The sequence below is a fragment of the Oryzias latipes genome, chromosome 4, assembly GCF_002234675.1.
Source record: "Oryzias latipes chromosome 4, ASM223467v1".
Taxonomy (NCBI): Eukaryota; Metazoa; Chordata; class Actinopteri; order Beloniformes; family Adrianichthyidae; genus Oryzias; species Oryzias latipes.
Window position 1 is genome coordinate 12,451,937 of NC_019862.2, and position 122,066 is coordinate 12,574,002.

The following is a 122,066-nucleotide window of genomic DNA, read 5'->3' on the forward strand; positions in this document are numbered from 1 at the left end:
GTTCATAAAAAGACCCACAGTTTTATGAATGCAACACATGTATGGTATGTGATCATTCTGGACCTCAAAATCATAATTTTTTGAAACGGGTACGGTGTAGGTTTTTGGGCTGTTTTTCATATTTCTTGGGGAAACTGATCATGTCAAAGCAAGTTGGTACAAGGAAAGACGTTTTTTTTTCTTTTTTACATTTCATTCATGGGTTTAAATTGTTGCACACACAACCTTATAAACAATGCTTTTACGCAACAGCATTGCAGTCTCTGACTCATGGCTGTAAAGCGCTGCTGCATGACCACACTTGATCTGTGGAAAGTATGCGATTGTGACGCAAAGCCTGGTTGATCCACTTTGTTAGTGTGCGACAGTTCGAATGGCAGTTAGAGCCTGACGTTGATTTTGCACTTTGCTGTAAAGCAGCGTCGCCGCGTTCAGCTGTGTGGAACCACAGTTGGGTCAGTTTATGCACCACAAGTCAAAATAATGTGTTACATTTTGGAAACAATGAGCCTAGGTTGAAACGATCCCCTTTACCAAAGCATTTATTTTAATTCTAAAGCTTGCATGCATTGTTACTGAACCTTTCAGAAGCAATATCCCTTTGCCTTACACACAGAGGCATTGTTCTTTGAGCAGCAATTCTTTTTTTGCCATTTCTTCTTCAAGCTTAAATCAAACTGTTGGGTCTTGCTCTCATGCCATAAGATGACAGCTGTGGTTTTGGCACCGTGTCTGTGAAAGTGAAAGGAATTTAACCTAATTGAATTTAGCTTCAGGAGCAAATCATATAAATCTGTAAAAGCCTGCCTCTGCGATTTAAAACCTGTTTTATATGTGTGATTAAAAACTAAACAAATCACTACTGTGAAGAAATAAAATAGGATTTCTCGCAAAGTTTTCTAACATTATTTTTTTATTATTGACAAAAAACAAATTGTGGACAAAAAAGAACCATTCAAAAGCTGCCAGTACACTGAAGGAAAAAATAGATCAAAGTTTGATTACACCATGTCCTTTGGACTGATCAGATTAGCTAATTTTGTAAAAGTCCGACTGGATTCACATGATGGCACCTGCAAACAAAGTTGCCAGAATTCTAAAAAATCTTGTTTTTTTTTGGAGGCAAGTAAAAACAAGGGACTGAACTCTGACTGAGTTGGATTCCTTCAGACCCTTGTGTTTTTCCAAAACTGAATCTTTACCGTTTTCATAAACTTTGAAGTATAATAAAAACGTTATTTATAAAGACCCATTTTGATTATTCCGTCCTACAATTTGTTAGTGCTTTTTTGGCAACTAGCACATGTGCATTGCAAGAAATAAAACCTCTGCAATGTAAATTTTAACTATTTAATCTGCAGTGGAAAGTGAAATTGTGAAGAATGAATACAGAACCTTCATAAAAAAATAGACTATAATGGGAAAAAAATAATTCATTACTATAATTATATTTAAAAAAAAAAACCTTCATAGAATATATATTCAAGGCCCGCTGTGTGATTTCAAGTATTTGTTTATTTTTACATAAATTGGGGTTCCAGCTCATAAAACTCACAAAAACGGGATTTTAGAAAATTCGGAAAAACTCCATTTACTTCTCAGTTTTTGTAAAAAGATTAAGACAGAGATTATGATCATATCCAATGAAAAATAAACACTTCAATAGTTTGGGCATGGGCCAAAACCATGAAAACCTCTGGAACATTCCGTTTAGAGTTTACCAACAATGCTGAACATTGCAGCCTAAATCATGGCTGACTGTGGATATTTCACATTGGACCTAAAGCAGGTTGGATTCTGCTCCTCACCAGTCTTCTTCAAAACCCCTTGGACCATGATGCCTAAATGAACGTCACTTTCCAAGAACCTGGGATAGGAACTTTAGTGGCTTACCCAGACCATGGAGGGGATCAATGATGGTCTTCTGGCTAGTTGTCAAGCCAGAAGTCCATATTGAACCAAACTGAGACAATTGAACTGAACGGAACCACATTCATGGCCTATGGGGACCCGTTGCCGGTGATTTGAGATTGGTGAAACTCAGTATAAAATATTCAAGCCCTGCAACATTTGAGCAGATTTCTCCACACTTTTCTAAAATTTTTGAATAAAGTTCTCATGGCTTTCATGAGCTAGAACCCCAATTTATGTAAAAAATAAAAACTTGCAATCAATTAAACTGTAGGCCCTGAATCTGAAGTCAATGAAAGTTTAATTTTTTGAATGGAATTAATAAATGAATACCCTTTTCAATTAAATAGTATTTTTTGGAAAGGGTCTATAGTTTCTTAGCTGTGATTCAACGTACCGTAAATAAAAGTTATTTTTCCTCCAAATAATACTTTTACAAAATAAAACACTTTTTAGGAGAGCATTAATCATTTTAAGTTTGTTTAGTAAAACCTCTCATTCTATTTTTATTTACAATGTATAAAGTACATCATTCTTGACTTGTCAATTTGCAGGACTGCATTTCTACAAGTCAATACCAACAAACGTAAAAATATCATTAAAAACACATTTGTTAATTTTTGACCTTGAAGGAAGTCCATCAGTTGGAAGTTATATTACCTATATTACATGTTTTTCATGACCAGCAGCTTAAAAGCAGAGAGTCAAACTAGTTTTCTAAAATAACTGACAAGGTAAAATGTTATTTATCTTCCTTCTTCGGAAAGGAGGAGGTGTTTCCTTCTATTTTTGGAATCATCTTTAACTGACACATTTCCTTCATGGAAGAATCAACTTGTAACTGTAAGCAATCCTATTCGAAGAGATTGTTGTCTCTGAGTAGTTCTGAGGAATTCCAGGGAAGAAGAGCGTTATATGGGGGACGTTTACACATTTACCCATATATGTAAATCGTTTCACTTCAATTCCTCTTTATAGATATGGCCCATTCACACCAATAGGAATAACCCAATTTAATGCCATTTTTTTTTAAGTGAACTGTTTTTATAAAAATAGCTACATTCATGTTTTTCTGCAATCAAATAAAATGGCATTTAATGAGTAGCTGTTCTTTTTCAAATTGAAAGTCAATTCTCCTGTAGTTCCCTCCACCACTGTTTTTGTCCAGTGTAAACTTGTTACATTTGGCTTTTGTTGCAGTAGTTGAGCTCACACAGGTTTTTTATGCTGCACTTCCTTCTGCATACTTTCTAACACGAGCGGTGAAACAAATTCTTGTGGTGAATGTCAAAGTGTGACACAAGTGGCTTCACAAACTTTGGAGTTTAAAAGTAAGCACAATTTTTCAAAATAAAAGAAAAAAGATGAGGCAATGAATGAAGACATGTGGTAACGTTAAAATAAAAGCATATCTTTTTTTTATTATTTCTGACTGAAAACTAAAATCATCTCAACAGCACATTACAAGGGCATTTTTAAAGTATTTTCTCCAAGGCTCAGTGATCACTTTCATACAGTACATTTGGCATGTACACATGTCCTTCAAATGAGATAACAGAAAAAACAAGAAAAGAAAAGCTTGATTGTACAATTACTAAGCAGTGTGGTTTGAAAAAAAAACCTTAAACATGACTGGACATCTGCAGGCATCAACAGGAAGCACAAAAACAAGACAAACGGGCTGCAGATTTGAAATGTGAAATGTTGGTTTTCTGTATTTGGGAATGCTGATGTTGACATTTTATCAGGTGTTTAAGTAAAATAAGTAGTGAAGCCCTTTGAGGCAACGGTTATAATATTGGGCTATATAAATACAATTAAATTAATCTGTTACAAAACTGAAAACAAAATGCTGCATTGATCAAAATCTTCCACACCACCCCCTTTCCAGACAACATTTTGGAATCTGAATTTAAATGAGAGCAAAAACGATCTTTTCCTGCCGTTTTTCCACGCGACGCCCTTCACTCAGACACAAAAACATCCCCATCCTCGTTTTAAATTATTTTATTTCTCACTTCAACCACTTACTCTAACCTCCCTGCACAAAATTCCCTCTCTTATTCACACATCCTCTTGTAATCATTCACAGACTGAACTTGACAGAAAGCAATAAAAAAAAAAGAGTGTTGGATAAAACCATGAGGTAAGAAAATGGTCTGATCATGCAGAACAGCAACAAAAATAGAGAGAGAAAAGACAGTAGGAAAAAAAAGTGTGCATTTAAAAATAAAAGTCTAACACAGTTTTGAATCTTTGGTTATAAAGTAGGTCAAAACAATTTTCACAGTTTTTCTTCCCTCCCCCAACCAAATGGCAAAATTAATTTCTTTTTGGGAAAAAAAAAGTAAAAAAAAATGCTTATATTTTTCTTTAATAAAACATGCCATGACATATTTTAACAGGTGCTCTCCTGTACAAACCCTCCATGCTTTTAATACTTTACAAAATATACATTCAATCTGGATTTCATCTCATTGAAGCTCAGCTGTAGTGTTAGCACTAGTTCATGAGAACAGAACTTATTCAACTTACTGAACTTATTGCGTACTAAATGACATCGATTTGTTGAAAAGAAAAACTTCCAAATTTTATACCCATCAGATTTTAAAATACCAAAAAGAGAATGTTATGTTGCAGATGCTCATGTTTAATAATTAGCATCTCCGTGACATTGTTCATTTACATTTAAACATAGCAGCCCTGAAATAAATAAATGCAAATACTAAAACTGAACTAAGGAGAAGTTATGATCAATTTGAAAAAAACAAGGGTTTTTTTTGCAGCAAGAGTCTCTATTCGCTCTGCTTGAGCTGAGGCACCCATTGGCAGCATCGTTCCCCCGTCCACCTCGTTTCTCTGGCCTCCTCCAGCCCTGGCGTACTGTGTGGGAGACGGTTGCTGGCAGGACCGTCCCGGATGAAGGTTTAAACAGGAACCAGGTCACCACGGTGGCTCTCTGCACCTCTGCAACAAGTCAAGCCTTTGTGCTCATGGACCCCCATCTCCAGCACAAGATCGACATTCAGTTAGACATGGCGTGCTGGCAACCCCCGCTCCATCGCTTTCATGAGACTTTCAAACACATGGCCTGAATAAGACTTAAGGGCTGGTGAGTGTCTCACTCCAAAGGCCCGACAACGGCTGTGTGCACACATCAAGCAAACACAGGCCGCTGTCGACTTGAACTTTTACGGAGCAGAACCAAGATGTGTGTTTCTTTTTTAGTTTGTCGTTAACGGAAATAAGGCTCAGGCCGAGGAGATGTTTGGCTGATGCGGGATGCTCGGACTCCCCTCGAGGTGCAGCAACGAAGCGGGGCTGTTTGCCACAAGTGGGAGGTGGTGGAGCTGCTGCACCGGTGTTGACGAGTTGCTGGTCGGACCCGTCAGCTGGCTGAGCTGCTCCGTGTTCGCCAAAGACTTCAGCACGGCGTTCTCCCGCTCCAACATTGAGTTCCTCTCATACAACTCCTTAATCTGCTCCTTCAGCACCTCCACCTCCTCACGGACAGCATACATCAGGTGGCTCTTTACCAAATCCTGAAGCACAAAAAGATACATTAGAACTGGAACAGAAAACTGGTTGAGGTTTTTTTTCATATTCTTTAAAGAAATCTTTTTTTTTTCTTCAAATTCACTTTAAGTTAGATAATAAAAGTGCAAAAAGACATAATTATTGTGAATTAATAATAATAATAATGGATTCGATTTTTCTGCACTTTTCCAGTCGCTCAAAGCGCTTACAGAGTGTCCATTATTCATTCACTCATGTATACTTGGTGATGGTAGAGGCGTGGCTGCCAGTTCGCGCCTATGGCCCCTCTGACCATCACCGGGACATTCATACGCATTCACACACTAGCGGAGCCACGCTGGAGGCAGGAAGGGTGAAGTGTCTTGCACAGGGACACAACGACAGTTGACTGGGGGGAGCGGGGATCGAACCTTCGATCATTGGACGACCTGCTGAGCCACTGCCGCCAATTAGCTGCATTATGTAAACATTTTTGGGTACAACAGACGATGTGACTGCTTTAGTGAAACTGACCATAGCCTGCTCAATCTTGTTATCGATGGCAACCGCACTGGCTCCTGATGCACTGTGGAGAGAAAAAAGGAAGATAAGGTGCCCGTCTCGCACATGCCAGATCCCCATCAGCTCACCCATCAAATCCCAAATGTAGTCACACATGTCAGGAGAAATTTCTTGAAAGAAGGTACACAAAAGTGAATACTAAACAGGGATTATTTCTCCAATTATGCATGTATACATTAGATTTTTTTAACCCAACAAACAATGAAGCTTCTGTTACATTTTACAACCAAAACATACATTTCAGTGAAAATTGGCTAAATGAGGTAAGACGTTAAAGAGATTACTGACATTACCACCTTAGTGGGATTAAAGTAGGAGATCAATCACCAGCATTTCCTGATTACAAAATCTTCTAAGTGGAAATAAATATTTGCAATACTTTAAACTACTATAATGCCCTTTTAATATTTATGGGTTTATTTGCATACACACACCATTTCATGTTACTTCCGTATTAGCAGGAGTTGTGGAGCCATCTTTGGAAAAACATCCCTGTTTTATCAAGAATCAAGCATGCGTTTATGTCTTTGCCATCCTGCTTTGGTAAACATGCTACCCCATCCATGCAGTTTGTCTCCTTTCCACATACAAATAGCAGGGAAAAGCATACAATTAGACTTGGCCATATTCCACCACTCTATTCTGGGCAAACAAACCAGGTTTGCAGTTGAAAAAAAAAAAAGGAGATGCATGCTAGGTATTTCAGATATTCTCTTTTCTGAGCTATTTATAGCAAAATCACTGGACTGCTTCAATGGTAAGGCAAAAGAAAAGGGTTTGAACTGAGAGGAAAGTGTTGGGAAAGGCATGAAAAGAGAGAAAATTTAAGAAAATAAAATGTGGGAAATGTCATATTGACAAAATATAACAATAATCGATGCATAAACTTTAGTTAAAAACTAAATATAAAGCAGCAACAATCCTACGTTAGATCTTTTTAAGAATGCAGTGAATTTATGCTATGTTTTTATTTAAGGTTTCTTTTTTCTGTTCATTTATTTACAAAAGCACACAAACTTAGCAAAGCTTGATGCACATGAAGTCAAATCCAACTATTTCTTTTAAAATGACGCTTTAACATCATGAACACCCCCATGTCCATAGATGGCATCACGAACACATTTCCATCCTCGTGCTGAAGCGCACGTACAGCTGTGTGTAAACCCTCCCGATCCAGATAGGAACAAATCAAGCCGATTCTTCACCTCCAGAGCATAAACCTCCACGACGAGAGCAGCTTTGATCACAACCAGCTGCTGGCGACATTTTTAAAAGGTGAAAATGAGAAGAGATTGCAGGCAACAAGCGCCACACACACAGAAACCACATTGTATCCCAACAAAAACAACGTAAAGCCCTCCTCGTGGACCCCACAGACAGACAGACAGCCCATGTGTTGGACGGTAAAAAAAGAGCTGGTTACCTGAGGTACCGCGCTCTGTAAGACACTAAGCGGCCGGGCCGCGGAGGTGAGGTTCCCGGCGAGCAGGGCAGGCTGTAGCTCATAGTGTAGCGCATTCTAGCGGCTCTTTCACGGCTCTTACACGGACTGCTCCGCTGAAAATATCACTTTCCTCTGTTGATGGTGTGCGAGACGAGCTGGGAGTTCTTTTAAACCTCCCCTGCGCGCGGAGAGCGTAGGTGGGTGGGGCTTAGCTCATGTTCCCCTCCCCTCTAACCCCCCTCCCTCCCTCCCTCGTTTTTAGCCAAAATCAAATCCCTGATTTCACAGGACAGTTTCTGCAGAGCGGCAGGAGTTCATCACAAAGTCGCCTCTAAATTGTGTTGAAGTGAGTGCGCCTGCCCTCATTTCACATCATCCCTTTGTTTACATTCTCTGCGGCTCGCTTACAGCCCTTCACAACACCAACGTAACATTAACGGTGCAACAAAAATGGTGAACAATGTTGCTGATGGGAATGAGCAGAGCAAGGAACTTCAGGCCTGCCGATTGTAGTTTATACTTCAAGCTTTTTCCAAGTGCATTTTTGCCTGCTGCTGATGTACCAGAATTTGAATAAAGACATACTCATTTTGATTTTCTTTAGGTCCTCCATCAGAAAAAATGCTACAAGAACATGTTAAAAAACCCAGTTTTCATTGGAATGGGTTTTTCAAACAATCTGGGCCTAAAAGGCATCATCACTGGAACATATTTATTTAATTAAGTTTTACTTAATAACTGTGTTTACTATTTTAGATTTTGAATCTGCCTCACCTGTCTTTTCAGTGGAACATCTTCAGACACATTTCACATTTCACATTTAAAACAAAGACATTTACCAATTGTCTAGTGTTCTTACATTCTAACAGAGTTATCCTAAGCATTAAATTAGTTTAGCATCACTTTGATGAACTGATGCTCTGAAGGGAGGCCAACCAGTGACATTCCAGCGCCAGCGTCTCTCTCTGATGTGTGATGTTAACAACAAAATAAACAGCAGAAGAGGACATTCCTTTCTTTTATACTGAGCATCTCCACATCTGGAGTGTCGAAAGAGGACAACGACCCCAAGCTTTGGCTGGAATGTGTTTTCATCAATAACAGAGAGACATCCAAGAGACATCAGATCAGTCTGTTCTTTTAAAACCTTTTTAATAGCAGTTTTAAAAAAAAGTGTTGGTGGTATAAAAATATTTACATAAAAAGTCATTGGGAAAACTTGCACAATTTACATTTATTTAGTGGGATTTGCACACGAACTAGTTGCTGTTGTAAACTACACAACCCTTCGCTGAAGACTTTTACTGCAAACACACCCCTGTTCACCCCCAACGTGGTTTCTAAGATGACTAAGCAGAACATTCCAGCTTAAAACACCTCCAGCTCCAGACATCTGTGACCGAGCTGCCACTGTGCTGGGACAACACACAGCTCCTCACTGCTAACGCTTCTCCGCCATAAGCTTTAGATCCAGCTGTTTCTCCTGCTCATACATCTTAAATTTCAGTGCAACTACTTTATAAGGAAAAGTGCAGAAACAGAGAACAACGTGTTCAATCTCTCTGCATTTATAACAATGGTGTGCAGGGTCAGAAATGCGATGTGCTTTCCATTAAGGCACAGATGCATCGGCACACGTCGTCATAACTAAAAGCATACAAACACCCTCAGTGGGGGGAGCAGCTGAAGAAACTAGACTTGAGCCTTGCAGTAATAATCTGCCCTCATCTCTTCATCGCAGTGACTGGGTTTCAAAACATTAGAGGATGGAGGCTTCAAGAAAAAAAAGAACATTGGGAACCAATAGTGGGTTTCTTTAGGATGCAAATAAACTTTAGCTTTGCTCACAAGTTTCATTTTATAGGTACAGTTCCCCTTGTCCACCAGATGGGGTCAGTAGATGCTTCAAATAGATGTAAAACAAAAACACCTTTTAGAAAGAACAATTTAGACTTCCTTTATTGATTTTTTTTAAAGACTGAAATACAGCTAAAATACAAGCTGTTCAAAAAATATATTTATTACGCTTTACCTTATGATCAATTTAATGTGTCCGAGAAAAGGGCATATCGGCAATAGTTGTAGTGAAACTGATTAAGATGCATCATTCCAACAATCTGAACAGTTATCTTTAATCCAATTTTAGGTGCTTAGCTTTACTTAAAAACTTTAAAAATGCAAAGATTATTTTATGTTGTTTTGGCTTGAGGCTAAAAGAATCTTTATTATTCCTAAAGTCTGATTTGATTTTAAGCTACCAGCTGTTCAGGGACATCAAACAACAACTTTAAAGATACATATAAATGTAAAAGAAAAATCTGCTACACTTTTCCCTTAATTGACTATAATTGCAAGTTGGAATTTTAGTTCATAAAATGTCAGAATGAGACATTTAAGCCACCAAATGGTTCCAGAGTGCAGCTGTGTCTGCAGCTCACCGCTCCCCCAGGGGATGGGTCAAATGCGGAGAACAAATTTCGCACACCTAGGTGTGTGACAGATAGTGGGACTTTAGCTTTAACGAACTAAAATTCAAACTTACAAGTGTGGATTTGACCCAACAATATATCAAGAAAGTATTCTGACTAAACAAGAACAAGACTAAAATAAACTAGCATCCCAAAATGGTTAAAAACAATTCCACTTTTAATAAAACTGCCTGTTTATTACGCTGAATTTGTAACATTTTGGCTACAAATGTTACAAGCTTCAAAAGCTGAAAGGTTGTTGAGGTGCATCTCTGCACAAGGTCAGTGTTGGAACGCTAAAGCCAGAATGTCTTGTAAAAGTGGTCACACAATGCAGATGAAAAGAAAATAAATCTGCCACTGGAGAAGTTTTATTTTTCTAGCAATAAATCAAACACATGAATGGGTGTGTCTGCTGCCGCCAAGCTTCCCCATAAACAGACCATAGGATACACCCTTGATGTTGCACAATCAGAGAGAGATGGACAACAACCTTCTTTATACGCTGCACGTCATTTTTGGCATAGTAGAATTTTGCTGGCTTGTCTTGACAACTCCCATAGGTTGCACCGGTGTCCAATTCCACAACAGAGAGCATGAGACATAGCTGAGCCCCTAAGACATCTCATCAGAGCCAAAAAAGAAGATCTATATACTCCAGACAACAGATTAACTTGATCTGTTTTTATGCGTTTATAGAATGCTTTGTTATGGTAGCCTTATTAGGGGCCAAATAACTTCCCACTGGCAAGTTTGTTAATATTTCCTGAGCCATTGTGGCTACTCCTAAAGAAACAACATACCACAACAATCATAAAAGCTCCTATTGTAAAACACAAAGAAAATAAAGCTGGAATCATACAGATTTTTACAAATCCCGGAAAGGTTTTTAACATTTCCTTTAGAATGTGGACTTTTATAGCCTATGGTGAATCAAGACTATGATGAAAATTGGGGAAAAACATGGTTTTCCTGGCTGCTATAATTTCCCAATAGAAACAAACTAACAAAATCTTAAAAATATAACTTAAACTTTTAGAAAGACTAATTTGGCCACACAGATTCCTACTTGATTACTGCCTGAATTCCAGCTTTCAAATGTTTCTCATGCTATAAACTGCTGAAAATGCAACAGTGAGAACAATTCTGAAACTAAGTTAGCAACTTTGTCTTGTTACTTTTACTTGCACCTCCAAATATTTTGCCGAAATGTAACTTCGTACGTTAAGAAAATAAACCCATCAGTTCTGTAAACTTGGAAAGCTTTAAAAGAGCAGAGAGCACGAGAAGAACCTTCAACCACGCCAAAGAACATGTTTTACTGACAGATGTGCAAATTGATTCTTGGCAGATTGAGGCGTTTGAGCAGCTCATGTTTTTATAAAATTTCATAGAGTATCAAAACTATTACATTTCTTCTTCAATGTAATATATTCAACTGCAGCCCCACCCATACCCAAAGCACCAGCACATACACACACATCATTTCTAATTTATAGTTTTAACAAAATGTTCTCATCAAACATGTAATTAGGCATTTTCACTAAACTCTGCCAACCAATTTCATTTACAAAGTAAATATTTTTTGTTAGGTTGTGCAGTTGGCAATATTGGAAGTGAAGATTGAATACTTTTGATTTTTATTGTTTAAATGAGGATGTAGAACATTGTTTTACACAGTTATTTATCTCAATCCAAACTTTGACGTTTTCACTGCTTGTTCCTGATGTGTCTCCCTGGTCAACCTATTGCTCATCCATTGTTACTGAGATATGGTGCGATTGGGCAAATGTTTGACAGGATTGTTGAACATCTGAAAGATTGAATGCTGCGTAAGGATGCCAATTGAAATGATGAGAAGGGTTGAAACCAGATCCAACAAATATCTTACCTTTGCTATATTTCTTGTTTTCCATAGCAACCGTTTACAATAACAAAGTTTATTCCTCCTCCGCTTCAAAACATGTGGCTCTTTGCCTCTTTAATCATCTCAAAACAGTCAAAACTGCCACTACAGACAGGGTATTGTTGAATGTTTGCTGTGATGTAATGATTAGCATCACTTGACATGTACTGCAGTAGCAGAACCTTATTATGTCCTCACAGAAATTCGGTGTTTGAGCTACTTGTGAAGTGAAAAGCCCTGGCCAGAAATAACTTGGCACGTGTACTGGCAGCTTTGCAAAAACAAGAGTAAAAATGTTTCAATTTTTACACTCGTAAAGTGCTTTCTTGTAAAGTATAAAGCATCCTCAATGATCCAAAAAACAAAATTCTGTCTCAAGTTGATTTTAATTAGGATTTTTTTAGAGGGGAAATGCCAACTAATATCCCACTTGATTGAACTTTCAAAAATGAGCCAAACTTGGAACTTAATACCAATGTTGGCTGAGTGGTAAATGGCGTATACTTGTATAGCGCCTTTCTTCCTACAAGGACAAAGTGCTTTACAGTCACAGACCCATTCACCCAGTCACACACACATTTTGACTAAAACAAACATTGACCAGAAAAAGGAAAGCTGATTACCATGGCAGTTCTTTGACTCTCATACTGTGCATTGATAAGTACCTACAGCTATTTAATACTATTTAACTACATTTATCAACATGGCATTTTGCAACTTTGTAGTGTTTCATATTTCTTTACATGAGGCTTGCTTTTTGCTTATTTTCAAAGATCTCCATTTACACCACTTATTTTCCACGATTCCCCTCGGCTATCTTTTTGGAATGACACCGATGCAGAACAACAGCTATGAACCAATAACTTCATATATTAACTATTTGATACCAAAACTTTAGCTCCAGTGTTGACATTCTTTTGACACCCATAATTCTTCAACCGTTTACAAAATCTACTTTATTCCAGTGGATTCTGAAGCAGAAAAAGCAGCCTTTTGCTGATATGCAACAATTCGCTTTACATTAGTGATGTATCGATGCAAAGCCACTTTTCTCTGTACCAAAATGAGGTGATAGTTCAAAGAGTTATGGTAGGTTAAAAAGAGTGTTATTTAGGTGTCGCCGGCGACATCTCTGGTGTTAAGGCTGTGTAACACAGCCACTACGTATATTTTTCGCATTTTCCATGTATGAAATGTTGGTCATAATACATGCCTGATATATGTAATTCATAATTGTTTCGCGCGTTAGTCGTTCGTTGCTGGCGTAGTTGTCCGTTTAGGGTTTCGGGCGATGGGCCGAATTTGTTTATGAGGTGTTCAAAAATTTTGGTCGGTAGAGAAATACTCAGTTTACAAGTATGTCATGTAGTTTATACACAATTATTACGTCAATCTTACGCAATTGTGCGTGATTTTTGCGAGATGTATACACAAATTCTTTGGCTTTCCATGACTGTTCCACGTATGTCCAGGTATGTCTAAAACAATTTATGCATGTAATACTGTCGTAAAATATTTATCGCGAATACGACATGCATAACAGTAAAATTACTTTGATGCATGAATCACTATTAAGCTGCATAGAAACAGTGCAACAATCACGCACAGTTCATGTTTTTCGTTGATTTACGTTTTCTTCGCGTAGTTTATTCGTACTTCTTCCGTGGTTTTAACGTGGTTCATTTGTGATACATCCATGAAAATTTCACTTAAAGGCCACAACATTTCTCATTATTTTCACATATATTCATGTATGCCCAATTTTCATCCATGCGCAAAATGTACGTAGTGGCTGTGTGACACAGCCATTAAAGGGTTAAAGCAGACCAAATTTCTCTTGTTCAATTCACTTTTTTGTCTGAGTTCAGAAGATTATTAAGACCTGCCAAACAAAATGGACTTTTTTTAAAAACTGTTGGAGGGGGTATTCCTAATAATGTGAAACATTTACAGCTTCATTTCTGGATATAAGTAAATGGTTTCCAAAGTGAAGTTAGTAATAACCCTTCTTGGGTAGGCTCTCCAGGTATGATAGGATCAAGTACCAGCCTCCAACATTACTTAACTTTAGTCACAGTCTTCACATTTTTTAAATACACACCCAACATTTTAACTGTAACAAAGTTCCACAGTTAAACTAAACCTTCTCTGTTGACCACATAGAGCTTAATCATCTGCTATGCCAACGAAGGGTTAAAATAAAAAGGCTTACAGTAAACATGTATTGATATCGAGCATCTCTTGGAACTGAATGTCTACCTGTATTTGATCAAAACAATTTTGAAAAGGCCTGTGTGTTCTATGCTAACTTTCCCAGAGATATGCAGGTGAAATGTCACCCCAATGTTTAAAGTTTAAGTTGACGGAATAAAAACATTACAACTAAACTGTGCTGTCATTGAGATGTGATCCATTAAATAGAAAGAAAAAAGCTATAATGATTAAATTCAAGACTCAAGTTTTGCCAGATAAATCTAAAAAAGCTATGTTGAGCCTGAAATGAGAGCTCTGTCTGATGTTAAGATGTGTCAGAGCAGTAGCAGATTTCTCAGAAGAGGAGTTCCAAGAAACTGCTAGGAATCAAATCAAAACTGTACTTTTTTTTAACAGAAACTGCAAGCGAAAATACTCAGATCTGAGTATATGTCAGAAAACCTTTTGGCAATTACAATATCCCCTTTAGAGTACATATTTTTCACAATTCACTATGACATGCAAAAGGCCAACATATAATATTTTCTCAAACTGAGTAAACTTTAAAGTTAGAAGAGAAACAAAAAAAACATAAAAATAAAAACCAAGCAGAAAAACACAATCTCTTACTTTAGCACACTAAAAATAAAACTTCAGCTTTTAAGTAGAACTTTAAAACTTCAACTTTGCTCATCAACAATAATACTTGCATCTGGCTCAAATTCAAGACTAGTAATGCAACTTTCATCAGATGTTCTCTTTTCTTGATTTTGCATTCTTAAAACATTGCTTATTCTGCTGCCAAATGCTTCTACATTATCTTTACACATTCGTTCAGAAGAACATCCATGTCCTGTTGCAACATTATCTGAAAAATTGTTAATTTTTAGCATTGACCAATAGGTGCATGGAAGGAAAATAACCAGTGTGGATAAAACATTTAAGCTAACAAGTCTTATTAGTTTCATTCTCTTTGACAAAACAACCAAGATGAGCATGTCTGCAAAAACAGTAGACTTTAAAATAAGGCTCATGTAGTGGCAACCGATCACCTAACTTGTCTTACTGCAGTGTAAAAGATTCAACCTGTAAATCACCCGTCTTCCCCCTTTTTTATCGCACCACTGCAAGCTTGCTAAAAGTTTGGTCAACACTTTCCAGTATATGCAGAGTTCTGTGTGCTGAGAATTTCAAGCCTTTAGTGGAGTGTGTATAGCTAAAGCCTCAAGTTGGTTGATTGCAAGGGTTTAAATGTCAACCAGCATTAGTGATAACAGCCTTTCACAACTGCTACCAAGAGCTAAAAAAAATCTAGAAGACTATTTGATGGGCTACATTTTCAGAAATTGCACAAGAAACACATTTTTTTGGTTGATTATTAAATGTTGCATGTTGTTTACAGGGAAAAAAGAACAACAAATACAACACCAGACTTCCTTGTTACAAGGAAATTTAAGCAGCTCTATTTGGAACAGAAAAAAATAATTCTTGCAGAAAGATATGTTAATTATCTAAAAATGAATACATATTTTTGAAGTATGTACTTATTTAAAGTTTCTGGTAAAAAGTTAAAAATCCCTTTCTTGAGCTACTTGTTTGTCTTTCAATGCGCTGTTAAATGAAGTTATGTGGCTATATGTAAGTAGGTATTTTAATAAAAAGCATTCACACAGCAGTATAAGATTTACATTTCTTGAAATTATTTTTATTTTGTTACCAAAACCGGAGAAGTAAAATTATGTTTTGATTAAATGTTTAATAAAGTGAAATACAAACTCTTTTAAATTAAATAAATATTATTTAATGGCCCAAAATGTCTTTCCTTTTCTTAATTTCTGAAAAATGTCTTGCTTAAGGGAGTTTTCAGACAGAATTGAGGTCTGCTAGATATGTGGCTTTTGCAAACTGATGGTCTATTAAGGTGTGATTTTTTTCTGTTAGTGCCTTTACTGGGCTTTGGCTGGTTGGTTTTTGTATTTAGTGGAAACTTTTGTTAAGCCAGGTAGCTTCTTAGTAAATAATGTCTTAAATGGTGAGCTAAATCTGTCTTTTGCTCTCCTTTTCCATTTCCTCATCTATTCATGCGGAGACCGGCATTGACAATAAGTCTAAACTGGCTGGTGAAAGTAAAGTGCATCCTGACTTCTCTGTCTAATCTGTGCTTCTTCATTTACTTTCATTCTCCATTTCCCTTTCTTCGCTCATCTCTACAATTACTCTGACAGCAGATATTATTGCTCATCGCTGGCCGATTAGCATCTTGTCTTTGTAGAGTTGGGGATGTGGGTGCAGACAAAAGGGCATCCTTAAGGGGTTTTGGGGAAAACAACGCAACACAGGCTGTTGAGGGGGTTTGAACTTAAACTGCCCACCTGTTTGCATTTTTAAAATGACAACAGTGGTCCATTATTTTAAACTGTCTTTTTTAAGCTTACAGTTAATTAGAATGTTAATAGCCATTGCTTATTGCAACATCCCACAGATGTTTGACAGTGTCTACTTTGGACAGATGGATCAGAAAGTCATTTTGTTAGTGTCTGATGCAAAAAAAAAAACAATTATATATATATAAAACTTTATTTTAAGGGACACTTTGGACCATAACCGGTTTATCATTCTTCCTCTAACTTTAGCTCAAACAGACACAGTAGAGGCTGCATTGTAAGGAGAAACAGGAAGGTATGTTTTGAATGCTACAATGTAGGAGAAACTTAAGCTTAATACTGCAGATGAATAGGTCTCCAAAGGCCAACCATGGTCTTGCATTTTTCACGAGTCAGTCATTCATTCAATCAATCATCAATGCTCATCTTTGCCCTAAAACATTCTCATTTTACTTCAAACAAGTCCAACCTTGCAAAAAAGCTGGCTGAAGACAAAGAGAGCTGGAATGAGGCGTCTCCCGGAGGGTTACTAGCGGTTAGTTAAAACCTTTTGATAAAATCTGTACTGTAAGAACCCTAAGGCAAACAAGATTTGGAAGAGGAACAGAAAGATCTGTTTATTCCTTTGCCAGTAGTGAAAACAGGCACTTACTACTACGAAATGTTAAGGGGAAAACAAGGTTTAAAGTCTGAAAAAAACAAAAAGTTTTTTTTTTTTAACAATTTAGTCATTTAGCCTTTTTTTATTTCTATTTTTTAATTATGACTTAAATAACTTAAAAAGTTCTCCAGACAAAAAAGGCAGCATTAGAACAGCTTAAACAAGTTTGACAGATGGTACACATCAATCCACCCAAACAGATGTACATTTGCATGTTCGCGAGCACGCACAGAGGGTGTAAACAAAATCTAAAAACAAAGTACTCACAAAGTCCTAAAGTGAGCTAAAGACAAACTCTGATGAACTGTGTTAGATTGAAAACTGATTTAAAAAGACCATGCCAAAATGCACAAACACCAGCATAGACGGATCATCAGGAAAAGCCATACTGGGCAAGGTTTTTTTAAAAGATGTTCAAAGGATAAGTGGCTATTATCCATACACAAGTACCAGTAAGACTTTTGCCAACTGCAAATACATTCTTCAAATTAGATAACTATATACTAATTTGAGTATACAAAAATCTTCCACGACTTGTGTTATCCTTCTGGTGTAGTCTCTCTGTTCAACATTAAAGTCTGTGAAAAATTGCTACCTGTTAAAACCAACCCCCCAGTGGTCATTCAAACAACTGCAATATTTCAGACTTGCACTTTTGCCCTAAATTTGCAAATGGAAGGACTCTGTTTTGAAATAAGTAAAATAAAAAGAAAAGAAGAAATTAAGGGTGCAAGCAACAACGTACAACAATACAAATCTGAAACACGCAAGAAAAAATAAAATTCCAGATTGTTGATAAAAGTAAGTTGAGAAAAAATTAGCCCATCAAATTGCTTGTTGAGCTTAGTGACAGTCAGTCACAAGTGAAAAAGTTGTAGGGATGCAGACAGATTACGGAAACGCAATAGCCTGTGCTACCTTATCGGCATATTTCCTTAAGTTTATAGTCTTGAGGTGGTGAAAGTTTCAAAATCTAGAAGTTGAGCACTGGGACATGGCTCATTCTTTTATAATGATAGATAGATAAGGTGCCAGTGCACAGTTTTTGTCTTTTACTGCAACTTAAATCCCTGCAGCAAAATTCAGTGGCTGGTAGCCGCTGGTTTGTTTTTACCTTGTGTTAATTTTCCTTTTCTACAGTTTAAGATAGTCTCTAAGAAAAAATCCATTCAAAAGGTTTTCAATTAATCGATTAAAAGGCAATGATGATCACTTCCTGAAAATCTAAAACTCTCTAAACTATAACAGCAACATCATGGCCACCTCAGACCATTTTTTGTTTGGTGCAGAGCAGCAAGCAATGCAGTCTGGTTTTGCCAGCAAGCCCAGGCCAAACACATCCGTTAACACACCCATGCCTCATACCTATAGCCGATGGGCTTTGACCACCGTAATCTGCTAGGTCGGAAAGCCTGGTAGAATGCAGTGGAGGGGTTCCTGGATTTAGCATTGGGAGGAAAGAAACAGGACACTAATGAGTGAATCACAGGAAGCTTTAAACTTAAGAGGGAGGATGACAGAGAAAGGATAGAAGAATGTATTTATTTATTTTTTTTAATTTAACCTTTATTTAACCAGGAAAGTCCCATTGAGATTTAAAACCTCTTTTCTAAGGGAGTCCTGAATGAATAGTATCACAAAACACGGTGACATTATGGGGAAATCAACGTTCTTTCATTGAGAAAAACAGATTCAATATTGAGCAACTTTTATAGAGACAAAAGATATAAGAAAAACACAGAGTACATCCAGTACAATAACTTCAGAAGTGTTCTTCATGGACTACTTGATGTCACTTAGGCTGTATTCACTCTGTTTAATTTGGTCTAGATCGAGTCCTGAACGTGGTGTGGTCTGTATTCAGAATGCCTTCAAGGGTACTTTCCTGTTCTGGACAAAATCTTGTAAACAAAACCATATGACCAAACATCTCTTCACTCATTGGTCAGGGATTACGAGGGTGGGGCAAAGCAACTAGAGACAGAAACTATGGAAAGTCCTGCACTTTTAATTAATTCTAACTTGATATTTCGTTCACAAGTTATGAACTTCTGTATCAATGTCAAACTCAACACTTTTTACTCAAATTTTTTTGGTCTGGTGGAGGCATGCTGCAGGACGGTTACTGGCAAGAAGATAGCGAAAAAGGTACACTGAGTGTTTATGACCTATAGATTGATGTATGATTGTCGGTGAGAAGCAATTTTTATCACGTTAAAAATTGTTTTGATGAATCTAAATTCATCTGATCACATTTTAATGAGTTGCTTTGGCTCATCGTTGTGGTGTCATGGCATTATTTTCAGAGAATTTGTAAGGAAATTACAGGGTAGCTTTTAGGATGGCGTCACAGCATGCCGCGCAACAAGACACAGGAAAGCATGAAAGAAGCATATTCAGCTGTGTTGAAATAAATGTTCCAAAAGAATAAACAGTTGGATCCTTTTTTCCATTTGATGACACGACAATCGTTGCTTCATATTTGTCCGTGGCTCATTTGCAGCTACATTCATACTCTGTTAACATCGGCTATGGTGGCAGTTTTGGTTCAGTTGCTCCGCTCCGGGAACGGATTGTTTTCAGACTGAGGAATCTCGGAGCAAAATGAAGCTCAGCTGATTGGAAAGAAACCTAGAACACCTCTAAAGATGGGTCCAAGAGTAGACCATGGTGTATTGGGTTAATTTAGACAGAAAATTTGCTACGGATTAATGGGGAAAACATAATCTTGTTTTCTTATAATGACCAAATGTGTCCTGTGTGAATACACCCTGAAAGAGTTGATGTCAGGAAGCCACATTCACTTGGACTTATTTCAACAACAATAGGCAGAACACAGAGGCATACACAACCACACAGGTATAGCTCTAGAGAAAGTTCACAAAAAAACAATGGTCTTAACACTCCTGCTTCTGTGAGGGTAAGTCTTGTTGCTTCTGCTTTCCAATGGAGACAATTCATTTTGACTCAGGGCCATTCTCACAGCTAAATCCAAGTAGATATCGCCTACCTTATGATAAAAGCCAATTAGAACTGTTGTTCTCTCCGTTTTGAAAAAAATAACACTCAAGTCCATTTTCCAAAGACTAAGCTTGGTGAGCTGTCAGATGCTGCAGTCTTTTGCTCTCCTTTTACATTTCCTCATCTATCTAAATCCATTAGAACATAAGCCATTCTCCAATTACAGGAACTGCTTTTAGTTTTAAAATGAGCAATCATTTCTTCATAGTTTCAAAGAGCACAGATATTTATAAAGCCAATACTTCCCTAAGGTCATCCAGCAGCCCTAGTATATGCAAACAATGTGACTGAGCTAATTGGTTTAAAAAAAAAAACAGCTTTTATTCAGATTCTTTGGGGAAAGAAAACTACCAAAGAGGATTACCCAGACAATAATGGTGGTGACTGTAAATCTTGATTACAGGTCGAGATTCCATATCGGAGACCTTGACAGATTAATCTCAGCCACACCTCTCAAACTGCAGCTGAAGACCTTTGAAATTCTCATAGAAGCAGTGAGGTATCTCAACAATGCAACTTTAAGGGTTTTAGACAAAAATAAATGGCTTAGGAAAGTAGTTATGACCTCATTTAAAACCAGTTTTTGTAGAGCAAAATGTACATTGAGTAGCTGCAACAGATTGAACAATAAGAGAGAAATACATAGACATAAAAAAAAGATGGCTTAAAACAGAGTATAAATCCACATTATTCAATCAGCTGCCCTTCACAATGAAGCTTATTGTAAAGTGTTATTTATTTTGAGGCTGTTAAGTACAAGACGTACAGCTCAAGATGCTTGTATGAGACTTTTGCATCCGAAGAAGGTGCTGCAGGGAGGAGGGGAGCAAAGATGAAGAGCATGCCGGCCTGTCGGCCTCCTTGCCGGCTGCTAAGGAATATTTCACAGCTAGTTCCACCGGTTCCTAAATCACTACAAGTCAAAGTTTGTGCTCCTGCATGGAGAAATGGCATCAGCTGACTCAGAAGCAGCTGGAAAATATCCTGATTCGCTGAGGAAGATAATTGAGGAGAATAATTACCATCCGGATGAATGAATGATAAATGAAACCGGCCTCTTCTGGAAGAAGATGCCCTCTCACACTTAACTGATGGAGGAAGCTCGGGGTCCTGGTTTTAAGGCACAGAGAGACACTCCTAATGTGCGTTATAAAGTACACTACAGTACAGTCTATTGCTCTGAATTAAAAAACAAAAATTCTGTGTTGAGCAATATTCTAATGTTCTTTAATAAATGTATCACAAAGCGTCAAATTCTCGGAAGGTTTTTTGATGAGTAAGGATATGTGACTGACATTCTTTTGCCGCGGGGTGGCAGGTGGTTCTCCGTATTCGGTGCGCGTTTATGGTGCCTAACCCCCGCGAATATGGAGGGAATACTGTAGAGCAAATCAAATGAATGAGAATAATATTAAACTACACAGGTCTCATGAGCATTTAAATTCTACCTTTAAATACATTGGTACTTGATTTCAGACTTAAGTACCAATGTATTAAACTTGATGACAAATCACTGGCTTCCAGCACAGCTATGAAACTTGAGCTCAAACTTAATGTGTAAAAAGCTCATAAGAGATGCTTTATTGAATCAATTAAAAGTGCCTGATTAATTTCTTATCAAACTGGCTCATCCACTTTATTTATTGGTCTGGTAAATCAGGTAAGAGACACAAAATTGTGTTACACTTCAGAGAAAAGGCGTTACACCTTCCGCCTGAGTTACACTTACCCGTTACCATCAGTGATGATGAGTCAGTATAGTCATAATCAAGAGCAAATGATTTAGCTGAGTGACACAATAGTGGCACAACCTTAGAGGTACAAAGCCACCAATGATGCAAGTATGACTAAGTAAAGCTTAAGTCCTTGTAATGTAGGGGTTAAATATAACGTAAAAATGTATTCTCCGAGCACGACACTGGCCCAGTAAACTCTTGACATGCAGGAAGACTCGTACATTTTGTCACAGTTAGTCAGCTGCTCTCCAACAACACAGCCTTGTTACATGCCAGTCATTTTCCCTGAGGTGAAGTAGCCAAGTTAGGAAAGGAAGAAAAGCATATGTTATCTGCCATGAGTTTCAGAAAGAAGATATTAACAGGGTGAGAGATCTGAGAGAACCATCTGAATTTTACAATACCTTATTGAAAAACTTGTCATAGTATTGCAATACAAATATGTTTAAAAATTAACCCTGACAAATTTTTAACTAAAGTTAACTGAAACTAAAGTTACCGTGTTAATGAGGTAATCCCTTCTTGTGTAATTTTAAGCTTGGTGCTATGCTGTTGTAGCTTAAATGTTCCAAATCACATGCGTTTTTTGCGTAGAAATGGGGCGGCCATGATTGAGAAGTAGAGCAGTGGACCTCTGAACGGAAGATCACAGATTTGGTTCCTAACCTTAAACACGTAGTCACAGGGCTCCAGTTAGGCAGATTTAACTACTGTGGTAATATAACCCAAAAGATGATGTCCACGCATGTGTACGCCAGCTTTACACGTGGCCATGGGCTGTTGTTGATTTTGTTCTGCAAACCCTGATGAGTTCTACAACTTCAGTACATCATTATCAATACACTTTATCATGAAAAAGATAATGCAATTTGCATTTAGAGTCAAAGCACACCAGCTGGGCCAGGCTAGGCCCCCCGTGCCAGAGGTCAGTGTCGTTCTCAGGCACTGACCTCTGGTACACATTGCAGACATGTGCCAACGTACCATTGCCCCTGGAGTCAAAATTGGAAAATAAAAACAAGAGCAACCTATGACGAAAATGGTGACCAATGGAAGGACTTAACATTACGCTACTGTATCAGCTTTGATGCTAGCCATGCCTGGGCTCTGACAGTAAAAAGAGCGAAGTAGTGGGGCTGGCATGGCACAGTCCAACTCCAGTGTTTTAAGTCGGCCCTTACTGATCTCAGTTCACAGTTCCAAACAACTAAAGGTGTTTGATCTATGTTTCCTAGAGCTATTGTGTTGCTGAGAATCATATGAATAGAATACCTAGCAGATGCCTGTGACAAATCACAGTTTATCCCTTTTACATTCCATACGTGGTCCACATTGGGTGTGTCTTCCAAGCACGAATGCTCTAAAGTAAACTTTTGTCTATCCGAAACTTTACATATGTACAGTCCAAGCAAAGGCATTTTTTATGGCTCTCGTCATATATATTCAATACTGATCGTGGTGCAAAACTATTGCATAAAGCAATTTAATACTTTAATTTGTAAGATTCTCATTTTCTCATCAGTTTTAAACAGTATGTTAAATATATCCAAGACACTATTTTAAACATTTTTAAATGAGCTACCTTAGTTAAAGGTACACAGATGACTACGAAACTACCGATTAGGCCTGCACAATATACCGCAAATTTATCGTTACCGCAATATCCAGCTCTGCAATATGCATATCGCGAAAGACTGTGAATATCGCAATAAGTCATAAACCCGAAATGTGTTAAAACAATCTTATGGCAGCTTGAAGCATTTAACGCATTAAATAAATCCCTTTATGTTTTGACCAATCAGATGGATGCCTAACCATTGTTTACCAATCAGATGGAGGCCTATTATGTTAGACGATTGTCACCTATGTCCATGAGGGTCATTTGGAGTATAATTTTCAAACTGTTGCAATGAAATGGGACTGATTTTTTTGGTTATTTTTCTATTTGTTTATAAACCGCAAATTATATCGTTAGGGTCAGCACCGCTAAATCTGAGGCCATGGTCCTTGACCCGAGAAAGGTAGTTTGCCATCTCTCGGTCGGTGGAGTGTCCTTGCCCCAGGTGGAGGAGTTTAAATACCTTGGGGTCTTGTTCACGAGTGAGGGAAGATCGGAGCGTGAGATTGACAGGCGGATCGGAGCGGCGTCCGTAGTTATGCGGTCGCTCTATCGGTCCGTTGTGGTGAAGAGAGAGCTGAGCCCAAAAGGAAAGCTCTCAATTTACCGGTCGATCTACGTTCCAATACTCACCTATGGTCATGAGCTATGGGTCATGACCGAAAGAACGAGGTCCCGAATACAAGCGGCTGAAATGAGCTTCCTCCGTAGGGTGGCTGGGCGCTCCCTTAGAGATAGGGTGAGAAGCTCGGTCACCCGCGGGGAGCTCGGAGTAGAACCGCTTCTCCTCCACATCGAAAGGAGCCAGCTGAGGTGGCTCGGGCATCTAGTCCGGATGCCCCCTGGACGCCTCCCTGGAGTGGTGTTTCGGGCATGTCCCACTGGGCGGAGGCCCCGGGGAAGACCCAGGACACGCTGGAGAGACTACGTCTCTCGGCTGGCCTGGGAACGCCTCGGGGTCCCCCCAGAGGAGCTGGAGGAAGTGGCTGGGGTGAGGGAAGTCTGGGCATCTCTGCTCAGTCTGCTGCCCCCGCGACCCGGTCCCGGATAAGCGGAGGAATATGGATGGATGGATGGAAATTATATCGTTATCGCCATATTGATCATTTATATCGCATATCGCAAGTTTTCCTCATATCGTGCAGCCCTACTACCGATGCCACCTGGTTTAAAACTTTTTAGCAGACACCAAATCTGCTAAAATATTTAGGCATACTCTACATCAGTGTTTTTCAACCTTTTTTGAGCCAAGGCACACTTTATCCTAGACAAAAATCCCCCGGCACACCAGCATCCAAAAATTAAAAAAAAGGAGAAACTCTATAGTCTGTACTGATGTACAGTCCCTCCGCAATCTTAAATCAAGATGAAGTCTTTGAAAACTTGAACAAAAACGTTTTATTTCTTTTTAGATGATTAAATTGTTTCAATTTAGTTTAACTGTGTCTGTTGGCCACTTCACCTTAACCCTGTTACTTAAATGTTGTTATTACTTCTACTTAGGTTTAACTGACTGAAGTCTGAAAGCGAATATGTCTTTCAATCCAGACCTTTTTGGAAAAGTGTGTCAGTTAGAAAGAGAACTCTGACCAAACTCTGGGATGTTTGGATGTTAATAAACATAAACCTTGAAGGATAACACAACTGTTTATCTCTGATTTCATCAAGAAGATTGAACTGTTTGATGTGTGTGGTTTCAAGACGTTTAACAGGGAAGACTCATTGTAGCGCAGAGATGTCACTTTAACACAATTCATTATGGGAGATGTAGTGATGTCAGACAGCCTCGCTTCTTTGAGCGTCATTCTTTTGTGCACTTGTTACACGGTCTGACATCGGATCCCGCGGAAAGCTACACCGCTAAAGACGAGCTTTAACTGTTATTTTTGTTGGAACAGGTGTTCTTTCCGATTACTTTTGTCCATGTAAACGCAGCTACTGATGGTGATAAGAAATCCAAAGTGTTCCCACACAGGAGAGCGTAAGGAGATGGGGGGGGGGACTGTTGACATGCTCACTGTCACCTCCATCACCTAATAGCTGTTGAACCGGAACTACAATGTTTCTCATTGTGGTTGGAAAACGCAGGGGAGATCTTCTCCAGGGCCGAAGGCGGATCTTCCTTCGGGGTTCACTTCCCCATTCGGACCCTCAGAGCCTCCAGAGCAGACTAATAAAAGAACCAGTCTCCGTTCTTTTGGAGGAAACCTTTTTTATGAACGTGCGTTCACACCCACACTCCTGCGCTCGGCCCCCCCTCCTTCTTACAGGTGCCCAAGTGCAGACACCATTGAGTGTCTTGACGGAAACTCGCGATTAACATTAGTTCCGCTTCAGCGCAAAGTAAATACATTTGGGGGGACAACAACAACAACAAAAAGAAAAAAGAAAACCGAAACGGTACAAAAGTGAACCGAACCGAAATTGCCTTACCAAAACGGTTCGGTCCAACTATGTGTACCGTTACACCCCTACTACATATACAGCTCTAGTGTTTCATCAATGTCATCTACATCAGCTAAATTAAATTGTCAGTGATGATTTTCAGCATCAACCCACTTTAGTATAAAGAAGACAATAAAAAGCATTTTGAAAACATAAATATGAGAAAAAACATTTAGACTAACAATTCTTAATAAAATTACATTTAAAAGTAAATAAAAGGTAGAGACAGGAAGTCCCATAAAGCAGGAGAGTTCAATTGTAAAGGATTCTTAGCTTTAGTCAAACAAAATAATCGAGCATCTGCGGCTAACTAAACTAAAATCAATCTTTAAAGACCAACACTGAAAACGCCTGTTTTAATAAAAAGCAATGGTTAATATTATAATTCACAGTGGTCCCACGCTATAATGCGGTTCACCTTATGTGGTCTTGCAGTTTCACAAATTTTTTTTAAGAGAAATTTTTCTTTTTTCTTTTCTTTCAAAGTACATTGTGCTCTCCATTGTGATTGGCTGCAGACCATTGCAAATCGATATCTGTGGTGCATTTCCTGTGCAGATTGAGTTTGAGAAAAATAAGTCCAGCACCTCAGAGTCCAACTCTGAGGTGCTGGACTTATTTTTCTACAAAAGTTTGAACTTTGAGAATTTAAACAAGAGAGAAAAGTGTGAAAATGGTATTGTCTGCCTGAGAAAAGTGCATAACCGGTGTAGAGAGAATGTACAGCCTTAAAACATTTCTAATTGTTAAAAAATAAAGTTGACTTATGTGCAAATTAAGCCTATTTTAGGTTATTTGAACATACCTAAAAAAATAACCACAATTAATAAGGGACCACTGGATGTATGTTTTTGTTCAATAATAATTAGACAAAAAAATTATGACTAACAAACGCATTTACTCTCAGATAAAAAAAAAAAAAACTAAAAATTTGGATCTGGGATCTATTTTGGCATCTTGGATGAAAACAATCGTCTAGTTTTTTGTTGAGTACCAAAACCTAAAGCTGAATAATTGTTGCCAAAAAACCACCAGTTGCAACCCAAAACACAAAGGTGGCCTAAATGAAATGTGCAGAGACAAGCGTGTGAAAGATCACAATGAACCATCTAAATGTGCTGCACACAAGGGATAACTTGCATAATCAATGCCTAAAGACTTCTCCGTATGCCAAACATTACTGAAGTAACGAGCTGAAAGCTGTCGAGCTCGCAATGTTCACAATACCAGCTTGAAATGTTACAGCTACCAGTGTTTTTCCTGATGAAGTACAGTGAGATATTATTATGAATGAATTTACAACAACAAAAGTTGTTAACTACTTATTTGACATAAATGACAAACAAATGACATCTAGTTGGCGTTAAAGACAACGAGGAAATTGTGACAAATTACATGTTCTGGTGAAAAAGCTGAAGCGCCATCTGTTCATCTCTATTGTTTGAAACTAGTGAACAAGAGCTTTAGCTTACTAAGCCACAATGACTCATGTCCGTTTCCTTGCAAAAGCCTGCTGGGTGTAATACACTGCCAGGCATGCAGGGCAGACTGTGGTTCAGAACTGAGAGGAAACTCATGAGACAGCTTCAGAACCAGAGGAGGAAGACAACAGCAATGAAAGCATTTGCCAAACTAAAGAAGAGGACACTGAAGCAAATAAGAAAACTTTGGTTCATACAAAACCTCCAAATATTTCAAGCAATGGTGGGAAAAGATATTATTCAAAGATGTTACATTTATCTTGTAAATGTAACATCGATGCAATCATAAGGAAATGAAGATCAAGAAAACCTAATGGGCTTTGAGTGCTCAAGAAACAAATTGATAAGATGTGCCGGATATTTTTCTGACATTCATAGATTCATTAAATATTCCAATAATGTACCAAGACACATTTTTACATTGTTTAGATATATGACTAAAACCTCATGTGATATAGATACTAAGCACAGCCTCTCTACAATCAGTTAAATCCCTTTTGAATCTCTCCTAAAACCATAACTACAAAAAAACCCAAAAAAGGAGCATGCAGAGCATTGTAGACATAACTCTGTCTTCATATTTACTGCTAGTTCAAGAGAGATTTCTTAATAAAATAAAACATGTAACCAGTGTGATAATTCCTTATCCAGAAAGACACATGATCAAACACGGAACCTAAGAAATGTACGTTTTATCCAACACCACACTCTTATGCCCGCAGATACAGAAATAGACTGTTATTTCCCAACTCATTTTACAGATAAGTGATATTAGGTATTACACAATGTTTTAAGGAATGATTAGTTGTTTTTTTAGAACAAGTGAATGCTGAAATTACATTTTTTATGAACATTTAGAAAAAATATTTTATTCTTTTAATTGTTAATGTCCCTTTTTTTAAAAGCATTGTAGTTTATAAAAAAGGACTACATGACACCTTTAGCATGTCCACTAATGTCACACAGTAAAGCACTGTGTGATTTTAAAATGATATAGACTGTTATTTTTCTTTCACTTCAACTTTATTCTTTCATTTCCTATTGTTTTTTTGGTGCTTTTACGTGTTCTCTTCACTTTTTCGTTTTCTGCGTTGAATGTAAAAAAGAACTGGACTGAGCAAGTGTGACGTCACCCTAAGAAAATGACTTGCTTCCAGTTCCAACGAATTGAAGCCAATTCAGTCACCCCTTTTTCTCGATATCTGATTCTGTCTGGTTTCAACATTGCCATGTTGGAACAGCCAGTCAGTAAGCAGCGATTGGTCCGAGTTGGTCTAAGTCTACTTTTCTATGGCAACTACTAAAATCACTAGTGAGCATTTTAGAAGGACACACCCCTTGCACTGAAAGCTGGCTTAGGAGAATCTGTAAATCAAATGCTTCAAAACATTTAATGTGAGACCATCTACTTTAATTTAAGCATCTGATTGACAAGTTTGTAACTTTAATAACTTCTACTACAGCAAAAATATAATGAAAAAAAACAAAATTAGCAAGAACATGTTAAAAAAAAGCCAGCGGAGCAAGTGTGGTTATTCTGACAAATATAATGACTGAGTAAAAGCTGTTTATTTCTCAATAAAAGTCTATGGAATTTTGGCCATTTTGGACCAGCAGGTACTTCCTATTTGGAGTGCCAGGAGGGAGGGGTCACTCAGTCTAGTTTTCATAAACATTCAATGGTTTTCTGTCAAAACACTGACATCACATGTCAGTGTTTTGACAGAAAACCAACCAATATAACCAATATAACAACCAGTATATAAATATTTGTTTCCATTTATCACAGATGAAACTCAAAGTCAGCATAATCACAGATTTGCCAAAACAAAACAAAGCAACACGAGGCAAAACAAGAAGTCAGTTTACTTCCAGACAAAGTAAATTTAATCCAGTCATGGTTCAATGTTCCAGTCAGTTCAACTTCAGTTCATGAAAAAAAGCGAATTAAGCATTGACGGTAAATGTTGTGGAAGGCTGGTGTTTAACCTCAAATCATGGCGTCCATGAGTAACAATAACCTGCTGTCTCCAGTGAAAAGCACACAATTGTCAGAACAGACAGAACTCTGTATAACACATGGAACTGTGAGCAAATGTTGGCGCCACAGGTACACTTCAAGAAGTGTGTAAATATAATGAACGAAGAAATGATTTAGATTGTTTGAAAACTGGTACAAAACTAACAGGAAACAAAAAATGGCCATAATATTTATGTCTGCTCCAGGCAAATAATTATATTTGGGGATTTTTAAATATGACTATCAATAAAATTGAACTTAAAATGTTAACGTCCAACTAAATAATATTTTGATCTATTGTAAAAGTGTTCCCAGTGGTCTTTTAATTATGTTTATGACATTTTTAAAGAGAAAAAACCTGTTGTTTTCTAGAACATAGTTTCTACAGAGCTGCAGGAGTTTATTAGAAATACGCCTCCGAGTTGTGGGCGAGATTGTTGGCGCAGAGTAACGCTGTGCTCCTTCCCATCATCATTTACACTCTCTACCGCTTGCTCACAGCCCCTCACAACCCCAAGCTAACATTAGAGGTGCAACAAAAACTTTCTAACTAAAATTCTTGTAAAAGAAGAGGTTCGTTTGAGACTTTAAAGAACTTCTCTTTTCCTCTTTTTTGCATCAGATGATTTTACTTTACGGTAAAACCACAGAGGAAGACAAAATAAAAAAAGGAAATGTAACTGCTGAGTCAAAGGATGAGGACTTTGAATGACCTTAAATAATTCAAAAGGCCTCCACGAAACAGAAACCACCTGTAGTGATGCTGTAAAAATCAATAAAACACTAATTACAGCAAACAATAAAAAGGTATTGTTAATCTAAATTCATCCAAATTTGAAAACATTTTTCAATTAAACTTTACTTAGAAAATCTTTTATCAGTTGTTCAAATTAATGAATGCATTTTCTTGAGGCTTTTTAGGCAGGTAAGCTGTTTTTCTGTTAGTTTTTCGTTTCTTCAGATTAGTTTTGTAATAGAAATTTGAACATTTGAATATGGATTTCTAATCATATTGAAATTAATTCAATATGATTAGGCCTTAAAATCCACCTCTGCATTTTAGCTTTTCTTAAATTTGCCAAAACTCAATCATCAACTAATGACAAACATTAAATGCCGTAAGAATCCTCCACTTTCAGTGAGCAGACTGTTTTTATTTAGTGAGCACACACTTGAAATAAGGACCTGTCAACAAATCATCCCTTTACTTAAAAAGCGTCCTTAAAAATGGAATTATGAGTGCTTCACGTCACAAGTTGTCACTGGCTTCAGGGGTTAAACATGTTTTGTACTAAAGCAATTTTGGAAAAAGAACAAACTTGACGTTTTGCACATATTGTCCTCATTTATAAAAACACCCTGTAAGATTCCCTGGAGCTAATTCAAGAACCTAATTTCTAGGGGTGTAACGACACACGTAGTTGAACCAAAGCGTTTCAGTACGGCAGTTTCGGTTTGGTTCGCTGCTGTACAGTTTTTTCTTTTTTTTCCCCCACATATGCATTGTTACGACCCAGCTTCTTTGTCACTCGTAGCGGGGGAACGAGAGCCAATCTGCCGATTAACTAGCTGCCTCCTTACCCCATACTCCTCACACCCTCTAACAGTCTCAGAGAGAGAGTAGACAGAAAGAGATTGCTCCATCTCCTTTCCGGCATTAAAACCCATTAATTATGAACACATACGATCTGTGTAACAACATGAACGTCACTTCTCTTCACAGCTCTCCAAGTTATGGTAAAGAATTCAACACACAAGATTTCACACTTCCCATGAGTCTTAGTGGCTATCGGCGGGGCTAACCCCCAGGTCGCCACAGCATTAACTTTGCGCCGAGTTGGAACTAATGTTAGCCGCGAGTTTCCTTCGAGACGCTATTAGGTGACTGACAGTAAGCATGTCAACATATGGCTAATGCAGACTCGAGGCCAGAGATGACCAGAATGACCATATAGAGAAACTGAATGCCTGCATCAAAGACATCAAGACCTGGATGACAATAAATCACCTCCTCCTGAACCCAGAAAAAACTGAGGTCATTATACCAGTTCCTAAAAACCTCAGAGATGCTCTGTCTGCTCAGATAGTCTCTCTGGATGGCGTAAGTATAGCCTCCAATTCCACAGTTACAAACCTAGGGGTTCTATTTGACCAAGATTGATCATTTAAGGCTCACATATCTCAGGCATGCAAAACTGCTTTTTTTTAACCTGCGGAAAACAGCTAAGATCAGAGATATACTTTCTAGAAGTAAATGCTGAAAAACTCATCCATTCATTTTTTACGTCTAGGCTGGATCACTGTAACTCTTTGTTAGCAGCGTGTCCTAGGAGATCTTTAAGAAGTCTCCAGCTTGTTCAGAACGCAGAAGCTAGATTGTTAGCAGGAACTAGCAGAAAAGATCACATCACTCCTGTGTTAGCTTCACTTCACTGGCTCCCAGTTGATTCTAGAATCAAGTTTAAAATCCTCCTGCTAACCCATAAGGCCTTACATGGTATGGCCCCATTAGAGCTGTGACTGTGTGGGATTTTTGATCACCGCTGTGATGAAACACCAGGAGTCACGGTGTCTCGGTTAACAGCGACACCCAGGAGGAGAGTGGGAGTGCTTCCAGGTTTAAGTTGGCTCATCCGTGCTTGTGTACCTGACCGTGTACCTCGTCTCTGGCTCGCCTCTACTACTGCTCCTACACATGGCTGTAGATCCTGTCTCTGGCTCGTCTCGCGCCCCCAGCCGTCCCCCAACTTCAACTGGATGAAGATCATTTGATGGACTTTAAACATGTAGTTGTGAATTTGGGCTGTATAAATAACATTGAATTGAAAAAAATGAAAATGTTAAACCTGACATACATTTTATCCTCTCATCTCTGAGACCAAAACCTTTTAACAATGGGTGGAACCACCAACTGTGTGTAGGGGAAATTAACAAGAAAACTTAACTTTATTCAAAAAAATTATTATATATTTGATTTAAATAGTTTTACTAGCCTTAAACAATGCACTCAGAACCATGATTTTAGTCAACAGTGACAGTGACAGTGGCTCAGGTGGTTGAGCAGGTTGTCCAATGATCGAAGGGTTGCCGGTTCGATCCTCGCTCCCACCAGCCAAAATGTCGCTGTGTCCTTGGGCAAGACACTTCACCCTCCTTGCCTCCAGTGTGGCTCCACTGGTGTGTGAATGTGCATGAATGATCCCGGTGATGGTCAGAGAGGCCGTAGGCGCGAACTGGCAGCCACGCCTCTGTCAGTCTGCCCCAGGGCAGCTGTGGCTACAACCGTAGCTTACCATCACCAAGTATGAATGAGGAGTGAATGAATAATGGACACAATGTAAGCGCTTTGAGTGTCTTGAAAAGGGCAGATAAATCCAATCCATTATTATTATTATAAATCCCAGCATCATAATGTTAACATATTTTAAGTATTTCACAATAAAAAACCTTGTCTGTTCAACATGTCTTACACAACTAAAGAAGAAGGTGGACATGAAGAACCCACTTTTCTTAGAAACTTGTTGTAAGTTCTTTCCTGCCAGGCAAACAAAAATGTTCAGTCTGACAGCCTGTTAGACTGACATTTAAAGAGCAGGGAAATTAAAGCATGTGTTAAAGCAATTACAAACCGACATCAAAAGCTTGCAATCAAGTTAGAAGGACAAGAGCATATTAACAGCAGGTATTTCTCCTTCTATATTGACCAAAATTCCTTAAATTGCTGATTACAGCAACCGTCTTATCTGCTTAAAGCAAAGGTGCTTTTTTACTACATTCTCCTCGATTCCAGCTTTAAGCTTTAAAAGAAACAAAACAAAATGAAATTAAATGATTTTTTTTTTTTTTAATTTAGAACGTAGTGTTAAGAGATTTATTTCAAAGCAACAATGTCAATAACCACAGGAACTAACTGTACTAAATGTTCTACCAAAATGGAACTGATTGAGGTATTTACTAAAGACTTAGGCTCACATAAGCATTTACTAAAACACTCTATGCATATCAGTTTTTGGGTGATGACAGTTCATTGAAAACCTGCAGACCGGAGCACCTCTGAAACATATAAACACAGGAGGGTGACCTCATGATCTTTATGCAGGAAACCTGTGGAATAGTGCATTGTATCACAGGAGAGAGAACCCAAAACAATCCAAAAAAGGAAAATCCCCCACTGAAAGTTTTAGCCAGTTTATGGTCTCTTAAATTGGGGAGATCCTTCCATCTTCCAAAATTTTATAAAAACTGTCACTATATAAATTATCCCAGATTTACTGCAACACAAAATCATCTGTATAGTGAGTCACATTTAACCCTGCAATTCTCACTGCTACTATGGAAACAGGGTAAATGGAAACTGGACAAACTCATGGCTTTCAGGACACCAAGTGCCTATGCATGTGTACACTTTGTACCCATGCACGTCATCAATGTTTTTGGAACCACAAAACAGTACCATGTGTGGCGCTCAATTTACATTGGACAATTAGGAACAGAGAGACTGAACTCCGTTAAAGAAAAAAATTGCGATGCCCAAGTAATGCCAAATTGATAGCAGACGGAAGATCACTCTATGCAGAATCTGTGTCATTGACCATTTAAAAAGGACTGGTTTGAGCGGGTTTCTTATTAGAGCGGTTATAACTTGCCGCCATTCCATTGATGTAAACTGTGAGCTTGATCATTTCTTTTTAAATTAATATTCTATCTTTTATACCTTTCTTATGTAATCTGCTTCTTTTGTCATATTTTTACCTTTAATAAAAGACAGATCTTGCTGCAAATGTCAGTAATTTGTCTTTCTAAAGTTATCGAAGATGTGCTGGAGCACTTACTTTGTCCTATTTGTTACACTAGAGTACATACCGTCCTTAAGTCACGGGACTTAAGCACGTCAGTCAATTGTTAAGGTAAAGCTAGGTAATTGTAAAGGATGCCTAGAGGTAAGAACAATTATGTAATCTACCTTATAGTCTCTCAAGCATGATATTCACGTGCTTCAACTCGTCAAACTTAAATGACACTCATTTTTTCAACTATGTCTTTGGGCAGGTTTGGTATTTACGTCAAAGAAAAAAGTTCAAAGAAACAGGTCAAAGGAAGTGCCTTAAGAAAAAAAATTGAGTAAACTTGACTAGCATAAACCACTCAAATGACAGGAAGAATGTCTTTACAAAACATAAAGATATATTTATAAAAATTAATAAAGAATAATTACAAATAAGACAACACAAAATTGGAGTTCCTTGTTTAAAAGTACATAACATTTCATTTTTTAGTCCTTCATAACTATGTATTAATAATCATAACTATTTAGATTTATGGACAGTTAATCAGCTTGCCCTATTTAAAGAGATCATCTGTCATTCAAAGTATAGCTCAAGCAGAAAACATTAAACTATGGTAAATAATTATGAGTACATACTAGGGCTGCGCAACATGAGGATACTTGGGATTTGCAATATTAGTGATCTTTATTGCGATGAGGATTTAACTTCCGATACATGAACAAATAGCATAACAACTAAAAACATAATTTCCATGTCACTGTAACAGTTTAATTTAAAGGGTCAACATAACTTAAATTACACTCCAAATGTCCCTTGTCTCCATAGGAGGCGGTCATCTAACATAAAAGGGTTCCATCTGATTGGTCAATGATTTATTTGATTTGTTAGATAATTCAAGCTGCCATTGAATTGTTTTAGCATATTTAAGATGACCATTTATTGCAATTTTCCCCCAACTTTTGCGATATGCGTGTTGCACAGCTTGATATCGCGATAACAATAAATTTACAATACTTTGTGCAGGCCTAGTAAATACAGACAACCACACGGGGTTGGAAATATCTGAACACCAAGTTAGACTGAAGCAAGAAAATGTTCCTTAATCCCTTTTCTTGGCAAAGATATGGACAGCTGTATAAAGAGGTCAACCATTCCTCGCAGAGGTGAAATCATTGTTGACTATCAAGTTCTCCCCCACAAAGAATTGCTCAACTTTTGTGATGCCCTCTTATATGAAACAGAACAATGAAACCTGGACTTGACTGTTCAGCTGAGCTGAGCTTATCCAAATAACACACAATGCAAGAGACTGCAGCCAAGATGAGTAAAATCTGACAAGTTGCCTCATGTTAGCAATTGATTTTACAAATATTTTGTATGTGCACACACAGACACGTTTACAAGAGAGTTATGGGGTTACGAGGCATTTAAAGCACAGCTGACATCAAATTATCTTAAAATTCTTTGGGTTACCAAATAGTCAAAGGATGCCCTGATACAAATTTAGTAATAGAAGTAGGATCACCAGCAAGGTACTACAGTGTCAATAACACATTTTATTTGATTTATAGAATAGTCCAAACTTGACAAACATTTTCACTGCAACTGATCATATTAACACTGCACGCATTTTGCCATCGAAATGTTGAAAAAGGCAAACAATCCAAAAACACGATGCTAATTTTTGCATTATTTGGTGGACATACATCAGCAAATACACTATATCACCATTCTAAACTGGCTAAAGGCAACTGGAATGTACCGGTACTTAAAATAATTTTGGGGGAAAAAGTTGACCTTCCACAAACAGTGCAAGGAAGTGTTGCACAATCTTGCACACAAAATATCAAGAACAGTGACCGTCTAATAACGAAAGCAAAAAGTCAATTGAATTATAGTAGAACAAAAAGAATAGAACAAAAATAAATAATCTGTTTAAAAATCTGACACGAATGTCTTAAAGGCCCCAATCCAATAACCTTTGTTTAGTTTATCAAAGCGTTTTCAGGGTCTTTTAACTACAATTATGCTGTTTTTAAGTAAAATAAATAAATAAATAAAAAACCTGTGTTTTTAAAATTAGTATCTGGAGAGCAGTAATAGCTCATTAGAAATTTGGCAGAACCGTTGGCACGAATCAAACCCGCCCCCCCCTTCCTCTCAGTTCTCCGTTTACTTGTTCTCCCACCCCCTTATATTACCGGTCCAATAAAAATGGAAAACAATATTGGGGCTATCCAGGTATAGTTTTTAGCCAAATACCAACTCAGATTAGGAAAATGAAGACGTACATGGATCTACCCATCTACAAATGGATGCATCGGAATGGAGCGGAGCAGGGAGCTTTTCTTTATACATGTCCTCCAAAGTCAGAAAAATGCAACGAGGATATGTTTAAAAAAACACCAAAAACACAATTTTTATCTGTGTGTCTTTAAATGAAACAACCAAATCAAGACCATTATTCATACCAACTTGAATAAACGGAAAAGAGATATTTGAAGTGTCAGTTTGAACAAAATCTGCCACAGCTCTCACAGACAACCACATATGTAGACACACAACTGAGAATTCATGGGAACTTTAAATTGGCTTATTGCATCAGAGTCTGATTCATTAAGCCTCCTCTATTCATTAAAACACCACACTGGTGCTAAAAACTTTTGGTAAACAATAATCAGCTTCACAAATATGAAGTCTGAAGATCATAAAAGTCAGGACTCAAGCTAGCACAGTGTTATACACACGCAAAAATAACATAATTCATAAAAAGCTCAGTAATAAAACAAGGCCTACATAAATACAGAAGAGACGTGCGTGGACGCCAGCGCTGAACGAGATTATTCTTGGCTCAAACATGTCCACTGCAGCAGCAACACTCAGTGTTTGAGAGACTTTTTAGCTCAAGCTCTGTGAAGACCATTCCACAAACTCTAAATAGAGTGTACATAAGAAAAGTGCCATAGACAAGGTTGTATTTATAACTGGTTTCAAGTTGGGAGACAGGGAAAACTGCTGTAAGTATGCCAACTGCCTTTAGATGAACTTTACTGCATGCAACTTACCCAAGGGGCTTCTCACCCCCACCCCAAGACCAAACACTGTCTATATTTGAATTGAAGTTTAATAAAGTCGGACTACTTGTTATACCATTCTGCACAAATGCACGAAGGTACATACTCATCACCAAAGGCTATCACCAAAGTGATGAGTATGACCACACCGCTGCAGAATGAAACAAGAATGTTTAGTATGAGGGCAAAGTTCTGCATGCATACTTGCAGCTTCTACGTGACCTGTAACCACTCAGATAAAAATGAAAAAACCTTTAAACTCTGCATAGGTTTAACAACCACTTTACCCCGAAAAAACTGTGCACATCGCAGTTTAAAAACCAAAATTTTCATATTGAAAAGTCTTACCTGTCATCATCAACATCCATAGAAATTTGAATGTTGAACAAGTTCTTGACAGTAGATCTTTGCATGTCAAAGCCATCAGTAATGGGAGTCCTCACCCCATCCTGTCTAGCAACTGTGGAGATATGCTGAGGTAGAACATCCACTTTTTGCCTACTATCTTCTGGCTGATGGACTGCTGCTCCATGAGAGCTAGACATTGGGTCTGACCCCCCCTGGGGGATGCTGGTTGCACTGGGCATCGAAACAGGCACATTCTGGCCACCACTGTTTGAGCTGGTGGTGGAGAAGAGTGGTAAGGCAATGCCTAATCCTCCAGGAAGCTGAGGTTGGCTGACAGGCTGCTGCTGTGTGTGGATGGGGGCAATGACTGTTTGAGCTGAGCCCGTTTCGGAACCGAGCCTTCGCTTTGCTGGACCAGGAGAAGAAATTTGGGGTGAGGACACATGGCCGGATGATGACACCACAGAGGATGTTAGGGCACCAGAGCTGAACTGTTGTTGATGATAGTCTGAGATCCCAGTGGGATGAGCTGAATAGTCAAGCTGCTGTGCTTGAGATGCAGGAGGTATACTTGGTGGCATCTGCTGCCTGGAACCATGGTGTACACCATTGAGGCTGTTAGACAAAAAAGTCGGAGGCGTCATGGGTTGCACATTGCCCTGAGCCTGGTTTGCTTGCAATGTAGTTGCATACCCGGTGGGCAGGAAGGCACTTGCTCCACTCCCTTTCCGAGGAGACAATCTGTAGTCTTGCTGCTGGGACTCGGAATGGTAGGAGTGGGAGGGGTGCCCCACAGAGGCAAAGTAGCCGCTATCTGTAGTGCTCTCCAAACCCTGTGCAGAGGATGTGCTGCTACTGACAAAAGAATTGCTGGTGGCCCCCAAGACACTCTCTCGATCCGTGTAATCGAGGCTGACAGCTGACTTTAGACTGTCCACAGTCAGATTAGACTCAGAATCTCTTTCATAGAATTCAGTACAATTCCACCTGCCCCGTCTGAAGGGCTCTCCAGTACCATGGTCAAGTTTAATGACTCTGAAACGGGAGCTATAACTATTGCTAGGAGCAGTTTGTGTCACACTGGTGAGCATAGAGGAGGCTGCAAAGTTCGAAGGAGGCATACCTGGAGTTAGACGGCCAGAAGCCAAACTCTTGAGATAAAACCCACCATTGACGAGAGCTTTGTTAGGCAGAGAATCCCCTCCATAATGTGAAATTTCCTCTGAACAGTTCGTGGCACACGCCCCCTGATCGACCCGACAAACGTCAAATCCCTCTGGTGGCATGTCCCCTGTCCGCGACTCGTCCAGATCGTCCTGACTCTCTGTGTCATCGGGTAGACAGTTGGCCGCCACCTGAGCCTGAGTTACACTTGTAATTTGAAAACAGCTTCTCTTTCCTGGCATTTTCGACATGTTGGCGAAGATTGTCAGCCCTCACCTCAGATGAAACGAAATGCTAATGGCAAAACAAGTCACAGTTGGGGGTTAAGAGTAAAACACCATTACAACACATTTCCGCACTCTTCCTCAATGCTGTCCAATAAAACTGACAAGCGAGGGCAGAACCAGAAAAAAAGTCCAAAGGCGTTTCTGTAGTCCTGTGTGACGAAACACGGTCGAAAGCTGCGCTCTTTGGCCTTTTAATTCCGGGCACTTGTCGTCCTTAAAGCCACAACGAAAAGCTACAACTGAGTTCTTGATAAAGTTCTTCTTCTTTGGCCACACCCGTCGGTACTTTTCTCAGTCTCGGGCCCAGTCTCCCGGTCCACTTTTCCTTCCCAGCGATGCATGTACTCCTCACCAGTGAGCCAAGTTAGCTGGTGTCGGCTAGTTTTTCCTGCCTCTAAGAAGCGTGTGCAACGTCATGATGTAAACAAATTTACCAACTTTCAAAATAATACTATACAGTCCCTGGATAAAATTACAAAAACGTCTAAAAGTCCGTTAAGATTTCTTCCCGTTTAGTAGACAGCTCCCTTTTGGCAGCTGCTATTATCAGCAAGCTGACAGAAAACCTCTTCACCCCAAGAATAGGGAGCTAAATGCAAGCTAACCCGACAAGATGGCAAAAGACAAATGCATCATGGGATTGGAGATCAACGGACGTTTGGTTATGAAATATTTTTTAAAACACATATTCATTAAAAAGTTCAAATTTTAAGCATTAACCCAGTTTGGGATTCGATAACTTTTAAAAATGACAAATTAAAAAAAAAACTATGCGTGAGGTGAATTTTTCAAGCTGACGTCATTTCCTGTCATGTACCACCTGTTTGAGTTAGACTTCGCCGTTTTTTTTTACATTATACCCTTAAAAACGATGTTTTTGTGTCCCACGATACCACGTAAAAAGGTTTTGAAATGTTTAAAAAAAATTAGAAAATATGTGTTATAATGCTACATATTTTCAGCCAAAATCTAAAAAAAGTAATTTATGTTAAATGTATTTGTTGCAACTTTTTTTTTTACTGAATATCTTTATCCATGAACAGATGGTTTTACAGAAACCTCAAATGGTCTTTTAAAAGACGTGTAAAAAATGAAACGAAAGGAGAACTTTTAATTACTTTAATAATCTAAGACAGTGGTGTCAAAATCATTTTGACCGAAGGCCACATCAGCATAGTGGCTGTCCTCAAAGGGCCAGATAAAACTTATACATGTAACTAAATGTAATGGAAAAATTAATATAACTACTCCTCAATGTTAAATAACTCATTTATAACTTTTTAAAGTGACAATTACAGTTGCATAGAAAACAGCTTTTTACTCCAGCATAAATTTTTTTTAAATTTTGTCCGCTTATTGAAACCCACATAACTATTAATGAAGGATCTGACTGTCCCAGTGAATACCAAAAAATAACCAAACTGAGCTCAAAAGAACATTACACATGTAACATTTTACAAAAAAAGGCTGCACACAGCCTTGCATCCAACCGATGGTTTGATGACAATTTGTCTGCATACACAAAGACCTGCAAACATTGAAAAATTACAACAGCAGCTACACAAATATGTAAACAAAACAAAAATATTGTATATTAAAAACGTGTGCTCACAGGCCACATAAAATGACATGGCTGGGCACATTTGGCCCGCTTGGGTTTGACATGTGATGTGAGAGGTAGTTATTAAACCTGTGTCAATAACACATCAAAACCGAGACAGACCGAGACAGTGGAACCCGGAAGGAGCACAGGAGATTGCGAAGGTAAGTTAGAAGGTTTTATTTTCCTGGATGTAAATCCAACAAAGACTAGGAGGCAAGGTCCCGTAGAGGAGTGACGAAATGTGGAACAGGATGCTTGGCTGTGGCGTGGCTGGAGGGTTTCAGCAGAGGTGAACTTGGAGGACTTGGTGTGGAAAATGCTCAATGTTAAGCCGTGGTGTAGGAATAGCTCTGGAGGGGGAAACTCGTGGAGGATTTTTCCTGCAGGCGAGGCGTAAGCACAAGATTAGCGAGAGACAAGATTTCATGTGCGAGACACATGAGCAACCAGACTAAGCACTGTAGAGGAGCAATGAATGCTGGATCTGGATCTCCTTATGTAGGTCTGGAGGTTGATGAGCTGAGTGTCCACAGCTGGTGATGATCAGGAACAGAGCAAAGAGGGGAGGGGGAGGAGAGCTGCCAGAGGCAGCATGACAATGATACACATATTCATTTAAACAAAAGCTTAATATTTAAAAAATCTGTCTTATCTAAAAGACAGACACACACACACACACACACACCAATTCCCAAAATATCACTTCATTTAATTGAAGGAATCAATTATGCTTTATATAAGCACTTTTCAGCATTTCTAGTCTTATGCATCTATGCATATCTCTTTGTACACTTCTTCCTTGTACAAGAATGAGACAATTTCATTACTTAGGGTGTGATGATGTTGCCTATAATAACCTATAAAAATGTGATTTTGCAAGATTAGGTTTTAATTTGGCTTTCAATTATTAAACAGTCATGCTTTTAAGGTGTGGTTGAATTTTTCTATAAAAAAAATTTAAGTGAGTCATAGTATTGTGTGTTTGCATCAAATTACTTTGGAGAATTTTCCCACAAACGTCAGAGTTGGGCACTAAAAAGGTTTTTGTTTCTTTGTCTTTTCAAAGGCAGCTGTTTGGTTTATTGATAATTACCGATGCATCCAGTAAACAGTTACCATGAACCACACATACTTCAGCTGCATATGTGGAGTCATGTCCAGAAGGAGCTATCTCACGGTGGATGTTAGATCTAATTAAAGATTGCAAGACATAGCCTGTTTAGCGATTCAAATCAACTCATCAATATAACAGTTTGTCATCGTTTGAGTTTGACATTCTGCCAAACAGTCTTTCAGAAGTCACCGACCTGCAAAATTTAAATTCATGTTCTCTGGGGAATCCATGAATTCTCAGGAACTAGCTGTGTCCTAGTCTGTTAAAAACCAATTGAATCAGTTTATTTCCAAAGGGGGCCAAGTTCAAGAGGTTTGTTTTTCCAGGAAATGATTTTAATTGCATAGCTTAAAGGGAGGCTACACCAAATGATTAATACTTTCCGCAGATTTAGCACTAGTTCATAGCTTACAAAGGCTATAATATGAAGCACCTCACTTTTATTATTTCAGAGGACTAGCAAACTAAAGTCTCTGGACTTGGGCCCTTCTTGAATTAAATATGGGCTCTTCCATATTGGATAACTAGTGCTGCCATCTATGGGATAAAGCAAAACCCATGCAAGAGAGGCCCAAGTCCAGGAATTTCGCACTTAATGCATTTTAAATGTCAAGCAAAGCATAATCAGATAGCTTTTCCCTTGAAGACTATGGAACATATGATATCTCTATTTTGAAAAATTGTGGACTTGGGCCCCTTTTGAACTAACCAATTCAATTACAACTGGCTTGATTTCAACTATGTCTCTGTCTAATAATCCACCTCACTGCTTTGGCGAGACAAGAAATACAGTTGGACTACATTTCAGTCCTGGACAATATATTGTTCTGAAATTGCCATTTTCTTCTTGGTTCATTTTCATAGTTTGTCGATTTATTCATGCTATCACAGCATTTTTTCTCGTGTGTCCACAAAGTGAACATGTCACAAAGGATGGAATTTCATGACTCTGAACTATCTGATTAAATAGTGTGTGTGGGAGGATCCGTTTCCTGTTATGATCCAACATTTTCAGACAGAATAACGGTTAATTTAGCAGATTGTGCTTGTATTATTTTATCAGTAATTTCATTCATATTTTAAAGACTCAGTGTTCATCACACATGAGAGTGTGCACAACTTGTTTACCTCATCTGACTCAACCACTCAGGGAGTAGTAAGCTATAGTCACAGCTGAGCTCAAGAACTTCGGTGTTGAGAGCCGAACAGGGAACCATTGGGTTTTGTTTTTTTTTTCTGTTTTTTTTTGGACAATGGACTTGAACCGCAAAGGCCCAGTCTTCCTCTACCCTTTGAAAGACATCCCTTATGGCTTTCAAAAACAAACTGCTAGTTGAGATACATCACTGAGAAAACCTACTTGTCTAGCCCTGTATAATTTAAAAACTTCAAAAGATTACTTTGAGTACAAATATTTAACCTTTATATCGCTCGGAGGTGGCAACTTTTGAGTGACAGTAGCACTTTCTTCAGTTCAACAACTCCACAAATCACTTGCGCCTTATTTTCTAGTCTTATCTTAATACGTATAAGAACATTTTTTTTTATCCTGAAAGTCTGTGTAATTAAATAGGAATTTCCAATGTGAAGAGACGCAGTAATTTCCAAAGTACATTAACTGTGACACAGAACGTAACATCACCGTTTTGTTCCAGTGCCATAACTCCATGATCATTGAATTACACAGTTACATAATGTCCGGATGTGGACTCACAAGGTCTGTGTGACAAAAACAATCTCATGCCCTCTTCTGATAAGGATGAGGAGATGGGAACAGAGCGTGAGTCTGCCTGCTGGAAGGGATGGTGATGACAGATTGATATGACTAAACTCCTCAGTCCTGACAGGAAAAAAAAAAAAGGAGGAGTTTCATATGTGCTGTTGTGAGAACACAAAGCGTGTCATTGTTTAGTGTATAAATGGAACGTATTTCAGACAGCAGTGGGTTTTAAAACAACTTCGGGATACGTTTTTTTTTCTGCCAAATTTACTGAGTTCTCCACAATGACTGTGTTGCAACGTTAGCCCCAAAAGCCCTTTATACTTAGATGCCCCCCTTTAGTAGCACGCTTTCCTGGCCCCAGCCAAAGTGTTTGTGTAGCTGGTTGTGTTTATTTGCTCTGGTCTGAGGGCGAAGACTAACACGCTGTACTGCCGCACGTCACAGTCCGACATGCTGGGCCTACTTTCAGTGTACCAACTCCACAACAACACATGCGTTGTCTCGCCTGTATTTTGGGGCCTGAGGGTTTGTACAGTGGTCACTGTCAGCAGTACAACCTGGGAGACCTCTAGCCTTTTAGCACAGCCTTTTGGGGTTTGAGAGAACACTTTTAGCAAACAGACTAACCAAACATTCATTGGAACCACCTATAAAAGGACTTCTACTTAAAAAATGGTACAAGGGGTTGGTTCAGTTGAGCTAGGACAGCCTGAAACAGACTCTAATCCCTGTGGGTGGTTTTTCGGTTTACTGTGCTACTTTTTCACAGAAAAAGGCTTCTCTGGTACAAGCCGGACCTTTTGCTTTCTTGTGTCTGGCTGCTAAAAAAGGAAAGAGCAAATCAATTTTACTGTTGAGATTTATTTTAAAGGTGAGTCAATGTCTTCTTATACCTACATCTGCTAAACGGGTCCCCTTGAAGCTCACAAACCAAACCATGATTTATGGCACTTACTGTATGTGTTTCATCTATTCTTTTTTATTTTATTTTGCAGTGTTTTTCAGAAGCATCTTGTGGAAGAACTGTGGTTTAAGTACCATCACCTCTAAATAATCCTGTGAAGGAATAAAAGAAATGGCCCTTTTACAATGAGAAACCTTATTATTTATCATCAGAAAATAATATTTCAGAGATCAAAAAGAAGGCAATAACAAAGAATTTTCCGCATAACCTTTTGGGACCAACAGTTCAAAAGTACTTTGAATAATCTGACTAAGAGACCCGTAAGCTTTGCACAAAATTTCAGAATTTCTGAAACACCAACTTGTGCAACGTTTGTTGTTTCTAAATCTCTCCACATGCAAATACAGGTCTAGTATAACAGGGAATTACACTGTGACATTATAGGGAAAATTATAAGAATCTGAAGAAATGTCCTAATATTTCTGAAAGGGAGATTGCATCAGCAACCTTGTCAAAAGGCTTTAAATTGTTGGAGATTTGTGCCGCGGTTACACATTAAAAAAAAAGGATGTTACATAATTTTATCATCCGCATCAGTCCACGAGGGTTCAGGAGGTCCCTTCATGCCTGACCTGGTGGAGTAAGGTCATGTAATCCACAGCAAGCAGACGTGTGCTTGAGTCACTGTTTCATTATTTGAAAATGCACCATATTATGAAAACAATGACCAGGAGGACTGCTTTAATACTGCTTTAGCAAGAGGAAAATGAAATGCAATCCTGTACATTTTGCAGCAGCAAAAAATTAGTTTTTCTTTTCAACAGAGCATTTCATCAGACCTCATTCCACATCATCTTCGTTTTTGGAAGAACACGTTTTTGTGTTCTTGTGACATATTTTAAGAGACGTATTACTTTTACGTGAGCACCTGATAAAACTGTAAACAATAAATCATTTAACATAATCAAAAATAAAAATTACTTAAAAAAACAAAGAATCATTGGGAAAAAAATTCATGACTTTCTGTTCAAGTTACATATCAAATCCAAATTATATCGTATAAATAAAAACATGATTAAATTGAATTCTTATCAATGAACAAACGTCCTCCTTTCTATGATGGAGTGCAGTTTGTTGAATTCTTGATTTTGTTGGTTTTTCCCCAACAAAAAAGCTTCCTTGTGGTTTTCCGTGTGATTCTGGTAAACTTCCTTGATGCGCCTTTTTGTTTCCCTTGTAATTCTTGTGACTCTTAACCAACTTAGTCATTCTCTTATCTGAACTTCTGATTTGTATTTTTTTTTTGTCAGCTTTTTGCCAGCTTGTCCTTTTTTATTTTTCACTTTTCTCCGGTTTGTCCTCACTAACAAAAAATAACTTCCTTTCTAGTGGTTGATGAGGGAAAACAATTTATAATGTTTTAGGTAAAGCCTCTGTTTGCTTTTCCTGGCTGTTTTCTGAATATAAATTATTGTTATTTCCTTAAAACTGGAGAAATATCAAACAGGAAATGTTTTCTAAAGTATTCATTCAGGCTTAAAAGTTACTTTTTTCAACATCAAAACTGCATTTTCATTGTGCTACATTTTTTAAAATGTTTGGATTATTCAAGTTGTGTAAGGATTTCTCTTCCTTATCGGAAAATATTTGTATCTTTTTTAAAGTAAAACATTTCCTTTTAATATTTTTCTGATTTATATCCTAAAAAACAAATAAAATCTTCTGGCAAATATCAGAATCATTCCTCATGTAAAAAAAAAAAATCTGAATATCTAAAACAACTCCAACAAAAACAACAACCTCCCTTTTCTTTAAAACTGTGTAAATATTGCACTTCAAAGTTTCCTATTATGTCAAATTGTTCCATATAAAATCAAAACATTTAGTTTTAAAAATAGAAGAAAAGATGATAATCTTTCTGTTTTGTTTTTTTTCTTTGTAATTTTGAGCATAAACAATGGAACAGGCTTGTGTGTTTTTTTCCCCTAAGAACTGGAAACATTTCTGAACAAGATCAGATCTAAAATCCCCCATGGCCATTTCCTCCTTGGATTTCTGGCATTCTGCAGACTCAAAGCTCCTGTGATGTAAGCTGTTACCTAAGAAGAGCAGGTATAAACAAGTGTTTTTGTGAAAGAATGAGGAATATTGTTTTGGTGGTCGGGTGTTTTTAGTGTCTTGATAAATTTGCATATATGCCAGTTTTCCTTCAACTTGTTTAGACACAAATACCAAATTAGCCAAAATTTCATACTGTAGGGTTTTTTTTTTCCAATTGACATAGAACCTTATCAATGTGTATTTTGATTTGAGGACGTCAGCGCATGTGTTTATGGTCGCTTGTGTTCCATGACAGCCAAAATAGTTGATGCACTTGATAAGCAGGACACAAGATAAACTCTGTGGGAGGGATGGAAAAACGGCTTGTTAAACAGATATTATATCGTTTGGATGATTATGATGGAGAACAGCATCCTCCCATAGGAGATCATTTCCAAACACGTGTTGGAAATGATCTCCTAACCATAAGCAGTGACCTCTGAGGGTCGCTGCTTACGGTTTACACGGCTCATACATGAAGTTGTGAAATCTATCAAACATCAGAAAGTATGTCCAGTTATGATTAAAGCCTGCGCCAGCAACATTTCCTCCCAGCTTTTATGATGTGTGAAGACTCTTTGTCACTGGGAGAATTCCAGGTGTGCTGATTTGCTGAATCCAAAAGATCAAAAGTTTGAAATTATACTTAACCCTTTTCAATTGATGAAAACATCACAAAAAAGTGTATTCATAATCATAATTCCAATCCAAAAATTAAACTTTCATGGATTGTCCACAATTGTCTCAAATGATTTCAACTATTTATTTGTTTATTTATTACATAAATTGGGGTTCCAGCTTATTAAACCCACAAAAACTGATTTTAGAAAGCTGTGGAGAAGTATGTACACATTCTTAAGGACATTAAAGTTTTAAAATAAGTTTTATCAATAAATCATCTACTAAACTCAAAGCACCTGCACAGCTTCCCCACATGTCAATAAATTGGATCTGTTTGGTTTAATATGGGAAAGACTTCAGACTTGACAACTAGCCAGAAGACCATCATTGATCACTTTCGTAGTCTGGCTAAGCCACTGAAGTTCCTAGGAGGCTGGCTACTCACAGAGTGCCGTGTCCAAGCAGATCGACGGACGGACAAAATGTAGCAGGAGAAGATGCACCACCAAAAGAGACAACCGTGAAAGATTCAAAAACCTGCAGGCCTCCAGAAAGAGTGGAATGAGGTGAAGGAACAGCCTCCAAAACCACCACATTCAGACTCATTCCGGAGATGGGCTACAACTGTTGGGTTCCTATGGCCAAGCCACTTCTAAACCTGGGCTGATGGAGGAAAAGTCTCAACTGGGCCAAGGAGGGTCCAAAGTTCTGTAAGGGTCCAAAGTGTGACTTTCATTTAGGAATCAAGGTCCAAGGGTTTGGAGGAAGACTGGTGAGGAGCAGAACCCAACCTGCTTGAGGTTCAGTGTGAAATCTCCACTGTCAGCCATGATCTGGGCTGCAATGTCCAGCACTGGTGTTGGTAAACTCTGCATTCTTTAATCCAAAATCACTGCAATAGTCTAGCAGAATGTTCTAGAGGACTTCATGATTCCTTCTGCTGATCTGGATGGAGATGCAGATTTCATCTCCCAGCAAGAACTGATTAGTTTCTGCCCATACTACTGAAGTATGAACAAAAAAACACTATATTTTATTTAATGTGATTCTAACATCTGTTTTTATCTCTTTATATTAAAAAAAAAACTTTGCAAATGGTGATTTCTCTGAAATTCTGTTTTTGTGGGATTTTTGAGCTGGAAGCCCAATTTATGTAAAAAATAAACATAATTGAAACACTGGGCTCTGAATATATAATCTATGAAAGTTAATTTTTTTAATGGAATTCTAAAAATTAATACACACTTCCTATTATATTCTAAGGTTTTTGGGAATTGGCAAAAATAGGTACTCAAACACTAAGTGTCAGAAACCTGTAGTACAGCTGGTGATCACATTCTCCACAGCAAATCAATGAGTTTCCTTCCTAAGTGTTAAAACATCAGGCTATTCATACCTTGAAATTTAAATTCTGATTAAAAACAGGTCAAATTAATGTTTGCATTCTTAAGATTTGACTCTGCATTGCAAGACTATTCAAAAATCGTGTGCTTTCATTAAGACAGGCGCATTTCCACACAGACTGGGCAAGAACAAGCTTCACTGCAGTAATTCTACCTCAAACCTGTAAAACTCAGTCCCAGAGTTGACTTCCTAAGAGTTAAATTCTTGAGTTTGGTGTCATAACTCTGCTCGCCTGCAGCTGAAGAAACAGTGTTTGTGTGAAAGGAGGAGAGTGCGTATATGTGTTCTCGTCCACACATGAAATGTCTTATTCACCACTGGTTTAATGCTCACCTGGAGCAAAAATATATGTTGGTTTTTGAAAAGTTCAAACCCATATATCTAAAAAAGAGATGTTATCTGAGGTTCTGCTATGGAAACACAGTTCAAAGGAATAATAAATTGAAGAAAAGATACTTTATGAAACATTTATTCTTAAACTAGACAAAGCATAAAAACCTAATCTCTTAGACTCACCCTGTACCACAAATAAACCTATGACATAACTGCTAGAAATGCATTATTCCACCATTGTGTTATCTTTTCAACACTCTCCACCCATGTGCCTTATGTAAGAAAAAACACAGTGACCTTTAACCTGACAGGCCATAACATCCCCCTACTGTTAGTTTAAGCAGGTGTGCTTCCATTTTTTAATCTTCCCATTGTGTTTCAAATCCTGAGCCACTTAATTTCTTAATTGCCAAGCTTGAAGGGGATTACGGTGTCTCAGAGGCCAATGGAGCCATTGGGAGGCTTAGAGAGTGGGGTGAGAGGTGGGTCAGAGTGTGCAAAGAGTACAGTTTAGGTTGGAGGGCTTTGGGACGGCCTGCCTGACGGTTCTGCAGGTCGGACGGCATTCTGCTCCCCAGTTCGGATGATTGTCAAGCTGTTGTTTTATTGAGACGCTTTTTAAGGTCATCCCGCTCGCCTCTGAAGCTATGTGTCGTTCGTGTCTCATGAAGAAGTCTTTAAAAAAAAGAACCGATGCTCATATGAAGCTGGTTGTTAGAAACCAAAATTTTCTGTGATTTGAGCAATTTCAGCAGTCTGATTTAATGTTGCTTTCAAATTAATATCACTTTTCTTTTCCTTTTCTGGCAAAGATGTAACAATCGTTTATCTTCTCTTTGAATTTCCTTGTTAACTTCACATAAATCCAACCTTTTACGATGTGGAAATCATCATTTAACCAGCAAACATCTCTATGCCAACCAAACAAGCCGCAACACTTGGGTGCTTGGTGTCTCTGTTCAGACAGTTGGAATTAAGTTTGATGTTGTTTAACCATTAATATAACCTCGGGTAGATTTATTACTTTAAGTTGTGTTACTGTCTCAACTTGATTATTTTCTCTGGTATCACATAAAACTTTTTCAGGAAGGCTACATCATTTTTGATTCCTCGTGTGTTTGACTGCTTTTAAAAACTCAAATGATAATTTTTTTTTTTATTGTTTTGAGAAAAATGCTGTCATATTCAAGGCGGTATCTGTCAATCAGAAGCAGAAAATGCTCTGCTGGCTGCAGTGCTACTCAAACACAGTTACATGCTTGCATTTTACATCAATGTTCAACAAAATATCCACATAAGGTGCATCAACAGTCTGTATTCCAAGTACGTGTCCGATTTAAGGGGAAGCTCCAACACCCAGAGAACATCCAGACACAGAATTCACATAGCAATAGAATGAGGCAACAAGGCTCAGCCACCACACCGCTGTGCCGCCCTCTGCACTGGAATTCTTAAGTTCAGTAGAAGCTTCTTAGAAGGCTGTCATGTTTGTCCAAAGAGGGTTTTCACCAGTTCCTATGTCATTGAACCAGGAAATAGAGAGGAAATTTTTCCTTAACCTTTTTTTATTTGTCACAAATAGTCAAACACGTTTTGTTCTTTTATCATATTTCATTTAATTAGTTAGAAAAATCTCCTTTATTTTGTTGGTCGAGTTTTTAAAAATAAAAAAATATCTGGCAATTTCTTTAAGACACCTTTAGATGCGATCATTATATCTGCGATTGTCTTTTGGCTTGAAGCAGCTGTGAAAAACTGTACGGTACATTTATAAATTAGTTATTCTATGAAGCAACATTAATTGATGCAAATTTGCATTTAACTTGAAAGCAAAAACACAACTGATTTTTTTTCCATTGCTGGTAATAAATTCAGATGTCAAGGGGTTAGCTGTTTTCATTTTGCTATGCAGCTAAATTATCAATTAAAAAAGCTTGTTTGGTTTTTAATTAATGTAAAAAAAATGGAATAAAAACAAGAATAAAAAAGGAATCTAAATGGAAATGTATACCTGGTAAAATTATTTGACCTGCAGAAAGCAATCCCTTCCTGAGTAACAATCCTCTTAGTCTGGAAAAAACAACAACAATAAAAGCATTTGTTAAAGTGCACATTTGGAGTTTGAAATGACACAAAACAGGTCTACAGTGGAAAATGACATGTTTCTTTATAACTTTTTTCCATTAACACTGAATGATATCTAACATTAAAAGCTTCAAGGCAATCCAACAGCAGGAAATGGTTCAGGGATGAATTAATTCTTAAAAAGAAAACTTGTAGGTAATTGAGGTGACGGCGACGTGTTTCATCTGTTTTGCATACAACAGTTGTGTTTAGGCAGGGGTGTCTCAACCTGCTTGTCTATTTTTTTTGTTGTTGTTTTCTTTTCCTATAAACTGCCTGGCTCTAAAGCTTTTTATGTTATTACCAAGCTGACTGAGACGGCACGACTGCAAGTCTGTGATTGAAAACTGCAGTTACAGTTTTGAGCCACAAGGTGTCATCCCTTGGCAATGGAAAAACAGCATGCTGTTGATCTGTGCAACAGCATGCAAGAGCAAAAAAAATCAGTTGGAATCAAGATTAAAGGATTTTATACTTTAAAAACTAGCTATAGAAATCATTTCAAAGCAGGAATTTTTGTGTTGACTGATCTTTAAGAAAACTGAACATTTTTCTGTGAAGTTCTTGAGAACTAAATGCTTTAATAGCTCCTGTCTTTTTTTTCTTTTATGATACCTGAATATTATATCTGACTCATATGTGTGTAAAGAACTTTGCCCTCCTGTGGTGTAATTATGTAGGACTGACTGTGTTTTTTTTTAAACTCTACTTTTCTTTTAAGAACCAGAACCTTTATCCTTATGACTCTTTTTTGAGGACCAGAACTAACCAAATGCAATGTAGTCAAACAGTGCATCGTCACTTCTGAATTTGCTTGACCTTTGCCATCATTGTGTCCTGTGAGCAGTTTTCCCACTGATGACTGCAGGCCGATCAAGGTGTGGCAGCTCAAATTTCTTGTGTGCTGTCACGTCCTACCATCGTTTGAATGTGCTGGATATATCCCACTCTTATTGTTATGCTTTTGTCATTTTACTAGTCAGTCTGGTTTCTTATTGAATTTAAATGCACCTTTAATAGTTTCCCAATTAGCATATATTGCAATTCCATTTCCCCATCTAATAATCTTGCAAATGACAGCCTTTTTTTTTACCTTTTTAAGAAAGCCTCTGCAGCCTCTGTTTGTCTGTGTGTGAAAGTGGGTGTGGGTTTTCAAGTTGCTGAGCAGGTTTAACTGTGAGCGATTCTTCTGTGATTTGTAAACATTCATCTGGGTTACTGGGTGTGGAAATGAGTGACTAACCAGGTGTTACAACATTGACTCACTCTGTGGAGAAGGGGTCATCTCTGAGGAAACAGACGGCAAAAAACCCCGGCTTAGGTGCAGTTCTTCAGAAGTCTATCAAAACCTGTCAAAAAAATACTTTTTTTTTAAATTTCCTTTAAATTTCCCTTTGAATAAATGCTGTTTCAGAATTTCACTTCAGTTGACTTTAAAAGGGGTTAACTCAGTTTGAGTGATAAGATTCAAGATGGCAGCGATTTCCATCCCCAGGAACTCAAAATAATACAATTAGATTTTGTGCACAATTTAAGATTCCCGAATAACTGGATTAAATTAAACATACAGAAGTTCATGCAAAAACGGAGCATGTGTTGAACTGTATGCACATAGCATGACTCTGTACTTTCCTTTGGCACGCCACAGTGGTGGTAACCGTCAGACGGGAGCTCAGCACCTGCCCTTTTAAAAACGATTACCTCTCTGTTTTATTGTGTTGAAGCATATGATGTAGCTGCAACTGTCATTTTCAGAAGAAAAATAATGACTTCTTTAGTCCAACCTTTATTTGAATAACATTTGCCTTTGCAGAAAAAACATCCATTGTTTAGTTCCGTTTCATCCTGTGTAAAGTCACAGGGATGTTGAAGCCCCAACCCCACTGCTGCGAGGCAAAGACAGGGCACACCCTGGACAGTTTGTCAGGCCACACGCCGACAGATAACCGCACAATCTTTCACAAAAGACATTTCTGAGTCAGCTTTCCACCTAAGAAATGTGGTTTTGGACTGGGGAGGGTGTCTGGAGAAAACCCACGCAGGTTCAGCGACAACAAGCAAACAATACTAAGAAAGGGCCAAGCTGGGATTTGAAACATGGCCTTTTTACTAGAAAGCAACATTGCTAACCATAACACAGCTGTACTGCCAAAAAAGATTTTAAAAAAAACTACCTTTATGTTTTTTTTGTCTGTTACTTTTAAAGCCCTTTTATTGCTTTTCAGGGCTGCACGATTTCCTAGCAAATTCCTGCTACAAATCTGAAGCATCTTAACAAAATTGCCCCAAATTTAGGGTTTGCTGCTTTGCAAAGCATCCATTTCTTGCAAAAAGCCAACAAGGTGTTTTAACCAATATGTACACAAACACATTTAAACTTTATAGTTGAAAAGTTGTGACATTTTCACCATAAATTATTATTTGGGTGGACATATGCAGACAACCTTTTTTTTTAAAGCCATGACTTATATTTGTACAAATGTAACTTCTTAAGAAGGGCCGCAAAGTTTCATAGTCTCCAAAAAGACGCATGAAACTATGTCTTTTATTGAATCACTGCCAATCCCTTGCCCTTTATGCCTGACTGAGTTGATGTCACCTTTGGAAAAGATTAGCATAAAGCACAGGTGTCTATTTTTATGCCAGTGAGACATTTTGAGTTGCTCAGTGTGTGAGTTGCTACAAAAGAGCTGAAGGGGGCTTGCCTTCTTTTCTGTGCACAGAAAAGTTTTCAGTGGCATTTGTGGGTGTAGCGCCTTTAGAAAGAGTCCCTGCAGCAATCCTTTGCTTGCGTGGTTTTCTGTCAGTCAGTGTCTGCTGAATGACAACTAGTGTTGTGCCTGGCATGGAATGTAAAGTGCCCGATTTGCAAAGCTTCAACAGAATATTCTACATGTATACTGCTTTTGTACTTTTTGTATGTTTTTTTAACTTTTTACTTTAAAGATGAACTTTTTGTGAATGCAGTTATGACACAAAGTTATTGTTGAAACAGTCACTAAAGAATGGATTAATTAACGCCTGACAAAGAGGCAAATGTTCTCAAAAAGGCAGCTTTTAATAAATTAATGTGAAAGGCGTCATTTTTCATGTTTTGTGAGTCTAAGAAAATCAAATTTTGAATTTTTATGCCATAAAGAAAATGAACCATTGCTAAGATTTAAGGAGTTTGTCTTTTAATTTAATTGAAAAAAATGTTTGGTGAAGCTGACTGGTTTAAACTAAGAAGAACAGCACCCCCTACCCAATTGACAGAGATTCTTTGCAGAAGATAAACTGAAGCTTTTCTGGTTTTCCTTTTCCTGAAAGAGGAATTGAGAATAATTACATTTTAGACACATGGGGGACATTCCACATGCCAAATTTATACATTTTATTTGTGAGTGGTTGTGATTTTTGGGAGTGTGGGAAAAAGTGAGTCCAGCCTCAAGTTAACCCTGAAAAAGTTGTATTAGCTTACTAAAAAATAAAAGTTGTGATCATCTGATCTGATCTTCAATATAAACCTTATTATACTTTGTCATAAAATGTAGTTCAAAAATGTCAGAAAAAGTGGACTTTTGTGGAGACAAAACCTGTGGGTCTGTCCATAGAAATATCCAACTAGAGGTAGATGGGAGTGTTCATTTCTGCAAAACAGAGAGGCTTTATACCCAGTTTGAAAAAATGTAACCAGTGAACACATCCTGCAGAACAACAACAAAAAAACTGATGAAACCTATGTCCCCTGAACTGAGCTCTTCTGTGTTGTGTTCCAGTAAAATCCCAGATATTTTGTTTTTACTTTTATCCGTATTTTTACTCTAAATATTCAATCGACTTTGGTCATATTTTAAGGCTAACCAACAAAAAGTGGACATTTAGCTGGTTCACAGATGGAGGGAATATCACATGTACAACCAGAGAAGATCAGAAGAGAAGAGGAAAAAACAAGAGCATCCAAATCTGTAGGTAAAACATGGAAGAAGTGTTTCAGCCTCAGTAAAGAGGTTCATTTCTTTCTTTCTTTTTTTCTTTTTTTTTGAACTAAAAAAGTTATGTTAACCTGATTTATGATATTGCTTAGCTTACTAAAGGACAATGATCAGAGTAACCAAATGAGACTACACATTCCTCATATAAACCTTTGTTTCTCTTCTTGTGTCAGGCTGTGCACGTGAAGGCTTACGGCCGCATCATCGCTATTCAAATCCTGACCAACTCTCTACCCACAGAGCCCCGGAGGTTTATGTAAAAAGCTGTTGCGTGTGTGCAGCCATCCTGTGCCATGTGCATTTGCATAGGCACACTGCACAAGTCTGTTCATCTAAGAAAATGTGTGTGTGAGAGAGTTTTTTTCCAGGGTTAATTTGCATGAGTGTCTGTGACATCTTTCTCTGTAGTGACAGAGGTCCATTCCAAGAATGGGTGGAGACTCCAGAATGTCTTCCTCACCATGTCTCCAGCTGTGTCAAACCCACTTAGACCAGCTCCAGTGGATCCTCAGATCCTTTTGAGCTTCATTGCTGATCCCCTATCCAGAGGACAGAGCAGGCGTGAAAGCTGCTGTCACATCTGCAAGGTGCTGAGGACAAAGCACATTCTACACTACCGAACAAACACCTATCAGAATAGCTCTTGAAAGGACACTTATTTCATTTCTCCATGAAAACGCTTCTGTTCTTGACAGATATTGTCTTTCTTTGACTAGAGGTCAGTGTATGGAAAATATCAATATAGCTTAAAAAAGTGAAATGTGAAGAATCATTGCTTATGCATACTTCCATTAAAGCATACAAATCAAATCTTTGCAGGATCAGTCACTGTAAGATAAAATAAAATCAAATTGCATTCTGAAAATGAAACCACATGATTTTAGTAACCATTTTAAATAATGAGCAATGTAGTAAAATTTTTGCATGACTCATTTTGGGTAGACCGAAAGACATTTTTGTATTGATGTCACTTTAAATCTTGGTAGAATTTTTGTCCATAAAATAAGTCCCAAACTGCTTCTGTAGACCCATCTAATGGAGTCAGAAATGGGGAGATTTGTTAAAAGTTTATATTGTAAAGAAGCTCAACCAGCCAAAACCTGCCAAAAGATCCACTTTAATGGAGCTTGAGAGTTTTCTTTTGTTTTTATTCAATGTTTTTATGGTTGTGTGTTCTCATTTCTGTTGTATTGTTAATGATTCCTTAAACTTTTAATGTAAGGCACTGGTGATATGGTATAAAAACTGAAGTAAATAGAGTTACAGTGAGAATTACAAGGAATATGTACAAATACAAAATAGAATATTTTAATTGTAGCAAATATTTAAATTACGCTATGAATACACATGCATCAAAGAATTTTAATTCCAAGCAAAGATGCCTGCATTTGCAACTAAAACTCCAGCAAATGTTAAGTTTTAAGTCGTTCTGAACTATGATGATCTGACTAAACAGATGATTAAATTCTATTAACTTTTATGAAGGAAGCAAATATGGGAGGAAATTTAGTTGAACTTTTAATGTATTTGTGTAAACTGTGGTGTGGCTTTAACATACTAGTTTAGATACTTAAGAGTGCACCTTATACACAATAAAATAACAATTAAGTTAATGTTGAAAATAAAGGCATTAAATGCTTTTTATTTTCATTTTGTCTTAAGGGGGTTGTTTTGTACTGATCATGAGGGTTCAGGAAAAAGAAGCCAACAAAGCAATTAACACCTGGAGTCACCACTGTCATAAATAAAAATCTTGCTTCCTTTGAACCCTCTGGTCCATATGAACTCAGAGTCTTCAGAGTTTAAAACTTGCCTTAGTAGACAAGGAACGTGTGTCACAAGCAGCATGACGAGTTTCCTTATTTCTGCCACAACAAAGTGCACTATTTTGTCTCACTAGTGCAAAACACACCAGAAAATACAGCCATCCAAGGACGGAGCAGGGCGTGGCTGTTCAATTAACAGCCTCATATCCTTATCATGGTGGATGAATAACTTTTTCTGACCCCATTACTTTGCAGGCAGAAAGGGAAGGAATTCCATGGAAGTTTCCAGATAAACTTAAAAGTGCTCATCTGCGCATCTATTTCATTGGCAATTCAGGTTTTGTGTCGGCATCCCCTTCATGAGAACTAATCATTTGGGGATTTTTGTTGGTTTTCCCTCCACCAAACTGTGTCAAGTTTAACAGCAAATGTCATAAATCAGTTCCATTCGTTTACTGTTGATTTTGACTTTAGAGTAAAACCAACAATTTGAATTACTATGAGGAAAATTGTCAACATAAAAAACCCCAGAATTTTTACCCACCGAAAAACAGTCAAAACATAAAGAAGAAAGAATTCATTTCTGGACTTTTAGATACACACAAACAAGGACAGAGCAGATTTTATTCACATATTTTTATTTTTTTATTTAATTAGAGCAAAGATGTCACAGAATAAGCCCAGATTCACCTAACCTTCCATTTCAGTAGAAACATCTATAATGTGATATTTTGCTTGTGTTTCCAGCTCCATGTTGCGACATTGCTGGACATATTTGTGTTATTCATGAGTTTGGTTTATTTTCAATTGTATATTGAATATAGAGTGAAAAGTATATGATCACAGACATTTTTTGTCTATGAGAGGCAGCATTAATGAAGAGATTTGACTTTTTTGTTTCTTTTAATGGAAATCTTTATCATCTTTAAAGAACATAAATCTAGTAAGCAAATACTTCAAAAGGGTTTTGATAAATGGATCTTTCGAACTGTTCAATGACTCCAAATATCTTTCTGTTGGTTGTTAAAGACATTTTGGATTATACAAAAAGAAAATCCCTTTATATGTATGTTATCATTTAAATATATATAAATATTGCTCTTTAAGTGTAAAAGGTACTAGTTTGTAGCCTCTTGTGCTCATACTCAAGGCACATGCAATACAAACTGGGCATTTTCAGATATTAGATCATATGTATCCCTTTGCTTTCAATCAAAATTATTTTTTCTTCAATGTGGTGATTGTCTGCTTGGCTGTAAAATGCTATTACACAGCTAGTGATTGTTTCTCTGGGTAAAGGTTAAAAAGGACAAAACAAAAAAGTTGATTTTAAAAATAATGTTTTTTGTTCGTGTACTTGTTATCCACACTACAACACAGTAAAACATACTCCAGATCTATAATACACAGATTTTTTTTGAATGGCTTTAAAATCGCGAATTTTGCTTAGCTAAAAACAAAATATAGATATTTTGAGTATAAACGAGTATAAAACTTAGTAATAATGTAGAAAAAGATTGTCAAACTTGTGCCTTTAAGATCAGACGTTGTATTCCTCCGCCGTGCAGTATATGGCGCAGTCATGGAGAAAGGCGAATTATGACCTAGGCGGAGTGATTTAGAGAGGACTACACCCAAGCGCCTGTTTGATTGTAGCGGCTTCTTTTCGTTGCCTAGTCCAGAAGAAAGCCGGGACGCGAAGAAGTTGGGAAGGGTCTTGATTGCTGGAGGCCCATTAGCAGCCGGAAAGTCACTCTCTTCGTAGTTTCTTTTTGCCATTCAAGGGGTGATCCCGATTCCAATTCGTCTAGTGTCCATTTTCATCTCGTAGTAGCATTTTCACAAACATGTCCTGGCAAGGCTACGTGGACAACCTGATGAGTGATGGCAGCTGCCAGGACGCGGCCATTGTTGGGTATGGGGACTCGAAATACGTCTGGGCGTCGTATCCTGGTGGCATGTTTGCCAACATTCAGGTTGGTGTGTTTTTCCGTTAACTGTGTGACATTGTGTCCAAGGAAACCGTTCGTTCATCTCTTGCCTGCAGCACGCTTTTCTGCATAGCCAGGCCTGCTTCTGTGACTTGAGTTCACATGGTAGCCGGTGGTCTTGCATAATAATGTAGTCGGTCGGTATGCAAGCTTGCATTTTTCGCACTTGTTATCCGTCAGTCTCAGCTAAACCTTGTGGCTGCTTTCGTTAAAGGAAAGGTCTTCACAAGTAGAAGTCAGGCGGGGCTCGTGTTGAAGTTAACGTGACTAGCTCAGCTCCGTTAGCAGGTGATATCTGTACCGGTCAGGGACCCTGTGGGAGATTTGAAGACTTTAGTTTTACCCAGTGTCAATAACTCTACCTACGATGCGCTTGTTATATAAACACTAAGTACACTAATATAAGAAAAACCACATAGTCACGAGGACTCCCATTTAGCTGTAAGCGGGCCGACCATTCCCTTTGGCAAGCCGGTTTAAGCTAATGCTAAACGCGCAAAGCTAACGGTTTTTCGCATGCGCGCTTGACGTGCTGGCTTTCCGTTGGTCATTTTTCTTATTCGCCTTCTGGAATCCCACTACCGCCCATTTCGCTCCAAGATGGCGGGCACACTCCCAGTTTCCTATTTGCCTGCTTCTTCCATGAAATGTAGTCGATGCGCGTGTTGCCGTGCTCGCCGAGACACAATCGTCAAATGATTTATTAAGAAAAAGAAAAAGTCCCCCAATCGTCTTCTGGGCGGCGGTGTAAAGTTGCTGTTTCCCGTTAAATGAATGGCGTGGAACTTAAGTCTTAAGCCTCAAAAATGTGTCAAAGAAATTTTCATGTAAAAATGTTCGAAATGGAGTACTGCAGGAGCAAAACTCCAGTTTTATTCCCTTTTACTACCGTTCAATTTGAAGATTTCTGACATGCCAGTTCAAGCTTAAATTCAAGTCGAGAAATCCACGTTTTACCGAAGGCTGTGAGACTTTTGGGAGTGTCCACTCGTAGTTGCAAACATTCCAATTCATGGAAATACACGTTTTTTTAAACCTTAATCTGTTTTTGGTTTTTAGTTTAAAGCTATCCAATCAAGTGACCATTTTAATACGTTTTTGATCGCACGTGAAATGTCTTAAGTTAGAACGACGCTTTCTCGAAACTGTTGCCTTTTAATAATAGATTATATTTGAACTAAAATGAAGGAAAGTTGACTTAAAAAATCGTCAGTGATTTTACTTGAAGAAACGGAAGGCATTGAGTGAGATGTGACTGCTAACACGAAGCTAGCTGTTTTGCTAACGTTTTGTCATCGGTGGGGATCTGGAGTTCTCGGTTTTTCCTGAAAGCTTATGTGTGTGCGATGATTGTGCACTTCTGCAGGAAGGGGCACCGCCTTTGCCTCGAGTGCTTCAGAGAAATTGCCTGAATAAACGCTGCGTTGCATTAAACAAAAACATGTAAACGTTGCTTAGACTAGACCTTTCAATTCATTTTAGGCGTCCTGGTAAAATAGGTGGCTTATCATGTTTTTTCTCATTTTGCATTTAAGCAAGGTCGACAAAACTGATGACATGTTGTAGAATATTTCTGAGGTTTATTTGAAGTTTGAGCCAACATGGTCGTGATTTGTTTTTGTACAATAACCTGATCATTCTATATGCAGGTTTCTCATATTTATTATCATCCTTTGGTCATACATTTAAATCTAATCACCTTGTTTCACATAGGAGAATGTATTTAGAATAAACTTATTTTTTTAAGGATTTGGGGCTTTTAGCATTTCAGTTTGCAGCTTTTTTTGAAGCCTCAAAACCATGCAACCTAAAATGTTAAAATAAGCTAACATGTCATTGTTTTTTTTCCCCCCCTCTCCATGCTGCCCTCTGTAGCCTGTTGAAATCGATGTGTTAGTAGGAGAGGACCGGTCAGGACTTTACTCTGGAGGGCTGACTATAGGCAATAAGAAGTGCGCAGTAATCAGAGACGCCTTCACCGCTGAAGGTAACTGGACAATGGACTTGAGGACAAAGAGTACAGCAGGGGAGCCAACATACAATGTTTCCATAGGCAAAACAGGCAAAGGTGAGAAACGCTTGAATGTTCCCATGTTATCTGCAGCACAAACCACATGCTAGTTTTTGTTTCCATGTAGTTCTATTTATTAATGATGTCGTCTTTAGAATGCATGTGTGGTAAATCTGTGGAAGGCGCCTTTCCTCAATATATCGCTCATCTGTCATAATCAAATCCCTGGTTATTTATTTACAGCATTGGTGTGGTGAGGGAAAAGTGCATAGATTGTGTTCAATTGAATTTTAGTAGCTTTAAAATAATTCAACTGCAGTAAATTCTATTTGGACTAAGACATGTATTCAAATCCTTTTCCCCCCTGACAAATGGCTTAAACCTGAACATGTAGCTTTCTGAACCAGTGTGGTTGTCAAAGACCTTATTGGAAATAATCAGTTTTTCCAAAGCTCAAAAATGGTATTAGTAGAATCTGAAGCAGGGGTGCTCACTCTTTTTCGGCATGCAAGCTACTTTTCAGACGATAAGCTCCAAAGGATATAGATAGATGTGCTTAACTATACAGATGTATTATAACAATGGGTTTTTAAGTGAATAAGGCCGTTATTTTGAATTAAATTAGTAAATTCTGATGAATATGTAAAATTATGTGATAGTTTATTTTGCCTTTAACAGTTTGTTGGATCAGATCCGTGTGTTACTACTTGTCATGTAGTAACCAGTTGTTGCGGGCTGACAACCCAAACCATTTCAGGTCCATTTTGTTCTAGGTTCTGTTTGACAGACTGAGATTGGGCCAGTGGAGAAAACTAAGGCGCATTAGGAGCTACATTACGGTTAAAGTCTGACTCTGAAAGCTCACACCTTTCTGAAGATGAGAGAAAAAAAACTTCACATCTGGCCCCCATTTTTAAAATAAATGTATTAATTGTTAGCTTAATATTGGAAACGAGTATATGCTATTGGAAGGATCAACCAGGTACTTTTGAATGGATGGCGAGCATTGAATGGAAATGTTCTGTATATGGTCTATGGTGGCATGCTGTGCACCAGCGACAGAGGGCATGCAGCGCAGGCCCCTGGTCTGTGGTCGAAAAGCGCTTGCTTCAGGACAACACTGCTGCCCGAATGGACTTGGATCCCTCAGTTGGGAACCGCAAAGTCGTCAGCAAGCGTTGCGGCAGGACGGCTGGGTCAGATGGGGGTCTCAGTCTCTCTTCAAATCGAGGAGATACTCGGGCCGGCCCGGGATTCTATAGGCGCTCCTGCTGGGCAGAGGTTATTCTATCTGCTGGGGAACCGGCGTGCAGCGCTCAGTGTAGTTAAACAGGCATGTGCAGTGGCGTATGTCTTGAGGATGTTCGATTGGTCGTTCTGAGTGTCAATCAGGTAACATGCTTCATGATCAGAATGATTATTGGCTCACGACATTTAGAAAAAAAAATCGTATGTGTTTTTGATGACCCGCGATCTACAGTCACATCCTTTGACCTAATGAGCACCCTTGATCTAAAAATAGGAAAATGTCCTCAAACTCTGACTGAAGTGATGCATTCTAAAAAAAACAAAGGTAACCTTTAAATCACGTGCCAAACCCGAGGCTCGCGGGCCAAATGTGGCCCGCCATGTCATTTTATGTGGCCCGCGAGAGAATACAAGTTTTTAATTTCTTAAAATAAAATAAAAGAATTGGTGTGTATTTATTCATATGTAGGGGAACATCAAGGAGTAGTTAAATCATTTTTCATTACATTTAGTTACATGAATAAGTGACATCTGTCCCATTGAGGACAATCGCTATGCTGATGTGGCCCTTGGTGAAAATGAGTTTGACACCCCTGCTTTAAATGGTGTGAGTGGGCCTCCATGCCCTGTCCTTGCACTTCTCGGCTCATGGTGCTGGAATATTTCCTAAAACTGCATGTCTGTCTCCTTCCTGTTTATTACCACTGTGTCTCGTGAGTTTCTTACCTTGCACTTGGTATTGAGGATGGGCACCTGTAGCATGACAGTGTGTGCATGTTGCGGCAGTGTGTTTTTTTTTTTTTTTTTTTTTTATATAATGCATTTCATTTTCTTGTCTTTTGCTGCTAATCATGGTTGTGCTGGTTACAGACAGAATGTCCCCCATGCAAATATTGGTCTCCGCAGAGCCCAATATTTGTTAATGTGATTTTTCTGAAGCCTGTCGTCAACCCTTTGTCTACTGCACTGATTTAAATTCATAAAAATGGAAAGAAAAATAAGTGAAAAAAGTGAGTTGACACTTTGTGTAAATGGTCTAATTGGTTTAAAACTTTAATAACTTAATTAATACTAACAGCTTTGCATGCTCTGTATCCAACACTTCCCTGTCTGCTCTTGCTGTGTAAATCGCAGTGGGACATGTCTTGTGTCACCAGCAGCAGGGATTAGAAAATAAAGGCTTACATCCTTTAATCCACGGCAGCAGTCAGGCATTTTTATTGTCGTTTGTCGCTTCATGTCTTTCTGTTGGTGCTCGCTGTTTTTTCTTGTGGTCTTCCCTTTTCTCGTGTGATCTCTGCACCCCCTTCTTAATGTCCCTTCTCTCTTGTCTTTCAGTCTTGGTCTTGATAATGGGCAAAGAAGGGGTCCATGGAGGCGGATTGAATAAGAAGGCATACTTTATGGCCAAATACTTGAGGGATTTAGGATTTTAGTTTAAATGTGATGTAGGAGTAAATAAAAAAAATAAAAAATAAATAAATAAAATTCTTTAAAAAAAAAGAAACTCTACAACAAAAAGTTACTGACAACAAATAATAACTCTAGAATCCCAAGAGTGTTTGTTTCTGACTGCAGTTACAATGCTCCATCCCAACAATGTAGCCCCATGCTTGGCCATGGTGGAACTGTTTTTCCACAGTCTGTCATCACATCTGTTCATTTGTTTAATTTTGTTTCTTTTTGTGTACTCCAGCATTGGTTGTTCTCATGGGGAAGGAAGGTGTCCATGGAGGACAGCTCAACAAGAAAGTACATGAGATGGCTGACTACCTGAGGAAGTCTGGATACTAAAGCAGCCTGTACCCAACTACTTAAGAGTTCATCCTTGCCACCCTGTTGCATTCACACTACTTCCAGTCCTAGTTTGTAGTCTTTTTTTTTTTTTTTTGCCCACCCTTCCCTCCTTTTCATCCCTTTCAGTTATTCCTGATTGTGTTATCTTATTCCCCTAAATCCTGTTTTTGCCTCAAAACATTTGTGCTATTGATTTTTGAAAGAAAACATTTGGGCTCTCAAGTTGATCCATAGCAGAAATTGGCAAATTTCTTTAAAAAAAAAAGAATTAAAAAAAGGATGTCATGAAAATCTATACCTGTACCATACTAAGACCAGCAATAGGACCGTTGCAGAACACTTGGTAATAAAGCTGAATAGTGAATTTAAAGTACATCTTTCTTTTTTGCCATACTTTTCATGGTAGTGTTCACTTGATCATTTAAATCTCCCTACCTGAGCAGCCAATGCCTTTAGAGTACTTGCACAGCAACACGTCTTCCTTACTGTCATCCAGGAGGGAAGACTGCAAATCTTAGACCACTAGCATCCCAAGCCAAATTGTTTTTCATTCACTGCAACCCTTCAAACACTACCCAGCATGCATCATGCTTTTCATAGCCTTTTGGTTTTTTTTTAAGGAGTTCACTTTGATTAAGTGAGGCATCTTTGTTAGGCATCATGGACATGCTGGCCCCCCTGCCTCCTCTTGACATCTGTACACCAACCCATGGACATTCCAGAGACTATAGCTCAGGCACTTAAAACTATCGTTTGCCACTTTTTTTTTCTTTTTGAAGCTGCCATTTTTGATAAGTAATCCCTGCACACAACTATTTAGTCCACAAAATTCAAACCATTTCCTTTCTTTATAGGACCAAGTGTAGTCACAGTTGTGTTTATACAATTGCTCTAAATCAGGACTATTTGCTGCTGAAGGATGTGGTAAACCCAAGAATTGAATGGTTAAAATGATCAGCCTATAGGATGGGGGAAGCTGAAAAATGGTTCTTTATAGTTTAGCAAACTGATTGCATTTGTACAAACCCACGCTGTAATGATAACTACATAACTGTGGAATAAATTGCCTTTATAGTCAGCTGAGCTTTTTGTCACATGGTCTGTCCATGCTCAGTACTGCTAACTGTAAGGTCCAGCTGAAAACTAACCTAAAAGTAGACCCCGTACTCGCTGGATTAGTCCAAACAAAGACACTCATGGTTGTTAAAGCATAACTACAGAACTTGTGTATCCTGTGCCATAATGTAAAGATCTGTTGTGGGATTACTTTCACCCACTCTTCACTACAAAGTTGATTCATCTGTACTTTTACATTGTTCCTCTAGCTTCTGCTCCACTGTTTAGGCCTGTGGGACACTTATATTCATTTAAATGAAGAAAAAAATAAGTCCTGTTCCTCTTTAATTCAATCTCTTTGCTTACCTTTTTTTTTTTTTTTCTTACATCTGGGATACAGTCTTTAATGCATCTGGTTTCATATGCATCCAGCAAATGCCATAAATTGATTTATCACCTTGTTTACAGACAGATCAAATAAATTTATTCCAACAAGACGCCTTTCTACTTTCAGTTCTTAACCCGAGTATGCTCCATGTAAATGAAAGCTTCTGGGGGGAATTTTTAAAAAGATGACGTTACTCAAAATGTTACCTTTTTTTTTAATAGGCATAGGACTTAAAATCCTGGATTATTTGAAAGGCTAGGTTTGAAAATGCTCTTATTGTAGAAGTTTTTATAAATGCCTGAATCGGTAAATGGCTAAGCAGTGGGGAAAAAAAGACACTTGGATCTAATTCGCAAATGTGTTACTTTTGTAGGAACTAGTCTCTGTAGCAATTGGACACAAGAACAATTAGTCGTTCTTTGGACAATGTTGGAATTAAATATACTGAAAACGGTGCAAGTGAAGTTACAATTTAAACCACTTCATCATAAAAGTCTGAAAAGATGCAGAATAGTTGCATAACCCGTGGAATTAAGGTGGTTTATCAAAGTGAGGTTTTGATCAGCTTGTGGGCAAATCAACACATTTTTCTGTTTTATTGAAGCAAGCTTAGAATCATGGCATTCATGAACATGAAAGACAGCCATCAGCCCAAAAGAGGCTTTTTAATAAAAGGAAACACTGCACCAAATTGATTATTGGACGTTACCTGACAAGTAACTTATCAAATAATTAAAATTACATGCAACATGTTAAATTCTTAAGTTGTAATTGTGTAAACCTTTATTTAAAAAAAGTGATTTGTTTCTTAGGTTTCACATGTGAATTGATGTAACAGATGAGTAGTGGCACAAAACGCAGGAGCACTAAAGCTCCTTGAAATATTTCACAAATTGGCATAATATCACTGTGGCTCTAAAAGCTGCTTCATTCATTCAGTCTGTGATTCAAAGCCACTGCTGCAGCCTGAACATGAAGGACCGCGCCCAAAGTAGTAATCATGTAAAAACAAAAATGGTTATTTGAAATCCTATAGCTGATGTCATTACAATACCCCTGTATTGTGAGCAATGACGGGCAGGATGATGAATGGCTCCAGCAACAGTCTTGGGGTTGGTGGGGCTCAGTAACTTGGAGCGTGTCAGTCAAGCTCGAGGCAGATCCTGATCGCGGCTTTCGCAGCACGGCTGCTGCATCTGTACCACCACAGTCTCTAAGGTGACCTCCTCGCTGTCGCTGCTGTCCAGTTCCTCGTCCTCATACTCGGAGGAGTCCTGCTCCGAGCGAGACGCGCTTGACATGGTGCCGAAGGAGTGAGCGCCGGTTGAGGCCAAGGATCGCAGGAGCGGCGTGCTCTCCGAAACCTCTTCATTGTCCTCGGGGCTGCTCTCCTCTGAATCAGAGTCGCCCTGGGAAGGGACCACCTTCTGCTTGCACACTGGACACGTCTTCTTGGTTTTGGTCAGCCAGGGGTCAACACACTTGCTGTGATAAGCTACAAAAAAAGAATTAGAATTATATTAGAACAAATCTTGAACTTGAATCTATAATCTGACAATCGTTTTTTTTTCTTTACGTCTTCTGAAACACAAGACTCACCGTGTGAACAGGGCAGGACTCTGAGTTTGTCTCCTTCTTCATATTCATCCAGGCAGATGGCACAGACATCATAGCTGTCCCCTGCAGCAAAACAAAAGAAAACCACCTGTAACATAAGATTTGCCAATTCAGATTCTCCAGTTTTGGATAATCCTGAAACCCCTGGATTGAAAGATTCTGATTGATTACAATTTCTGTTGACATTTGTTTAGGTTGGATTGTTTTCTATGCTTGTGTGACGATCACATAGAGTTTGCTCCATGAGGGGTAGATACAATCTGGGACTCCATTTGCTTGACAAGTTGAGTTTCCTGCAATTCTTTGTCCAAATATGTCCCTGAACCCCAGTGCACAGACCAATCATCACGTCCGAGGCAGCGGAGTGTTCCAGCTGCCAACATTCGCATTTCCTGGAAAGGTGCAAATTCTCCTTCCGTGTAATGTACAGTACAGATCAAAAGTTTGGACACACCTTCCCAATCATTTGAATGAGAAGGTGTGTCCAAACTTTTGGTCTGTACTGTGGCTACGTAGTCCTTTTGAAATTCCACTGAATTTTTCCGTCTCCTCTGCATCTTTTTCCTGCTGGGTCCTGAAAAAAAAGGGAGGAGGCCCGCCCTGAGCTGTAACAGAGTAAGGACTTTCTGTGTTTGTGCCAAGGCTGCATGTGACCATATAAGGAGGGGGAGTCACATCCATGGTCCCTTCACCCCCCCCCACACACACACACACCCCGGTGGGCGCTTCTTGTCTTTCCAAGCAAAGCAGCTGGATCTCTAGAAAATCGAGCTTTGCTGTTTCTTTCTGCGTCCAGCTTCAGCTCGGTTTCTACCTCCTCACTTCGTTTCCCTGAAGCCTCCTCCAGAGTCGGCTTGAGTGGGAAAAGCCTGCATTAATGCAGGCATGGATCCAGAATCCACTCAGGAAATGCTGCACTGTGGCAACAACTGAGCTATTCTAAGATGAGGAGACGGAAAATATCTGGTGGATTTCTGAACTCTGAGGCGATAAAGCAGGCTTTCCTTCCCTTTTCTGGAAAGGTAATTTGAAGGAAACTACAGTGAATCATTGGTTTAGCCAGAAGAGACATTTGGGCCGATGACTTCCATCAAGACAACAGCCTTTATGAATATTTTTACATTTTTACTTTTGAGTTGAGTGGAAAATAAAATCTAGGCAAACGACAAACCGTGAATTCATGACATATCTGATGCTGGGCATCCCTTCCATTCACATTTGGGGGGCCAGTGGCACAGTCAGAGTTTCAGTACTCGTCCAGCCTGCCAGCCTTCGCGGCTCTCAGAGGAGACAGCATGTCCTACTGAACTTCAGATGAGCGATGAGAAAACGCAGCCGAGCCCAAGTCAGCATGAAAACTTTGACAGAGGAAGTGAGTTGAAAGGCAAAACAAAAAAAAATGCTAACAGTTTTCCAGTGTTAGGACAGAAAGACAAGCCACTCCTCTGTGCCGACCATCTGCACGCTTCACACACTCAGGCCACTCAGACACAAAGTAGCTGCTTTCGTACAGCTTTAGTGACGCCTTGAATGAGTCACTGCACTCAGGGAGGGGAACATAATTAAGGGTGGGGGTCAGAGACCAAAGGATCTCGGGTCTTCAGATGGTTTTTTCTCCTTTGCGAATGTAAGATGTTCCGACTGTGGCTGGTCCCTGGACTCTGTAAAGTTCACAGTCTAAAGGGTCAAAGATCCCCCAGGTGAGGAGGATGATGAGGAACTCCGCGCCAAAACCAGAGTATCAGTCAAGCTAACAGCAGCTGCTGTTACGTAATCCTTTACATGGACACAGATCTAATGTTGCAGGCTGCCGCTCAGACTGGCATTGTGCACTAATTACACGGGTATTCTGGTTTTCCTGAAGGCATTGTGCGCCGTTTGTCTCCCTGTAATGAAAGCCTCTAGACTTCATCACCAGGCAAGTCTCTTTTCCAGAGAACAGACCAAACATCTAACTTCTGGGTGAAGAAATGCAGCAGGAAAATGTGTGAAGAGGAAATGTAGAAGAAAAAAAAAAGGGAGAATGTGGGCAGATGCAGTGATCAGCAGAAAGGCATCCTGCCAGCACAGCAGCAGAGGAGGAACCGGCTGACAAGCCAACAAACATCTTCCTGAAACGACTCCATGACTGCAGCAAACATCACATGATGCTGGACTGAAACACTCAGCAGACCAGTGTTTTACCAGCAGGAAAAACAAAACAAGGTTGTTGATCCATTTCAACAGTAATGGCAAACAAGGCAAAGCTTTAAAGCATCAGGAGGAAGCGAACATTCCATGTTCAATTCTTTAATAAATATCTCTTGCATTTTTATTTTGGGGATTCGATTATAGTCGGGGATTCACATGAGGGCATCATGGTGCTCCGGGTCATCACAGCCGCAGGAGTCAGCAGATCTAAATGTTGATGCTCTGATGTATTTTAAGGAGCGCAGTGGGAATTCCGGACTTTCAGTCAAAGGACCCCCTCCCTAAAGAAAATGCAGCTGACGACACGTCAGTCACCTGCAGTAAAAATTGACCGCCGGGTTGGTTCCAGTGCAGTCGGTTATTGTTTTTATGAACAAAGAAAGTCGGTCACAAATGCAAGGGTCTGCTCGGATGCTGCAGGCCTCTGAAATGGCTTCTTCCTTCATGTTTTCAGCTGTTGTCAGTCACTGGTCTAACCCAAGATCCAGACTGCTGGGTTCATTACACAAATGCAGCGGCAGCTTTGCCTCCAGCCGTCTGGCCTGGATAAGTGGGGCTGTGCTCCTAAAAAACCTCATCTTTTTCCCCCTCAGCACCACTAGACGTCATTAGACCTGGAGAGAAATGTAAAGCTTTAAATCAATGTTTAACGCGCTGCAGTGTGATGAGGGCAGAAGGGAAAGTGATGCAAGCGGCTGCCAAGCGTTTGCAGACAGACAAAATGCCCTTGCTAAGAAGTACTTGTTTTAGTAAATGTTTAAACATTCAGGAGGAAATCCTCAATGTTTAGGTTAGCATTGCTGCAGATACAGGTTTCAGAGGTTTTACAGGGGTGCTGCACATGAACTCATCGCACCAAAGTGCTCCCAGGTGCAGCAAAGATGGCACATGAACCAGAGATGCGACAGACATTGCTGTCTGAGTAACGCACATGCCTCCGGACGGCTGTATGTGTAAAGGTTTCAGCTCTGCAGTGAGGTTTAGTATGCACCGCAGGCTCTCTTTGAAGCTTCCTGGTATCCCCCCTCCTGCACAGCTGACTGCAGTCAGGGATGCCCGGGCTGCAAAAGCAGCTGCAGGCATAACGTCGCTCCTTAAAGCAAAAATCCAGGGGAGTCGGAGCTGAGACTGGAGTCAAAAGAGGTTTTGGGTCAACTTCTTAAAACTCAGGGTTGCTTCTACAACAATCCTCCATTCTGAAACAAAATAAGTGAAAGTTTTGACAGTCCCTCCTGAAGAACCAGTCTTGTGCATCTCCAGTCTCCACAGAAACCAGTGTTAATCTGCCACAGTGGGTTTTGTGACATCAAGTCCATATTAATCCGATTAGCACCAAGATGCATTGTTCTGGTGAAGAACGATGAGTCGTGAGGGACTGATGGGATTTCTGCTTTGTGGAGGATCATGTGAGGAAAAGCGGTCGCAGCAGGAGAGCAACACCAAACACCAGTGTACTTAGTTTCCACACATGGAGTTGTTGACTCAATCGCCCGCCTGACAGTGGTGGGAATCGCTCTTGGCTCCATCCAAGTGAATAATAAATAAATGAAACCATTTCCTACCTTTCTGGTATTTGTGAATGGGAAGCTTCTTCAGCTGATCTTTGCGCAGACGACTCTTCCAAGCCTTGCGACAATCCTGCACAGCTTTGGTTATCTAGTTTTAGGAGGTAAGAAGAAAACAAAAGCACATTAGAACGGTATAAATCAATTTCCTACAAAACACAATCTTGGGTCTAACTCAAAGCTCTGCAGGAAGGACTCTGACACGAGGTTCTTCATGTACAGACTCTTTAAATGCCCCGTCCAAGAAAAATGTTGTTTTTTTGGTGTTTATAAAATAATTGAAGATTAAAACTGCATTTCTGGGTATTTCTTAATTCAAATCATGTTGGATCAGGAGCAGAAATCCACAGTTTGAAAAAGCTCAAGTTTGTGAAGCAGCAACGTCGATGGGCGGCCAAAGTCTTCCTTCTCCGCTTCACTTCTGATGCATCCACTTGCAGACAAATAGATCCACGCACGTCTTCATTTTCCTTGTCCAAGCTGGCATCCGGCTCAAAACTGTCTGACTGGATAACTTCAAAATTGCACACAGTTTTTTTCTTTTCTTGCTACACTAATGTTAAGTTAGGCTTGTGAGGGCTACAAGCTAGCAAGAGAGAGTGTAAACAAATGGGAAATCAGAAGCTAACTTCCGTGCCAACAGTCCCAGCCTCAACTAAGAGGCGAATTTCTATCAATCTCCTGCTGCTCTGCAGAAAACATGTCTTAAAAAGAAAAACAGGCTTTTTGATTTTTGCTAAAAACTGCATAATCATAGTTAAAAGACCCAAATTTTACAACAAATATATATATAGTTGAAGAGGAACTTTAAGTATATGTAACAGCTGGAATAAAACTACCCACCATGAAAACGGCAATGAGAATGAGGCAGATGGCCACAATGAGGAGAAAGGGTAGCAGGTAATACTCCAGAGGCAGGCTGAAGTCTGGGATGAGGACCACATGTCCCCTAAACAGACAAAGGATTGTAGGTACACATTATTTGTTTGATTCTTATACACATGTGAAGATGCTTATTTGACACTAAATATACTTTCACATGAGTACCAGCACTATACCAATGAAGCTAAATCTTTCTTTCCAACAAAATATACATTTTAAAAAAAATCAGAATACTTGAATGGTAAAAAAGGAAGTGAGCGTGTCAGTGTTATGGTTCTGGACAAGCATGAACCCACTTTACACTGTACAAACCAAGAAGTCCAGTCCAGTTGATCTAAACTAAGGTCAGATTGTGTTTTCATGTAACTATGAAGGCTGAGCTGTAGTGCTTCTACAACCACTCGGCTTTGGTCCTTCTTTCACTTTCTCAGCTCCTAAAAATCCACAAAATCCTCTTTGAAAAAGCTGAACCATAAGCAGAAGTCTCCTCTTTATTGACAGATAAAAGATCCTGCAAACATTGGGTAAGTGCTTTAACTTCAGACCACTCCTAACGGTTGTGTAACTGCGCCTCTGCTGTTGTTGCTACCAACTTGACCGGCTCAACTGGAGGGAAGAACATGTTACAACCCACCTGAAGGAGAGCCACCAGATTTTACCGACACCTCTTAAAAGTCAAGATGAGAGGGAACCAATGAGAAAGCCCGGAGGGTGGTACGCCTCAAGGATGTCGAGAAGAGTTGCTGGACCGCATTTATGTCACCCGTTCAGGCATGTTCCACTTACAAACACGCTTCTTTGTGAATGCAGTTTTGTGCACTCGTGGTCCAGAAAGATAGACTTTTCCTAGTTCTGCTTTTCAGGTAAATTTTAATGAAGTCCGCTAGCTTTAAGGGGACATTCTCAGTTTTTATGAACAGAAATCAGAGCTGCGACATTCTTGTCCTCAAAACAAAACGTTTCTTTTGACAAATATTGCGTCAGCAGCTGGGACAATGCATTCCTCCCTGACACATTTCCAAGCACATTGAAGACAGAATATGGAGCAGACTATAAAAAATCTTAAACAAATGTTTATAGGTGTAAAGTAGCAATCATCATAGACAGACTTACCCTTTGTCATACATGTAGTCACCTTTCAGAGTGTTGGCAGCTTCTGAACTTACAAACACAGAGGGAATAACTATCTGCTTCACAACATCCACTGAAAAGGAAAAAACAAATACGTAAATAATATTTAAGTTGTCATTTGCCTTCCTACTAAAATTTTCAGCTAAGAAATCCTGAGTTAAAGATCTAACGGTTGTGAGGAATTCTGAACTGATTTTTATGCAATGTTCACACCGCACTCAGAAACATGGATTCAAGTGACCGCATCCAATGAAAAGTCTGTAAGCGCACATCTATGCGTGTTTTGGGCTTCCGTGTCCAAAATTCTCGCATCCACCTGTCGCTACAGAGGTTTTTAAGTCAGTTTTGGGGCTCTAGGGATAAAATGTGCTGCCGTTTTATGCGCATCAAGAGTTAAATGAGGTGACCTTTCACCAATCAGGGACTCAGATTTGGTAGGGACCTATGCGTTTGGTCCTTTTCAAAACACAGAAGTAGAAATGAATGATTGTGGTTTTTGTCTGGCTGAAATTAAACGACAGCAAGTTTTTCATATATCGGAATAGAGCTGTGAAAGAAAAAGCCTAAAGGAAGACTCGCAAGATTTTCACCACTTTCATATTTCGCTCTAAGCCTTTTTTTTTTAAATGCAGCATATGAGAACAACCACTGACAATGAAAAGATAACAGTCTGTTGAGACTTCCTACAGAACATCATGGGACTTTAAACTGCTCTCTCCAAAGAGACAGAGACAGGATACCAAATGTTTACTATGTGTTTGTGCAAATATAGTGATGAAGGATGACTTACAATCATTGGATCCCATGCTGATTAGGTCATCAGAGTCTACATTGTGAACAATGGCTGCCTTGTATCCAGCTTTCTGGGCATTGAGGACCTGCAAAGAGATTTTATAGAAGAAACTAAATTAAAGACAAACAACAATCAAAGAAAGATGTCAGAAATTATGTAATCACGTCAAATTAGCACTCTTCTCAGCAGAATCTTATGTTAAATAAAGTTCAGGCGGTGTCCAAGTGAACTCCTGATTCAACCATCCATGTGAAAGCTACAGGGATGGCTGAAGCTTACAGAAGTGGGACATGTTGAAAGCCACAGTATACTGAAGTGTTAATGAAACGTCTGCGACATGATTTACTTCTAATACTATGGGGATGTGCTCCCCCTCGCTTTTAAGTACTGTTCACCGCGAGCAGTGAAATGACTCCATCAGCTCTGACGCAGTGCCAGGCTTCCACCTGTGAGGCTGTTTCTGCAGCCTTGACAGTCTTAGTGCAGCCAGATCCGGTGGAGCCATTGTTGGGGGCGATCGCTCACAGATGTGCTGGAGGAAACAGGACGCTGAATCATTGAATGCACACAAGAACAAAAATAAAAATAAATCAGAATTCCTTCCTCCGAACTTAGAAGGAAAAACCAGGGTAACATAATACTGTCATCTTTTATGCTGTTTTAGTTCCTAATGATAAACTGAAGTAACGGCACAGACCATTGACTGTATATAAAAAATGGAGCGAGCGAGTGTCACATCACCCAAAGAAAATGGCATTCTTTTGACTCCAACAAAATGAATTCGACCAGTTGTCATTTTTTGTGATAAGGACAATGCCAAGTTAGAACCAGAAGTAATCAGTGATTGACCCGAGTTGATCTGACTCAACGTTTCTATGGCAACTACTCTCACCAATCAGGAGTGAGCTTGTTGGAAGTCCACACCCCTAACCCTTTAAAGGCTGCTAGAGAGAATCTGTCAATTCAACGCTTTGAACTTTCGACATGAGGCAACATACTTTTATTGAGGCATCTGATTGGCCAGTTCATAACTTGAAGACCTCGCAATCAGAAAACAAAATTGGGGGTTAACAAGAAAATGTTAAAAAAAAAAAGGTGGTAGAGCAAGAATGGTTATTCTGACCAATAGAATGACTGAGTAACAGCCGTTTATTTCTCTATAGAAGTCTATAAGATCTCAGCTTCTTGGAACCAGGAGATACTTCCTGTTTGGAATGCGAGGGGAGAGGGGCCGCTCAGTCCAGTTCTCATGTACAGTCAATGGCACTGACCCAAAGGAGCAAAAGATTCAGATGTTCATTTACTTATTTACAGTGCTAAAATATTAACATGGGAACATAAACCATCTATGGAATACAAAATATTAAATGACTTTTCATCCAGAATGATATTAGAATCGAGACTGTTGACTAAGTTTGCCAGATCTAGATGTGAATGATCCCACCAGGCTGACAGCCGAGTTTTTGATGTTTTCTTGCATTTAGTTTGGCAGACGTGGGGAAGCCTCACCAGGCTGGAGCTTCAGTACAGAGCGGTTTTCAGTTTTAATGCTGGAGTGTGTTACTGGGTTCATGTGCAGACTGTGGCTTAAGCTCAAACACCTTCACAGTTTTCTTTAAGTCACTGTTATGCTTCAGGCGGTTTGCTTAAATCCCCTTTTCTGGCTGGAATGTGCTGCAGCTGAAGATCTTTAAAAAACCCAACGGAAAGTTTTTGTTTTAATTTTCTGCGCATATAGGTTTTGAGTCTGTTTGAACCAGTTTTTAAAGTAAAAGTGTCTCCAAAATGATGCTGCATCATCATGTTTTTTACAGAGACAAGCAATGAGGCAAAACTGTCTGCTGTTCTCCACATACAGGAATCTTATTAACGTTACAAGATTGGAAACTCAGATTTCAGAGAAATTAAACCTTACAAATTTGACTGAAGGAGTGCTGCCTTGATGGTTGATGTTCTACAAGGTTCTCCATTGTTCCACAAAGGTCCTTCAGGTTGCTTTTGTTGTAAACCATAGTCTCCTTATTAGCCGTTTCATTAAGGCCTTCATCCCTGCTTATTTTGTAACCCACATACAGAAAAGTGTGCTCCTTAAATGTCCAATGAATTCAGAGCTCATGTAAATTCCTAAAAAAGTCGTATTTTCTGTTATTTTCCACCTTAAACTGATAACTCTAAAAATCTAAAAGTTTTGTCTTTGTGCAGAATGAATCTACCTTGAAACACTGCAGAATAAGGAGAATTGAGCAAAATTACAAAGTATTTCATCTTTTAAAAAATAAACAAATTATAAATTCATTTTTTAGAATTTCCAGGAAAAAAAAACTTTAGTTCCTCCTATTCAGTTCTGCAGGCATATAGTTGTTGTTTGTCACCATAAAGACATCATAAAACACAATCTGAATGCTCTGATTACAAGTCAAGACAATAAAGGTGTCTGTGTGAGTTTTTTTTTCTCTTTTATGGCAGGTCCTTTCACCCCGGACCCTGAGGAAATCCCCAAGTAAATGATTAACGCAGGAATCAGCTTCCTGTGGTAATCAACAGCATACAAGAGAAGAGAGTCAGAGAGATCGATGGGGGACTGCTTATAGTGTTGATTAAATATCAAACAAAAATCGTTTTGTTTGAGCACCAAAAAGTACCTTCCGCTGTTTAACACTGACGAGGAAGGCTCTGCCCATTCTGCTAACCTGTAAAATCAGTTTGTGAGCATCAGCCGAGCAGCTTTGCAAGGCTGCATTGTGCGGCCATTGTACTCCGCCATGATGCAAGGAAATCCATTTAGAGCTAAGGGGTGAACACTGAGTGCATGTCAGAGCCAACAGCGGACGGTTCTGTCTTTGCTCTGTTCCTTGTCATTGTGATTTTATAAACAGGCGTACGTAAAGCAGCGTGTATGGCAGCCGCAGCATTGCGATCCCATGTGAGAGGGCATTGTGCGGAGGCATCAATGGCTTCTGTGTGTGTGCGTCTAGATGCAGGCCGTCTAGAAAAGGGACACAGACAATACACTGTGTCTGGGCGTGCATCTGTAAGAGTTCTTAAGATGGAAATACGGACAACTAAAGGAGGATTTTTGTATGAAAAGAGGACAAATGTAGCAAAAATACACACAACAAAAACCTGCCAATACTTAATACATTTTATAGAACTACCAATAGATGTAAAAAGAAGGTACAAAACGCTAAGTTGAGTAATGTACATTGGGGCAAAAAGGTATTTAGTCAGCCACCAACACTGCAAGATCTGCCACTAAAAAAGATGAGAGTGGTCTGTTATTTTAGATAAACCTCAACTATTAGAGACAAAATGTGTGTCTGATTTTTAAGAATTAATTAGCAAATTATGGTGGAAAATAAGTATTTGGTCACCTAAAAACAAGCAAGATTTCTGGTTCTCATAGACCTGTAACTTCTTTAAGAGGATCCTCTGTTTTCCACTCTTTACCTGTATTAATGGCACCAGTTTGAACTGGTTATCTATATAAAAGATGAAAAATGTGAAGACATCAACTGTGGGAGCAATTATTAGGAAACGGAAGACATACAAGATCCCTGATAATCTTCCTCAATCTGGGGCTCCCCTCAAGATCTCACCCTGTGGAGTCAAAATGATCACAAGAACAGTGACCAAAAATCCCAGAACCACACGGGGGGACCTAGTGAATGACCCGCAGAGAGCTGGGACCAAAGTAACAAAGGCTAACATCAGTTACACACTACATCGCCAGAGACTCAAACCCTGCAGTGCCAGACGTGTCCCCCTGGTAAAGCCAGTACATGTGCAGGCCTGTCTAAACTATGCTAGAGAGCATTTGGATGATCCAGAAGAGGATTGGGAGAATGTCCTATGGTCAGATAAAACCAAAATGGAACTTTTTGGTAAGACCTCTACTCGTCGTGTTTGTAGGAGAAAGAATGCTGAGTTGCATCCAAAGAACACCATACCTAGTGTATAGCATGGTGGTGGAGACATCATGCTTTGGGGCAGTTTTTCAGCAAAGGGACAACTGATCCCTGTAAAGGAAAGAATGAATGGGGCCATGTACTGTCAGATTTTGAGTGAAAACCTCCTTTCATCAGCAAGGGTATTTAAGATGAAACATGCTGGGTCTTTCAGCATGACAACGATCCCAAACACACTGGCCAAGTAACAAAGGAGTGGCTACGTAAGAAGCTTTTTAAGGTCCTGGAGTGGCCTAGCCGGTCTCCAGATCCCAACGCCATAGAACATCTTTGAAGCTGAAAGTGTGTGTTGCCCAGTGACAGCACCAAAATATCACAGCTCTACAGGAGATCTGAATGGAGAAATGGGCCAAAATACCAGCAACAGTTTGTGAAAACCGTGTGAAGACTTGTAGAAAACATTTGTCTGCTGTCGTTGCCAACAAAAGTTATATAACAAAGTCTTGAGTTGAATTTTTGTTATTGACCAAATATATATTTTCCACCATAATTTAAAAATAAATTCTTTAAAAATCAGACAATGTGATTGTCTGGATTTTTTCTCATTTTGTCTCTCATAGCTGAGGTTTACTTACGATGAAAATTACAGGTCTCTCTCATCTTTTTAAATGGGAGAACTTGCATAATTGGTAGCTGACTAAATATGTTTTGCCCCACTGTAAGTATAAGTAGTTTGTCTTTTTTTTTCAGACATGTTAAAGCTATTCGTTCACCAAAAATAAAAGTGTTTTCCCAATGATCAAAAACTGTAATTTCCTTTGACATATCCAATCCTGAAGACAAATGCACGATGCTCACAAGTTTGACCAAGAAGGAAAATCATCCAAGTGGGAGATGGGCTTTGTGTTTCGCATTTATCACTGATATTTGCCACTGAAAAAAATAAATCGGAGTCACCAGTCTCTGTCTTTACTGAGATGGATTTGAATTGTGAGTAATCTCAGTGCCAATCTGGAAAAACATGTTGTTTGGTGGCACCTTTTTCTTACTGTAAGCACCATGTCAAACTTTTATCAGCAGCTGTGCCTGGCTGGCAGTGTCCCTAAAAACCAATTGGTGAGTAAAATAGTGCAAGATGAGGCAGAAATCTGCTATAACCAGTAAAAAGTTGCTCAAAGTCTTTTTCTGAAGATTTTCTTTATGAAACTACGGCACAGTTTTAGGTTGCAGAACGTCTGGATGCCAGGGTCTGGAGATCTCCAGAGGAATTCAGGCATTGCTGCTGGCTCCTCTTGTGTTTGCATGGGCAGAGATAAGAACATTTGAAACATTCCTGAGATGAAGGAGAAGAAAGAAACTGCAGGAGGAGGAGGGTGGAACCTCACGGAATAAAGAAGTCAATCACGTAAAAGCCAAGAACCACAAAAACAATCCCACCTTTCACACAAATTCTGCGTTATTTTAGAATGAATTCGCTAACATGCGCAGACCACAAGGACTGCCTTCAGGTACAGCTTCGAGTAACCCATTATAACGCCGTTACCACTGGAATAAAAGTATGGCTGCTGCTCATTGGCTTTATCTGTGCGGAGCAGAATTGCTGTCAGCAACTCTCCTGCAGGCTCGGATACACAGACTAAATCTGAGCAAAGTATTTTTCATTCCGCAGAACTACATCCATCTTTATGTGACTGATGAGTTGGCTCCAGACTCCATATCATTTGTATTGTTGAGTCATACTAAACTATGAGGTCTATTCTCTCAAATAAGCAGCTTCAAACACATAAGAGATTATTTTAAACTTTAATGGGTGTGACACAGTAAATCAGTAACAGCAGCTATACCTCTGTATGTTTTTCCTGCTAGTTTCACAAGTTTTTTCTTATTAACTGATTTGAATTTTCAGATTAGGATTGTTTGCAGCCATTTGAGGACAAAAAATTAACTTGTTGCTAAAGTTGATGCATGTTTATGCGAAGGAAACATTTCCCAACCATTGAAGGTAGTTTTTTATTGATTCACAAGTACTTTTCAGGAAGTTTCAAAGCTATGTGAAATGTATGAACAAAACAAAAAGCAAAAGTGAGATCAACAGCTCTGCCACATGTGATGCGTTTGTACAATTCAAAGGTCAAGACAATATCCAAAAAAAAAGGTTTTACTGCCATTTACATTTTCAAATGACGCAAACATTTTAATTTAGGTTTCAATCCACCACTATAATCTACATTTAGTGGGTGTACATATGTGCCTCAGTTTAGTTTATTTATGAGTTCAAGGTGGACAAAAATGTATTAATGGCAGTCTCTGAAATTGGACTAACATTTTCGCCTGTCCACTAACATTTTAAGGGGAAAATCCCTGAAAGAAAATTCCATTTGTTTACTTAAGTTTGTTTGCATTAAATTAGCAATAATGCTGATAGGAGTTGATATCTAAAAACAGGAGTTTCAGAGAAGTTTTCCAACGTCTTGAATAGGGTTGGGCGATGTCCCTTAAATTGGCCGTTGACGATGTTTGCTGTCAACCATCGGGATGGACGATGACATCGTCGGGGGGGGGGGGGGGGGGGGGGGGTATTTTTACATTTTTCGTTCTTGTATAACTGCTATTCGTTTTTTTGCTTTTTTCATTTTATTTCCCAACTAATGACTAATCCGCGATGATCCAGTATAAACTGAGGGAAGTGACTTTAACAAAAAAGTAACAAACAAAATAGAAAAGAAGTAGTCCGCTCCCGCACTTCACTAGTGAAGTGGACCGGCGGAGCGCGGACTTACAGCTTTGTGTTTGATGGGAAGGGGGGGGGGGGTACATGAGCGGTATGTGTGGGAGCTTTAAGACTGCGATCCGTCCCGCAGCTCTAGGGGTACAAGCATCCGAACTCAGAACCGGGTCTAAATGTGTGTGTCTGAGCACAGCTCGGATCGTCAGCACACACAGCGGTTTGAGCTTCAAAGCAGAAATGTCGCTCAGTCCTTAGAAAACATTCAAACAATCACGCGGATTTGTGTTTCCAGTCGTGTCCCGACTAAATAAAGGCTGATGTTATTCTTACATGTTTACGTGCAGCGCCACCCAAAGCTAATGTTGTTAGCCCGTGTTAGCATACTGCTAATCCTGGCTTCGTTCAGAAAAAGCACTGACCACACGGATTAAAATTCAAATGATGAGCGAACAGGTGTTTCATAATAACCGTAACATTATTAAAAGCACGTTTAGAAGATCGTCTCGTATATTACCGAGCTGGCATGTCAATGTATATAGCCGCTCGGCGCTGTTTAACAATGTTTTGTATTGAATTGTTACATACAATAAAGTTTGAAAAAAAAAAGCCGCTCGGCGGAGTTTATATCCTTCCGTTTTTCAAACCCTACTGCGCATGTGCGAATGATTTATTCCGACCGAAAATGTGACCTTAGTGAACGTTTTTATATTCTGAAAACATTTTTTCTGGGCCCATGTACACGGTTGGATTCTAATCTGAACATTGATCCCATCAAGATATTTTGCACATGTAACTGCGGCTTATGGTGTCGACGCGCAACGTGGCGGGGGCGTGGCATCACGATGGTGGTCTCTCCATCGGGATGTCAGTCACCCATCACGATGGACGATGATATCGTCCATCGGCACAACCCTAGTCTTGAATCCAGTTCTTTAAGTCTGATGTTACCGACTTCACAAGTCAATGGCAGCGTGCCATGACATATAAAACAGCTCAGGTCAGAAAGTGCCAAATAAACACAACCCAAACTGTTCAACCGTCTAATCAGTTCTTTCCCAGCACATGTTCCTGATTGTCCGGACCCCCGCTGCATTTGGCCCTCTGGAGCTCCTAAAGGTTTACGCGTCTCTAAGGGCCAAGGGAGCTGCCTGGAGGCCTGGAGCAGAGGACTGTCCCTTTGTATGGAGCTGGGGCCGGTTCGTGTGTGGGACTGCGTGGTGATGTGGGCGAAGGTGATGGGGATAAAAATGTCTTCGCTCAACAGTGAAATGGAAAAAGGTATTTCAAAGGTCACTGCACCTTCAATCCCTGTGAATGCATGTGTGGGTTCGTGCGATGCACAAGCATTTACCTGTGTGTTTGGGATGTCTGAGCACAAACAGGAGGACACAAGCTAAATTGACCATTACTTTGATCTATATCTGTGCACCGTTCCTCTCCAAAGGGCCTATCATAAACTAAACTCTTACTCTTTGCAGACCTTGAGACACATGATAAATGTAGGAGTTCCATTATATGTGGCTTCTAAAGTAAGCTTTAAGTGCTGTGCAAACAGTCCGCAGTAAACATGACTACGGTAATTATGGCTGCATCAATTTTTCATGCAAGTCAATAAATGCAGCATCCTCTGTCCTGTGTCTTCTGCCAACCCTGCACAGTGCAACTATGCAGCACTGCAGCTAAAACACATAACTCCTCCTCCTTTACCGCTTCATTATTCTCCTTATAGTCTTTCCTCATCTTCAAAGATATAAAAATGTCAATATAAAATACAGCGTTCCCTCGCTTATTCGCGTTTCAATATTTGCGGTTTCATGTATTCATGGATTTTTTTCAGTCACGTGACTCTGGATCATTACAAAAACTCAAGACGCTTGTATGAGACTTTTGCGTCCAAAGGAGGTGCTGTAGGGGAGAGGAGACGAAGAGCACGCCAGACCGTCGGCTTTCTTGACGGCTGCTAAAGAATATTTCACAGCTAGTTCCACCAGTTCCTGAATCACTGTAACCGAAGTTTGTGCTCCTGCATGGAAAATGGCATCAGCTGACTCAGAAGTGGATGGAAAATATCCTGAAATGTTAAGGAAGACAATCGTGGAGAATAATTATCATCCGGATTATTGAATGATAACTGAAACCGGCCTCTTCTGGAAGAAGATGACCTGTTACACTTAACTGATGGAGAAAGAAGCCGGGACTCCTGGTTTGAACTTTAAGGCACAGAGAGACATTCCTAATGTGCGTTATAAAGGACGCTATGGTGCAGCCTATTGCTCTGAATTAAAACAAACTCTTTATGTTGAGCAATATTCTAATGTTCTTTAATAAAGGTTTTCCAAAGCATCAGAAATGTTTTAGAAGGGTTTTTGATGAGTAAGGATCGGTGATGGACCTACTTTGGCCGGGGGAGTGGTGGGTGGTTTTCCATATTTGCAGATTTGCGGGTGCCTCTGGTCCCTAAACCCCCGCCAATATATAATGCCATATTTAACATTTTGAATTTGTTTAAAAAAATGAATAACAATGTTGGCCAAAGACCATCTGGATAATATGACCCATCCACTGATGGGTTTATTATTTAGTGTGGTGTTTGAACAACAGACCAGGTAAGTGCATGACTTGGCACAAGACTCCACCTACAAAAATACATTTTTAAGGAATTGTGTTAACTAATAAAAGAGCTGCAGAGGGCCTATCACAGGTCCAGGACATCGTTTACATGAAGCAGACTTGAGCTCTTCTCTCTGTAACTTACTGACTACCATGTTATTTCTGTCTTTTCTCTGCCCCCCCCCCCCCCCCCCTCCTTTGCACTCCTTGTGCCCTCTGCTTGCTCTCTTCCCTCCCTTTCCTTCTTTCCGCCACTTTCTTCTTCCTCCTCTCCTTAGAGTTTCATTGGAATGCTGCACTGTACAGAGTTTGGTTTCAAGGTTCAGACATTTTGATCAGATAAAGAGTTTAATAAAACTGCAAAATTCAAGGTGCGGCTATATGTCCTGATAACAGACAGGTGCAGCCAGAGAGGCTTACGGGCCCAATAAAGACTATTGCAACACACTTTCTTTTCCCTGTGAGCTTTCCGATTTAGTAGAGGTGCATATTTGCAACTGTAGTGTATTACAGAGCCGCAGCTTCTGTTGGTCCTGCAGGTCAAAGGGAGCAGTCTGAGCGGTTTGTTGCTACAACAAAATGCAACAGACATTGTGCCGGCTGGGAAATCCAACCAGCTCTGTCAGATCCAGCTAGTGGCCCAGTTTTCTCCCATTAAACTGCTCCAGAGTCACACACTCAGTCAGCCATAAGTCATACGTTGTCATAAGACTGAGTGAGAGTGTGCAGGAAGCCAGGTCATTATTTCTGTGTGTGCTGATGTGCAGTTTGGGGGCTGTGAGGTCACTGTTGTGCTGCTGCATTAAAAACCTTTACTGTCAGGAGATGGCTAAGTGAGGTTGGAAGGGAACTTGAAGCCTCCACAAAAAACACTGACCAAGTGTGCTTGTGGCTGGTAAAAGCAAAGTCCCACCAGACGCACTTTTCTAGTTGGGCGGGTTAAACAATTTTGCACCAAAAGAAAAAAAAAAGGTCTCTCCTTTTGACCACACCCTGGCTAAGCAGAGAAGCTTCATGTATCTGCAGTGAACGGCTAAGGATTGAGTCTTTTCCCTCAAAAACTTTCTGTTTAACCAATTAGAGTATAAGCTTGAAGCTTTCAACAAATGTCATTTACAGCCTGAGAGCCACTACAGGTTTGTTCAGCATTCTCACTACTGCAAATTGGAAATCATGCTCAGTATAAAACCTGCATTTTTAATCATATGAATGAGACTTCATATGACTATGAAGTATTTTTTATTCAATATCTTTAAATCTCAAAGCAAAATAATGTTCTATTGAAATAATGCTTTTTGCATTGAGATCTATGATATGCATTTTAGTCTTTCTCACTCATTTTTGAGCTGTTTACTACACCATAGTGGAACTCTTGATAAATTCTCTAGAAAATACTACAATGAGAAAACAATAAACACAAAAAGAAACCTAAAATGTAAACATATTTAGTTCCCCAACAGTGATACCAGGGATAGAAAATACAAATTTGTCAAAATCAACTCTGTTTCTAAATACAAGGATATGTGTGAGGTAAAGCTTTAAGACATGTAATCAAAACAAGAAAAATAAAAGATTTTTAAAAGTATTCATAATAACAACCGTCGGACAAATATTTCAAGGGCAGTACAATTATCATATTATTATCATATCAGGGCTTCGTTGGGACATTTACAGAACTGGATATACGTCAAAGTTAAAAAGGATTTTAAAATGACATGGCCTTCCAATAGGGAACGTATCCATACGTGAATTTTTCTTCTGATAACATATGATCTGTTTGATTTGTAAAATAATATACATGCTACATAATAAATCGAGTGTCTATCATGAAAACACACCTGTCCTATGCAGGTACCTCTTTGTCATTAGCAGACATTAAAACAAGAAAAGCACAAATTGTAAATACTATAGACTACTTTAACAAATTTGTTTGCCTGGGAAGACCAACACTGGTAGAGAGAACAGCTGAATAATTTAAGGAAATGAAGAGATGTCAACCTGTTAGATTTAATAATAATAGAATTTCAAATGCCTAAACAGACACCTACATTTTAAGAAAGAAGATGTAGTTTTGTGTTTGCTAAATAGGAGGCTTTTGCTCAGCTTTTTCAATACAGAGAAATCAATTTTGTATTCTGGCAATCTGGCAAAAAAAGAAAAAGAAAAGGAGGAATGTGAAGCATGAAAGGGTCTGAAAAGGTATAATAAAGGGGTTCCTGCCACCTTAGCAAAAACTATCAAAAAGGTCACCAATAAGACACTCCCCCACAACCTCCAAGAATGCCAGTGTACAGGAAGCCCAAACCCGCATTCCCTAGAGACAAAAAAAAGAAAAGCTATGCAGGAATGCCCCCCACACACACACATACGCATACCCACACACACAGTAGGAATGCGTTTCAACATGCCTTCACTCTATCCTCTGTTCTTCTCATCTCTTTTTTTCACATTCCAGCTCATCCCTTTTACATCTTTTCACAACCCATATTCACACTTTCCAGCATTCTCCCACTAACACACAAGCTAACACGACAACTGTACAATGTTGCTCGATGGACACTAAAGACTAGTTGTGACATCTGTGGACAAATTCAGAATGGCTGAAGAATAACAGAAAAAAAAGATGGAGGGCGATGGAACCACAAAGCAGGCATGTCAGGGGTGACAACCCTGAGATGCCTGCCTCCACACACACACACAGAGGTGCCTCTTCTCAGTCAAGATGGAACCTATTATTCCTTTGTTTTCCTGAATGAAGCTCGTGGAGGGAGCAGAGCCCGGGAAAGAGGGAAAGAAGAAGGAGGGAGGGTTTGTGAGGTGTGTCTGACTGACAGAAGCAAAACATGAGAGATAGCCGCATGGCCGTGACACTGAGAGGGCATGAGAGGACCACTGAGAGTGAAAACGAAATTACCAGAAAAAAAAAATTACAATCAATAATTGTTTGGCGCTTATGATGAAAATTGTGTTTTTAACAGGTTCAGAAATTTTCTCAGAAAGAGGACAACATAATTGAAGATTAAAATTGTGTTTGAGTATTTCTTTACTCACATCAAGGTGAATCAGGAGCAGATGAAAATATGGCGTTTGAAAAAGCTTGAAGTTTTTATGTACAAACTACACTCTCCTCCCCTCCACTCCATAAAAACTGTACAGCTGGACTGCTCTAATATTGTTCGCCATTTTTGTTGCACCGCTAATGTTAGCTTGAGGTAGGGAGGGGCTGTTAGCTAGCGGGAGAGTGAGTAAACAGAGGGATGGTGGGAAATGGGCTCGGTAGCCCTCTCTCCAGGGAGCAGGGAGAGGGATCCCTGAGTTCTCTGGCAAGACCAAGAGCCGGGGATCACATCACATCTGAGCCTGGGGGTGTCCATGTCCCTGTAGTGTGGGTGTGGGTCCTTGCCCCCGAGCGCTGGTCCTCGCCAAATTTCCAAATGTGGTCGAGCCTGATCGGTTTGTATTGTAGTAATTTGTATTGTGTACATGTTGACGTGAACATTTTTGCAGCCAACAGGTATGTTTATAACATTTGAGTGTGTGTGTGGACAGGCCCCCACCCTTATAGACTTGTAGTACATCTGAACCTCACTGTAATGATTATAACCATCCAGCAACTTGTTGCTTTATGCTGCTTCATGGTTTTACGCCCCCCCCATTCTATAATCCCCCTCCTAGCCCCCCCTCTCTAATATCCCTCTCTCTTCTTCCGTCCTTTCCTTTTCCGTCCGGTCCAACACAAAAGATTTTAGAACATGATCAAGATGAATAAAGTTTGGCCTCCATTACAAAAGGGGTTTATTCAGACATACCTCTGGTTTGTCAGAAGATTCATAACCCCTGTTGTTAAAATAAAATATGTCCAACACAAGACGCTTTCAGCTCTCATCTGTTTGCCCAGCTGTTGGACAGGACAAGTTAAAAGAAAAAAAAACAGAGGGATGATGGGAAATGAGCACAGACTTACGCTGTGTCCGAATTCCTTCACTGCTCACTACATAGAGCACTAAAGTGCGTTCACCATTTTGTAGTGCTGTCCGAATCTACAATTCCAAAATCGAGGGCCCTATAAATTTCCCACAAGTCTCTGCGAAAAACAAATGTGCATCGATGCACACTAGATTGGCGAATATAGACCACAATTTATTGTGTCTGAACAATTAAAAAATTGTTCAAATTGCCATCATTGTACAATCAGTGTGTGAGGCTGCACGGTGGGGCAGTGGTTAGCGCTCTTGCCTCACAGCAAGAAGGCCTCCGGTTCAAGTCCCGGCTGGGGGACATGAAAAACACAACATCAACGGGGGTCCTTTCTGTGTGGAGTTTGCATGTTCTCCCCGTGCATGCGTGGGCTCTCTCCGGGGTCTCCGGCTTCCTCCCACCGTCCAAAAACATGCTGCATAGGTTGATTGGTCACTCTAAATTGTCCATAGGTGTGAGTGTGAGAGTAAATGGGTGTGTGTTTGTGGACATTCTACCCTGCGACAGACTGGCGACCTGTCCAGGTTGTCCCCTGCCTTCGCCCACAAGTGGCCGGGATAGACTCCGGCAGCCCCGTGACGGTTAAGAAAATGAATGAATGAATGAATGAATGAATACCATCAATGTTTTTATCTTCAGAAGACAGTGGATTCATAAATGATCTTCGGAAAACCTCCATTGCAATTACATTTCAACTTCATGAAATCCATGTCATATTCGCCAGAAGAAAAAAAAAGACGTAATGAGCATGGTGTCCAAATAGCTTTTATAATCCAGGGCCCTACATAGTTCTGCACTACATAGTTTTTTTTAGTATTAGCATTAATCTACAGCCAACAATTCAGCCCACAACTCAGAGGCAAATTTCTGATGAACTCCTGCCGATCTGCAGAAACTTTGTCTTAGAAAGCGAGTTTTTTAAAACTTTGCCTAAAAATATAATAATCATATTTAAAAGATCACTGGGAACGCCTTTTTGAATGGATCAAAACATGAGTGGAGGGTGTTTTTAAAGTAGAGATATTGCAGACTGCTCAGTCATATTGAGTAAGAGAGATAGAGACAAATGAACCGGAACTTCAAGAGCAACATACATAGTATATCTATAGTGGTTGTTATCCTGCAGAACTTGGTTATTAGCTCCACACATAACCTTTACAATAAACACAACTAAAATAGGTTTGTTTAAAAAATAAAAACCAATTTCTGCATTCTGCACATCTAACCAACTTCCAACATCAATAATAATTTTACCAATCAAAAACTAAGAAACGGCTTAGGATGCAATGTTTTTATCCTTCTTTTTGTCAAATACTAAACTGCAGGGATCTCCCTGCAGGGAAATCAGATATATAACTCATGTGGCACAGTATATTTTGCAGAATCATTTAAGATATCCATCATTCCACTATCTTGTTTGGAAATACATACTCCAGCTATATTGGAAATGAATATACCGTTAAGAGTTGTTAATGAAAGCTGGTAACCAAAAGCATATGGAGCATATGCAAGATCCAATCCAAATGCGATCATAAAATATTTTAAAAGGCTTGATGGAAAGTTAAGACCAGGTGTGGGTCAGAAAAGGCTTGTTGGAGACTCCAATAGGGTCTCTCATATCAATATGATATTCTTTAATTGATTCTAATAAATATGAGGTCTTATAAAGAAATCAGTATTTATTATCCAATCTTAATTCCAGTCAACAAATTGATATTGACTATAGAGAGCTCAAACATTCCAGTCAGGATGTTGGTTTATTTTTCTTCTTAGGGTAAAGTTTTAGGAGCTGTTCATTTACAATTCAAAGCATAGTTAATTATGTAAACTACAACTTCTGCTTTGTCTTCACAAGTGTCATGTGGGAGACATAAAAACCCTCACAATAAAAACCAAATCATAAGGAACAAAAAAAAACTAAGAACCAACAAGCTACTGTTCTACAGTCACACATGCAGGGTAAAAGTCATAAACCTAGAACATTTACATTTATAGGTCAGACAGCTATGACATGTTCAAAGCCGAATGTTGCATTCACACCGGACATGGTTTGCACGTCAAAATGGAGTCTGCCGCCTCTCTTCTGACATGCGTCACATTTACTGCTCGACGCCTTGATGCCCCGTCAACGTTTTTCTGGACTTCATTCGTTGCCACATCATGGAAAACATGGATGATGTTGAGCGAGTAGTTTGGGTTTATGTATTTTTGTCAGCCAGATGCCGGCAAGCAGGTCACCGTGTCTAGGTTCTCCAGATCCTTCAGAGTTTCTCCCGGTGCTCTTCACTCCTGCAGAGCTGCGCCTGGGTTACAGCCATTTTAAAAGTTACTTCCGTCTGTTTGTGAACCAGTTGAACATTAACCAGCACCTTAGATTGCATCTCTTCATTGACTTAACATTGAAACTCAACGCCCCTGATGCGGGAATGCAGCATTTGTTAATTAACTAACTTCCTCAGAAACATCATTTATAGAATTTAGTTACAAAAACTAAAATGTTTAGTAACTCTTCTACATTCATTAAATAAGGACAGACAGAACATATAAAAATATACCACTAGTTCCTCTTCACTATTTGACCTTTAATTCCAGTTTTGGTTATTATAGAACAAATTGAAATTTTTAAATCATGTTTTTTTTTTCAATCATGATATGATCTATTATAAAAGCATTCCCAGTGGCCTTTTTATTATGATCAATCCATTTTTAGTCAAACTCAAACAACCTGTGTTGTTTTTAAGGATATAGTTTCTGCAGAGCGGCAGAAATTCATCAGAAATTCGTCTCACAGTTGTGGGCGGGACTGTTGGGGTGGGTGGGGTTTGTTTACACACTCTCCCACTAGCCTACAGCCCTTCACAACCCAAAGCTAACATTAGCGATGCAACAAAAATGGCGAGCAATACTACAGCTATCCAGCCGCACAGCCAGATGGCAGCTCAGACGAGGAAAACAAAGACGTGTGTGGATCTATTGGTCTGCAAGTGGATGCATCGGATTGGAGCAAAGCAGGGAGCTTGTGACCCGCTGACTGTAGTTTGTACAAATAACAACAAGCTTTTTCAAACATTTTTTCTTCTGCTCTGATTCACAGCTATTTGAATAAAGAAAAACTCAGAAAGGCAGTTTTACTTAATTTTCTTTTTATATGTCCTACATCATGAGAAAAATGCTACAAAACCATGTTAAAACACCAAAAACTGGGTTTTCATTGGAGTGGGTCCTTAAGTCTATGCTGTAAAGTGTTTGACTGAATATCCAAAATAAAATGAAATATATATTTTGCATTAGAAAGTGGGCTCTTAAAAATGTCTAAATTGAATTGTCACAGAATCATGCAGCAGATTTAAACATTTTCCCCTAATAAACAGTAGTTTGGGGTGTCAAAATGCAGAGTCTGTGGCTCTTATGCAATCATTCCAACTCTTTCATTGGCAGAACACACCTGTTACAGGTGTGTTCTGCCAATGACTGTAATAATGAAGATAGGCTAGATAGGCTAAACAGAAAACAGGTATTTCATTTGACTAATGTAACAAAAACAATACTTTAAACGTTATTAATAACTAATCTATATTATAATTGTGTTGAAAACACATTTATTCAGAGGTTTGTATCAAGACCAGCCCTTTAAGGATTGTTGAAGGTTATAAAGCAGATTTGACACAGCCTGAATGTGTTTTCTGTTTGAAACCAACACACAACTATGCGGAGTCTGGTTACACTCCAGCCCAGGAAAGACATCACTGCCGGGTCAGTCAATATGTCTTGTATGTGATGCAGCTAGTCCTTATAAGGCTATATGGCTGCCCCAGAATGACAGAGAGGGGGGAAAAAAGCCAGAGGAGCGAGACAGACTGAAAAAGAAAGAGCAACAAAGGAAATAAAAACTACCGAAAAACAGGAAGTGTGAGAGTAAATGAGAGTTAGGAGTAAGAAGGGAGGAAAAAAGTAACAATATTAAGGGACAGAATCAAAATTAGTTTCTAAACAGCTGTGACCCCCCCCCCCCCCCCCTTTTCTTCCCATTTTGAAAGTCTTATTTCGGTCACTCTTTCATTCTCTATGTTCTGCATATGTTCCATTCTCAATTACTGGGAGTAAATTTGCTGTGTAAAGGCTTCAACTGTTCACACAACAACTTGAGTTTCCTGTTGACCCAAGAGTTGGCATTAATGGTAATTTGCACATAAGAGCAGCTCCTGCATCTCCATGAATTCTGACTGACCACTCTTTAGCAGCTGTCACCAGAAAACCTCCCCTGAAGATCAACAAACACCACCATCACTTCATCCATCACAGATCCTCCAAATTCCTGAAATACAACCCAACCTTTATCTACACAACAGGACTACAGTTTCTGACATTAACATTTCTTGTAATTTCCTATAAGAATTATAAGTGTAATGATTAATCGACTTAATTTCTGAATGTATTTCTATTTCAACAATCAAGCCAGATCAATCTGTCTGAGGCAGGTTGTCATTCGAATCGACCTATACCATTAAAAAAATTTTATAAATGAAAAAATAAAAAATGGAAAATACCATTTGGATTGTAGGTTTTATTAGGTGAACAGTAGGTTTGTTTGTGACCTCACACTTTATTATCTTGAAAGAAAAACAAGGAATCTGGAAGACTTCATCTGCACTGTTTAGTATCCAGGTATTTATCTCTGAGTTACACTGGCTGAAGGTTTGGCTAAGGATGTTCTGGAGCGCATTGAATTGTTCTGTTCAACATGAACCGATATTGACTACTAATCGTATCAGCGAGCACAGATTATAGTATGAATTGAATCATTTCATAGCGACACCCCAGCTTGTTTCCATTAGGCTGCGACGTAGAAAACATTCATTCAGTCGATTTTCACACTGCACTCTCGAGGCTGGACTATGGTACCTGAAAACTATGGGTGCAACGGATCACAAAACTCACATAAATTAGTTCAAGTCAAACAAGGGAAAGAGTTTATTATTCTTAAGAAAAGTCATCATAAAAATCAAAACTATTTACCACCAAGCTTTGACATGTCTCTAAAAGAACATGTTTATGCTCGCAATTTGAATCCATCCATCTCTGATAGGCTGAGACATTCAAACTGCAGAAACACCAGAATTTCCACAAAACTACCTCTGCCAAAGATTACATAGACATATAGCCACATCAAGCATTTGGCTCAAGATCAAACACTTTGATGTTCTTTCTGTTGACGCCAGACTTTTACAGATATAAGCTCCAACACAAGGAACCTTTAGCCTCTATGATCCTCAGGCATGATTCACTTGGCCAAAATCAAACATTTTTCCATCCTGAACCATGTTGAAGTTAAATCAAATTAAATCAAACTTTATTTATAAAATAGCGCTTCTCATACATTGCGCAACTCGAAGCGCTTTGACATTAAAAACAGAAAACACACAATATTACCGTAAAAACCCAACCCACCCTTCACCCAAACGACCCATGACCCCCACATGCAATGAATAATGACAATGTAACTTCTAAAAAGAAAAAATGTAAGGCTTGGCTCTGCTCTGAGGAAAAAGTATTTGGGAATCTCTTCATACCAGGAGCCAGCCCGGCCAAAGGAGCATCTCCACAGCGCCCCCCAGACTGAGACAACACTGGGGTCCACTTCACAGCCGTGAAGCTGCAAAGTTAGACTCCAGCTGCCCCAGCAAGGGCGACAACTGCAGCAACAACCGCTGACCAAGCCGGCAAGCCCTGGAAGAAAAGATCCCCACAAGAAACACTGGGGCTAAAATCAAGATAAGATACTAAAATTAAAGACAGAAGATGTAAATAAAAACATAAAATTGAGAATAAGATGCATAAAATGAAATTAAATACATAAAATAGCCTATACTAAAACTAATAGAATAAATTAGCAGTTAAAATCAACTAAAAGCTAAATTAAAAAGGTGGGTCTTGAGCCTCTTCTTAAAAACCTCTACATTCTCTGCGGCCCTGAGGTTCTCTGGCAGACTGTTCCTCAGGCGAGGACCGTAATGGCAGAACGAAGCCTCACCATAAGTTTGGTCTTCACCTTAGCAACAACTAAAAGGCCAGCAACGGAGGACCTCAGGGTCTGCGAGGGCTCATATTTTAGAAGAATATAATTTAAATAGGAAGGCCCAAGACCATTAAAACAATTATAAACTATTAATAGATTTTAAAATCAATCCTGAAACGCACAGGGAGCCAATGCAGCGATTTTAAAACCGGTGTAAGGTGTTCCCGCCCTCTGGTCCTCGTCAGAACTCGTGCCGCAGAGTTCTGCAATAGTTGTAGATTTGAAATAGACCAGGACCAATAGTCCTCTGGTAAACCCGACTAAGTAATTCTGTAAAGGGAATGCTGCAAAAACAACAAAGAAAAGAGGCACAAGATCAGCACCACATGCTGGAGAATCATGCAGGAAATAGTGTTTAGGGAAATGGCCACTTCCTGTTTTCCTGACTCAACAAGCGGATCTCAGATTTCCAGAAAAAACTAAGGCTGAAACCCCCTCTGCTGACACCAATGCATACATTTTATCTGCATGCTTTTTCAAATAAATGCTGATAAAAAAAAGAAATTGGTGAAAGACTCAAACATTACTTTCCACATTGATGTTAATTTTTTATATTTTGTTAGAAGCTAAATCTGTGCATTTACATAGTCGATCAAGGGGTGGCCTTCAATTATGACGATAAAATCGTGTTTAGATGAAAGCTAGATGTGTTTGTGGTTCATTTGTGGTGTGCTGTTGTTAAGACTGATATGACTTTCACTTCTCACACACACAAAACAAAAGAATTTGGTACCTTAACGTCAAAATTGCAGTCAAACCGCTTGATGAGGACGATGAAGGCGCCCGTCAAGTTGTCGCTGGGAGGAGGTTCGATGGGTTCACAGGCATTTTCTGGTCGTGCACCAATCAGAAAGCCCTAAAAGGGACAAATGCTCTTAGTTAAAGTGTCTATCCTGGTCATTTTAGATAAAAAAATAACTTTACAAAGCATTTAATAACTCCTAAGTCTAGTTTCATTTAAATGTAGGTAAATAATTATGACAGAAAAGTAGTAAAAATCACATTGAGCAAAATAATAAGACCTTTTTTCTAAAACATCTGACATATTATGATTATTACGACTAATTCATAGTCACAGATTTCAGTTCTCATAATCTGGTTGCCTATAAATTATTCAAATCTACAGTAATCTTCTTTCTCCGTGTAATAATACTATATATGTGAGGAGAATTTTTATCAGTAAAGCAGAAAAATTTCACATTTTCATCGCAAGTTATGAAATCATCAATTGTTGGATCTCCCAAAAGAGATGAGGTGATATTTTGGGAATGATGGGCTGACAGGGTGATGAATATGTGAAGAACAAAAGGAGAAAATGCAATTAATGCAGACGAAAAACTGAGCTGTAGACAAAGAGCTAAACTGGGAGAAACTGAGACATAAGGACGTGACCTGGTGTTTCAAAGTGTTTGTTGGACGAATGAATGTGTAACTAACACCGGTGTGTGTGTGTGTGTGATGTGTGGGTGTGTGTGTGGACTACAGGAAGTGTGACCTGCTCTAAAAGTCAGCTGCCGCTTTCATCAGTACATCTCCCTCAGTCACTCACAAAAACAACCAGTTTGACACATCAAATTAAAAAAAAAAAACCACAAGCTTGAAAAACCTATTTGAAGAATTTGCTTACATAAACCCCTTTAGGGACTTAAAAAGACGTAGCGACTAAGAAGGTCGTGAATAAGCAAAGTCCAGAGATTGTTATCAAAGATCAAGAATGTTTGAAATCCAGCTCTGTGTTTTACCATTCCCTTTGCTGGGCATGACATCACTGTGGGTCTCACATTTTTCCTCTAGGCACCAAAAGCAGAAACAAGTGCGCCCTCTGTTGGTTAAAATGTGTGTGTGTGTTTTTTGGGGGGTGGGGGTTAATCTTTTTTTTTATTGAGCACTAGAAATACAAGACATGTACAGAAATAAAGGCAAATGTCTGAAATTATTCAAACAATGTTTTTTTTTTTTTTTTTAACAAGACGAACACATAGCAGAACCTCACTCCCACCCCACCCCACAGAACATAAGGTGTCCAAAAAGTAAATGATTACATCAAGTGATAAGCAGGCATGCACCACTAAGGCTCAGTGTGACGATGGCACAAGAAACCAAAATGTGAAAACAGGAGAGTTGTGGGAAGCTGCTACTTTCCCTTTACATGTGTGTTTTTAAATGCACTTCCACTGCAGAATTCATTCAGAATCAGGATATCAGACAGGAAGTACTGAGAGGAAACAGACTTATTTGTTTTTCTGTGACAGCATTCACAGTATGGACCAATCTTTCATTACTGTCTTCACAGCATCGTGACACACACACGAACGTTTTAGAATTCTTCTTTTAATACCAGTGTGTGAGATTTGATCCTTTTCTAAAACAAAAAATGTCTCTTCCAGAACGGCATTATCAAAATCAAAAAACTTTGATATTTATTTTAGTGTAGCAAATGTGAAATTGAGATGAATAAATGTATTAAGGAAGCATTATTAAGACATCAGAAAAGAAGGGCTTGATTCCATTCAATCTTTATGAACTCTGTTTAAAGAATGTGAAAAACAAATGCTAAAAACAATTGAGCGTGTGTTCATTTGCTTGTTTTAAAATCCGTTTTAAATCAACAACTTTTCAATATTATCCAAAGACATGACACATTTTTTCATATGAAACTGGGAGCAGGTCGGATATAAAGGTTTAGGGCTATGAACAGCTAAAAAAACTAGCTGATAGTGTTCCATTTCCTCTTTTTTTCTGCATAGTTTGTTTTACTAACCGGACATGAAGCAGCTGCAGAGGGCTCTGATACCCACTGTAACCGCTGACAAACACTGGCGTTTACAGATGTCACCACATTTAAAAAAAAAAAAGAAAAAAAAGGAAAAGGATTTCTCAGAAATAGCTGTGCAGGGATTACACTTAATCTCACAAAAGAAAAAATGTAATAATAACTTGTTCAGGTCCCAGGCGGAGTAAAAAGTACCTCCCAGTAGCAACACTACAACAGAAGCTATAGAAAGAAAAGTCCTTTCACATTAACAGATATGGTAACACTAGATGCCATTTTATCCTTTGATGTATTTAATGGATGCCATCCGTCTACTTTCTTCAATGCAACCAAAACTGTTTTGCATTTCTATATCAATCACTTCTGTGTTACTATTCAAATAAAAAAATCAAATAAACTTTGCATAAAACTGTAGATTTTGAACACGTGGGTGTCAGGGTTTCATAAAGACAAAATGCTGAATTTGGATTTCAAAATTGAGATATTTTAAAATACATTTTCTTTTCAAAATGTTATATACTAATATTAGCAACGCAGATGTGATTTAAATAAACACACGAAGGGCACAATTGATTCTTTTATGCAAGTTATTGAAAGCGAAACCTTGTTTTTAAGCTAACTGCCTACGGCTGGAGCATCACAAAAATATCTGTTCATCTGCAACACCTGACAGCTGAACTGAAACCTAGAACATTAAATCATTTGTGACTAGTTCTAGTTCACCTAAACTTCTGAACAATCTTAAATGCATTTTCCTGTTATATCCCACAGAATTCAGTCTACGCTTATACGTGTTCCACCAGATAGACAGAGTCATTTAATTATTATTCATTAAAACCTCAAAGCTATGTCTCAGAGGAAATTCTAGAAAATGTTGGAGTCTAACGGACTTGTCTGCTAGAAAGACGGAAGAGAAACAAACCGGACATCTGTCAGCAGCTTCAGAACGAAAAATGAGAAGTGTGAATAATTATGGACACTTGTCTTCGATCTGTGCAGATGTAAAAATAATGGCTTATTTAAAGAAATTTTGGCAATAAAAACAAGAAAAAACGACAAAGATACATCAAATCTATTAGAGATAATTCATCCATTGATTTCTGATTTTTTTTTTCTCTAAAAAAAATGAATCAAATCCAGAAATTGTGAACACTGCACTCAGACTCGCTGTCAATAGTGTTTGGTAACGGCATCATGAGTTGTTGAACTCCACACAGAGGGGCCTCTGTCCGTCTGCAGTCCCCTTGGGGGAAACTTCTGTGAAGTCTTCAGAAAACAAACCAGCATGTGGTGCCTTGTGACGCTGCTCTGCTCACAGGCCGCCGCGCCGCCACAATACAGAAAACAATTTTTTTCAACTTTAGAAACTAAAGAAAGGAACATTTAAAATTGTATTACATTTTGGAAATTATATTCCAGTTGTGTTAATCCATATTATACATTTTTATTGTGTTAAGAAACATAATATTTCTTTATGTTTTCCCAAAGTGATATCCTGACATGTTTTCATTCAAATCTATTCAGAATGAATGAAACGAAAATGTAAAAGAAAATGATAAAATATATGTTTTGAGTAATACTAAATAGTCCCAAATAGATTTATTTTAGCCTCAATGTGATTCAGAGTTATTTGATTTGGAGTATCTGCCAATACAGAGTCCTGATCTCATTCTTTAGTAACCCATGAAAAAAACAAATAAATGTAATAAACAGATCCAGGTGATCTCATTTTCTTTATTTTCTTAACCTTATTTTTATCATTTAACACTTATAAGGTGCACTTCAGTGAAGTAGCTTGAACAATCAAGCAAAAAAAGTGCAACTATAGAAAACTAGTAAAAAATAGTGACTCCAAACTTGTAAAAATAGTTGATAATTAGTAATATGAGAAAGTTTGGTGACTGTAGTTTTAGTAGCTTCAGAGCTATTCAACATTTTTGATCAGGTGTGATTCATATCTCCATTACAAATCCCTAAAAATGAAAAATGACTTTCTTCCAAAGTTATTATTGTAGCTTGACTATGAGTATTCATGACTAGCTCATCTCAATGTCACCATTTATTCGTTTGAGTTGTTTTTTTAAAGAGATTTTTTTTAAATTAATTTTTTTTCCAGAGCCTGCACTTTAGAGGGCCCTTGGCAGCAGTCTTACTGCCATCTCATTTAACTGTTTAATTCTCATTCAAAATATGTATATGTTTTTGAATGCCTTTGTAGGTCACTGTTTGCATTAAGACAAACCAATCGAGGCATTTGCTGTCAGTTTCAAATGTTTGTTTAAAGATTGATTGACTCTGGAAGTCTGGGAATGTCTACCTAACTTCCCTGATCTGTTTTTCTGCACAATCTAGTGTCGTGTTCTGCTGCCTTTTATGGCGATAAAACGTCATGATCCGTCCATAATATGCAGACATCAGGTAGACTTTTATCTTTAATAATAAGCTTGAAATATACTGTACAGCAAAATATGTATTTGATCAAAATAATAATAAAATAAATAGCTGATCAATGACTGGGTTACAACCGATTTTGATTGAGATTGGGCCTGAATTCTGATCATGTGATCAGATTGGGACATCCCTAAATAAAACAAAGACTTCAAAAGTCTGTTTTCTAGCAACGTTTCATCTGAATATGAAATATGACCCACAAGTGAGTGCCTAGATTTATGATGCACATTTTATGCATTATTTTGATGCAGAGTTCAGGAAGCAATGGGAGGGATGTTTAACAATAAACAGTTGCTTTCTGCAACAGCCAAATCTGCAGATACATACACCACTTGGAGGGGAGGGGATGGGGGGGGGGACTGCAGGAGTCACCATGACTTCCAGCAGGATGCGGCGCTCAGACTTTCCACCCCTGCTGGTCAGCAGAGGGACCAAAAATAAACCAACAGCACAGATGTGAATTACAGACAGAGCGGATGAGGATGACTGTGAATAAGCCTATTCTCAGTTTTCACAAGGCAGAAATCTTACATAACGCTGTACATAATACTCAGTCCAGCATGATTAGATGTCATAATCCCTGGTGTTTGTCTGATCGGATGGGAGTTTCACTGTAATCTCCAAAATGATTTAAAAAAATACACCAAAAAAAAAAAAAAAGGAATGACAATCAGCCTTGGCGCTTGCTCTAATCCAGTGATATTCAGCTTTTCTGAGTCACAACTCTGAAAATATATAATAACTTTGAATGTTAAGAGTGAGTCACATTATGCCTTTAAACAAAAGAAGACCCAGACAACTTAAAAATAATTGTCTCTGTCAATCAAGAACAAGATGAAGCTTCTAGTGGAAACAATTCTAGATTATTAAGGCTACGTATTGCAAAAAAAAAGATCACATATGTTGAAACATTAACTTTGAAAAAGTAACAGCCAACGATGAATCTGTACGTTCAACACCTTAAGATCAACTTTTGAGCTGTTATAAGACGCTCCCCGAGGTCTTTTAATGATGATTATGCCGTCTTTAACCAGAAAAGAAAACGGTTGTTTTCTTGGATAAAGTTTCTGCAGAGCAGCAGTTCGTTTAAAATTCACCTCTGGGGTTGTGGGCGGGACCATTGACGCAGAGCAACCCCGCCCCCCTTCCCCTCCCTGTTGCTGAGAGCTCGGAGCAGGAAGTTTGTGGTCCACCCAGTGCATTGTCTGCCACAAATAAACTACTTTATACGCCATTTTCCCCCACAACAATCTGAATAAAGGAATATTCAGAAATGCAAGTTTGAGATTAATTTTCTTTATACATGTCCTTCATCATACTGTTTAAAAACACCATTTTCATCGGAGTGGGTCTTTAATCAATGTTCTTATGGCTCAAAATGTGCCGCGTTGTCTCTGTTTCCCTAACCCTAAAATAACGTCACAGCTCATGAGACAACAGTATGAGGAACTGTTATAGTTATATTAAACCCACTTAAAGTGTGGAAACTCCCACCAAAAACTCTGACCAAATACGCAAGACTGGACTTCACGTCAACACAAAGCAACAAGGCGTTTTGCTGTCTGTTTGCAAAAATGCCTTTGAAGAACAACAACAACAGCAGCAACCGACTGTGGCGAGCGCTACAATACCCAGCTTAGATAGCAGACATGAATCATCACTGTCGGTGTGCGGATCAGCCAAGTGCGAGGTGGAAAACACAGGCCTCAAAAAAACAACAACAAGATCTTCAACACAAAGAAGTCACGCTCTAAAGCAGGTTCAAGAAATGACGTTCAACTTTCAAGAAGCCGCTCAAATCAACATTTTGGCTGTGTCCGAATTCCCTCAGTGTCCTGGATTTAAACACTATTTGGACACATGCTCACTCCCCTTATGAAAAATACAGAATATGACGTCACCTGTTTGCCAAAGTAAAAACCTGATAAATATGAACTATGATGAAAACTTGGATAATTGTATTAAACACACATTCAAATACATTTGTTTTCAAATGACAGATTTTAAAGAACAATGTGTTGTGGCCTATATTTGCTAATCTAGTGAGAATTGATGCAGACTAGCTTTTCACAGTGACTTGTGGGAAAATTCTAGGGCACTGGATTTTGGAATCAAAGATTAGTGGAATGGGGGGGAGGGGGGTGGACACAACCTTTGTATACTGTGACAACAATGTTTCCACTTTTTTTTTCCTGAACTACAACTGTGGTTCTATTGTAAATCAATTCAGTTGTAAGGTTTGCTCTGAAACAGTTCAAGCCAGCATAAAAGCGACCCTTGACCCCAATAATACTCACCTTTAATCCATCACTGGGGAGCCGGAAGCCAAACCGAGCAGGCATGTCATCAAAGTTTTCTGTTTTGTTGTCAAACGAATACTGAAAGATAGAAAGACAAATCCAATAAGTCGAGGTGCAGTCACACTTGGGAGCTTTTGATAGCACTCCAAACGTAAACACACAGCACTTTTCCTTTCTATCAGTGCAAATAAAGCAACACAGGAGTCGGGCCGCCTCCCCATCAGTAACGGTTGTCCACTTTAAAGACACAATATCCAGAAACTTTTTATTTTTTGAATGTCTGTACTCACAGCAGCAATGTCTGCCTCCACAGGCAGCAGGTTGAGGAAGGCAAAGAGCTGAACAGTGAAGATGGTGTAAATCTGCGTGGCTGAGAGCATCAGCATTCCCAAAGACAGCAGCATCTTGGCATCCACGACTCTCTGCTGCTACGCCACTTACTCATCAACACACACAAACCGCCTCAGTGTGTCGCCTCTAGACACCAACTGTTGACATCACACCTAGAAAAGTGCACATCAAGTATCCAGGTTATTTCCTAACACAAGACAGTAGACTCATAAATAGAAAAATAAAGATGTGGATTGAATGGAGTGTCTGTCTGCAGCTGAAATGAAGACGGCGTTCTACAGTAAAATCCACAGCTCGTCCGCTCATGTGAGACCAGGTGGGACTAATAATTCTAATGGCGGGAAAGTCGGAATGCCAATCCTCCTAAACGTATAAAACATGCAGCAACATGCTTGACGGCTGATGGATAACAATGATGTTCAGGCCAGTGGTTTCCAACTTTGGCCTCTAATTCAAAGGGTTCTTCACCTTTTTTCCCTTTCTCTAGAATTTAATTTCAGGCAGGAATGCCCTGCATAGACTGTGTTTTTTTTTTTGTATAAAGCTCAGATAGTACTAAAAAATAAAGTTCAAATTGGGAAAAACAGAAACAAAGCAGCATTAAAAATGATGAAACTGTGGGGGAAAAAAGAAAAATCTAAAATACTCTGTGAGCATTAAAAACTAGAAAGAGTTAACATTTGCATGAGACAACAGTGGAGACCATAAACGCTTCTGCAGGTAGAGATAGTTGTAGTTTTCAAAGTGACCGAATTTGAAACGTACCTTGGAGGTTGAAAGATTAGAAATATAATATTTTTAATTACTTAACATTCCAGAACGATGAAAATTGTGTCTTGTTGTTCTTGTGTGTGTGTTTTATTGTTCTTGTAGCATTTCTCTAATGATGGGGGGCATATATAAAGAAAGTTGAGCTTATAATTACATTTCTGAGTATTTCTTAATTCAAATTGTGGGGACTTGCAGACAAATAGATCTGTGTACGTCTTTGTTTTCCTCGTCTGAGCTGGAATCTGGCTCCTAACTGTGCAGCTGGATTGCTCCAATATTGCTGGTCACTTTTATTGAACTGCACCTCTAATGTTAGCTTGGGGTTGTAAGCTAGCAGTAGAGAGTGAAAACAAATGGATGATGGGAAGTGGGGGCAGGCTTACTCCATGCCATCAGTTTTGCCCACAACTAAGAGGCAAACCTCTGATGAGCTACTGCCGCACTGCAGAGGAAGGAGCACAGGTTTCTGATTTTGCCTAAAAACAGCATAATCATAATAAAAAAAAACAAGGAATGCTTTTAAAATAGATTAAAAGATGATTGGAGAGGGACTTTAAGGAACACAAAATACAATTCATGAGCTTCACTTGAGAAATATAGGTAAAAAAATAAATAAATAAAAAACTTTTTTCTATGTATCCCCCCCCTCTCTAATTTTAAATGTTTGGTCACATCTACCCGCTCCTCTGTTTTTCCAGATCTGACTTCACACCCGAGATAACACACGGTTATTTTTAAAGAGAAGCTCTTTCCTTGTGATTAATGCTCGAGTATCTTCAATGAAAGAAACAGCGTTTGGATTTGTTCATGCTTCTTTGAGCACTGCATGGTCTGACCCAGGACATCCCAAACTGTGTAGTTTGTTTGCAATTTTGAATGTTTTGCACAATAAAAATAACAGAACAGCATTTTAGTTTGCTGTTCTCTAAAGGATGAGCAGCAACTGTTGCTCCAGTGCTCCTGCTTTACTGACAAAAACCTGAGAAAAAAAAATAAACTTAAGCCAGACTTAACATAAGATCTTTATCAATTAGGTTTATTTACATGTCACTCATTATTAACACAAAATACCAGGCAAGCAATTAGAAAAATCAAACTTATTAAACTTAGATTCGATGTTAGTTCAATTATATTCCTGCTGTATTTTATTTCAGTTTAAGGTGACTTCAATGGGATTGAAATGAAGTATAACACAGTTGGTATCTGGTAAAGCAGTGAAAGTGTGTTTTGTTTTTTAAAACATTACTTCAGAATATTTTTGTTGAATTTGTTAATTACAAAATATTTTGGTTAATGTCATATGATCCTTTCCATCCTCTCTTGTTAGAAATGATCAACTATCTTTTAAAGGCAATCACTATTGTTTGGACAAAAGGTGGGCTGAATTTTTTTTTAATTTAAATTTGTTTTTAATTAAAAACCTATTAAAAAATATGTATAATATAGATCTACCCTATCGTAATGATGATGTTGAGAAAATACATTAAGGCAGAGGAACTAAAATGATTCTGAAGCTGAGGAAAACAGTCCTGTCAACATTTTCTCAAGTTAAACATCACCTGACAAAACATTGCAAGATTATACTAAAATTGTTGAATATATTATGTGTGAGCGAACAGAACAGAAAAACATAAATGATTTTTAAAGTTAAGCATAAACCTGCGCACTGCCATCCTAATATTCGAAAATACTCCAATGTAGAAAAAACACGAGTTGAAATAAATCCGCGAGGACATCCTAAAAATCTGCAGACCACAACAAAACGTCCTATTCCGGGAGCTAGCATGGGGCTAGCATAGTCGGATCCTCGGTGTTTACCTTTAGTCCCGCGCGTAGGTTTGTCTTTTTTGAGAATTTAGCGGCTGTCGGCCACATTTCTATCCCGTATAGCGTGTCGTGTGGGGGGACATGCACAAAGGCGTCGAATTTGGTCACTGGTCATGACGTGTGGGCGATGGATGAAGGAGTCCGATGAGAAACGGTTACAGGGTGAACCGCTAGATTCGGGCTGCTTTCAGGGGTTGCCAGATCTGGCGGAGAATTTCCAGCATTATCTCTCAACCTGAAAAAAATTAAATCCCACCCAACTCAGTGAAAAAAAGAACAAACAACCTAAACAACAACAACAAAACGCCTAAATAATTTTTGGAACTTTAAACACAATAGTAAAACTTTAGTAAAACAAGATAGATAGATAGATAGATAGATAGATAGATAGATAGATAGATAGATAGATAGATAGATAGATAGATAGATAGATAGATAGATAGATAGATAGATAGATAGATAGATAGATAGATAGATAGATAGATAGATAGATAGATAGATAGATAGATAGATAGATAGATAGATAGATAGATAGATAGATAGATAGATAGATAGATAGATAGATAGATAGATAGATAGATAGATAGATAGATAGAATTTATTCCAGACTCATGGTCCAATCAGTAGAAAAAGGAGTACACAGACCCAAAACTACATTTAAAAAGATACACAGTGTCAAGAATACACAAGTTGAGGTCCAGTGTATAGTTAAAGTTAATAAAAAAGTTAATAAAAAATACTTAATAAAAATAAATTAATTAAAAAAGCTAAGACTAAAAAGTACTATAATGGCATTCTAGGAAACTTCCCCCAGCTCCACCACACAATAAAAAACAAAGGTTTTGCAGCTAGAAAGGAGAGATAAGCACATTTACAAGTCATTGCGGTTTGTTAAAATTCACAACAGTATATCAAACTCATTCAGTTATTCAGAAATTCTACATAAATCGATAGGGTTGTAATCAATGGATCGATTAATTTTCCTACAATGCAACCAGATCGGTCTGTCTGTGGCACATTCTTGATGGAATAAATTAAGCTATATCAATTTTAATGATTGAAAAATTGTTTCAACGTGAGATGAAAATACCATTTGGATTCAAGTACAGTAGTTTTATTTTACAATAATTTCCAAACGACACAATTTAAAAAAACGACACGATATAAGGGATGGCAGCAAAAAAAAAACGATCTAGCCATCTTTACAGTCCAATGTGTGGAAACACTTTACATCTAATGATGGTATTATTCTGGTGTGTAAAAAACAACACTTAGCTGAAATTTTATGAAACTAATTTGTGAATGGATTTACCATTCATTCTTGTTTCACTGTTTGTTTGTACACATATTTATTTACACTTGATTTTCTTGCAAGAAATAAAATGAATCTGGAGAACATCACCTGCACTGTTCAGTATCCAGGTGCTTATCTCTGAGTCACACTGGTTGAATTTTTGGCTAGAGATATCCTGTATCGATTTTAGGTCAGTGACTCGAATTGGATGAAAATCAGATTGTTCAAAATGAAAAATATCCACTATGGATCATATCAGCAACAACAAATAATAATATGAATCGAATCGTTGCTCAAATTGATTGTTAAATCCCTACTAATTGATCACATGGTTGCTGCCTCAGTTGACAATGGATGTAAATAAATCAGCTTTGTATTCAAGAAAGGTTTTAATGTATTCACACTTATTTCATTTGTGCACTACTGTATTATGTTTAATTAAATTTGTTTTATTAAAAATTCCTTTTTTTAAACAGCTTAATGTATTTTCAAAGAACTAAACATGCCTAGTTTCCTGAAAAATGCCCAATTAGGCCAAAACTAACACAACCTGGCAACACGACTTCAAGACAACGCTGAGAAACTGAACACATTAACCATTGGCTAGAACACATGTCAATCATTTTTTCCGGAAATGACAACGGACATAAACAGATCCACGTGACGGAGTTTCTGCCTCCTAGAGTCACATGAATCGTCCTGAGCAGCTTTTCTTCTTTTTGCCCTACCAATAAAACGAGCAAAGAAGCATTTTTCTAACAAGAAAATCTATAAAAACCAAACAAACGCGCAAAAGAATTTCATAATTTCCATTATATAGCATTTGATGCTAGAATCACCCTCATTAAAACGAGGAAGAAAAAGATGAATCACTTGATTTTACCATGAAATCACCAGCACCCTCTACAGAAAAAAATATGAGCAATTTATTATTTGACATAGCGTGGTTGTTTATTCTATACGATAGCAATCATAGAATGTGATACAATGCCGTGCCTATTCTAATATCATGATATACATTGTTTGCTGGCATTTTGGTGAAAGTGTGGTGCCATAACTAATCAATTTTAGATATTTATGTTTAATATGTGCATGCAAGCCCTAAAAATATTATTGATTGGTTTAGAACAACAGACACTGTGATGCATAGATAGTTCTTTGCAGTTATGGAATTGTAAATTATCTACAAAAATGTATAAAGGAGGTTAAATGTGTTAGTATGGCACGAAATCCCAGCATTCTTCTGTCTCTTTCTGATGTACGAGTCGTCATTTATGTGGCTGTTGTTATGATGTGGATTGTTGTTTTGTTTTTATCAGGAGGCATTTTTCAATTCAGGTCTCAGCTTTTCTACTTTATTCTGTTTTAGTCTTTTTTGAAAGAAAATATCTGGAGTTACCTTTTTATGAACCGAAATCACTCATCGAAATCGCTGACAGCTTTCGAATTGTTCATCCTGTGCTTTCACTTTCTCAAAATTAAACAAAGTTGTTGGTAATCATTATTACCCCATCATCTAAATGCCAAATGCGGCTTGTCTGTTACATTGGATTTCTACATTCTGTTTTTGCAGGCGTAGTGCAAATGCATGACTTTGGCAATAATATTCCAAGATAAATGATAAGCCATTACAGTTAGGAAGTAACCTGCATAACAATGGTACTTGCATCACAAATCAACTGCAATTGTACAGAAATATAACATGACTTTGTGTTTTCGCTAGAATGTTTTGCAGTCACAAGTCACACACACAAAGTCGCACAAAGACAGCTGTATCACTGGCATAAAAGAAGATAGAGGAGAAGTTTGTCAGTGGCTTACACAAGGTCGAATCAAAGTCCAGTTTTTTTTTTTTTTACAGCTGACAAATCATTACTTTATGTTTCTCCAGATTTCATTTTGTTTGTGTTTGTCATACATCCGTGAGTTATAGATGTACTTCATGTCTTCTTATTTTGTATGCACCTTGTATGTTTTAAAGAGATCACAAGCAGTTTTCTTTGTAAGTATTGGCTTCACACAGACTCATACAGTTTGATTCTGGTTTGATTTAAAAAGCTTTGCTGTTTGGACTAAAAATCATTTATGTAATTCTTGTATTTGAATAACTAAAACATGAACCACATTTAACTTTACTTTTTTATTTTGAATTCAAAGTTTTCAAATAGTAAAGCATTCTCTGAGAGACTTAACAGCTGATCAAATCATGTTTCGATAAGGTTTTATAACACAAGAAGTCAAAATGTTACAAAAATATTCTTTTTTAGTGTAAAAACAGGACAAAACAGATGGATTTGGCTAAGAACTGTATCAGAGTTTTTTCGTTTTTTCTTCTGAGTTTAAAGACAAAATATAGTCCATACAGTCACCAATTACTATTTTAAGAAGAGGCTCAAGACCCACCTTTTAGGTCTGGCTTTTACATGACTTTAATAATTGCTTATGTCTTTTATTATTTATCTATTTATTAATGTATCTATTTTATTTATTTATTTTTTAAGGACTATTATTATTATGTTTTAATCATCTTACGTATATTATTTTTTGATTACTAATGTTGCTATTTCCTATTTTATTTTGATAGTTGTTATGTGATTATAATTTTTTATTCTGATGTTTTTTTACTCCTCTTGGGGATCCACTGTTCTGGGGCACCACCATCTTAACCTGTAGGGGGTGCTGTTGCTCCGGTGCCCGTTCTCATTGGGCTGGCTGGGGTCCCTCTCTGTGGCCTCTCTGTAGAGTGGGCCCTAGGCTGCTCTGTGTTGGGTGGGCACTGTGGTAATGACCCCCGTGGTCGGTCTGGACCTTGGAATGACTGGATCCCCATGATATCGTTTCCTCACAGCAGTACCAAGCCTGACCTTCTTTTAGCTGCAGTTCTTTGTGTGTTCAGGGTTCTACTGGGGGAACTGGGTGGGTGGAGGGAGGAATCTGGTGAGGGAGGGGTCCCATCTGTGTGTGATTGTCCTGTGTTTTCTGTTTTTAATCATTTTCATTTGTTATGATTATTTTATCTGCTTTTATGTTAAGCGCTTTGCGTTTTTAACTGAAATAAAAGGCACTATTTAAATAAAGAAAGAAAGTTTGAGTTTGACTTAATAAAACACCTTGGAAACACACCGTTAAGATTGTTTTTACCTCAGAGCAGCTCAAATTAGAGTCCAACTGCAGTCATCATTGATCACTTCATACAACATTTAATCAACCTCATAGTGAGTGCATTTAATATGAGACTCTCAAACATGGAACAAGATGTTCTCATGTAAACCTAGAACAAAATATAAGGAGTTTATGGCTCTCTGGGACATTCAATTTCTCTTTATTATTATTCAAAACAGCAGTTTGAACAACTGCATTGGTTTTACTTAACAAATGTTGTTTAGTGGTTTCGATCACACTGCAATTAAATTTACTATCATTTGTCAGAAACTAAACAGATTTTATACATAAATATTACATATGGAATAACACTATGGGAATATAGAAAAATAGTTGTTGATTAAAGCATGCAGCAAAACTGAGGAAGGTTTTTTTCAATGTTTAGTGCATCAATATCAAATCTGACCACAAGAGGGCAGCACTAAACTAAAATAAATTTATATCTGTCATCTCAAATCTTGTGAAATGATTTAAAACCAGTTCTTTAAAACACACAACTATAAATGATGCTAGGACTACAAAAACAATAAACAACTCACACACAAGTTGATCATTTGGAAAGAATATTCACCTATATTTACCTTAAAAAGAATATTATACACTTGTAATGATCCTTTGGAACAGATATAAACTTAAACTATTTTAGATTTTTTTTAATCAATTGATCGTCAATCACTACCTCCAAATTTGCGTTCTATCAAAAAGAAAATGGGATAATTTGCAAATTTCTTGTTGAGCCCAAAGTAAAGGAAAATAATTATTAACTGATTACCTTTTCAGGGATATTTTCTCTTCCAAACAGTTCTTGAAATTTTGTTGGTTTTAGAAGAAATGACAGTAGCCCACCTTTATTAAACATATAACTGTTTATTTATAATCTTTTTTCTGAGATTTCTTTTTTAATCTAAATAGGATTGATTTTTCATTTATTTCAGTTATGGCTGACAGTTGACAAGATTGTGGTTTTATTATTTTACTGATGCTGGAAAGATTTTCATTCACAAAAATAGATATGTAAAGACCAAAACCAGCTTTCACAAAGAGCCATGATTTGACCTTGACCTTGAAGCCTTTTCTAATCTTATATAAACCAACACCACAGAACTATACAATTTGGTAAAATATTGTAAAATTACCAAAAAAAATAACCTAGTATGTTTTTTTTTTTAATCAGTACTTGGTCTCTATAGTTTGTGTTTTTACTGTCATGTTTTTAAACTCCCATGTGTTTCAGAACTATTGATAACCCTGGTTTGATGCAGTGTAAACTGACCTAGAATTGTTGTTATGTAAAACGTTTTCAATAAAGGTTGAAGACAAAAAAGTATTTCGACTCCGCGAGCAGACCATAGAGCAGACATGCAGCATCGCCTGTGCCCGTTGGAAACGGATCATGCTTAGCCTACTTCTGATTTTAACAGAGGACCGTTTAGTTATGACGGAGTGTGTGTACTGCTTCCAAACGGTTTCCGGGGAGTTTATTGCATAAATCACGAAATTAAACAATTGCGGAACGAGAAGCCAGCACACCTGACATCCACCGTATGCGGGAATGGCAGCACCCCGTCAGATAAAAGGCATCCTGAAAAACAAGATCGCCGGTATCAACGTGAAATCGCTTTCCGAAGACATTCCCGGGGAGAACACAGAGGACGCCCCTGGACTCTCGGAAGATGACCAACAGTAAGTTTTCTTTTCAGCCATAATGAGAGGGTGTTGCCCTGGAGAGGGAAGCTAACGGCAGCTAACAAGTGTTAGCTCATAACTGAACGGCTAGCCAGAACTTTGGCGGTACTAGTAGAAACAGCCAGCAGAGTCGACTCTTTATATTAAAACTTTATCGCTCTTACTTGTTATCACATCACCTCTCTTCCGTATATATATTTATACAAACCGTGTTTTCCAAAGCTAAATGTCTACAGACGCCAACTGTCGTTCGTAGCTGCTCGACAGCTGAGCTAGCTAACGCTAAGAGTTTAACCTGTCATGATTTTTTCGTTTATTATGTATTTTGATATTATTACTAATTGGAATGTTTGCTTAAAACGTATGTTTCTTGAATCACAACACGGCCATTCTTGGTGAAGATTGGTAACGATTATTATTCTGCTAATAAAGAGTCATTACTTTGAGAATTGCATTTATTTTGAAATTCTCAGCAAAAAATTTATTTAAAAAGAAAAAGGATGCATGCGGTTTTCTTTTGCTCTGCTTTACTCTGTAGTAAAGCAAATAACCTAGGAACTCAATTGCAAAAATAAAACGGCTGATAATTAATTGTGAAAACTTCTGACATATGGAGACATCTGTACTTTATTTTTAAATTAGCGTTCTTTATATAAACGTGATTATTATGTTGTTAACTGGCAAAATCAATAAAAAAAACTGCTATCTTAAGTTGAGAAAATTGGGGAAATTGTTTTTTTAAATCTGTAAAAATGTCCATTTAGAAATGTTTGGAAAACCTTTTGTCCCTTCTTTCATCTGCTTTAAACTTTATTTTTCATTCAAATTTAGATGAAAAGAGCTTGATATGTAGTTTGACTGTCTGTCTGTTTGTATCTGCCAGTTCTGTTGCGCATTTTTGAACTTTGCCATTTAGATAGAATAGAATAAAACTTTATTGATCAAACAAAGGGGGGATTACCTTGTCACCAAATCTCGATATCAACAAACAGATAGAAAATAAGACTAAAAATGGACTTAAAAAATAATGACAATAATTATTATCCATTTACTTAATGGGTTGTTACTTTATGAAAAGCTATTTTCTGTATTTTTCCATTGAACTTGTCAATAAGTTCGGCCGTTGATGTGACATCAGAAGCGAATTGGGCGACTCTTTTATTACATGGAACAATGGCAGCTAACAGACGAAAATTTTTTGTTACAGGCTGAATCATAAATCGGGACAAATATAATTTTTTGGGATTAGCGTGGTCTCGCATCATGCCTTTTGTATTAGAACAACAAAAACAAGCAACAAGGTTGTTAGCCGGGTATTTTTAGCCACGGGTGTCACCTGAGAGGTGAACTGGAAGCTGTAAATAACTGGATGAATAAGTGTACCTGAAGCAAAAAAAAAGAAAAAAGTCACCACAGAGCTACATCGTCTCAAGGTGAACCCACAGTGTTTCACATGCCACCTTACTTTCATACATTTAGCCATTTCTGGTCAAAGCAGATCATGTCTTCCAGTCTGTTTTAACAGCTAGTAATAGGAAAATATTATAAATCAAAGCCTTTGGCTTCTTTTTAAATAGATAGCTTAAATATAAAAGTTGCTTTCATGTTTTACATGTCAATATTTTTAAGTCACTCTTGAACATAAACAAGACTCCAGCTAAATTTGTCAATCTTGAATCCTTGAATTTACATTTACTTGTGTTTTTTTTTTCTGGATTCAACAAAAAAGTACAGATCGGCTTTTTGTATCAGTAACTGGCCTTTCGAGAGCCGGATTATTTGCTGCTGATGTTGTTTTCCACTCTACTCCTGATTATACTGTCCCGGCGTATTAGTAAAAGTCAACAGAGGGAAATTAGGCCAGAAACGGGGAAAGATCTTCGTACCGTATTTCTTTTGGTTTTCTTTCCCCAGACGAGTAAATGCAGCATTTTTGTGAAGTTACTGAAACAGTCTGCATGAGGTCAGAAAGGAAAAATTGGTCTTGAAAAGATCCAGTGTGCAGCCAAATGCAAAATTCTCCAGTCCAAGTGGAGAGGATTGACCTCAATATAGGATGCTTTTGCTCTGAGCTCCAAAAGCCAGATGAGCTATAACTGTGTTTGGAGTCTGGGAATTGTATTTATCTGGACCAAATAAAGCCAATGCAACATTTTAGATCAATTTTCTTTATTTCTTATTGCTTCATAAAGCTTTCTTATTGCAAACATTATATTAGTGCAGTCAAACAGTATTTATCTGTTAATGTAATGGCTACTAAAAAAATACATAAAACAATACGCTTTGACGCAATAACAGTGCAAAAACATGTATTTTACAAGATCCTGCACTTTCATGATGTTCTGGTACAAATTCATCACAGAATGTCTAGTTCTAATAATGATTCTGTATATTTAAAAAATACACTTCATTTTTTAGGTTGTCTGCTTCATTTGTTTTTCATTTTTTAAACATTTTTCTTTCATCTATTTGTTCCGTCTCCAGAAGATATGTTGATGCACAAACTATCAAAAAGTCAGATTTCCTGCCAGAACCTCAATCTTTGTCGTCTGAGCTCTGCTTATTTCTATTAGATGTTTTTTTTTTAATCCTCCCTTTGTATGAGAGTATTTGGAAAAGTGAAAAGAGAATTGTTAAGAAAAATGTGAGTTAAATAAATATTGAATGCATGTTTTCAATGTTAGAGTAGGAAGTTTGTATTTGACAGTTTTCTTTTGCACTGTCGGTCCGTGCAAAGCAATCAGGGCCACCAAGGACTACTGCTTATTGTTAACCGTCAATCACTTAAATCAACATTAACTGAGTATGACGTCCCCATGTGGTCATGAATAATGAACAAAGGCTTCCATGAAACTCAAGCTCTCTGCAAGCAGCATCCTGGCTCTCCTGTGGAGAGTTTGACAGGCAATGGCTGTCCATGTGCTTGACAGGAAGGCTTCTTACTCCACTTGGTCATTTAATATTATTTTGATTTCTTTTTAACCAATTATTTTCTTTTAACTAAATATCCTGTAAAAATGCAAAGGTTTCACATCTTTTTGTCTGGGTTACTGTTCATCTTTCACATGCAGTTGCTGAGTTTTTGTTTTTTTTGACAGACGCTGTGAGTTTTAGAGATTGTTTTAGTTCTGAGCACAGCTGGATTTAACGCTAACCTTTGTAATGGTTCGCTGCTTTCTAAGGATTAACCAGTGAGGGGGGGGGATTTTTCCACATGTTGAGTGAACATGAAGAGTTCAAAAATTGCAAAACACGTTAAGAATAGATGAGAGAAAAAAACACACGCTTATATAAAACATAGGATCAGAATGTGAGAATAAAAATAGCTTTTGAGTAGCTTAAGGCTACTATATTGGGTGATTCTTAAAAGAGTAGTTTAAAAGAGAGTTTGTGGGGATTTCTGTTTTTGTTTTTCCAAAGAAAATTGATGAAAGCAAAAAGCCAACTGGAAGGTATCTGTCAAATTAGTTTTTTTGGGTTCATTTTTCAGAAACGGGGTTCTTTGCATTTGTTTTCTTATCATTCCTGGAGGATTGCAAATGCATCAAAGTGACAAACGTCGTTGCTGCCTGCGTGAACGGCCTCTTTGCTGGATGCTTTGAATGCAGCGAGGCCGGACTTGTCCCCGCTGTCTTCTCACTTTGGCACCTGATAGTGCGGCCCAGCTCAAAAGTGGTGATGCACTCTATTTAATGAGTTTTCCTCAAGCGTTTTGTTTCCAGCTGTTAACCACTCTGGATGGGTGGTAATCGTTACGGAAGAGTAGAAGCTCTATATTTGGTGTACGCTAGTAGTACATGCTCTTTCTGCCTACTGGCCTTTGCATTGGAGAGGCAGCTGCTTCATCACAGTAAATGTTTTTGTGATGAACTGCTCTGCATGAATGGAAGGGAAGGCCGGTTCTAGTTTGTCTCTAAAATATATAAAAACACAGCATGTGTGAAGCACTAACTAACTTCACTAACTTTTTAGTCATTCCTATCAATTATTAACCTAATTTACAATATGGATCAAACTTCAATACGTTCCCGATTGTGTTTTTTTTCTTTTGTGTTTCTGCCTTTTTAAATGCAAAACAAACAAAGCTGTAAATGTTGAGCCAGTTGCTGTTAGGAAAGATGTTCTGTCCTCCTCTTGGCTTGTTTAAAAAGAGATTTCTTGAACTGCTTTTGTCATCGTGACTGTCTGTATCTGGTGTTGCAGGTTTTTCAGCAGCAGGCGGTAGATTTGGCATCTCTGTTCAACCTCCCACTGCCTTCCCGTCTCCCGTGACACCTGACCTTTTCTATAAACAGGGTCAGGGATGATGATGTTTATGTAGAGTTGGTTTTTGTGTGCTTTTCAAACACCCCTTGTGGCTTTTTTTTTAAAAAAAATATGGAAAACCTCACAAAAACAACTTTTCTACTATTCTGAAAGTCCCTCCTCTGATTTTTAGCTTTAGTGTCACATCCTGAAATTTGTTAGTAATAAAGCACGACAGCCCAAGTGAGAAGTGGGCCACATCTAGTCCCAGATTGTATCTTGGTCGATCTCCTCCCTGGAGGAATCTTTGGAGATTTGCGGCTTTTGCTCACTGGTCCAGTTTCAATGTCTTCTCCTTCACCAAACTTCCTGCTGTGTTGATGTCTCTGCAGGAAGAAATCCCAGAAATGGGATGAGATGAACATCCTGGCAACATACCATCCAGCTGACAAAGATTATGGCCTCATGAAGATAGATGAGCCCAGCACGCCATACAACAGGTGAACCGCTTCTCTTTGACCATGACAACCATTACGTCTCGTCTGATTTCAGAGTAAATCATAGAGATTATTATTTTACTCTCAAAATAACTTTTCAGGATTTCACATTTTAAATGAAATTGACATTTAAGATGACAAGCGGGCACACACATTTTAAATCTAAATAACTAATAGAGAACACTTTCAGTTTTTCACGGAATAATCCAATGATTGTTCTCACTGCATTTTGCAAAGTTTAATTTTAAATTTTAATCCTTGTTTTGCTCTCGCTAACCCAGCAACGGTGAAGAATAAACGGTAAACAAATCTAAAGATAAATACAGAAAGGAAAATGGAGTTTGAGTTGTTTTAACAGGGAACAGAAACTCAAACAGACGGAGCATCAGATTGGAAATTTATTATAACATATTTTTAATCTGACTTCAATAATTCATTTTATAAAGAATAAAAGCCTTAATCAGATTGATCTGACACAAAAGTCCCCACTTTAGCGTCAATGAAAGAGAGGAGCAGTAACCTTAAAAATGTCTGGAGGGTTATGGATTTGTGTCCACACAGCAGTCCTAACTTAGGCTGCTGTCTCACCTTGATTTAGGTGGTTCTCCTTCCTGCCCTCATTTGACCCTCGGATCCCTTTCTCTCCCCCCTTTTATTCCTGCTGTCAACGTTTCACGGCTGCTTCTATTTCAGGATGGTCGGGGAAGACGAGGATGAAGGGGCGCTGAGCGACTCTGACGGCCAAAGTGGACTCGCAGCGGAAGACCTCGCATCAAAGTAAGAAAGAAACAAAAAGGGAAATAACCACAAAGTTTGAGGTTTTTCTGAAGGTTACCTGGAAAGCAGAGCATGTCCTTCTGTAATATTCATGCAATAATACACTTAATTAATTCAACTACAGTATAACATTTAAGCAAAAAAAAGTTATCATATACCGCTACTCTTTATTACATTTTTACCCCAAAATTAATATTTTCCTTGATGGCGCTTTTTTATTTACTTTTTTAGATTTTTTTTGTACTTTTTTAAAATCCAAAAATTTGAAGAGCTTTTGTTTAAACTTGCATGACATGAAGATGTTATGTGTGACTTATAAATGTTTGTTTGACATATTTGCACATAACATGCTGGGTTTTTTTTTCTGCATCGTCTGTGTTTGATTTTATGTTTTTCCTATAGGATTTCTGCATTTAGCGGCACAAAACCTCTGGGTTTTATGTTTTTAAATGAAAGACTGAGCGTCCCATCAGCCTTGCATTAAAAAAGTGCTTTCAAAGCATATCTGCAAACCAGAGAGTTCGCTTGAATGATGCTTGATTATGCGTAAAGACCCACTCTGATGAAGATGGTGGTTTTAACTTGTTCTGTGGCATTTTTCTCATGATGGAGGACATAGGCTTAAAATACCATTTCTGAGTGTTGTGTAAATTGTTGTGGACCAGGAGCAGACCAAAAAAAGCTGTTGAAAAAAGCTTATAGTTACAACTTAGAAGCTACAAATTCCCTGCTCCACTCCATTCCTATTCATCCGCCTGTAGACGACTAGATCCAAATACGTCTTTGTTTTCCTCGTCTGCGCTGGCTTCTGGCTCCAAACTGTATGGCTGGATGGTTCCAGTACTGCTCGCCATTTTGGTTGTACCAGTTGTGTGGGGCTGCAAACGAGCATGTAGGATGACGGGAAGTGGGGTGCAGTCCCGCCCACAACTCAGAGGCAAATTTGTAATAATCTGCTGCAGCTCTGCAGAAACTGTCCTAGAAAAACTACACAACACTTTTAAAATGGATCAGAAGATGATCTGAGTGGGATTTTAATGCAGAGTTATGCTTAATTCTATTTTCAATCTCAACCCTGACAGGGTGTTTTATTAATTAAGCTGCATTTTGTGATATTTTTACTGCATTCAGTAAAACCCATCTTAGCTAAATACCAACATGAAGTTTTCTGTTACATAAAAGAGCCTAAAATTAGGTTAAACAAGAAGTTCTGCTGCTTTAAGCAGACACGAAGGGAGCTGGGGGAGCGTTCAGCTCTCGACTATTGTGTTGACATGAGCGTGCTGATGTTGGGACGGCATCAGTCTGAGCGTATGAATGCGTGTTGCAGAGAGAGCTGGGTTTAGCCTCAGGCTTGTGAGTCAATTAGTTTCCTTTGTTTGCTTCTGTGCCTTTTAAATGTTTTATCATAAACCCTCTGGACTGTATTGTACAACAGCTGCTGTCTTTCCCCTTTTTCTCCTATTTTGTCTTTGCAGTTGACTCTTTTGTACTTTTCTCTCCATGATGGTTTTTCTTTGGCCTCCTTCATTCAATACATCGTTGCCTGTCACTCTAAAACTGCAGGCAAATATTAATTCTCCTCCCGGGCTAGATTATGCCAGCTGGTTGGTTGGACAGTTAATTGGAGCTTCCCTAAAGTAGTTCACATGCTCAATCACTTCCACTGAGCGGCAAACCTGTATTCATTTTGCACAGCACCCTTTTATTGGGTGGAATAGTAGATTTTGATTTCCTCTCATGTCGTAGGCCCACTCACTCACACATGAACTCCAGTTATTCTGCCTGTTTTCTCTCTTAATACCTCCCCATCTGTGCTCCTTGCGTACAGATCTCTTTAGCGAGCCTTTTTTAAAATCCTACTACAATGACTTGCACAGGATTAGTGGATCATCCCTGACCTCTGCAGGTCTGTGCGCTAAAAGGTGTTCAAACAATCTAGGCTTCCTACCATAGTTGTCTTGTCTTCGTTTCCGCAGGCTGGCATCAAGTGACACCCTAGAACCTCGCTTTTTGAAAGAAGAAGAAGAGGAGGAGGAGAGCAGTGAGGAGGAGGAAGAGGACCTTACTCCTGAAGAATTGGGTAACTCCTTTGAGACGTCTTTTGATTTTTGCACAATGCCTTCAGCAGAACAGGATCTGCGGAACATTTTGAGAAGTGCGTGCATCAGGACAGAAATTCCTTCCGTTTTGGACAATGCTGTTTTATATTGTTTTTTTCTGTTAAAATTGATATTTTTCCGGATTTAAAACTGCACATTTAAAGTTGAATTCAACTGTGAGAGTTATTAAAGCATAATTATGACTTGAAATGAGCCTTACCAGCTTCCTTACAACAGTAGAGCCAGTTAAACCTGAATCGAGCAGAATAAGTGTAAAACACTGAGACAAATGAAACTCACCTGTGGATTTGATCTGTGTGAGCCTTTGAAGAGTCTGCATGCTGTAATTAAAACTAATCAGGGTTTCCATGACAACGACACCAGATAGGATGCTTACTAAAACGGAGAAAGTCCAGCAGGGTGGAGACCTTTGACCTTGAAGACTTTCTGTTTGTGGATAAGGAGGAACAAAGGTTACTTTGAGCTTTGTGAAGCTGGTCTGATCTCATGAATGAATCTCATGGAAGAGCTCAGATCTTGACTTTTGTGTTGCATGATTTCTTTTCAGAGGTTTTTTTTTTTTTTAAATTTGACTGTGGATGTTTCTCTTAAGTTAGTAAACCACAGATGGATAAGAATTTAAAGATGATGAACAGAGGAAAAAAGACAGGAACTATTTCAAAATGCACCATTTGAAGCAAGCATCCAAAACTCTCAAAGGTTTGATATCAGGGTGCTATACACTGATCTAAAACATGGTCCTAATTTGAGAGATGCACACTTTTGACCTTTTTAATCAGCTAATCATGTTTGTTTCCCTCTGCAGCCAAAAAGAAGCATTTTCAAATGATGAGGAAGATGCACTACAACGAAGGCCTGAACATAAAGCTGGCTCGCCAACTTATCGCCAGTGAGCTAGAAGAGGACGAAGATGAGGATGAAGAAATGAGGGATGACACAGAGGAAACAGAAGAGATCAGTGTTGACCCCCCACAGGATGGTGAGTACCAATGGGATTGTGGGTGACTGGTTTTGACCGTTTTCAGTGGAAAACATTTTTCACTGCAGCGGCTTTAATTGCAGCTCTCTGTGGGTGGATGGATGCAGCATCAAGGTCTAAAAAGGGAACGATTTGTTTAAAATCTCCATTTTTAGAGGGTAAAAAAAAAAGATCCTTCATGAATAGAGTCACAGATCATCTCATATGTCAAAATTAGTAATAGTTAGTTATTTATTTAAAAAACACCAAAAATCACCTTTTTTACATGTTCTGTTGAATCTTGTTTGCCGTCTAAAAAATAAAGTTTTTAATTATTTTGTTGTCATCTGTATCTATAATAAAACATAAAACAAAGCATGTCTATTGGGGGGGGGTCACATGGATGTAGTTTGTGGGCCAAACTTCTTATTTCTTTGTCACAGCAATCATGGTTAAGCATGTTATATTTTTGTTTTATAATTTCTAAAACTCGAGAAATTTCCATTTTCATCAATGTACAGGCGGCTGCTTTGCCTTTTTCCCTCCATTCTTTTATTTTATTTTTGTCATAAGAACCTGAAATGAAATCCTAAGAAGTTATCCATCGTAAGCTCTTTCTCTTGTTTGTCTTCATTTTCAGTCGATAGATGGTTTTGTAGCCACATTTAGCCTTTCACCTGTCCTACTGGCAGGATCAAACATCAGAAACATACCCATCTATGTCTAATCTATCTTGTGTGATTCTCTGCTCCTCAGCGGACTCTTTGGACTCGTAAATGAAGATCCCTGTTCCCAATTGAGACCCAGTTCGACTCAGTCACTGCTGTTTTCAGCGCTGAGCCAAACAGCAAACACCTCTTCTGTACCCACATGGCATCTTTCAATAGCCAAGTAACATATCTGTAAGCTAACGTGTCTCCTCTATTTTTCAATATAACCTTCAGAAACTGCTTTTTATCAATAACAACGTGGAGGTTGCTTGTCCTTCTTTGCTCACCTCTTCTGGACTGATGTTGCACTGCAGAACATGTGATCCTGATTCCACAAGGAGGATCAAGGCCTTCAAAATAAAATAAAAATTAAAAAAAAGGCAAAGATTTTATGGGATAATTATTACTCTAGTTTAGCTCAATCAGCACGTCAGCCCTGGAAAAGGCCAGGGGAAACCCCACAACATAACTGAGGCATGACAGCAGTGTTGTTCTTGGCTTCATATCTGATTTTTTTTTCCCTTTCCCCTTGAATATTGTGTAACTTTTGCTCTAAGGCCTGCCCTTCTGGTGCATTTGATTATCACCAAAAGAAGTTTATTTCCTTCTGAAATCATTTTATGCTGTTAACAATCTTACCGTTATCTTATATTGGCATGGTAAAAAAGATTAGGTTTCAACATATTTAGTCCCAAATTTCAAACTGTATAATCCCCTAAATAAAATGCTGCCTTACAAATAAAACTATTTTAATCTGCTTGACTTGTTTGTTGCCCTGCAGTGGTTCTCAATAAAAAAACAGAAAAAGTCTTAATACATATTAAGAGATCTCTGATGTTTTTTAATAACATCAACTATTAATGTCCAGGTTTCTACAGTGAGGAATTGATTTGATGTTAGTTTTTAACCCCTTCCTGCACCATCGTTTAAAAATAACTATTTCATTCTGGGTAGGCATCACCCCCTCAGCCAGCTTTAGTTCTTAAATACAAATCATTTAAAAAAAAACAAAAAAAAAACATCCTTTCCAAATTTTTCACATTTGTATCATACTGCTATAACATTTATTTTCATACTACTTATAACCTTTCTTAAAGAATACTAGTGACAAAATCTTTTGTTTCCTGTTATTTTCGTTTCAAATATCATAGGAGACACTGTACGGATGTATTGCTGCTGGGGTTTGTTATGCGCTACTGATCAAACCTTTGACAAAGAAGAAACCGGCAGGTTTTGTGCTGGTTCTTAGGCCTTTCATCCCATTTGAGTTCATCCAGACAGACGGTGTTTGGAGGTGTGTAGAGGATGCAGCGTCTCTCACCTGACTTCATTTGGGTGAAGGATGCTGCTAGAAGAAGTCATGGAAAGAAGCATGAATTGATGCTACTGAAATACTTTACAGTGGATGCTAGCAGAGACCACTAGAGCTAGAAGCGCGTCAAGGATTTCTTTATCTTAATTTAATTGTTTTTGCACTGTTTGGAAATCCTACAAGTGTTAAGTCTATACATGTACTGAATGAAAAGTGTGCATAAAGCGTGTGTATTTTTCCTGTTCATTTCTGTCATTTACCTTTAACTCTTTCATTTTGCCCCGTTTTCAGAATCATTGAGGTTTATATTATAGAAAGATGGATAACAACCAACAAATTGACTTTGGGTAATATGCGTTATTTTTGTTCAAATGAGGTAAAGGAAACTTTATTGAAATTGTGTAAAGGAAACATCAAACCCACAAATGGTTTTCCTTTTCTTCTGCCTATATATATATATATATATATACACGTGTGTATTTATATATAGTCAGAAACCGTGACTGCATTTGTCCTGATGTAGTTTTCCTTCTTAATTATTATACTAGTTGGAACAGGGACTGATGTTATCACCCTGTAGGTGGTTATTACCTGTCAAATGTGCCTCTAATGTATTTACTTACATGTGTGTAAAGTAAGGAAGTCTATCATACAGAGTAATTTTTTGCCTCTTGTCTCCTTGTTTTACATCATTTTGGTCCTTTTTGGCTTGTTTTTCTAAGCATGATAGACTGTTAGGCAGCCCTATGACGATGCTCAATGTCTCAAGATGTCAAAACAGTGGGAGTGTCCAAGCCATGTTTCTTTTTCTTTCCCTCTTTTGTATTTCCAGTTTGCATGTTCTTAATCATCCAAATGTTTGTATTGATTTGTTTTTTGCCTACTGTCATTAAAAAGAAGTTCTTAGAATGTACTGTGGTCAGATTTTATGTTTTTTTTGCGGAATTAAAAAAAGAAATGGAAGTCATAATTATTGAGAGAGAGAAAAAATGTGCGCAGTTGGGTCTAAAATAAAATCTGATATGATCTAAAATTTAAAAAGAGCTCAACCTCGTTGGTTAAAGAAAACAGAAAGGGATGTGTTTATTAAGCTAAACGTCATAATTATTTGATCTTAATAATTAATTTGTTGACTTTTGTGCTGTAGATCTGCAGTTTAAATTCAATTTTATCATCACATAAATAATTTCTTCGTTTTGATAATTCTTGTACAATTTCTTTAAGCGTAAATTAATCAAGTCAACAACCTAAAAATGTGTGTGTGGATCTAAAGGATCTAAACTAAACATTCAACTTTTCACAGACTAAAGCAAAATACCAAAATGTAAATTAAGACCATTTACAAACATAACATTCAAAATGATGAAAACATAACTCAATCTCTTATAACGAGTCATTTTTCATGTATAGAATTTTTTAATTTTCTTTCATCAGTTTTATTTGTAAAAATCTTTTTATAAGGCATTTGAATTGTAAAGCTTTGATTTTATTGAATTTTTATACCATACATATCAGCACTGTCAAAAATGCATTGTGATGTGTGCAATGTGATTTAAAAGAAAAGTACAAATACAAAATGCAAAAAAAAAAGTCCCTATAAAACACAAGTAACCCAGCAAGGACATTAACACAGAAGTATTTTTCCCCATTCGTAAAGATTTTTGAATGATTGAAAGTAAATGGTTGTGTTAAACATTTTGCACTGCTTATAACAGACTAATCCACTAAAGTCAAGAGTACTTGGCCAGTAATAATCAACTTGTATTTTACTTTTAAGTTTGAACCTTTGTATTTGAAGTTTCCCAGCTATTTACACGTTTGCGCCACCAGATGGCGCTGCACAACTACACATTTTCTTTTGCCTGAGGTATTCCCGTTTAATTCTGGGGTGAAGCCGTGGATCTTGTTCTTAGAGATTATCCTGCTTGTTTACTTTCGTGTGTTGTTTACATCTAAGACTAAACCTGTCACCTGGTGTCTCTGACAGCTGTGCGGACATGCTTTTCAGTACTCGTGGAGAATACATTTTCTTGTAGTTTTTGGGGCCCAAACCAATCCTCTTAAGGCGTCTTTATAATGAAGATGAATGAATCAGCGCGATGGGGTTATGAATGCATAATGTATTCAGAATGCTGGGCAATTCCAAAGGAT

At 38.4% G+C, this 122,066-nt stretch overlaps 4 protein-coding genes and 1 long non-coding RNA gene across 7 annotated transcripts; 2 read left to right on the forward strand and 3 right to left on the reverse strand.

The window, feature by feature from the left end:
* Positions 1 to 3,301: 3,301 nt before the first annotated feature.
* LOC101158096 (TSC22 domain family protein 2) lies at positions 3,302 to 39,670 on the reverse strand. Of its 3 annotated transcripts, XM_020702351.2 has the most exons (5): positions 38,289 to 39,670; positions 37,596 to 38,210; positions 18,431 to 18,502; positions 5,962 to 6,013; positions 3,302 to 5,453 (listed from the first exon to the last, which is right to left on the reverse strand). In XM_020702351.2, the coding sequence occupies exons 1-5, from the start codon at positions 39,008 to 39,010 to the stop codon at positions 5,163 to 5,165; spliced, it is 1,752 nt and encodes a 583-aa protein (XP_020558010.1). In that variant the 5' UTR covers positions 39,011 to 39,670; the 3' UTR covers positions 3,302 to 5,162. The 3 variants fall into 3 exon arrangements, with proteins under 3 accessions (XP_020558010.1, XP_020558009.1, XP_004068009.1); XM_020702350.2 differs by having other exon boundaries at positions 37,596 to 39,669; XM_004067961.4 differs by lacking the exon at positions 18,431 to 18,502 and having other exon boundaries at positions 37,596 to 39,668.
* An 18,646-nt stretch (positions 39,671 to 58,316) lies between these two features.
* On the forward strand, positions 58,317 to 65,312 carry LOC101161232 (profilin-2). The gene is made up of 3 exons (XM_004067891.3): positions 58,317 to 58,688; positions 60,579 to 60,771; positions 63,659 to 65,312. Exons 1-3 carry the CDS (start codon positions 58,560 to 58,562, stop codon positions 63,754 to 63,756), a joined length of 420 nt encoding a protein of 139 aa, XP_004067939.1. The 5' UTR covers positions 58,317 to 58,559; the 3' UTR covers positions 63,757 to 65,312.
* Positions 63,838 to 103,353, reverse strand: rnf13 (ring finger protein 13). Its single transcript, XM_004067892.4, has 10 exons — positions 103,143 to 103,353; positions 100,493 to 100,705; positions 100,200 to 100,280; positions 93,412 to 93,534; positions 73,379 to 73,466; positions 72,571 to 72,661; positions 71,419 to 71,524; positions 70,573 to 70,666; positions 66,803 to 66,883; positions 63,838 to 66,698 (listed from the first exon to the last, which is right to left on the reverse strand). Exons 2-10 carry the CDS (start codon positions 100,604 to 100,606, stop codon positions 66,349 to 66,351), a joined length of 1,128 nt encoding a protein of 375 aa, XP_004067940.1. The 5' UTR covers positions 100,607 to 100,705; positions 103,143 to 103,353; the 3' UTR covers positions 63,838 to 66,348.
* Positions 103,354 to 108,924: 5,571 nt separating this feature from the next.
* On the forward strand, positions 108,925 to 120,828 carry ppp1r2 (protein phosphatase 1 regulatory inhibitor subunit 2). Its single transcript, XM_004067893.4, has 6 exons — positions 108,925 to 109,290; positions 113,931 to 114,038; positions 114,729 to 114,812; positions 116,792 to 116,895; positions 117,741 to 117,914; positions 118,650 to 120,828. Exons 1-6 carry the CDS (start codon positions 109,160 to 109,162, stop codon positions 118,667 to 118,669), a joined length of 621 nt encoding a protein of 206 aa, XP_004067941.1. The 5' UTR covers positions 108,925 to 109,159; the 3' UTR covers positions 118,670 to 120,828.
* On the reverse strand, positions 113,340 to 114,796 carry LOC110014937. Its single transcript, XR_002289965.1, has 2 exons — positions 114,624 to 114,796; positions 113,340 to 113,924 (listed from the first exon to the last, which is right to left on the reverse strand). It is a non-coding gene; the product is annotated as an uncharacterized LOC110014937 (long non-coding RNA).
* Positions 120,829 to 122,066: the final 1,238 nt, after the last annotated feature.

What these genes read in the sequence shown, in the direction of transcription:
- LOC101158096 (XM_020702350.2), bottom strand. Translation starts at nt 39,010, where the DNA reads ATGTCGAAAATGCCAGGAAAGAGAAGCTGTTTTCAAATTACAAGTGTA. An exon ending in ATGGATGTTGATGATGACAG is followed by an intron (nt 18,503 to 37,595) that starts GTAAGACTTTTC and finishes TGCTAAATCCAG; the next exon opens with GAACCCCTCCACTGCATTCT. An exon ending in ACAAGATTGAGCAGGCTATG is followed by an intron (nt 5,454 to 5,961) that starts GTCAGTTTCACT and finishes TTTGTGCTTCAG; the next exon opens with GATTTGGTAAAGAGCCACCT.
- LOC101161232 (XM_004067891.3), top strand. Translation starts at nt 58,560, where the DNA reads ATGTCCTGGCAAGGCTACGTGGACAACCTGATGAGTGATGGCAGCTGC. An exon ending in GCATGTTTGCCAACATTCAG is followed by an intron (nt 58,689 to 60,578) that starts GTTGGTGTGTTT and finishes TGCCCTCTGTAG; the next exon opens with CCTGTTGAAATCGATGTGTT. An exon ending in CATAGGCAAAACAGGCAAAG is followed by an intron (nt 60,772 to 63,658) that starts GTGAGAAACGCT and finishes TGTGTACTCCAG; the next exon opens with CATTGGTTGTTCTCATGGGG.
- rnf13 (XM_004067892.4), bottom strand. Translation starts at nt 100,606, where the DNA reads ATGCTGCTGTCTTTGGGAATGCTGATGCTCTCAGCCACGCAGATTTAC. An exon ending in ACTGCAATTTTGACGTTAAG is followed by an intron (nt 73,467 to 93,411) that starts GTACCAAATTCT and finishes ATCTCTTTGCAG; the next exon opens with GTCCTCAATGCCCAGAAAGC. An exon ending in GACTACATGTATGACAAAGG is followed by an intron (nt 71,525 to 72,570) that starts GTAAGTCTGTCT and finishes TTGTCTGTTTAG; the next exon opens with GGGACATGTGGTCCTCATCC.
- ppp1r2 (XM_004067893.4), top strand. Translation starts at nt 109,160, where the DNA reads ATGGCAGCACCCCGTCAGATAAAAGGCATCCTGAAAAACAAGATCGCC. An exon ending in CTCTCGGAAGATGACCAACA is followed by an intron (nt 109,291 to 113,930) that starts GTAAGTTTTCTT and finishes ATGTCTCTGCAG; the next exon opens with GAAGAAATCCCAGAAATGGG. An exon ending in TGTTGACCCCCCACAGGATG is followed by an intron (nt 117,915 to 118,649) that starts GTGAGTACCAAT and finishes TCTGCTCCTCAG; the next exon opens with CGGACTCTTTGGACTCGTAA.